Source organism: Pelophylax lessonae, assembly GCF_965119305.1.
Source record: "Pelophylax lessonae genome assembly, chromosome: 1".
Lineage (NCBI taxonomy): Eukaryota > Metazoa > Chordata > Amphibia > Anura > Ranidae > Pelophylax > Pelophylax lessonae.
This window is the reverse complement of record NC_138768.1, coordinates 601,497,864-601,642,042: the sequence shown is the minus strand read 5'-3', so window position 1 is coordinate 601,642,042 and position 144,179 is coordinate 601,497,864. Positions and strand designations below refer to the sequence as shown.

Genomic DNA, 144,179 nt, shown 5'->3' with positions numbered 1-144,179 from the left:
TCGGATTCAGACTCTGAGCCTATTTCTGCAGTTGCAGGTACTTCATCTGGGATTGGTGTCTCGGGTCCTGTCTCTTCAGACAGTGAGGAGGATGTTTCGGCATCCGCCATAGCCCGAGAGGAAGCGTTGGTAAACGCACTCATTGTATCTGTTCAAGAGACCTTAAGGTTACAGGGTATTCCATCGGAAATAGCTGAAACTGAAATCCCTTTTGGGACTAAAAAACGCATCAAAGTGGCGAAGGTTTTTCCATTGCCCAAATGTTTTGGCAATCCAATCGAAGAAGAATGGCGTCTGCCAAAACGCACTTTTACTATTTCTAAACGCATTGACAGGCGTTATCCGTTTGAGGAAACCCTTATTAAGAAATGGACAGAACCACCTGTGGTGGATTCACCAATTGCTAGATTTAATAAAGCCACGGTTATTCCTTTAGAAGACGCTCCGTCTTTTAAAGATCCAGTGGATCGCAAGATAGAAGCTATGTCTCGCACCATGTTTTCCTTGATTGGATCAGCTTTCAGACCTATAATAGCTATTGGTTTGGTTTCGCAGGCTGTAACTGAATGGACCAAGTGGTTACGCCGGGACTTAGAAGAGGTCCCTCAGGCGGTATCAGATTTGCTGGAACAAATGATACAGGGGTTACAGTTTGTGTGTGATGCGGCGTTAGACGCCACTCCATTATTGGCGCGAGCATCAGTCTCAGCAGTGGTTCTCAGGCGTACACTGTGGCTAAAAGGTTGGTTAGCCGACCAAGGTTCCAAAAAAGCTTTGGCTAATATCCCCTTTTCAGGAGAGCGTTTATTTGGAGCCAACTTAGATGAGATCATTAAAGATCTCACGGGTGGAAAGAGCACCTTTTTACCGCAAAATTTTAAAGGTAGAGGAACTCGTCAGACGAGGGCCTTCTTTTTCTGCTCACAAGAGGTTTTTTCGTCCCGCGGGTGAAAAAACTAAGTCCTCCAAAGCTCCTGCAGGAGGCGTCAGGGGTCGTTGGTCGGGCAAGCAAAAGCCCGCCCCCTCCAGACCTGAAGATAAACCATCCAAAGCCTGAAGGTGCGCCCCCACCCATAACTGGGGTGGGGGGACGTCTTCGCCGGTTCCCGGATCCATGGCTTTCCAGAATCCCGGACAAATGGGTTTGCGAAGTCATAAGGTCAGGGTACAAGATCGAGTTTCGATCTCTCCCACCGGCGCGATTCTTCCCTTCCAATATCCGACTATCCTCAGATCGTTTAGAAGATCTGCGGAGAGCAGTCACAGATTTACTACAACAGGGAGTGGTAGTCCACGTTCCTTGGACAGAACGGTTTCAAGGGTTTTATTCAAACCTGTTTACAATACCCAGGAAAGAGGGCAAAGTGCGTCCAATTCTGGACTTAAGAGCACTCAATTCTTTCGTCAACATAAGATTCAGAATGGAGTCCATTCGCACGGTAGCAGCCTTCCTGCATCCAGGGGATGTCCTAGCGTCCATAGACATCAAGGACGCCTATCTTCACATTCCCATTTTCGCAGGACATCAGCGGTTTCTACGCTTTTCCGTAGAGGAGAACCACTATCAGTTTGTGGCGTTACCTTTCGGTCTCGCCACGGCTCCTCGGGTCTTTACAAAGGTGTTGGCCCCAATGTTGGCACTTCTGCGCCAAAAAGGTATATCGATCCTTGGTTACCTAGACGATCTTCTGCTTCATGCAGAGTCTCCTCAGACCTTGCTACAAAACATAGAAATTACTATGATTTCTTTACAGGAATTCGGGTGGCTGGTGAACCAGCAAAAGTCATTTCTGGTTCCCACCCAGAGGCTCGAATATCTGGGTCTAATTCTAGACACAGTCAGGACAAGAGTTTTTCTTCCGGTAGGGAAACTCCGAAAGATTCAATCAGCAGTCCAGTTGTTACTGTCCAACAGCTGGTCTTCCCTTCGGACTTGCATGAGGGTTCTGGGGTTGATGGTGGCTTCGTTCGAAGCAGTCCCATTTGCCCAGTCCCATACCCGAATTCTTCAGCAAGAGATTCTTCTCAGATGGAATCGGAATCCGGAATCCCTGGACAATCAGATCCGATTGAGCAAACAGACCAGAGAGTCTCTGGTCTGGTGGCTTCGGTCTCCGATGCTCAGCCAGGGAAAGTCATTTCTGCCAATATATTGGACGATAGTGACTACGGATGCCAGTCTATCCGGATGGGGAGGAATTCTCGGTCAGTTATCTGTCCAGGGACTTTGGTCCCCAGAAGAATCCAGGTTACCGATAAATGTATTGGAACTGAGAGCGATCAGACTTTGTCTGATTCACTGGACCGAGCAGCTCCAGGGCAGCCCGGTTCGGATCCAGTCGGACAATGCCACGGCCGTGGCTTATGTCAATCACCAGGGGGGCACCAAGAGTGTCCGAGCGGCCAAAGAAGTGGCTTGCATTCTTCGCTGGGCGGAACGATTTGTTCCAGCAATCTCTGCGGTGTTCATTCCGGGGGTGGAGAATTGGCAGGCAGATTATCTCAGCCGTCAGACCCTGGATCAGGGGGAATGGTCCCTCCATCCAGACGTTTTCCACCAGTTGTGCCTACGGTGGGACACCCCGGATGTGGATCTGTTGGCATCACGATTCAACAGGAAAGTTCAGAGATTCGTGGCTCGCTCCCGCGATCCTCTAGCAGAAACCGCAGATGCACTGATCGCCCCGTGGGGGCAATACCAGCTAATATATGCCTTCCCTCCTCTCGCGTTACTGCCAAGACTTCTTCGCAGGATAGAGGAGGAAGGAATTCCAGTAATCCTGGTAGCTCCGGACTGGCCTCGTCGAGCGTGGTACGCCGACATGGTCAGACTGGTGGCGGACGTCCCGTGGAGACTTCCTCTCAGGGAGGATCTACTGTCTCAGGGACCGATCTGCCATCCTGCTTTACGATCGCTGGCTTTAACGGCCTGGCTATTGAGACCCAGGTGCTGAAGGACAAAGGTTTGTCAGCTTCAGTTATTCCTACTCTAGTTGAAGCAAGGAAAGCGACTTCCAGAAAGATTTATCATCGCACATGGAAGTCCTACATTGCATGGTGTGAACCTTTGGGGTTCCGTCCTCGGTCTTATTCGATTAGTCGAATATTGGCTTTTCTGCAGCAAGGGGTTGAGCAGAAACTGGCCTTGAGTACTATCAAGGGTCAGGTCTCAGCATTAGCCATCTTCTTTCAGAAGCCTTTGGCTACTCATTCCTTGGTGCGGAATTTCATCCAGGGGGTGCGACATCTGGCTCCGCCAGTGCACGCGCCGTTACCCCCCTGGGATCTTAATTTAGTGTTGTCGGTTCTTCAGAAACCTCCCTTTGAAGATATTAGGGAGATTCCTCTACCTACGTTGTCCCAGAAGGTGGCCTTCTTGGTGGCTATTACTTCTGCACGCAGGGTGTCAGAACTGGCCGCATTATCTTGTCGTTCACCATATCTGGTGGTTCATAGAGATAAGGTGGTTCTTCGTCCGAATCCATCCTTCCTACCAAAAGTGGTTTCAGAATTTCATCTGAATGAAGAAATTGTATTACCTTCCCTGTGTCCTAAGCCCAGTCATCCTCGGGAGTTTGCTTTACACTCCTTGGATGTGGTCCGGGCGATCAGGGTATACTTGAAAACGACAGACTCGTTTCGCAAGACGGATTCACTTTTTGTGATCCCAGATGGACCCAAAAAGGGGTTGCCTGCATCTGCCGCGACCATTTCCAGATGGATCAGACAGACGGTAGTACAGGCTTATTCTATTAAGGGTCGGGAGCCCCCGTTCCCTGTTAAGGCGCACTCCACTCGGGCACTTAGTGCGTCATGGGCCTTTCGCCATCAGGCGTCAGTGGTCCAGGTGTGCAAGGCGGCTACCTGGTCGTCGGTGCATACCTTTACTAAACATTATAAAGTTGATGTAATGGCATCGTCTGATGCCTCTTTTGGCCGCAAGGTTTTGCAGGCCGCAATTTGAGGAGACCAGTGGTCTACCTCGAGGGTTTTTTCCGTTGGAAAATTTTTCTTTAGTCTCATTCTTTGTTTATAATGAGCCTTTAAAACTTCTAGTTTGGCACCGGTTGGGCCTTCTAGATTGGATTTGATTTGTCAATCCCACCCCTCATTTGTGGCACTGCTTCTGGATGTCCCAGCTCTTGAGAATCAAGACGACTACGTCTGTCAATGAGCGATAGAGAAAAATGGATTTTTGTAAGATCTTACCGTAAAATCCTTTTCTCTTAAGCTCATTGACAGACGTAGTACCCGCCCCTCTATCATTGAGTTGGGTTGGGTTAAATTCTCTGTACTGCTTTAAAACAGAACTGATTCCCTGTAGCAGAGAGAGGGAGGATATACCCTCAGGGACTGCCCCTAAGGTGGAGCCAGAACGTTTTGTCTTTCTGCCTAGTCCTACTCCTGCGGAGACAACATAACCCAGCTCTTGAGAATCAAGAAGACTACGTCTGTCAATGAGCTTAAGAGAAAAGGATTTTACGGTAAGATCTTACAAAAATCCATTTATTTTTTGTCACACGGTATTTGCGCAGCGGTCTTTCAAACGCCATTTTTTGGGAAAAATTACGAAAAATCACATTTCACTGCAGTTAAAAAAAACTAAACCAGTGGTTCTTAACCTGGGTTCGATCGAACCCCAGGGGTTCGGTGAGGCAGTCTCGCGGGTTCGCCTGAGGTCATTTCTGAACTGGTCTCTGAAAGACAACAGTAGAAGTCACACTGATTTGCAGTAAATATTCATTATTATGTTTTTGTTTTTGTGTGAAATTCATGTTTTAATGGTTTTGTTCTTTAATGGTTTTGTTCATTTTGTGCACCTATGTATAAATATATACCTAAATATATACCTATGTTTTGAATTGGAAAAATAAAATATGATTTTTTCAAATTAAGAAGGGTTCGGTGAATGCGCATATGAAACTGGTGGGGTTCAGTACCTCCAACAATGTTAAGAACCACTGAACTAAACAGTAAAGTTAGCCCATTTTTTTGTATATTGTGTGTCACGCAGAGTAAATAGATAGCCAACATGTTACGGTTTACCCATGGAAAACTACGGTCAATGGGAATCTCCATAGGCAACGCTTTAAAATGTTTTAACGGTTACCAGTTTAGAGTTAGAGTGTAGCTCTTTTTTAAGATTATTGCTCACGCTCTGGCGATCGTGGCTATACCTCACATGTGTGGTTTAAACAGCGATTTCATTCGCGGCTCGACTTCACGTTTTCTTTCGTGCGTGAGCTAACGGCGACGGCTACATTTTTTTTTTCCTATTTTTTTTATTTTTTTTTTAAATTTTAACACAGGTTTAAAAAAAAAATATATAACCATTTTTATTGCTGTCACAAGTAATGTAAACATCCCTTGTGACAGCAATATGCAGTGACATGTACTCTTTATGGAGGGATCGAGGGTCTAAAAGACCATAGACCCCTCCACTACACTTCCATGAATTCAAAACGCCGAATAATAATACACTCACTTTTTTAATCTACCGCCTTTAGCAGCAGAGTAACCCGGATGTGACGTCATGGACGCCACCTCCGGGATACGTTATCGGAGACCCGATCGATCGAACCCACATCCAGCTTAGATCGGGACTCCATCCAGCCGGCAGACGCGCCGGCTGGTTGCTCGGGTCTCCCGGTGGGACGGGAGACCTGGGCAGAGCTGCGGGAGGCGGCGGAAGGGGGGGACGTCCCCTCCCGCTCGCCGGGGTAACGATCGAGCGGCCCCCAAGCCTCATCGGTCGTTACCGCTGGAAAGCCGACTGCCGTCTCTAAAGAAAGGTACCGGGATGATGCCTCTAGCTAGAGGCATCATCCCGCTATAACCACGCAAACTCAGCCAACGTAGGGGTACGTCACTTTGCGGTAAGTGGTTAATGGTCGGGGAAGAGATAGATCCTCAGTGTCTATTGATGCAAAGTCTGGCAGCATTAATTGAAAACATTGTTAGTGATTTACACCGTGATTTGATGGCCTCTGGGTGTAGATGTAGAAGAAATGTAGCGGGAGATAGGGAAATTGGTTTCTTTGGTAATGGTGTGGATTAGGGAATGTATCCGATTCCAAAAGGTTTCAATAGAGGGGCACGTCCACCAAATGTGGTTGAGATCACCTTCATGTTCTTGACATCTCCAACATTTCTTATCAGGAGAGGGGTTTGCTTTGTGTAGTAGAGAGGGTGTGTGGTACCAACGTGACAAGAACTTATAGTTATTCTCTTGAGTGTAGACATTAATGGATCCCCTGTGGGCTGCATTGAATATTAATTGCCATTGATTAGATTTGATTGTGGAAGGGGGTCAAGGCATAACTTTTCAAATGGAGTTAGAGAGAGTGGTTTGGTATGTTCTTTGAGAGTATGGGTGATAAAGTGTCGAGTTTGTACGTAATCCCAAAAGGAGATATTGGCAGTTTCAGGGAGTAATTTTAACTCATCAAAATTTTGTAATTTGCCTTGATGCAGAAAGTTATATATTCTTATCTTTTTATTAGGTAGAGAGTTGTAGAGATGCTGGTTATGAAGGCCCGGTGGAAAGTCTGGGTTGTTTAGAATGGGGATAATGTTCCGGGGATTGAGGAGATTTTGAGAGTGGAACAAGTGTTGCGAAAACATTTAAGAGAAGGGCCTATTAGAGGATCCGCTAACAATGCAGGAGGGAGGTTTTTGGAGTTAAGCCAAGGTGTAATAGAAAGGGGGGCTTGAGAAAAGGAGCTTTCTAATGTTGTCCAATCCTTGGAGTCAAGATGAGTGTGCCACTTTAATATTCATTGTAAATGGCAAGCCTGGTAGTATTTGTACATATCTGGGACTCCTAAACCACCTTTAAGTTTTGGTTTAGTAATTTGCGTGAAATTGATTCTCTGCGATTTCTGAGCCCAAATGAATGTTCTGCAAAGTTTAGGGATCTTTTGGAAGAAGGAAAGGGGTAGTTGTATAGGGAGAGTTTGGAAGAGGTAAAGCAATCTAGGCAGGACATTCATTTTGAAGATTGCCGCTCTTCCAAACCAGGAGAAGTTTGCTTTGTGGCAGGTACGAAGATCTAGTTCTATGCGTTGGAGGAGCAAGATGTAATTCTTATCGAAGAGGGTGGATAGTTCAGAAGGGATTTGTATTCCTAAGTAAGTTATTGAGTCCGAAGCCCATTTAAAGGGAAATTTTTTTGTACAAAGGTTGATTTAGGCTGCTGGGGGAGAGATGTTTAACCACCTCCCACCCGGCCACTGTAAATATACGGCCGGGTGGGAGTCTCGTCCTTCTGATCGGACGTTCCCGAATGTCCTGCAGAAGGAGCGAGATCGCTCCGCCGCGGGCACGCGCAGCGGCGCGATTTCGATGTGCCTGTGTCCCTCGGACACAGAGCAACAAGTTTTGGCAGGAGGGCCCTGTGATTGGCCCTCCTGATCACATGACGGCTGTGTCCAATCACAGCCGTCATGTAATTTAAATACAGCCGTTGCAACGGCTTTGATCTCTTCTTCTCCTCACACAGATCCTGTCAGTGAGAAGAAGAAGACGATCTGTGCTGCAGCCAGGGGATCAGTGAGTTTTACTAATTAACTAATTACTCACTGATCACAGGTGGGGTCTGTGCTGGTAATCAGAACATTGATTACCAGTGCAGCCCTTGGGGGGGGGGTGCCACTAGAGCCACCAGGGATGCCCACCCATGACCACCAGTGCCACCCCATCAATGCCACCCCATCAGTGCCTCCTCATCAGTGCCTGTCAGTGCGGCCTCATCAGTGCAGGAAAAAACGTATCTATTTACAAAATTTTATAACCTAAAACAAAAAAATTTTTTTTTTTTTTTCAAACTTTTCGGTCTTTTTATTTGTGCACCAAAAAAGAAAAAACCTTGCGGTGATCAAATACCACCAAAAGAAAGCTCTATTTGTGGGGGGGAAATGACACAGATTTGGTTTAGGTACAGTGTTGCATAGCCGTGCAATTGTCATTCAAAATGCGACAGCGCTAAAAGCTGAAAATTGGTCCTGGAAGGAAGGAAAAAACCTTGCGGTGATCAAATACCCCCAAAAGAAAGCTCTATTTGTGGGGGAAAAATTACACAGATTTGGTTTAGGTACAGTGTTGCATGACCGCGCAATTGTCATTCAAAATGCAACAGCGCTAAAAGCTGAAAATTGGTCTGGGAAGGAAGGGGTTTAAGTGCCCAGTATTGAGGTAGTTAAAGCTTGGGATTTGGAATAATTAATTTTAAGGTTAGAGAAGGATTTATATAAATTAAGTTCTTGAAGGAGATGTGGTATTGAAATATGTGGATTAGTTAGGAAAAGAAGTATATCGTCGGCAAAGGCTGCTATTTTATAGTGTAATTGCCCAATTTGGATTCCTTGAATGTTATCGTTAGTGCGAATGGAGTGAAGAAGAGGTTCCAGTGTCAAAATAAAGAGAATTGGGGAGAGTGGACATCCTTGGCGTGGTACGTTAGAGATCTGGAAGGCGTTCGACAGGAGGCCGTTGACCCTCACTCTGGCTGATGTATTGCGATATAATGCCATAAAGCTTATGAGTCTGTCACCAAGACCTAGTGATACTAGTACAGCTTCTAAATAGTCACAGGCCAGCCTGTCGAATGCCTTCTCAGCATCAAGCGAAAGAAAGAACCCTGGTAGTTTGTGTTTGTTGAGATAATGGTGTATATTAATGGAGGGTGTTGTCCCTCGCCTCCCTACCGGGGACAAAACCCACTTGATCTTTGGATAAAAGGGACGAGATGAAGGGAAGTAACCTGTTGGCTAAGATTTTTGCATATATTTTTAAGTCAATGTTTAGGGGTAAAATCGGACGATAGTTGGGAGGGAAAGAGGGATCTTTGCCTGGTTTGGGAATAACAGTAATATGGACTTTAAGAAGAGAGGAGCTTGTGGTTTTGAACATGGGGAGAGAGTTGAATGCTTTCAGGAAGGGAGTAACTAATATATTTGCAAAAGTTTTGTAGTAGACGAGGGCGAAACCATCCGAACCTGGGCTTTTGCCCAGTTTCATTTGTTTGATGGCTTGCATGAATTCTTCAACCGTAAGCGGACCGTCAATGCCTTCAGCTTGTTGGGGAGTCAATGGTTTAGGGGTGAATTTGTGTAGGAATTGGGTGAGTTTTTGAAATCTGTTATGGTCAAAGGATTGATTTTCAGAGTCAGTTTTTAAGTTGTAGAGTTTTGAGTAGTACTCAGCAATTTCATTAGCTATGTCTTCATTAGCTGTTAGTTTATTTCCTGATTGGAGAGAATGTATGGTGGTGTTTGCTTTCTTTGTTTCAAGGGCTCGAGCTACGTATTTGCTGCTTTTATTGGCAAATTCATAAAATCATTTTTGGGAGAGTGTAAAGCGTTTCCAAAATTTCTTGCTCATTTCTTCCCTCAACTTTTGTCTGGTATCTTCTAATTCCTGGAGAGTGTTTTGTGCTTGAGAATGTTTGTGCAGTGTTTCGAGATATTTATTTTGTTGAGGAAAATGATTGTGGATTTCTGTAGAGTTCTTTTCTCTTACGTCCTCTGACAGTCGCCGCCCACTCATACAGTCTTCACCAATGGGTATTGACCTCTTATCCATAGGAGCAAGCTAGGCATAAGACTCGTTAGAAACAAAGCAATTTACATAGACACACCTGTAGGGGGCTGTCCCACTGGTCCAATACCCCCCTGCTATCAGCATTCCCAACTCAGTTTGTCTTCTGCCTAGTTAGGAGTAAGATAGGCTATCCCTGTGCTGGGGCTACAGTCTCAGCCTTTTTGTTCTGTTTTATTACTTTTATTTTCTGCTAAGTGTTTTCTTTGCACTACTAGCTTCTTATTTGTTCCAGTGCTTAGTTAGTCAGATCTTTGGAAGACTACAGCGTTTGCAGAGCTGGGAATCGGACTGGTTGTCCTGGTGTCCCAGGACAAGAGAACCTTATGGAATCCCAGTCCGCCATTGAGCGTTTAGCAGGCTATGAGTACGCCCTGGCCTCGCAAACGACCTGTCCCTGTCCTCAGGGACAAAAGCCAGCGAGGTGGACACCTCGCTAGGATGCCTCAGGACTAGGGTGCCTAGTCCTGTTTTGGCTGACGGCACCCCCGCCACCTGGGGTGGGAGGCTTCCCGTCGCAGAGAGGTGCCCACGCCATCATGGTACGGTGAGTACATTCTGTGTGAGGCCTCTGTCTGGGGATGACAGTCTGCTGGTGTCTGTGCTCTCCCCTCATGTCTGTGTGTCTGGGGCTCGCATTCCTCCTGGTCCCTGCGGGGGCTCTACGCTCTGTGGGGGGTTGTTGGGGTCCCTAAATCCTGTGGCACTATTAGTGTGTTTTTTACTGGGTTACAGACATGTGTGGGCGGCCCGCAGCAGGGCGAAAAACCGCAGGGCCGCCATTTTGGGTATGGGCGGCTGCTCTGGCTTCACTATGGGCACTTCAGCAGCCATTTTCTGTAGTAGTGTATCGCGCCCTTCTGGCGCCATCTTGTGTGTGGCGGTTTGCTTTTATACATGTGTTCGGCGGCCATTTTCCCTGGAGCCTCCCATTGATTCCTATGGGCAGCCATTTTTCTTTAGTCTGAGTCCTGTTTAGCCTCTAGTGGTGTGACATCACTTCCTTTCCTCATGCAGAGAGATCGTCAGCAAGCGTGGTAACACTCCTGGGGGTCTTTTATTGCTATTTTTTGGGGGATATCTCCTGGCTATCAGTTTTATTCCTACCTGTGGGGTATTTCAGTCTAGTCCCTATTGCGGTGCATTGCAGTGGGATCGCCGCTATTGTGATTTAAAGGGCCAGCACCATAAAAGCTTTTATGGAGTCCCAGGACAGCAAATTCCCCCCAGCTTTGGTGGATGATTCAGGTACGTCTGAATCATCTGCGATTACTGCTGCACTTGCGACTTAAGCGTCCAAGGTGGATCTATTGATGTCTGAAAGGGATTCTAGAAAAAGGCCTAGGCTTTCTCTCTCCTCTGATTCAGAGTCTGATATGGTTGCCATAGACAGTGTACCCCCTGAAGGGTCTCAGTCCTCTCACTTGGATGGGGAGGCGGTGGATGAGGAGGGGGATGATTCCCCCCCCCCCCTCGGTCGGCCAGAGAACGCGCTGATATGTCTGCGCTTATTACCGCTGTTAAAGATACACTACATCTAGAGGATGAGCCCAACCCACCGGGTAAGCTGTCTTCCTTTGGGACCCGTAGAACCCAGAAGGTGGCACAGGTGTTTCCTTGTCCCGCTGAGTTTCACGAAACGGTGAACGAGCAATGGCGCAATTTGAAGCGCAATTTTATGGTACCAAAACGGTTTCAGCTCCGTTATCCCTTTGCGTCTCCTACGGATTTGCGCTGGTCCGTGGCCCCTAAAGTGGATCACACGGTGTCAAGATTGAACAAGGCCACTCTTATGCCCACGGAGGATTCTCCGGTGTTCAGGGACCATACGGATAGGCAGATGGAATCTCTTGCTCGCCACTCCTATATTGTGGTGGGTTCCTTGATGAAACCTATTTTCGCCTCAGTGATGGTCTCTCAGGCTGTGGTAGATTGGACCAAGGTGCTCAGACGCACCTTTGTGGCTGATTCCGCCCCTCCTACTACTTTGGAGATGGTGGACCAGATTATTCAGGCTGTCCTGTACCTGTGTGACGCGGCCTTGGATGAGGCGCCTTTAGCCGCACGACTATCTGCTGTCGCGGTGATAACCCATCGTTTGGTGTGGCTGAAGAGCTGGTCGGCTGACCAGACTTCCAGAAAGACGGTGTCTGACATCCCTTATGTGGGGAATCGCCTTTTTTGGGACTCCCTGGACGAATTGGTAAAAGGGGTCACTGGGAATCCCAAGGGTAAGTTTAAACCAAATCAGGGGTCCTTTCGTGCCTTCAAGGCACAGGACAAGGGCAAACCCTTCAAAGGCCATGGCGGCCAAAGGAAGCCTTTGGCCAGCAAGTCAAAAGCCGCCCAAGCTGGCGCGGCGGCCCAGTCCGCCTCGACATGAAAGGACGCCCTCTTCCGTTCCTTTTCTCGAACCTTGGCTGCTCCGGATTCCGGACAGGTGGGTTCGGGAAATCATTAGATCAGGTTACAAGATCGAATTCCTTTCGCGGCCAGCGGACAGGTTCTTTCCCTCAAATCTTCATTTGACCCCAAATCGTTTGCAAGATCTTCATCGGGCGGTTCAGGATCTTCTTGCCCAGGGGGTAATCGTCCCGGTGCGACATCGGGACAGATTTCTGGAGTTTTACTCAAATCTGTTCACTGTGCCGAGAAAGGAGGACAAGGTACGTCCAATTCTGGACTTGAAAGCTCTGAACCGCTTTGTGCAGGTTCAAAAATTCCACATGGAATCCCTCAGTTCGATAGTAGCCTTCCTGAGCCCGGGAGATTTCCTGGCTTCCATCGACCTCAAGGATGCGTATTTACACATCCCCATCTTCGAGGGTCATCAGCGGTACCTCCGATTCGCTATCGGGGAGCAACACTATCAGTTTGTGGCGTTACCTTTCGGTCTCGCTTTGGCTCCAAGGGTGTTTACCAAAGTGCTGGCTCCTGTTCTAGCCCTGTTACGGGCGCAGGGAGTTGCGATCTTGAGATATCTGGACGATCTCCTGTTAAGGTCGAGTGCCAGTCAGAGCCTGTTACGCGATCTGTTAACTACGGTTCAGACGCTCCAGGAGTTCGGGTGGACCATCAACGTTCAGAAGTCGACTTTGTCTCCTTCTGTTCGCCTCCCTTACTTGGGGATGGTCCTGGATTCCGCCCAAGCAAAAGTCTTTCTGCCGGAGGACAAGCTCCGGACTCTGCAGAACTAGGTCAGGTCCCTCAGGGACAGCGAATCCGGCAGAACTAGGTCAGGTCCCTCAGGACCTGCATGCGGTCCCTGGGATTGATGGTGTCAGCCTTCGAGGCGATACCGTTTGCACAGTTCTACACACGATCTCTCCAAGCGGAGATCCTAGCCAGGTGGGACAGGCTTCCTCAATCCTTGGAAAGAAGGATATCTTTGAGTCGCCAAGCCAGACAGGATCTTCTGTGGTGGCTCCAGTCTCCGGCTATGATGGAGGGGAAGTCCCTCCGGCAGTTGTTGTGGACGGTGATCACCAAGGACGCCAGCCTATCGGGCTGGGGTGGAGTCCTGGGCACTCTGTCTGCCCAGGGCACTTGGTCGGAGGAGGAATCCTCCCTGCCGATAAACATCTTGGAACTGCGAGCGATCAGACTGTGCTTGCTCCATTGGTCGGATCATCTTCGGGGCCGCCCTGTGCGGGTGCAGACGGACAAAGCCACTTCGGTGGCTTACATCAATCACCAAGGGGGATCCAGGAGTGCCCGGGCGGCCCAGGAAGTGACCAAGATTCTGTCTTGGGCCGAGACACTCGTCCCGGCAATTTTGGCAGTTCACATTCTGGGTGTGGAGAATTGGCAGGCCGATTATCTGAGCCTTCAGACCCTGGACCAGGGGGAATGGTCCCTACGTTTCAGATGCTGTGTGCGCGATGGGGATCCCCGGATGTGGATCTCTTCGCATCCCGGCTAAACAACAAGGTAGGAAGGTTCGTGGCAAGAAAGCGCGATCCTCTGGCAGACGCCTCGGATGCGTTGGTGGTGCCTTGGAATCAGTATCGACTGATTTATGCCTTCCCCCCCAATTCAGTTGTTGTCCAGGTTCCTTCGCAGGTTGGTCTCGGAACCGAAGTTGATGATTCTGGTGGCCCCGGACTGGCCGCGCCGGTCTTGGTACGCGGACATCATACAACTGGCCGTCAAGCCTCCCTGGCAGCTCCCGTTACGGGACGATCTGCTGTCTCAAGGGCTAATCTTCCATCCTGCTTTACGGTCGCTGGCTTTAACGGCATGGCTGTTGAAAGCCAGGTCCTGAGAGATCGGGGTCTCTCGTCGGCGGCCATTCCTACCCTGCTTAAGGCTAGGAATGCCTCGTCTGGTAAGATCTATTACCATACCTGGAAGGCTTATTTTGCCTGGTGTGAATCCAGGGGCATCCATCCTTGCTCCTTTTCGGTGGCAAGGGTGTTGGCCTTCCTGCAAACTGGTGTGGACCAGCGTCTTGCGCTGACCACGATTAAGGGTCAGTTGTCTGCACTGGCAATCCTTTTCCAGCTCCCCTTGGCGTCAAACTCTTTGGTGCGCACCTTTATTCAAGGGGTGCGTCATTTGGCTCCTCCTAGGAGAGCGCCTTTACCTCCTTGGGACTTGAATTTGGTCCTGTCCGTTTTGCAACATCCTCCCTTTGACAGCATACGGGAGATTCCTCTGCGTGTGCTGTCTCGGAAGGTTGCCTTCCTGGTGGCGATCACATCTGCCCGCAGAGTATCAGAGTTGGTGGCCCTGTCCTGCCGCTCCCCTTACCTGGTTGTTCACAGGGATAAGGTGGTCTTGCGACGTAACCAAGCTTTCCTTCCTAAGGTGGTTTCAAATTTTCACTTGAATGAGGATATTGTCTTGCCTTCGCTGTGTGCGAATCCTAAGCATCCTAAGGAGTTTGCCTTGCATACCTAGGATGTAGTCCAGGCGATCAGGGTGTACCTGTCGTCTACTGAATCCTTCAGAAAGTCGGATTCCCTTTTTATCCTTCCCGAGGGACCTCGGAAGGGTATGGCTGCGTCTGCGGCAACCATTTCAAAATGGATCAGGCAAACGATTGTACAGGCCTATTCTATTAGGGAGCGGGTGCCACCCTTCCCTGTCAAGGCTCACTCTACCAGAGCGGTGAGAGCATCATGGGCTTTCCAACATCAGGCTTCAATGGCCCAGGTGTGCAAGGCAGCAACTTGGTCGTCTGTGCACACCTTTTCCAAATTCTACAAACTTGACGTTTTGGCATCAGCAGATGCCTCCTTTGGCCACAAAGTTCTGTGTGCGGCAGTGCCTTGAGGGGGCCATGGCGTTGGCCGGTCCCTGTCTGTTGGGGTGTTTTCCCCCTTGTTTATTTGTTTTCCTGGGTTGTTCGCTCCAGTTGAGCTTTTCTGTTACCCAGAGTTTTTAGCTTTCTGTTCAGATAAGGTTCCTTTCTCTGACCTGGGTGCTGCGTTTCCTTTGTGACGGTTGCGCTTCCCACCCCTCATGTCTACACTGCTTTGGGACATCCCATTGGAGAAGACTGTATGAGTGGGCGGCGACTGTCCGAGGACGTAAGAGAAAACTGAATTTTTGTAAAATCTTACCGTAAAATTCCTTTCTCTGAGTCCTCTGACAGTTGCCGCCCCGCCCCTCTTTTGGGGTTCATTTGGACTTTAACTGCTTGCTACCAAACTGAGTTGGGAATGCTGATAGCAGGGGGGTATTGGACCAGTGGGACAGCCCCTACAGGTTTGTCTATGTAAATTGCTTTGTTTCTAACAAGTCTTATGCCTAGCTTGCTCCTATGGATAAGAGGTCAATACCCATTGGTGAAGACTGTATGAGTGGGCGGCGACTGTCAGAGGACTCAGAGAAAGGAATTTTATGGTAAGATTTTACAAAAATTCAGTTTTTTTGTGCGCTGCCATTTTGAGTAGAACCCCTCTAATAGTGCAGTTGTGAGATTCCCATTGAGAAATGGGTGTGGTATCGGGTGTATAGTTTAATCTGCAAAGCTCACTGAGATGGGTAGAAAGAGATTGTGTATGCTTTGGGTCAGCCAGAAGAGTAGGGTCTATACGCCAGGTTTTGGTAAAGTGGACTTGGCTGGACAAAGTCAATGTGAGGGTTATCGGGTGATGATCGGAATTGAATGAGGGTTTGATGGAGGTCGTAGTAATCAATGATACATCTTTCTGTGTAATAAAAAAAATAGTCTATTCTGGAACAGCAGTTGTGTAGGGGGGAGAAATAGGTATAATCTGTTTGATTTGTCTTAATACGGAGTAAGTGATAGATGAGGTTCCTGTAGCCTTCTAGTGGGTTTAAGGCGACGTTAAAGTCTCCTCCTAGAATTACAATTCCCTCCTCGATGGAAGCAAGTAGAGAAGAGATGTTTCCAAAGAAGGAGACTTGACTCTTGTTAGGGCTATAGACATTTGCTATTGTGCCATAAATGGCCTTTAATGATTATGTATATTCCTTCCGGATCCAGGAGAGTGTCTGTGGTCATTATAGGTATATTTTTAGAGATTAGGCTAGATACTCCTTTGGTTTTGTCTTGAGGGTTGGTGGAGTGAAACATTAGGGGGAAATCCCTTGACGGGAATTTAGGAATTTTGTCAGAGTGAAAGTGAGTTTCTTATAGAAATACTATATCGGATTTTGTCTTTTTCAAATATTGTAGTAATTGTGATCTTTTTTAGGCACGTTGAGCCCTTTCGTATTTAGTGACAAAAATTTGATGGTAGCATTTCTAGATATATTGTCATGTGACAAAGGGAAGTGAGCATGGGGAGGAGTAGTTGGCGTCATTTTTAGGGTGTGAAAATTGGTCAGTGCTAAAAAAATAAATAAAAGGGGGGGGGGGTAAAGAAAAATGCGAGGGACAAAAGGCGGGAAAACACTGAATAGATTCAGTTAGGTATAGGGGGAGGATTTGCCAACCGTGTAACTAGACCAGCTAGAACACTTAATAGTGTTGGTAGATTTAGCTCAGAAAATAGTTCTGAGCTGTGTTGGGAGGAGGAAGGATTTAGAAAGATGGAATTACAATACGTTTTTTTAACCGAGTAGAAGAGGACGTGCGTGGCGCACACAGCGCTCCCAATTAAAGAGCACTATTGATTGCGTGTAAATGGTCTCACAGAAAATCTTTAAATCTGAAGGAGTGTTAATAGAGGATATTTAATAAAACTTGGAGGTACATTACAAAGTAAAACGTATGATAGTGTGTTGCATAACTATAAATTGATTAACCACTTGCCGACCGCCTAATGTTGATATACTGCGGTAGTCAGCCGCTTGCAGGCAAAGCGACGTATCACTATGTCGCTCGCTCCCGCCGCTTTGGGGAGCGCTCGCGCCCCCCGGCCCCGCTGATGATCTGATTGGGTTCAGAACCGATCAGTCATCAGGTCCAGGCCAATGATTTTTGGCCTGGACCTGTTGATCGGTCCTGCCCAATCAGATACTGTCTGTGCCTGTGAAATGTAAACACAGGCACAGAAAAGACCCGCTCTCCCCTCCCCAAATCCTTTTTGGATTCATCGAGAGGAGAGAGCGGATCTGAACTGTGAGTACTGCACCAAGCACACCCACACACACATAGATAGGCACATTTAACCCCCGATCACCCCCCCCCCCCGTTAACCCCTACACCCCCTGTCACAACATATACTGTATACAGTATATAGCATTTTCCTATATACCTGTATAAGTGTGACTTGTGACCAGGTTTAGCGCTTGCGGCCATTCCTTTTAGGCTTAGGATACCCGCCCCCCAATAAAGATTTAACCCCCTGATCCCCCCCAGTTAACCCCTTCCCCCCTGTTACATTGCACACTAATATACAGGTAATATATTGGTTTACTGTATTTTGTATTAGTGTGATTGTGACTTGAGTTAGCGCTAGCGAGTTAGTTTCTGTCCCAAGGCGGTTTAGGGTCCCCGCCAACCCCCTCAATAAAGATTTAACCCCCTGATCACCCCCAGTTAACCCCCACACCCCCTGTCACAACACACACTGTATACAGCATATAGCAGTTTCCTATATACCTGTACCAGTGTGACTTGTGACCAGGTTTAGCGCTTGCGGCCCTTCCTTTTAGGGTTAGGTTACCCGCCACCCCCCCAATAAAGATTTAACCCCCTGATCCCCCCCAGTTAACACCTTCCCCCTGTCACATTTCACACTATACACAGGTAATATAGTATTTTTCTGTATATCTGTGATAATGTGATTGTGACTTCAGTTAGCGCTAGCGAGTACATTTCTGTCCCAAGTAGGTTTAAGGTCTCCGCCACCCCCTCCCCCCCAAAAAAGATAAACCACCAGATCCCCCCCTGACCAACCCCAGTTAACCCCTTCATTGCCCTGTCACAGTGTCACTTTTATAGTGTACAGTTTTTTTTCTGATCACTATTATTAGTGTCACAGGTGACATTAGTTAGTGTTAGCTTCAGTCTAGGATAGCGCAGATCCCCGGCGCATTGTTAGAAATATTAGTTAACCCCTTGATTACCACACACACACACACACACTTCCATTACTAGTATAGTGTTTGAACAGATCAATATCTGATCTGATCAGAACTATACTAGCGTCCCCAATAGTTTATGGTTCCCAAAACACGGTGTTTGCACGATCAGCACTGATTCCTGCCAGCACCTGCGTTTAGCCCCTCCGCCCAGCCCACCCCACCCAGGCAAGTGTAGTAATCAATAGATTACTGTCACTTCCAAAACACACAAAACCGCTGTGTTAGCAGAGTCAGGCCTGATCCCTGCTAGCATTAGCAGTTTTTTTTGGTAGCGGTTGAAATAGTCCTTGACAACCAGGTGCTTTTTTACCTGTGAGTTACACTACTGTACCTGTAAATTTAGTTGCTAAAATGACCAAATGGTGGTACAGTAGTGCAGAGGCCTACAGTATACTGATCATGTCGGATGAGAGCGATGGGGAAACCTCCCTGGCAGAATCAGGGTCAGTATAGGAACCTGAAGAGAGCAGCAGCTCCCTGACAGATAGCTCTGACGACGGATGGGTCCCTGTTAGAACCAGGCGTACCTGACCCCATTCTGGAGTTGCTGAGATGCAGAGATCGCAGCGTGCTCGTATGGAGCAGAGTGTCGGTACTAGTGCTGCTCAGCCTTCTGGGGATCTGGCGAGCACCAGCGGCCTAGTACACCCTGGACCTAGTACAACCAGCACTGCAGTAACACTTGGTGATGTGGCGAGTCCCATAATTGCAGTTGAAGCTGGTGCGGTGGCTAGCACAAGTAGTGGCCCGCAGCCACTGCGTATTCGAAGACAGGTCCGTAGAGCCCATAGTGCCCTCCCTATCCTAATTGGCAGCCCACTGATACTACAGCGCCCGTACTTCCCCCATTCACTGGCCAACCTGGAATCCACGTGGAAACAGACAATTTTACGTATCTGAATTTTTATGAGCTGTTTTTCACGGAAGATCTTTTCAGATCTATTGTGGACCAAACAAATTTATACGCTGGTCAATTAATCGCCGCCAACCCAAATTCACCCCTTGCCAGACAATTCGGCTGGAAACCTGTAACGGTTTCCGAGGTTTAAGACGTTTCTGGGCCTTTCCCTCAACATGGGCATAACCAAAAAGAGTGAATTGCGGTTATATTGGTCCACTAGCCCAATTCACCATATGCACGTGTACTCTGCTTCCATGTACAGGGAGACATACGAGCAAATTCTGCGGTATATGCATTTCAACGACAATGAAATCTGTCGTCCTCGGGGAGACCCTAAATATGACTGGCTCCACAAAATTCGGCCCCTCGTAGACCACTTCAATCAGCAGTTTGAAGCCTTGTTTACCCCCCAACAAGTTGTCTGTGTTGATGAGTCCCTGATTAAGTTTACTGGCCGCCTTGCTATGAAACAGTATCTCCCCAGCAAGCGTGCCAGATACGGGGTCAAGCGTGCCAGTTTCCGGGTCTACGAGGGAAAAGATAGCACTGTGGAGCCCCCCAACTGCCCAGACTACATAGGGAGCAACGGCAAGATAGTTTGGGACTTGGTGTCACACTTATCTGGAAAGGGGTACCATTTGTACGTGGACAATTTTTACACAAGCGTGCCACTTTTTAGTCACCTGCTCGAATTACAAATTGGCGCATGTGACACCGTGCGACCTAATCGTTGGAGCTTCTCCCAACGGCTTGTAAATTCCCTGCATGAAGACAGACAAATTGCTTGCAGTGAAGTGGAGGGATACACGGACTGTTTTCGTTCTGTCCTCCCTTCACGCAGACACGACGGTCCAAATTACTAGGGCAACTGGTAACCGCGCAATTGTCCGTTAAAGTCACGCAGTGCCGAATCACAAAATAGGGCCTGGTCAGGAAGGGGGTAAAATCTTCCGGGGCTTAAGTGGTTAAAAGACAAAGTTGAAAATGTAATTTTTTCTGAAAATTTTCGCTTTTTTTTATTAATATCGCAAAAAAAATAAAAAGCGCAGAGGTGATCAAATACCACCAAAAGAAAGCTCTGTTTGTGGGAAAAAAAGGAAGTAAATTTTGTTTGGGTACAGCATTGCACGACCACGCAATTGTCAGTTAAAGTCACGCAGTGCCAAGTTGAAAAAAGGGGCCTGGTCTTTGAGCAGCCAAATCCTTCGGGGCTTAAGTGGTTAAGAAACCAATATTATTCAATATGATCCCACATTGGAGTATTAAGCTCTGAATGAGGTATCACCACGTCTGAAGGTAGTGGTATATCAAATAGCAATTGTTTTAACATATCCTGAACGGGTGTAGTTGTAGTTTTAAAATGTGAGATAAATGGGAAACTATACAATACTGATTATCATTCTGGAAATAGGATCCTTGTACTAAGATGAGGTGTAAGAACATTTAACAGAAGTATTTCATATAACAAAATCAAAATGGCAACACTATATCTTGAAATATAGGAACATAGGGAAGGAGAGTTGAGGTCTTGTAATGAGTCAGCGCCATCTAGTGGAGCAGTAGAGGAATATCACTTGTTTAGAGATAAACATACATAAGAATGGCTAAAGGCGTTGTTGACATTCATCTGAACAATAGAAAAGCGGTTTGTTTCTTACAAAAAAAAAAACAAAAACATTATCTAATGAGCAACTGGGTCCCCGGCAATAAGAAAAAAAAAGGGGGGGGTTACACCTCTCTATAATCTAAGTAAAGCAGGTAAGAGTATTGTTATGAGCAGGGTAGAACTATACCAGCTACATTAATATATATGTGGGTATATGACTCTCCTAAAAGTAAGATTAGGAAAGGCACAGGCCCCAGGGTAGTCAATAATGTTTTAGTAAATTAATTAACTGTAAATCCTGAGTTTAGGATAGGACAAGTGGAGGTCATGGATACTCATATAAAATGAAGTTAGGTAGATTATAAATGGGTTATCTGATGTAGTCAAAATCTGATAATAACAGTAGGTACATGTCTGACTTGATAATCTAATGCATTTGACACTATATTACCACGGGACATGGAAAATAGCAAGGGAAAGAGAGAGCTGAGTGTGGGTATAAATAGCACAATGGCTCAGTTCATCTAGTAGAAACAGTGATAGTTTTCAGCGCTATAGTGCAGGAAAGGTCTCTATACCCTTCTAGCTCTCCTGTGGGCAGGTGAAGGTGGGATGCTGCCTCCTCCTGGTGAACGGTGGTTAGCAGGCGGTGGAGAGGCATGAGGGGAAAATGTTCCTCTTCTGGAAGAACCGGCCGAGCGGTCATATGGGACCTCCATTGCTTTTTCACGACGTGGCCTTTGGATTAAGTTCCAGTCTGGAATTGGCACTTGAGGAATGCCCAGGGTGTCGCAGAAGGAAACTATATCTTCAGGGTAGCGTAGTTGAGCTGTGCAACCCCTAGTATCGGCCGAGAGACAGAAAGGGAATTTCTCTGTCCCTGAGAATGTCCAAGAGGGGGCGCAGTGATTTTCTTTTTTGCAATGTAATTTGTGAAAGATCTTGCAATAACTTGATTTCTGTTCCTTGAAATAAAATCCTTCCTCTCAGTCTAGCCCTGTTCAAAATATCTTCTTTTAGTGGAAAATTGACAATGCGCCCAATCACATCCCATGAGGGGTCAGTGTCTCTATTTTTGGATCTTAATGCACGGTGAAGTCTTTCCATTTCTATATTAGTGTCAGGGGGCATGTCCAGCAAATCATTAAAGATAGCAAGAACTGATTGATTCAGCGTCTGGGCTTCTATGGATTCAGGGATCCCCCTGATCCTGATGTTATGTCTTCTCCCCCTATTCTCTAAGTCTTCGATGTGTCTGTGCATAGCCTTAATTTGAGATGAGTGTGTATTGAGAGCCCTTTGTGCATCAAGGATGTCAGAATCATGTCTGTCTGTGAGCTTTTCCATATCCTCAAGCCGATTAGTTATGGCCTGCATGTCTCTGCGCAGTTCCAAAATCACTGCATTAAATGAGGCCTTAATATCTGCTGCCACAGCTTTTAAGTCATCTAAGCAGAGAGGGTTGGATTGCAGCGGATTCTGACATTCTGTTATCAGATCTGCGATGTGGGCTCCTGCTGGCAGCCTTGCTAGTACCTGAGGCCTGTGAGGCAGATGACACTTCTCTCACATGTGGCTTGAAGATCTCAGGGATATGTCATTCAGGCAGTGGATCCGAGTGTCTAGGTGAGCGGGACCTGGTGGCAGAAGTGCTCCTGTCAGGTTTCCCCGTGATGGTGAGTGCTGATGATGTCTGTGAGAGTCCAAGCCACACCCCTTCATGTCCTACTATAGCGTGGATAAGGTAAATTTGACTTCATAATTCATAAATGACTTCAAATCCATAATTTCCTTTTCTTGGTGTCTATCCATGGCAGCACATTCCCTTTCCTGTCAGGGGCTCTGTCAAGTAGGATGAACAAGAGTTTATGATTTTTAATGGCAAGACCTAACACCCTACCTCATACACAAAATGTTTTTAAAGCGGAATTTCACCTAAACCAAATAAGTTCTGCTTATTTGCATACCCCCCCCCCCCCTTCACTGCCACATTTGCCACTTTGTGGAGGGGAGCGCGTACCTGGTTTTGACAGGAATGCAAATGGCTGCTATATAATGGAGAATGATGCCCGCATCCCTATAGTCTAGATCAGGGATCCTCAAACTACAGCCCTCCAGCTGTTGCGGAACTACTCATCCGATGTTGTAAAACCCTGACATTCACAGACATGACTAAGCATGATGAGAATTGTAGTTCCTGAACAACTGGAGGGCCATAGTTTGAAGACCCATAGTCTAGACTCTATTGGCAAGGCCCCCCTAATATGGGATTTGTTAGGGCAAATGTACCACCAAAACAATTAAAAGTGCATAAAATTTGAATTTACATATATGTATAAAAAGACATTACAATACAAATATCCAGTAAAATAACATAACATTGCGGTTGAAATATATATTACTGTTGTGTAAGTGTCATGTTTCACATGCCTTGTGTTACACCTTTAAATGTTATATGTATTCTATTGCCCCTGGTTCCTCCCCTCCCCTTAGCTCAGTTTATCCTCTATAGATAGCTCCACCCCTTTGTTAATTTCCCAGTGCATCTCAGCCTCATGTCTCATGGAGTGGATCACATTATGATCTTTTGACCTATCCGATGTTCATTATTGTAAGATCCTCACAGTTTATGGATTCAATTTCACAAGATCTTTAAGGTGTTGTCTGGATCGAGTCACTGTCTGTTTATTCAGCTAAAATTGGGTTATCGCTATCTCATCACAACTGTAAGTTACAGAGGTCACACTTTCAATGCTAGACTGGAGAGGCAGAACAGTAAGCGTAACCTCAAATCAACTGTAATGACAGACATATGAACCCAACGTGTTATAGGGTTACACAGTGCATTTTTTTTGTTATATAAAAAAAAAAAAAAATATGATAAAGTTAAATGTACAAACATATTGCATCCAATAGACTCATCAAACATGTTCGCTCTGACCTGCTGGGGCTGCACAACAATGAAACAACAACCGCATAATAAAAAGTACAAAAGAGTGGTTTTTGCTGTCGCCTGTAGCCCAAAGGTTGACCCAAGGTGGGTCACCACCTAGGACTCCACAGAACCGCAAGGGGTACATAGAATGAGGACCCAATTGATTAGAAAAGTCTGCCAAATGAAAAAATTATTGTATGTAAAAAATCCAATCAACAGTGTATATTAACCACTTTACCACTAGAGCATTTTGCTGTCTTACGTCTGGGCCACTTTTTGCGATTCGGCGCTGTGCGACTTTAACTGACAATTGCGCGGTCGTGCGACGCCGTACCGAAACGAAATTGACGTCCTTTTTTTCCCACAAACAGAGCTTTCTTTTGGTGGTATTTGATCACCTGTGCGATTTTTACTTTTTGCGCTATAAACAAAAAAAGAGCGTTTATTTTGAGAAAATAACAATATTTTTCACATTTTTTTATATGAAATTCCCCCCAAAAAAGATGTAAAAACCAATTTTTTTTTAATTTTTGGCCAATTTGTTTTCTGCTACCTATGTTTGGTAAAAAAAATCGCAATAAGCGTATTTTGATTGGTTTGCGCAAAAGTTATTGCGTTTACTAACAAAGGGAAAGATTTATGTCATTTTTGGTGTTTTTTTTTTTAACGAGTAATGGCGGTGATCTGCGATTTTTTTTTTGCGGGACTGCGACATTGCGGCGGACAGATTGGACCCTTGACTGACATTTTTGACACTTTTGGGGGTACCAGTGACATTACTGCAGTAATCAGTGCTATAAATATGCACTGTTACTGTAAAAACGACACTGGCAGGGAAGGGGTTAACTTTATTGGAGAGGGAGGGGTTAATGTATGCCTGGTGCTTACTGACGTGTGTGGGGGGAGGTGACTGTGTGAGACAGGGACAGATCGGATGTCCAGCTATGCTGAACACTCCGATCTGTCACTCCCTGTCACTGAGGCGATCCGCCCGCTTGTGTTTACACAGGCGGGCGGATCTCCACACTAGATCCCCGACGATCGGGGCAGAGCAGCGGCGATCGCCGCTGCTCCTCCCCTGGCCCGACTCCCGCTGTGAATGAAAACAGCGGGAGCGCGCGAGCGCTGCCTACAGGGGAGGAGTCTGGCGATGTAGGTCTACGTCGTCAGACGGGAACGAGCCACTTTGCCGCAGTAATATTACAGTACTTAGTGGTAAAGTGGTTAATATATACTGTGTTTCCCCAAAAACTAGACCGGGTCTTATAATAATTTTGGCTACAAAAATCACACTGGGGCTTATTTTCAGGGGCTGTCTTATTTATCTACGGTATGTACAATAATCTACATTTATTCAAATAAAGTTATGTCATAATGACGATCTTAAATTGGTTGTAACCCTATAAAAAAAAAAAATATTCTGATCCTTTAAACCATAATAGACAGCACAATGCTTGTGCTGTGTACTTTACCCCTCTCTATGTTCTAAAAAAAACCTGGAATAAAACAATAAAATGTTTTTAAAAAGTTCCTGCGTCTCCTGTCTTCTCTCCCGTCTTCTCTCCCTCTCTACCCCTATCAGCTCAGGAGTCAGCATTATGACATTCTGTAATCTCAAAAATAAACCTTTGTTAACGCATTGTAAAATGATGTAATCGGTTTTGTAAGAAGATTATATAATGTGTAGTGTGTCTCCTTTTGTAACTTTATAGTGAAAAATACCTTATTTACAGCGCTGCTGGGTGCTCATGTGACCTGCCAGAGCTCTTCTTCCCCGCTCCGAGCTCTGAAGAGTTCTGACTTCAGCCGGGAGGAGAGGAGAAGATCTCCGGCGGGTCACGTGAGCGCCCAGCGGCGAGGTAGAAAAGGGATTTGCCACAATAAAGTTACAGAGGGAGACGCACTGCACATGCACATTATATAATATTTTTACAAAATAGATTAGCTGTTTTTACAACAACTTTACCTAGGGCTTATTTTCGGGGTAGGGATTATATTGCAGCCATTCCTGAAAATAACGCTAGGTCTTAGTTTCGGGGTAGGGCTTATTTTCCGGGAAACAGGGTATGTGAACAACTCCCATTTAATTTAATGTGCCTACCTTCAACACACACATAGAAAAACGGGGGGGGGGGGGGAGTCCACCCCCCTGTCTCATATATTTTTGAGAAGATGCCACTAGGATAGAAGAAGACGCGCCGTCATATCTCGCGGACCGCATTGCAGGCGGCCGCAAAAACCTGTAACTACAAGCGTTATTCTTCCACAACAATGTAAGTGTTCTATTTTAGTTTTAATAAATGGTTTATTAGGGTAATGCACCATCGTCTCTTCCTCTCTTTTGTATGGAGTTCACTGTTTAGCGCCTGTGAAGTTTTTTTATGGAGCAGCACTCACATATATGAGAGACCCCCTGTGAAGCCTCCTATGTGGATAATAACACCCAAACACAGAATCTTCTATCTCTGCTCTTCCTTGTGGCCACCTGGTAAGAGGCAAATTTATTTATTATCACGTGGTATCACACTGTGTGTGGGGAGGACACTGTGGCTCGGGGACCTTTCTCCAGTGATTGGACGTATATGTACATGCTACCTTTCAGTGAATAGTTGGTAAGGAGCCATCTCACTACAGTGTTTAGGACACGTTGTACCACATGGAATGTCTAAATTACTGAGCTCTTAGAAAGGTTATCCACTATATCCGAAATACTTCAGTGAAGTATCATGTGTCACTTTCACTATCTGTTGGACTTATTCACGTTATATTGCATTTAATATATTGCATGTTATCACCCTTCACCTTGAGGTGTGGCACAGTCAACTATTTATGTTTATTTAATTTGTGTTTTTTAAACAATATTTATTGGAGGTGTTCATTTCCAGTACAATTCATCATTGAGCGGACTAGTTTTATTTTTTCACTACACGTTTTATTCCAATAAGGTTTTGGAATCCTAGTTGCTGCCACTTTATATCCAGAGTCAGCGCACCCTTTTGTTCATTTAATTTTCCAATCAATCCTAGTGCCAAGCTAGCCTAAGAATGCTATGCTGTTAATGAGATTATTATATAGAGAGGATCATAATTGTGGGAGTACCTTGTAGTTATGGGGGGGGAGTCACACACCATAGTCGTGATTGGCTGCAAGGTGTCCGAGTACCCCCCGAATCTCTGGTGTGCTCCCCCTCGCAGCACCACCCGCTTAAATGGAGCGGGCATTGCAACATCCGGCGAAGGTGACATCAAAAGACGATGCCCAGCAACGTGGAGTGACGTATCATGGAAACCAGGACGCTGCCCGGCTCCATGTCCTCGGGGTCAGTTTTAACTTGAATGATCTCTGCTGGAAGGGATTTGGCCAGCAATAAAGAGACCCCCCTGGAATATGAAGTATGGAAAGCATGAAAGGAACGTGCGATCCAAGCTTTTTTTCAATGCTAGAGGTTTAGGGGCTACTAGGTGGGGCTCCTGCAAACAAACTATGTGAGGTTTATATTTTTTAAGGAAGGAGAAAACCAAGGACCACTTGCGAGGCAAATTTAACCCCCTAACATAGATTTCTCCATCGATCAGCCATAGTAGGGGTATCCGACATTCCATGGGCAGCATAGCGAAGTGACTATAGTGGAGGAAACATATTGGGAGCACCAGTAAACAATTGGTAACAAATTAAAAAAACATAATAACAAATGAAAATACCAACCCCCCCCACCCTGCTCTTCCATCCCAAATATAGATGCCCCGAACAAATGAAACAATAGTCAATTAACCCCGTGATGCGGACATCACAACCAGGTAGGGGACAAGAACAGAGATGAAGAACCAAGCATCATATGCAATCCTCTTCAGGAAAAAAAAAAAAACATGAATAGTGCAGAATTCTCAAATGTACTAGGGAGGTACACATTGATTTCCCAGGCCCATCAGAAGGACTTTGAGCTTTGCCGGGTACAGCATGGAAAACTGTATATCTTGATCTCGAAGTCTAGCTTTAACAGAGAGGAAGGAAGCTCTTTATTTTTGATCTTCAGCTGAAAAATCTGGGAATATTTGAACAACCTGGCCATTGTAGTGCAGCTCACCCTTTAGTCATGCAGCCTGTAGGATAGCCACCTCCTCTTGAAAATTAAGAATGTGAGCAATCAGGGATCGAGGTGAGGCACCAGCAGGAAGGAGGCGAGGGGGGGGGTGTGCGGTGTGCCCGTTCAATAGCGAAGGTAGCCGGAACAACATTATGGCCCAGTGTCTTTCTCAGCCAGGAGAGTAGAAATTGCTCTGGACTATTCCCTTCCGATCATTCAGGGAATCCCACAAAGCGCAGGTTGTTTCGGCAGGATCTATTTTCAAAATCATCTATTTTGGCATGAAGCGCCATGAGTTCACTTGAAGTTTTACGCACAGTGACAGTTACTGGCTTTATGGTATCTTACATAGTACTAATGTGATCCTCAGCAGCCCCTGTGCGATCACGTACATTTTGGACATCATGCTTCAATAAAGAAAAATTGATTTGTATAATTTCTATATGTGCAGTTAATGTGGCCTTGGGAGTCAAGCAACACTAACCGGAGGTCGATCGGTGAAGGATGGACAGCAGGATGTGAAGAGGAAGCGCGGAGTTTAGAGACTAGTGTGCTTCTCGGTCCACCATCAGGCCACGCCCCCGACTCCATGTACCTTGAATCGGGCCAGCAGCATGTATCACCGACAGCCCCTGTGAGCATCAGCAAGAGGAAGAAAAAACTGAAAAAAAGAGGAGAGCGCATTTATCAAACTCAAAAGCCAAAGATCATTTCTAGATCTGAATATTATACAGTTCACAATCATGAAAAGGAAAAAACTGTGAAAACACATAAAAACTGGTTTATTAGACCATTGACATACATAATTAGCCAAGGATCAATCATGGTTGAAGACCTTCTTATGAAATTACATCTGGGCCTAATTGTGTATCTGTAATCATTTGTTTGTTACCAGCAGGTCAAACAAAGTTTCCCATAAAGGGTAAATCCAGAGGCGAGGGACTCCCACTTCATCCAAAAAACTGGGCTAAAAATAGGGACTTTTACTCCTCCTGGGATAACTTGAATCAGGTTCCCAAAGTTAACAGGTCCTCCGTAATAAAAAATACAATATTGATCAAAGTGCTCTCTGTTTGTAGGATAACATGTATTCACAAGAAAAAATGTTGCACTTACATGAAATGATACGATAAAGGCACTAAAAAATCCTGATAAGGATATGACAATCCGATACAGCATTGTGGTGGTGCTAACAGACGGGCAGCTGTGCAGCCGAGGATAGCAGCGGGTGACGTAGTAAAGCTCCACCTTTCGTACGCGTTACGTCCAACGGGACTTCGTCAGCGGGAGCCACCGCCTAGGACTCCATGGAACCACAAGGAGTATGTAGAATGAGGACCCAAGTAAACATTACAAAAGTCTGCCAAATGAAAAATGTATTGTATGTAAAAAATCCAATCGACAGTGTGTATTAATATATACACGAACAACTCCCATCTAATCTAGAAAAATAGACAAAGACCAAGGTTTCAGTAAATAGTAAAGGAGTAAAGGAGTCTAGCATATTTCATAAAAAACCTTTGAGGGCCAAACCAATGGTCTTGGCACTCAACCAAGACATCCTTACGGACCTCCCTAGAAGATTAATAGTATTGCAATATTAACAACTGTTAGCACTGAAAGATATCTTTATACCTTACATTGATAATAATGTGTAACATCCCTCTAAGCTGCAAAGTAGCAGTTCAGTAAGAGAAAAGTAAAGAACAGGGCAAAAAAAAGGGGGTTTTGTTTGGCAAAGGCAAAGGCAAAAAAACGATTACCTGAAGTCCAATAGCTCAATCCATCCTAGTGCCATGCTAGCCTAAGAATGCTATGCTATAGAAAGGATCCTAATTGCGGGAGTACCTTGTAGGTATGGGGGAAGGAGTCACACACCTTAGTCCTGATTAGCTACAAGGGGTCCGAGTACCCCCCGAATCTCTGGTGCGCGGCGTCTTCCCCTCGCAGCCACCAAAAAGACTACGCCCGGCGCCGTGGAGTGACGTCCCGCATCATGGAAACCAGGACGCTGCCCGGCTCCAACCTCAGCATTTTGCAAATTGCAAAATGAAAGGAGTGGTGTACCACCTCTTCTGCAACTGCTCTTGCTTTTATGTAGGCAAGACCAAAATGGAATTTTGGCAAAGGGCCTACCACCATTTGGCCAGCATGAGTTCTTGTAATCCAGATCTTCCCCTCGGTAGACATGTCACCTCGATGCATGGTGGTACCCCTCCTGGAGTCTCCTTGGTGATACTAGATCGGGTACACCCAGGCATAGGAGGGGAGACTGGAACAAGATTCTCCTCCAATGGGAACAGAGGTGAATATTCAGACTCCAAGCCACCTGTCCCCCAGGCCTAAATAAATCTATACCCTTCAAATCTTTTCTTTGTGTCAGGGGGTTCCGAATTTGAATCATTTAGATTTTGGATCTATACCTTACCTGTTCATATCTTAATTTAGCTTCATTTTATATATATATATATATACAGTATATATCTATATATATATATATATATATATATATATATATATATACACACACACACATACAGGGCTCAAGTCCTGCAGGAACGCATGGGAACGACGTTCCTCTACTTTTTCCACAGCAGGAACGCCGTTCCCTTTAGCAGCTGCGTCCTGCAGGACTGCCCTTTGAAAAAGGAAACACTGTGCTGCTCCTCCCCCAAGCCGCCGCTGTCAGAAGAGGGCTCTGTTTCCCGCCCATTCTACCTCCTGTCAGCCCGGGGAAAGAGAATGCAGAGAATAGGGGCGGATGTGTCTTACACTATTCTGGCAGACGCCGCTCCCGAGAACACAACAGCACGAGGAGGAGGAAGAGGAGAGGCTCTTCTACCCCCCCCCCTTCTCCTCCTCGTGTTGCTGTGTTCTCGGGAGCGGCACCTGCCAGAACAGTTCTCTCTCGCTATATTTCCATCCTCTCCTTCCGCTCCTATTGGCAAGAGAAAAAAAAAAGAATCAGAGAGGGTCATGGTACATGTAGTCCCGAGAACTGGGGGGAAACTACAGCCCCCAGCATGCCCAGCTGAAGAGAAGGGACAGAGAGGGTGGCAAGTAGCAGACTGCAGGTGGCAAGTGACACGCAGCTACTGGTGGCAGGCTGAGGGTGCCAAGTGGCGCACGGCATCTGGTGGCAGGTTTCAGGTGGCAAGTGATATTCTGCAACTGGTGGCCAGCTGCGGGTGACATCTGGCAGAAGGCGACAGTGGCAAGTGACACGCTGCATCTGGGGACAGGCAATGGTGGCAAGCGACACACTGCATCTGATGGCCAGGTGCGGGTAGCAAGTCACACGCATCTGGGGACAGGCAATGGTGGCAAGTGACATGCTGCATCTGGGGACAGGTAATGGTGACAAGTGACACGCTGCATCTGGCAGCAGGCGACAGTGGCAAGTGACACGCTGCATCTGGGGACAGGCAATGGTGGCAAGTGACACACTACATCTGGGGACAGGCAATGGTGGCAAGTGACACGCTGCATCTGGCAGCAGGCGACAGTGGCAAGTTACATGCTGCATCTGGGGACAGGCAATGGTGGCAAGTGACACGCTGCATCTGGCAGCAGGTGACAGTGGCAAGTGACACGCTGCATCTGGGGACAGGCAATGGTGGCAAGTGACACCCTGCATCTGGCAGCAGGCGACAGTGGCAAGTGACACGCTGCATCTGGGGACAGGCAATGGTGGCAAGTGACACACTGCATCTGGGGACAGGCAATGGTGGCAAGTGACACGCTGCATCCGGCGACAGGCAATGGTGGCAAGTGACTTGCTGCATCTGGGGACAGGCAATGGTGGCAAGTGACACGCTGCATCTGGGGACAGGCAATGGTGGCAAGTGACACACTGCATCTGGGGACAGGCAATGGTGGCAAGTGACACGCTGCATCTGGGGACAGGCAAGGGTGGCAAGTGACACGCTGCATCTGGGGACAGGCGACAGTGGCACACTGCATCTGGTCACAGGCTACAGTGGCACACTGCATCTGGTCGCAGGCTACAGTGGCACACTGCATCTGGTCGCAGGCGACAAGCTCAGGGTTCCCACTGATTCTGCATTATGGTGTGTTGAACTATTTTATTATACTATATTACAATGTAATAATAGAAATAATGTGCTTCAATCATCCTGACACCATATCAAGCATGGTGTCGGGATAATTTAGGTGTGAACACCAGCCCTTTGCCCGACAAATCACAGCCACCGAATTCCCCGTCAACCTTGAAACTACATCCCCCCCCCCCCCCTCGACGGTGGCACCTTGCCACAGCAGAGGTAGAGAGGAGGAGACTAATGTGAGGGTCTTGGTGGTGGCGCCTCGCCACAGCAGAGAGGAGAACACTGTGAGGGGGTAATATAAAAGGAGGCAGCCGCAGAGGAGGACACTACTGTGGAGGGGTGGTGAAGGGGGCATAGGAGGACAATACTGTGCGGGGAGGGGGTGAAGGGGGCATAGGAGGACACTGATGTGGAGAGATTAAAGGGGCACAGCAGGACACTGCAGTGGGTGGTCATGATATGAAGCGGGGCAGAGAAGGACACTACTTCAGGGGGCAGAGGAGGACATTACTGTAGGGGAGGGAGAAGGAAGGAGGCAGAGGAGGACCTTATTGTGTGGGGCAGTGTTGCCAACCACCCGTTAATTTACAGGCTGCCTGTAAATGTCTGTTACCGGCAGCGGCGCCCATAAAAAATATGGCTGTCCACAGCCTCTAACCATGTCCACATCCTCTAGCCATCTCCTGTACCATATCCGCAGCCTCTAACTATCTCCTGTACCATGTCCGCTGCCTCTAACCATCACCTGTACCATTTCTGCAGCTTCTGACCATCTCCTGTACCATATCTGCAGCCTCTGACGATCTCTTGTATCATGTCTGCAGCTTCTGACCATTTCCTGTACCATGTCCCCAGCTTCTGACCATCTCCTGTACCATGTCCACAGCCTCTGACCATCTCCTGTACCATGTCCCCAGCTTCTGACCATCTCCTGTACCATGTCCCCAGCTTCTGACCATCTCCTGTACCATGTCCACAGCTTCTGACCAGCTCCTGTACCATGTCTGCAGCCTCTGACTATCTCCTGTACCACGTCCGCAGCCTCTGACTATCTCCTGTACCACGTCCGCAGCCTCTGACCATCATTCTCCTGTATCATGTCCGCAGCCTCTGACCATCATTCTCCTGTATCATGTCCGCAGCCTCTGACCTACTCCTGTATCATGTCAGCAGCCTCTAAACACCTCACTGATGTAAGGAGGAACTCTGTGCTGGCTGGGTTATATTAACCTGACCTTGTAAATGAAGAAATATGTTTTTTGACTTTAAGTAACTTAAACACATTGCTAATAGCACTAGCTACATGTTTATAGTTTAAATATTGATATTTGCACTGTTTAGCACAGAAAACGACCATTTTAGGTACTTTCTTGGGTGAGTTCCCACACTTTTTTTTTTCCAGGTCTTGACCCCTGTATATATATATATATATATATATATATATATATATATACACACACACACACACAATTAATACCCGGCCCCCTAAACAAATGATTACAGATACCCAATAAGGCCCAGATGTAATTTCATAAGAAGGTCTTCAATCTGATTGATCCTTGGCTAATTATGTATGTCAATGGTTTAATAAACCAGTTTTTATGTGTTTTCTCTATTTTTTCCTTTTCATGATTGTGTACTGTAACATATTCAGATATAAAAATGATCTTTGGCTTTTGAGTTTGATAAATGCGTTCTCCTCTTTTTTTTCTGTTTTTTTCTAACCTCTTGCTTCCTCTTCCTGATGTTCATTTGTGATTCATGTAATTGCTGCCGCCTGTTCTCCCTGGTCGCCACCAGGGGGCTATCATCCACCCCTCTCTCCTTTGGTTCCACCCAGTGCACGGGGGGCTGACAGTGATAAACGCTGCTGGCCCAATTCAAGGCACATGGAGCCGGTGTAACGTTAAAAAACCATACCCTGTGAAAATTCCATACCCACATCACTTCCTGTCATAAACATAATGGAACAGCTGAGCAGCTTAGCAGTGCGCATGCTCACAGCTCCGGATACGTCATTGAACAGCTGAGGAGCTTAGCATTGCGCATGCTCGGAGGGTAGGGAATTTTCACGGTAGTGTGTTGTAACGTTACACCGCCTCAGCTGTTGCGGCGGTTACATTAAAACATCTCAGCTGCAATATGAATCATCTCCGCTCCCACCCCTGTCACTTCCCTGATCTTGGCTACTAAATGTAAAAGCGGCGGGTGTATGACAATATAAATCACGGAGATCTCGGCTCCGTGATTTATATTTTCATAGACCCGCCGTCGCTTTTACATTTAGTAGCAAAGATCAGGGAAGTGACAGGGGTAGGAGCGGAGATGATTCATGTTGCAGCCGAGATGTTTTAATGTAACCTCCGCAACAGCTGATGCGGTGTAACATTATAACACACTACCATGAAAATTCCCTACCCTCTGAGCATGCGCACTAGTAAGCTCCTTCAGCTGTTCAATGACGTAGGTGCACCGGAAGTGACGAGGGTAGGGAATTTTCACGGATATGGTTTTTTCACGGAACACCGGGCAGCGTCCTGGTTTTCATGATACCGGGCGTGCCCTGGTGAGTCCCTGATGCAAGACGTCACTCCACGGTGCTGGGCATCGATTTATTTACGCCACCTTCACCGGATGTTATTACTGCACTGCATGCTTCGTTTGAGCGGGTGGTGCTGCGAGGGGGAGATGCCGCGCACCAGAGATTCTGGGGGTACTTGGACCCCTTGTATTATGATTCTCTCAATATAACCATCTCATCAACAGCATAGCATTCTTAGGCTAGAGTGGCACTAGGATGGATTGAGCTATTGGACTTCAGGTAATTGTTTTTTGCCTTTGCCTTAAACAAACAAACCCCCCTTTTTAATCTGTTCTTTACTTTTCTCTTACTAAACTGCAGCTTAAAGGGAACGTTACACATGATTATTATTGTAAGGTATACAGATATCTTTCAGTGCTAACAGTTGTTAATATTAGAGGTATGGGTGTCAGCGCAATTTAAATTAATATTAGTGCTTAAATTAAATTAATACATACTCAATTAATCTTATTAAATAAGTATAAGGTGCTATATTAGTGATAAAGTGCATATATGCCTAATTGTATTGTATATAAATAAATCAATAAATACATCAATCAATCAGCATATCCATTCTTTGACCATAAATAGTGCATGTGCAAAATAATTATTTATATACTCGTATATAAATAAATAAATCAATAAATATCTCCAATAAAAAGTCTATAAATAATAAAGTGCCAAATTCTTCTTGAAAGTGCTATTGTGCTTATTGTGCTTAATTAATTGAATCTTCTTTACATCTGTGCCAGATGATAACACACGGTACTCCCCTCTTAGTCCCTCACTCACCAGACTTTTGAGGGTAATAAGCCTATTACAGCCTCCCACGCAAGGTATTATAGCCTGTATCCACTCCAGCAAGCACTCCAGCTCTTTCCCAAGTAAATACGGTATGTGGCTTAGGGAATCCTTATCAATGCTGCTCAGAAGGCTCCAACCATAACAAAAGAAAAGATCTCCATCGTGAGGTACCTTCTAACACGTTTATTAGATAAAATTCAATGTTACACTTACATAAAATGACCATCAAAAACGCCTTGGTATCTATTTCCTGGTGTTGGACGCTGCTTCCGCTTCCTGCGTTCCAAACACCGGATGTGATGACAGACGTACGGGCAACGGCTTGACGCGTTTCACTCCAGTCAATCAGGGCCTCCTCAAAAGCGTCACTTCCACCTATTAATGGAACGCATGCCGGCTAGCGATCCCGGAAGTAGACGCAAGTTATGCTGATGTGGTGTTTTAAACGCTGTCTGTTACTTCTACCTTTGTGAGTACCTTTTTTTATGATATTGATTTAATAAATTCTTGCGGGTTTCACGATGTCTGGCTCCTTCCCCCTTTTTTTGAGCATTTAATCAAGAGGGGGCTATTGTCTAAAGTTGGAGGCTTGCTTGGTGGTGTGCTGATCCATTCAATCCCTGTTCCACATTGGAGATATCATTTCTTTTTAGGCTTGATTATTCCCAGTATCTGGTGAGTGGATCCCCAAAAGGGTCGGTTTTTGAGCACTTACTGTATCACTGTGTGGAGCACTTCAAGCACCTTTTGTCCAGCACCTTATTTTGGCAATTCAGTGGACTTATATATTTCTGGACTGCACTTTATTTTTGCACAATTTCCCTTTAGCACTTAATATTTTTGATGTGTTTGACATATTCTAACATTTTTTACACATATTTATTGGTATTTATATATATATATATATATATGTAATTTATTTTTATCATTGAGTGCACCTTATATTTATGAATTAGATTTTCACATATTTTTATCACTTGCATAACTTTCCTGGTAGCGCTGTGTTTTCATAATGTTGTAATATTGCAATACTATTAATCTTCTAGGGAGGTCCGTAAGGCAATTCATATGTCTTGTTTGAGAGCCAAAACCATTATGAAATATGCTAGACTCCTTTACTATTTACTGAAATCTTGGCCTTTATCTATTTTTCTAGATTCTGGCCATATCCTGCTAACGCTGTGCACCTAGTCGCATCTTCACACTTTTTATACCCTTTGGCCAATACATATATGAGACGGGGTGGCGGGTGAACTCCCCCATTTTTCGATGTGTGCGTTGAAGGTAGGCACTTTAAATTAAATGGGAGTTATTCATGTATATATTAATATACACTGTTGATCGGATTTTTTGCATACAACATTTTTTTTCATTTGGCAGACTTTTCTAATCAATTGGGTCCTCATTCTATGTACCCCTTGTGGTTCCATGGAGTCCTAGGCGGTGACCCCCATTGGTTCAACCTTCGAGCTACAGGCGACAGCAAAAAACACTCTTTTGTGCTTTTAATTATGCGGTTGTTGCTTCATTATTGTGCATCCCCAACAGATCAGTGCGAACATGTTTGATGAGTCTATTGGATGCAATATGTTTGTACATTTAACTTTATCATATTTTCTCTTTATATAACAGAAAAAATGCACCGTGTAACTCTATACCCCTGATGAAGAAAAACGATACGATTTTTCGAAACGCTTTGGGTTCATATCTATGTCATTACAGTTGATTTTTTTTTTTTAATTCGTTTTTATTGATTTTCGAAGTTTACAACATAAAGAGAAGGAATGCGATTTTAGCATAGCAAAAAAAGTACAAAGAACAGATGTACAGATAAAACAAAAAGTAAATGCAATAATGTTTGGTAGAGATGGGTATAAACTGCAACCAAAGCAACCAAAAACAACAAAGATAATGAGAGACAAGGGAATGGGGAGGGATTTAGGGGAGGAGCCATCATGGCTATAGAAAGAGGATGCCTTTGCCAGAGAGGAGATGGTCAATCATAGTTCAGATCCAGTGTTCAATGAGAAACATATTAATTTTAGTGCAAATCTGCTAGTCCAGAGTTGCCATTTAGAGTCAAAGCGTTTCCTCTGGTCTTGCTTAGTTGCTAACAGACATTCAAACTTGAAGTGAGTGTGAACTAACTCCACCACATCCCCAAGGTTCGGAGCAAGAGGGACCTTCCATTTTCTAGCCAGAACTAGTCTGGCCGCTAGGAAAATATGGGTAATGATTGTTCAAGAGGAGAAGGGGAACTGGTCTTTATCAATATTAAAAATTGCCCTGAGTTCGGAGAAGTGAGGATACCAGAAATGCCAGACACTAGCCGAAAGACACCTCCCTAAAAGCTCTGTAGACTCTTACAGAACCAGAACATATGTAGTAGATGTTCAACAGAGAGGGGACGAGGAGGGCAGGAACCAGGAACATGGATATTCTGAGGGGGGTACCACCAGAGGGCTATTTTCTGGGACAGTTCCCAATGGTTGATACAATGAGGAGCTTGGTATATGGACTTAAAGGCAACCCGCCATTGGGAGGGGGAGAATGACATACCCAGGTCTTTTTCCCATTTAATGTAGAGAGGGGATTTGTTAAAGGTCATCTTGTCTTGAATAAGATTATAAAAAAGGTGATGCCCTTAGGAAGGGGGGGGAGTATGATAGAACTGCCAGACTTCCAGTGGGAGGGAGGCCTCGTCTACCGTAAAGGATCTCAGGAGATGTGAGACACGAAGGTAAGAATATGGATCTTAGTAGGAAAAGCCCTAGTCACGGACCAAATTGTCAAAGGGCTTGAGTCGGCCATCAATGAAGAGACCCGAGAGTAGGCGAGCTCTCCCTTTTTCTCAATGGTCTAGGGGTATGTCAGGGAGTAAGGAGTTCAGGATTTTTAAAGGAACTGGAAGGCTCCTCCGAACTGCCGAGGTGTGGGTAGCAGAGCGCAATTTGCACCAAGCAAGAAGGGATGCCTGAAGAGTAGGTGAGAGTTTGTTTAGTCAGTGGGGTTTCCAGATATCAGTAAGAAGGAATATGCGAAGGTCATCAATGGAACTGAGAGAGGCCTCCATTTGTGGTAACAGAACCTCCCGCGTAGGTGTGAACCAATGTCTTGAGTTGTGCTAGTATGGAAGCATGGTAATAATCCCCCACATCAATGCCACCCATTCCCCCAGCCGACCGGTGTTTCACCAATACTTTATGAGAACATCTAGGTCGTTTGGAATTCCACAGGAAAAGTGTGAGAGCTTTTTGTAAGGTAGTAAGGTGAAACCTGTTCAAAGGAATGGGAAGGGTGCAAAAAAGATACAAAATTTGAGGGAGACATATCATCTTTAAAGAGGCCAAACGGCCCGACCAGGAGAGTTCTACCTTGGCCAGACTCTTGGTCTCCTGGGCGATTTTCTTGATCAGGGGTTCATAATTGGCCGAGGCTAGATTCGATACATCGGGGGTTAGTTGGATCCCTAGGTATGGTAATGTGGAACTTGTCCATGTGTATGGGAATTGGGATTGGAGGGAAATTTTAAGGGAAAGGGGGATGTTTAATCCCATAATAGTCCCCTTGCTAAAGTTAGGTTTATATGATACGGTACTGAAAGTCGTCAAGAGTGAATGGGCTGTGGGGAGTGAGAGGGTGAGGTTAGTGAGACACAAGATGACGTCATCTGCAAAAAGACTCACTTTATGTAATCTGTCATTAAAGGGAAAGCCATGAATGAGTGGATTAGCACGGACCTGGGCTGCAAGGGGTTCAATTAGGAGATTAAATATAGTAGGGGACAAAGGGCAACCTTGCCTAATCCCATTTGAGATGGGTAGGGTGCGGGAGAGGGTGTTAGAGATCTACACTTGTGCAGAGGTGGAGGAGTATAAGGCCATTATCGCCGATAATATAGGGCCGGAGAATCCAAATTTCTTCAAACTGTGGGACATGTATCCCCAGTGGACGCGATCAAATGCCTTCTCTGCATCCAAGGAGAGGAGCAGAGAAGCACTTGATCCCTCCCAGCGCTATAAACCATATTAATAATTCTACTTGTGGCATCGGATGCCTGCCAGTGGTAAATCCTGTTTGGTCAGGGTGAATTAAATGTGGAATAATTGAAAGAAGACATTGGGCGAGTAGTTTAGAGTATCTTAACATCCGTATTGAGTAAGGATATAGGCCTGAAATTGGCAGGTGTTGTGGGGTCTTTTTCAGGTTTGGGGATAGTGACAATATGAGCTTTGAGCATTTCGGAAGGAAAGGAGGTTTTGGATACCGCAGAAGAATAAACATTGGCCATAGTCAGGCAGAGATGGGTATGGAACACCTTATAATAGTTGTTGGTTAAACCGTCAGGGCCTGGCGCTTTTCCATTCGGTAGGGACCTAATGACCTTAGCAATCTCAGAAGCCGTAATTTAAGGTATCCAGTTGGGAAGGCGATAGAGTCGGAAGGTCAAGTGAGGATAAAACATTTTGGATGGGGTCGTCTGTGGGCTGGATTGTGTGCACATCTTCCGACAAATTGTAGAGGGAGTGGTAATATGCAGTAAAGGAATCGGCTACCTCGGACAGATGTAGAATTTTATGTTTAGTCACTGGGTGGATGAGGTGACTTATTTTAGTTTTGGCTTGAAAGGATCTAACCCTACGTGCAAGGAGTGTAGCTGCCTTATTACCGGAGGAATAATGATTAGGATTAAGAAATTGCAAGTGGGTATGATATTGTTCTCGTAGTAATAGTCTCAGGTCCAGTCAAGGGCAGAGAGTGTATGCGAGAGTGTGGAGGTAACTTGGGCTTTATCTAGTGTTTCCAATTGGTGTATTTCCGAAAGCAGGGCATCTATCCTCCGAGTCCTCTGTTTTGTTGAGCTGGGAGCCGATTTGGATCAGAATGCAACAGATAAAGGCCTTGTGGGCACACCAAAGGGTAGAGGGCTCAGAGACAGAAGCAGTGTTGGTCTCTAAAAAATCGTCTTAATGTTTAGCTATAGATTGGGCATAAGCTGGATCGTGGAGAATTCGGGAGTTTGCCCGCCATGTGTAGGAGGAGAGGTAGAGTCACCTTCTTGTATGACCACCGAGATAGGGGCGTGGTCTGATCATAAAATAGAATGTATAGAAGAGGAATAAATCTGTGGAAGGAGAGGTTTGTCAACTATGATAGCATCAATCCGGGAATATCTGTCTGGAGGAGTAAAACGAGTAATCACGCTCACCAGTGTGTTGACACATCCAAACATCATATAAATCATTCCAAACAGAATGTAGTACGGGGACAGAGCGCTTAGCTGTAGATGTAGTATCTAAGGAGGGATCTGCAATGGCATTGAAGTCCCCACACAGTAGCAAAGAGCCCCTGCGAAGGGAGTTCAATTTGCACAACAGTTTTCTAACAAAACGTATTTGACCAGTATTAGGAGCATAAAGGCTAACAATAGTAAACAATTTGTTGTTCAATTCACAAATGACAATCAAATAACGGCCTTCCGGGTCTTCATATTTTTCCTTTAATGTAAAGGCAACAGAGTTTTTAATTGCTATCCCCGCACCTCTTTGTTTGGTAGAGGCAGAGGCCAGAAATACCTGGGGAAACAGTTTGTGGGACAATTTAGGAGTAGCCGAAACCTGAAAATGAGATTCCAGAAAACAAAGGATGTCTGCTTCCAGCTTAAGAGCATCTTTCCACAATGCAGACCGTTTAGCTGGGTGGTTCAGTCCGTTGACATTGTAAGAGACAATCTTAAGTACCATAATCCTGGAAGGAAAAAAAGATTAAACAGTACCTCAGCCCGGCGAGCGTCTGGAGTGGCCAGGGAAGAGGAAGCATAGTCTTTCGTGGGAACAGCTCAAGGGGGCAGGACCAGTGGGAGTAGCAGTGCGTCAGGTTGCGGAAGGTAGCAATCAAGGCAAATCCTGAGAAGGGACATCTGGAGAAAAAGAAGCAGTCAGCAAAAGGCATCAGGAGGGGGTAGAGAAGAGTCAACATTGGGAACAGGCATAAAAAAAGGGATCCAAATGTGGATCAATAAGCAGACAATCTGCACATTTGCTATCGGGGGTAAAACATGGGGTGGAGTTCCTGGGTGCCTCAGAGTGAGGGTGGGTTGGAATGGAGTCATAGGAGGTGAGCCTTGAAAGATACAGTCATATATGAGTCTTCTTCTTCCTGTGGGAGACCAGCTGCCATTCTTCTTGAGAAGGAGAGGCATGTTGAGGGGACTGCCCGGAGCTTTCTTGTGGTGGGACGATATCCCAGGTGCGTAACCATTGCAGGCCTTCATCGAGGGACGAGATTACTGTGGATGTGCCCTGATGAGTGACAGTGGTTTTGGTTGGGAAGCCCCATCTGTAAGCAATATTATGGTTGCGCAGGGCTTTTGTGATGGGAAGTAGATTTCTGCGCTTCATCATGTTGTATTGTGACAAGTCTGCGAAAGCTTGGATAGAAGCGTAAGTAGCAGAGTTGCGAGAATTCTTGCGGAACTCCCCCATAAATTGATCTTTTATGTGATAGAAGTGGACCCTCATCAGAACGTCTCTAGGGACACTGTCCTCTAGAAAAGAGGGTCTAGGGAGATGGTGAATCCTATCTATAATGATTTCAGAGGGGGCAGCCAATGGTAGAAATTCCATGATGAGATCTACAGCATACTAACGCAGGTGGTCTGGGCTCACCGTCTCTGGGACCCCACGCAGTTTGATGTTGTTCCTGCGTGAGTGGTCCTCCAGATCAGTGACTTTAGCTTTGAACCAGTCCACATCATCAATATGTTCATTGTAAGAGTCCACAAGAGCATTATATGAGGTAGCAAACTCCCCTATCTTGTGCTCCACATGATCCACTCTGTCACCAAATTCAGAAAGCTCCTTCCGGAAGCTTTGCACATAGTACAGCATATCAGTATGGAGAGAGGTGCGGAGAGAGACCAGCATCTCCTTCATGGTAGTGTCTAATATAGGCTGATTGGGGTGGTGGCTGTGAATTCACTGGTGTCATCTAGGGTGATGTGGCCTCTGACAGATTCCATGGCAGGAGAATCCTGGTCCATCCTGGGTCTGGATTTGGCAGGGCTTTCTGATATAGGAGTGGAGGCCTGGGGAGAGGCTTTTGAGGGTCCTTGCTGAGATTTTGACGGGGTACTAGGGCCCTTGGAGGAGGATGATGAGGCTGCCGATAGTGCGGGAGATCGGCCGCCGCCGCCATCTTGGGCCTTCTCCCGCCCGGCCGGCGGGAAGAAGTGCTGCAGCTTACGGGGGTTTGTGACCTCCTTTCGCTTGCAGGGCATGGCAGGGGAGATGTATATGGTCTCCAGAGTGAGGAAGGACCTGGCAGGGCTGGATGGCTCACCTCTATGATGTGGATTACCCGGCACCGGTGCGGAGCTCCTCAATTAAGCCGCCAGCCCGTTTGTGCGGTAGCCACGCCCCCCCCCCCCCCAATTACAGTTGATTTGAGGTTATGCTTACACAATAGTAATAGATATTTCAACCGCCAAGTTATGTTATTTTACTGGATTTTTGTATTATAATGTCTTTTTATACATATATGTAAATTAAAATTTCATGCATTTTAATTGTTTTGGTGATACATTTGCCCTAAAAAATACCATATTAGGGTCCTTGCTAATAGAGTCAGGTTTTGACAGGTACCCGCTCCCACTTCCACAAAACCAAAGGTAATTCCCAGCTCAACTCGCCAGCCAGCTTGCTACCAACTGAATTAACCTAACAGTTTGCATTAAAAACAGGGGTTTAGTTAGCACACATCTGCAAATACATGAGTAAGCTGCGGAGGCCACAACAAGGCACCCCATTAGTATCCGCAGTCCTAACTCTATACATTTTTGAGAGCCTCTATAGTAGAAACACATGCATTATAATGGATAGGCAGAGGGCAGGTGAGCCTGGAGGGAGCCCACCCCTCCTTAAAGGCACAAGGGCACACTGCACACCCAGCACATACTGTAGCACAATGACAGCTCCCACTTCCTGGTCAGATCATGTGGCGATCTGTGAAGACGTTCCTCCTCCCCCTCCTCTTCCTTCCCCCGCTGGCTGCTGGGACACACACATTCATAAAGCGCCTTGGGATTTGAGCATGCGCAGTAGGAAATGAGCTGTGAAGATAAAAAAACCCTTAGTGTGCAGCAGCCAAACTCAGCCCCCGTAATACTTACCTGAGCCCTTCTTGATCCAGCGACGTGCACGAGTGCCTTGGTTGATTGGCTGAGACACAGTAGTGGTGCCATTGGCTCCTGCTGATGTCAATCAAATTCAGTAAGCCAATAGGGAGAGGAGCCTGGGCGGGCCGCGACTCTGTGTCTGAATGAACACACAGAGCTGTGGCTCGGGTGCCCCCATAGCAAACTGCTGGCTGTGGGGGTGTTCCACAGGAGGGAGTGGCCAGGAGCGCCAGCGAGGAACCCGAGAAGAGGTGGATCCATGCTGCTCTGTGCAAAACCACTGCACAGAGCAGGTAAGTATAACATGTTTATTCTTTTTAAAGAAAAAAACGAGACTTTAAAGTTTAGCAAACTGACTTTGTTTTTTTGGGGGGGAGCCTGGAGCTCCTCTTAAACTTGCTTTGCAGTCAAAGTACATTTGAAAGCTAATGAGTGAAATAGAAATGTACAATAACCAATATTAAACACTGGGTGGCAGCACGCTCTATGAGCGCACATAGCCTGTTCCTAGCATGCTGACTGAACTACTTCCTCTACGTCACCTGACTGTTGTCAGTCCAAAGATCGTAGCCATTGATCCTATCGGGGGAATTCTGTTTCAGGTAAGTGTTGTCATTTCTCAAATCAGTATTATAGAGCAGCATGTGGCTTGCAATCCTGGAAGAAGCAAGCTGTGTTGGTTTATAATCCTAGACTCTAACCCTACTAAATTTTGTACTAAAAACAATACTTAGTATTGTATGTGTAACAAAAGCCCAACCGCACCATTCATTGGATGTAATAGAATTTAAAGATAATAGAGAGTAGTGGACACTAGTAGAAAAAGAGCTTATTGCGGAGTCCTAATTTAGAGTGATCGCATCAAATACTGACTAGACTAGCATGTTAAGTATCAGCATAACACAGTGCAATCCTAAACTAAGATGCAAGGCAGTTGCTTTAGACTGGGTTCACACTGGCTGCAGCCGCGGGTCACTGCAGGGGGTCCTGTGCTTCCCTGTTCACCGATTCAGGTGCAAATCAGGTCCGAGTTTCTGCCTGAATTCGCACCTGATTCAGAGCCAGAGATGCACAGGACCGTTTCCAAATGCAGACCGCGGCCGCCCCAGAGCTGTGTGAATCGGCTCCATTTGGTCACAGTCTCCTGTCATGCTAATTGGATGCGGGGAAACCCTATCCAATTCGCATAAGCGTGAACCCAGCCGTAGGCTCGGTTTACATTGGTGCGATGGAAGACCTTGCATGTGATTAGCACCGCACTGCTGTGCAAATCACATGCGATGTCTGTGTGATGCGAATTCAGCCATACAAATTGAATAGCTGAATTTGCATCATATTCAGACCCTTTTTTTGGTCTGCACCAGAATTGGATCGCATAGTTGTTCCCACCTATGCGATCCAATTCCTGTTCGAATTGACAGTTTGCACTGCGATATGCGAACCGATCTGGGTGTGTCATTAACTTTGTATTGACACTCCCATCGATTCGCATATGACAGTGTAAACTGCCTGCAAGTCGGTGCGATGCGGGAACCCGCAGTGGATTTGCAGGGTTTCCTGTATCTCAGCAATGTGAACCGAGCCTTATCTAATAATGTATCCTGTGAGGTGTAAAGTTCATAGTTTAATGGGCCATACACGCTATAAGATTTTCTGAATACTTTTTCCTTTAGATTTTTCCAAAACCACATAATATGAGGTCAAATCTAAACACTTTCAATTTGTATGCAATCTGGCAGGCCCTTTCACTACATAGAAAAGGTAAATCTGAAGGAAAAAGTCTTCAGAAAATCTTATAGTGTGTATGGCCCTTAAGGCTCAGTTCACATTGGTGCGATGGAAGACATTGCATGTCATTCGCACAATCGATTCCCAGAGTTTCCTGCATTGCACTAATGTGAACCGAGCCTTAAACTGCTTACCTTTTTCCCCCATCATTCATGCTAATCACATTTTTAAATGAAACCTTTCCGTTTTCATGACACTTCATACTTTAAACCTAATGATGTCGGTCCTATGTAGCGGCGGTGAAAGCGATCCTCTGCTCCTGGCTCCCCCCTCACCCGCTTAGCCTGCTTGCCTGCCTGCCTAGCCTGCACGCCCGCTTGCTATCTCCCCGCCGGACGCCATACCTTGGCAGCTGATATCTACTCGTCAGAGGACGCAGCGGACGGTCCTATCCCTTCTCCCCACACTGTAAGATCCCGGAGGCTCTTCTGTTCGCAGCCGCACCAGCCGCATAGCTCCACTGTCCACTCCAGCTAAAGACGCCGACCAGGAGCCAACATGGAGGGGTTATGACCTGACCCTGTGCCCTCTGCAGGTCTCTTAGGAGGAACCCCCCTTTGGTACGGTATGGAGAGAGACATAGCTTGGAGCTGGAAGTTAAAAGAAAAACAATGGCGTGGTAAAGACTCACATCCTGGAGCTCCGTGACCCTTAGTGGCGATTTAGCCCTCTACAGACAGTGTTTTTGTCCCTTCTTTACATGCCTACCAGTACTAAGCCTCTGGAGTCCCAGGCGAACGCTCGGGGGCCTGACATTTCTACTTATTTCCTCCGGCACCCTCCTTCACAGCCGAACCCCGTGGCCTCCAAGATGGCGCCGCCTCGCCCGTCCACGGCGGGATCTGCTGCATCTAAGATGAATGGGAAAGCTAGTTCCAGCCAGGCTGGGGTGCAGGATCCTTCTCACAGGAGTCCATCATCCCCGATTCTCATGCTGGAGCTGCCGCTTGTAAACCCCTTGGCGGCCTCTGCCTCATCTTATTAGCCACAGCAGCCCCCTGCATCTGAAAGGAGAGAGATCCTTTCCCTTATACTTACTTAGCAGGACTTCACGGAGATGGCGGCATCTATTGTAAATACTCTCTCTCAGGAGATTAACTCCCTTAAGCACCAAATAGATCACGTAGATAGTAGGGTATAGGCTGTGGAATCAGTACATTCCTCTCTGACCTACAGGGTCTCTGCATTGGAAACCTCCCAGTCCTTATTCCACAAACATTGAATTACAATCCAGCTGCAGCAGGATGACGGGGAGAACCGCAGCCGCAGGAATAATGTCCGCCTGGGGGGCCTTCCGGAGGCGACCCAGGGCCCTGACTTGAAGGCTATGGCTACCGCCATTTTCAACAGGCTTTTGGATCGGCCATCCACGGAAGACATTGAATTAGACTGGGTACACAGGGTCTGGGCCCCCCGCAGCTCGGGGGCTGACCATCCACGCGACGTGATGGCCAGGGTACATTTTTTTCTCCCTCAAGGAAGAGATCATGAAGAAGGCCTAGGCTAGGGGCCGGCTGGATTTTGATGGGGCTGTTATACGCCTGTTCCTGGATTTGTCCCGCCGTACTCTACGGATGAGAGCCCTCCTGGAGACCGTCCGTACTGCTGGTGCCACTTACCATTGGGACCACCCCTTCCATCTAGTGGTCTTGAGAGGTAGGTCCACCTTTGCCCAGCGCTGGCCGGATCAACTGCCTGATCTTTTTGCCTTCCTGGAAGCTCCCCCTGTCTCCATCCCTGACTGGTTGGTTGACCCCTGGCAACAGCATTCACTGGAGCCTTCTTCGCCAAGACCTCAGCGCCTTTGGGGGCACCGCTTCAGGTCCGCCAGGCGCAGAGACTCGGCTGAGGCTCCTGCCTCTTCAGAATTGTAGGACTGTTGAACACTGACCCCTCTGCGTTCTGCAGTTTGCCTGGAGGGTCTCTGGCCCTTGTTTCTGCCCCCCTTCTACCCCCCTCATGGGTTACCCCTGCCGTGCCACCCGCATGGAGTTGCTCCCCCCCCCCCCGCCCATGCCCACCTGATGGTCTGTTGGTCTCCTTGTATCACCCCTCGCAGACGACTGGCTCCATGGGTCCTTTTGCCACTCTGTGAACTCTTGTGACCAGGATTCGTCGGGGTGGTGGTGGGGTCTTCTGCCGCTCCCCCCGCGCCGATGGGGGGTTTCTTTGGGCTTGGGCTGGGGGGGTCTGGGACTGTATGCTGCCTGATGTTTTTGGGGTGGGCTGTTTTCAGGGGGTTTATTTGGGCATGTCTTTGCTGTGAAATGTTGTGTCTGCTGTTTTATGCCTATGTTTAACTTTTTGCTCTGCTTCCTGCTTTTGGGGCTACAGTTTCCTTGTTTTTCTATACTAGGCTGTCGCCTCTGGGTCACGTCTCCGTTTATTCTTCTTTTTTTTTTCTCTTTCCTTACATGGTGCCTCCTACCCCCACTTCCCCACACTAGGTTGCGCCTGGTTGCGCAAGGTTACGTTTTGACCATTGTTAGTATTTATACTGATATACTCTTTCACACTTTTTCTTTCTGATACTCCCCTTTCACTTTCTTTCCTCCTCTGGTACCCTTCCCCCCCCCCCCCTTTTTTTTTTTTTTCCTCTTAGGCCGGGTCGGGGCCGCCGGAGCTGGGCATGTCGGCCTCTGCCGGGCACCCGGCGTCGGGCTATAAACTGACCTCGCTGAATGTGCGAGGCCTCTCTACCCCTGAGAAGCGCTCACGGCTGTTGCTCGATCTCCGGCGCAGTCGCTCCCATATTGCCTTTTTTCAGGAGACCTATTTTAAGATGGATTCAGTTCCCAGATTGCACAATAGGGATTTCCCGTGGGCGTATCATGCCCCTTCGCCCATCCCAAAGTCCAAGGGAGTGAGCATTGTTATTTCCAAAACTGTCCCCTGGACTTTTGTGGCCATGCGGGTGGATCCCCAGGGTAGATATTTGCTGGTGGAGGGCACCTTAGGCCATGGGGTAGTCACTCTAGTAAATGTCTACCTTCCCAATGCTAATCATTTATCTTTTTTTTCAGCTTTTAACTCCGATTATTATGGACTTCCGTGAGGGTCACCTCATTGTGGGCGGGGACTTAAATTTTGCTCCGGAGCCCCTCATTGATGCCTCGCGTGGATCATCCCACCTCTCCTATGCACGGCTGCGTAGACTTAAAAGGGAACTCTCCCTCCTTGACCTGATCAATCTGTGGCGAATCATGCATCCAGGCGAGCGGGATTACACCTATTATTCTGCCACACTCAACATTTACTCTAGGATAGACCATTTCCTGATTCCTCAGAGTGATCTCTCCCTGATTTCCTCCTCTCACATTGACTCCTTCTCTTTCTCGGACCACTCACCCATCCATATTTCTATTGACTAGGACTCTGGGCCACCGAGACCGCCAACCTGGCGATTAAACTAATCTACTGCAACTCCCTGGGCCCGCGCCAAAATTGATGTGGCCCTGTCCGCGTTCTTCGCGGATAATATAGACCCTTCCTTATCCCCCTCGGTCATTTGGGAAGCCCATAAATGCGTTATTCGGGGGTTCTCATACGAACAAGAGAGCGTGGTAGCCGCGCTTCTATCGCGCATTACAACCCCGAGTTTGTCCCATAAGCAGTCCCTGGCGACGGAGCACTTGCTGCCCCTCACGAGAGCACGGGAAGAACTGAATAACTTATTGTTTCACAGAATGGTGTGGAGCCTGGCCTGGGCCAGGCGATACTATTATGAATTTTCCGCTAAACCCAGGGTAATGTTGGCGCGGGCTCTGCGTGGTCCTTGGAAACTCACAGTAATTCCCCATATACAGTCTGCGGCTGGCCGTAGAGTTCACTCGTCAGCGGCTATCGCCGATGAATTCCGTACCTCTTTTCATTCTCTGTTTAATCTTCCCCCTTCGGGTTCCTCCTTGGGCCCTCCTGGCGGGCTCGACACAGCGGCTGTTTACATCCGGTCCTCGGGTATGCCCTCTCTTACGGCGGAGCAGGCCTCTGCCTTGGAGGGGGAGATCTCTGAGGATGAATTGACTATGGCCCTATCTCAGTCCAAGCCCCACAAGGCGACGGGCCCCGATGGCTTTACCTTGCCTTATTACCAGCAATTTATGTCGCGCCTGAGGACTCCTCTCCTATCCCACTATAATGCTATCGGAGGGGGTGGTTCTATGCCCGTGGATTCTCTGCGGGCCTACATCACCCTCATCCATAAGGAGGGAAAAGACCCGTCATCCTGCGGGAGTTACCGTCCCATCTCCCTCCTTAATGCGGATCTCAAGCTATTTGCTAAGATTCTCGCTAACCGACTCATACCCCATATTCCCCAGCTGATACATTATGATAAGGTCGGCTTTGTACCATCTAGGGAGGCCAGGGACAATACGACCCAGGTGGTTGACCTCATTCACTGTGCCCGCGCATCTCGTCGTCCACCGATGCTTCTATCCACAGATGCCGAGAAGGCCTTTGACAGGGTGGCCTGGGATTTTATCGAGGCCACCCTGTCGCATATCGGCCTGGGGTCTTGGATGTTGACTTGCATCATGGCTCTCTACTCCGCACCTTCGGCGGCAGTGCGGGCCAATGAATGGAGATCTGATTTTTTTCCTATCAGCAATGGCACCCACCAGGGTTGCCCGCTGTCTCCTCTGATTTTTATTTTGGCTCTTGAACCTTTCCTCTGCACGCTGCGTGGGAACCCAGATGTCACTGGTCTTCAATTGGCGGACAGCCACCACAAAGTAGCCGTATACGCCGATGATTTGATCTTTTTCGCTTCGAATCCCATTACGTCCCTTCCGCAGATTTTGGATGCATTTTGTGTCTATGGGAATATTTCCCATGATAAAATCTCTCTAGATCCGCTGCGCTCAATCTCTCCGTACCCTCGGATACCTTGCGTTTTCTCCGGTCCTCCTTTACGTTCCAATGGCCTAATGGCTCCTTGGTATACCTCAGGGTGCGCATCACAGCTCACCCTAGTGACCTCTATTCGGCAAATTTTCTTCCCCTTTTTGGGGATTCTTCACTCAGACATTCGCACCTGGCAGTCGCTTACACTAACCTGGTTTGGCCGCTGTAATGCGCTAAAAATGAATGTGCTACCGCGTTTACTATATATTTTACAAGCTCTGCCAATAGCGGTGCCCCTTGCCTTTTTCATCCAGGTGCGGTCGATATTCCGGTCCTTTGTGTGGGCTGCCAAGTCCCCCCGGATCGGGCTGCGAATCCTCTCTCTTCCCAAGGCGAGGGGGGGGGGGGGCCTGCCGGACCTCCTTCGTTATTATAGGGCTTCCCATCTTGTGCGGGTCCTGGACTGGCATTGTAATGCTTTTACTAAGCAATGGATGGGTCTGGAAAACACTATCGCTGGCCGTCCTTTGCCCATGGCCCCATGGACACCCCTGCCAACGGCTGATCCACTCTATTCTCACCCGACGATCGGGGCAACCCTGCGGGAATCTCGGAGGATACAACATCATCCGATGGTCGCCCCCTTGACTTCCCCTATGACACCTCTTCTGGGCAATCCTGACTTCCCTCCGGGTTGCACGAGTGCCAGGGTGCTGGGCATGGCCCAGGCTGGGAGGGCCCGCCTTTTGGACGTTTGGGCACGGGTTGCCCACCTACTCATGCGGAGATCATGGCTTGGCCGGATCTGGATTTGGACCCCCTCAGTGCCTACCAGATTTGACACTTTCTTCTTCACTTACGGAGGTCGGGCTACATTGCCCGACCCTTGACTCCATTTGAGACTTTGTGTAGAGGGGGCGACCCCCCTCCCACACGCATTGTCTTTCTTTTATTCCCTTCTCTTGGACGCGGTAGATGAGCAGCCTTTGCCCTTCCTGCGCCAATGGGAACGTGATCTCACGGTTTCTTTTACCCCTCAGCAAATTGACAAGATATTGACTCTTGCCCATAAGGACTAACTGGCCAGTAAATACCAGGAGGTCAGCTACAAAATTCTCACTCGGTGGTACAGAGTCCCTGCGGTCCTTCATAAAATGGACAGTAACTGTCCTGACCAGTGCTGGAGATGTGGTTCTGAGGGCATCACGCTCGCCGAGGTGCACACGGTGCGAGCGTGATGCCCTCAGAACCACATCTCTGTGGTTCTGAGGGCATCACACTCGCCCCGTGTGCACCTCCTTTTCTCTTTTTTTTTTTTCTCAAACACCTTCAACAATTTAAAAGTTTTCCGTTTGCATTGCATCGTGTTTTTTCTCTCAATTGTTTATTTGCTATCCTCCTGGGTGCCTGTGATTGAGAGGTGCCTGGAGACACAGTCTTTTTACTAAGCCCGTTTATTATTGGGCTAAGGTGAGCAGCCATTTCTTATTAGCACTGGGATCACACTGACAACCACCTTGAAGCTGAGCGTACTTGATGTCACTCACATCACCACCACAGAGCCGCGTTTTTCTTTTCTCCTATTTCTTCTTGTAAATCTTACACAATTATTGAAATGGTCCTTATCTTGACTCTAGCACTTTCACTATGTTCACTATATATGTCATGTTATATGACTCACTTATTAATTTTTCATCACTTTCTATCACTGCACTTTGGTATTGCTGTTTTGTATTTATTTGCACAATATATTCACGTATATTTTTCTTTTTTTTTTAAGGCGTCACATATTTTATTGATTTTATGTGTTTTTTTTTTTTTTTAGCACTATGGATGTTTTGATTTATATTATTTGTATTGTTTTCTTAACTTGTATCCTCACCATTCTATATATTTGGATTATTATCTTGTGTAATGACAAAGGAACATTTTTGTTTAGTTTTGTAAGGTGTTTGAATTCAGAAAAAATAAAAAAATTTAAATTAAAAAAAAAACCTAATGATGTCTTCACTGGGTCCCTGTGTTTCTCTACGCAATGCTGGTAGATCATGGCTGATGGGGGTGGAGGCAGGGTGTTTATACTTCCTAAAAATAAAAACATCACAGCATCCTTCCTACTCTTACTGGGAGCCCTAAGGTCTGCTGCAAGCAGTGGGCTGGGTCATAGCAAATATCAAACTGCCTTGATGGGTGAATATAGTCTGTCTAGGAATGCCGACCCCTCCAGACTGATATTTGCATGCAGACCACCCTAGATAACATGCACATGATGCTGAGCCTCCATGATTGAACAAACTAAATTAAAATGAATGAATGGGAGTGGTCATGGACAGTCTGGCTAGAGAAGGAAGAGCTAGATGATCCTTGATGTCGTCCAGCCAGGTTATGAGGCGAGTTCTGTCTGACTCGCTGCAACGCCCAATGCATACTGTGAGAAGTGAAATCAGTTTGCAGTGAAATCTGAATAAGCAATGTCAGTACAGTAGAGGAACCTGTACAACACAAATGTCAAACACAAGGTCAAATCCGGCCCACCAGATCTGGTCATGTGGCCCTCACACCCAATTTTGCAGCCAGAACGTAGCAAAACTCTATTCCGCCAGCTCTGGCTCTCACCCTCTGCTCTCCGCTGTCACTATTAAACACAGAAGCCTTCTGTGTATACAAGGGACAGCTTTGCTCTCAGTGGCCCCTGAGTCAAATAGAACCCTGCACTCACTGTGGGGACAGATCTCCAGAATCTGAGAGAGTACGATCTCCCTGCAAGGCAATGTAGAGCTGCCTACACAGGGAGGTACTAGAGCTAGGCCAGGTAGGAGATAGTAGAGATGCAAGAAAGCTTTGGGGGGGGGAGGGGAGTTGTGCATAGTGCGCCCCTAACCTCTGCACTCTGTACGTAACTCACTCATGAACCCTGGACTCTGCAATGTACAGAGGGCAGGGCTTAGGCGTGCGCTACATACAGAGTCCAGGGTTCAGGAGTGCGCTATGTACAGAGTGCAGGGTTCATGGGTGCGCTACGTACAGAGTGCAGGGTTCATGGGTGCGCTACGTACAGAGTGCAGGGTTCATGGGTGCGCTACGTACAGAGTGCAGGGTTCATGGGTGCGCTATGTACAGAGTGCAGGGTTCAGGAGTGTGCAACTTACAGAATGCAGGGCTTAGGGGTCCACTACATACACACTCCTGAACCCTGCACTCTGTAGGTAGCGCACCCATGAACTCTCCACTCTGTAGGTAGCGCACCCATGAACCATCCACTCTGTAGGTAGCGCACCCATGAACCATCCACTCTGTAGGTAGCGCACCCATGCACCCTGCACTCTGTAGGTGGCGCACCCATGCACCCTGCACTCTGTAGGTAGCGCACCCATGCACCCTGCACTCTGTAGGTAGCGCACCCTGCACTCTGTAGGTAGCGCACCCTGCACTCTGTAGGTAGCGCACCCTGCACTCTGTAGGTAGCGCACCCATGAACCCTGCACTCTGTAGGTAATGCACCCATGAACCTTGCAGAAATTGGGGCTGATCTGCGGCGTGCATTGGGCCTCATTTGAGATCTGAAGGTGTGAAGATGCATGCATTGGGCCTAATCTGAGATTTGTAGTAGGGATCGACCGATTATCGGCAAGACCGATTATATCGAGGGCAAGCCAGCCATAAGCCACCCACCCACCCACAGTGGAGCGAACATGGTGAAAGGAATGAGACTTGTTGAAGTGTCAGACCTAAGTTGCATGGCACACACCCTCCAACTTGTGGTAAATAATGGTCTGTCGAACCAGAGAGCTTTGTTTGACATAATTAGCATTCTGAAGAGGTGCGCAGGCCATTTCCACCATTCAATCCTTGCCAAGCAGCGACTGCGGTGCATTCAGGAAGACCTTGGCCTACATAAAAAGAACTTGATTAACGCTGTTCCACCACGATGGAACTCAACACTTCACATGCTGCAAAGAATGCTGGAGCAGAAGCAAGCTCTTGCCATATATTCAGGTGAATATGGAGGATATTCTTCTCCTACTGCTGATCAGTGGGACATTGGCTACAATGTCATTGAGACCCTCCTCCCCATAGAGGAAGTGACACTAGAGGTGAGTCATTGCGACTCATCTGTCATCCCATGTGTGAGAGTGCTGAAGATGCTTCTTCAAGAGAATGAAGGACCCAACACATGTGGCACTAAAACATGTAGGCAGGCCATGAGAGACAGCCTCGCCAAACGTTTTGAGGAGAATAAGAATAAAAATGTTGAAGAATAAAAATGTTGTGCTTGCATATCTTTTGGATCCTCGATACAAGAACCATCCTTTCTCTTCTGATGATGTATTGGCCAGGGCAAAACAATGGCTGTCAGAAGATATTCAACATGAGGTGCAGGAGGTTCCTGCCGAAAAGAAAAGTCAAGAAGAGCAGGTTTCTAATGTGGAAGAGCAGGATGCTTCAAAAAGAGAAAAATGTCCAAAAAGACAACGGACAGAAGATAAACTTCATAGTGGTCGAATAGATGCCATGTTCAGAGTTTTATTGGGGCCTCATGCAGAGGATTCTTCTGAATCTGCAATAATGAGCCTGGATGATGAACTTCATCTCTATTTGAAGGAACCAGTATTTGGCAGAAGAAGTGGTGATCCTCTTCAGTGGTGGAAAGAAAATGAGGCACGCTACAAAAGACTTGCTTCTCATGCTAGAAGATACCTTTCTGCTCCTCCTTCCTCTGTACCAAGTGAGCGTGTTTTTAGTGAAGTGGCAGCAATTTATGAAAAAAACAGAAGCCATTTAACTGGTGAACATGCTGAAATGTTATGCTTTCTGCACTATAATATTGTTCTACTCAACTGTGAGTATTGAAAGCGTAGTAGTATAGTACTAGTGTCCACTCCAGTCCAATCCATTCCACTGTCTAGCTTTTTTTTCAAACAGTTTTGCACTGGCTGAAAGCTAGAAAGTGGATTGGAGTCAGTGGACTACTGCTGCAGTAGTGCGCCACTCACTGCTGCAATAATTATAAATCACTACTGCAGTAGTGCAGTAGTGATTTAAAATTATTGCAGTGAGTGAGTACTACTGCACAGGCCCGGACTGGGACAAGAAATAGGCCCGGGCATTTTGGACTGAGCAGCCCGCGAGGGGGGGGTGGCGGGGCGTGGCGTTCGTCGGGATGGTTGATGACAGGATTTAATGTTCCAGGATGTGTGGATTCGATTACGGTACCTTTTTTAGTTTAATCTTCAATTTAGATCAGAGCTGCCATATGATGCTGTTTTTTTTGTCTTACTTTAAATCCTGTTTTGATGGTGGAGTCCTAAAAATAGTATGAAGCAGATCAGTCCCAATTCCTGCACTATCACACATCAGATCAGTCCCAATTCCTGCATCTTCACACCTCAGATCGCCCCAATTCCTGCACCTTCACACATCAAATCACCCCAATTCCTGCACCTTCACACCTCAGATCAGTCCCAATTCCTGCACCTTCACACCTCAGATCACCCCAATTCCTGCACCTTTACACCTCAGATCACCCCAATTCCTGCACCTTCACACCTCAGATCACCCCAATTCCTGCACCTTCACACCGCAGATCAGCCCCTGGTAGGCTGGCACTGGCAGCAACAATTTTATTCAAATCAGGATTTCTTCTGCAAATAGGCTGACCTGGCACTGGCAGGCATAGTACTAGACTAGTACTATGCCTGGCTGCCAGTGCCAGGCCAGCCTATTTGCAGAAGAAATCCTGATTTCTTTGAATAAAATTGTTGCTGCCAGTGCCAGTCCAGCCTATCTGCAAAAGAAATCATCAAGTAGAAGTCACTCCTCTCTCCAGTCCTCCACTTACCTTGGGTGTGCTGTGCGGCTGCAGAGTGTTCCCGCTGGACATAGTACAGGAGATGGTCAGAGACTGCAAACATGATACAAGAGATGGTCAGAGACTGAGGACATGATACAAGAGATGGTCAGAGACTGCGGACATGATACAGGAGATGGTCAGAGACTGCGGACATGATACAGGAGATGGTCAGAGACTGCGGACATGATACAGGAGATGGTCAGAGACTGCGGACATGATACAGGAGATGGTCCGAGACTCCGCCCCCCGCGAACAGCCCGGAGTCAGAGTCAAGGAGCTGCCATCTGCAGCTGCTTGCTTCGATGGCCGATGCTGCGAGTGCGGGCTGTGCTGCTGGCCGCGCCGGGCAGGACACCGGCGCGGCGGGAAGGAACACACTGACAAACTTCAGGAACATACTTCTCTTCACTTCCGGCTCCCTGGCCAATCAGCCTTCCTCCCCCCCTCCCCCCCCGAGCAGAAGGCTGATTGGCCGTGGAGCCGGTGTAGCTGGAAAGTACGGAAAGCCGGCGCCGCGGCCCACCGGGAATATGCCCGCTGTGCCCGATGGTCAGTCCGGTCCTGCTACTGCAGCAGTAGTCCACTGACTCCCCACTGTCTAGCTTTTTTTCTAGCAGTTTTGCACTGACTACAGTTAGTGATTTAAAATCATTGCAGTGGGTGCACTACTGCAGCAGTAGTCCACTGACTCTTCCAATCCACTGTTTAGCTGTTTGTCTAGCTTTTTTTCTAGCAGTTTAATTTTCACTGACTGCAGTAGTGATTTAAAATCATTGCAGTGAGTGCACTACTGCAGCGGTAGTCCACTGACTCCAATCCACTGTCTGTTTGTCTAGCTTTTTTCTAGCAGTTTTGCACTGACTGCACTGCAGTAGTGATTTAAAATTATTGCAGTGAGTGAGTGCACTACTGCAGAAGTTTATGTATCATTCACAATCAGATGATGTGAAACTGATGTCCCTGCAAGTGGGGTTTTTCTATTAGTTTTCATGCAGTTAAGGCTACATGTACACGGGACGTTTTAAAAAGTCCTTTGAACACTGGAATTTAACAGCTATGTAAAGGACGTTTAAAACGTCCGTTGTGTCGCGTTTGAAGCCGTGTTTAGCGGCATTTAGCAGGCGTTTGCGCTCAAATCCGTTTTTAGAGGTCAAAAAATCATTCCCCTTTACACAGTAAAAATGCAAGCGCTAAACGCGGGTGATCGCTTTCGGTCGCGTTCGGCCGCGTTTTGCGTTTCAAACGCCGGTAAACACACGTTCTGAACATCCTGAACGCAAATAATTGCTTTCCAAAAAACGACACTGAACTCAACTGCCTCTAAATGACTGTAAACGACTCAGTGTACATGGACAGATAAGATAACATAGAGGAGGGTTCAGGGGCTTCGAAAAAAACGCCCAACTTCTCCTAAACGTACGTTTACAAGTAGCAGTGTACATGAGGCCTATATGTCTTCATGAGGTATATGAAGAACGAGCCCTTAATGTTAATAAACAAACATTAACATGTTCAGTAACAGATTTGTGTCGAAAATTGTGTTTATTTTGCAAAATTTTAAATGTTCAAAATATCGGCGCATATAGGCCGATACCAATATGCAATGGCCAAAATATCGGTATTGGTATCGGCAACGAAAAAAACGATATCGGTCGATCCCTAATTTGGAGGTGCAGAAATTGGGCCTGATCTGACATCTGAAGGTGTGGAATTTGAGCTTGATCTGAGATGTGAAGGTGCAGAAATTGGGCCTGATCTGAGGCCTGCATCGGGCCTCATTTGAGATCTGAAGGTGCAGAAATTGGGCCTGATTTGAAGTGTGAAGATGCATGTATTGGGCCTCATTTGAGATGTGAAGGTGCAGAAATTGGGCCCACTCTGAGGTGTAAATGTGCAGAAATTGGGGCTGATCTGAGGCCTGCATCAGGCCTCATTTGAGATCTGAAGGAGCAGAAGTTGGGCCTGGTCTGAGATCTGGAGGTGCAGAAATTGGGCCTGATCTGAGATTTGGAGGTGCAGAAATTGGGCCTGATCTGAGATCTGAAGGAGTGGAATTTGAGCCTGATCTGAGATGTAGAGGTGCAGAAATGAAGGCTGATCCGAGGTGTTAAGGTGGAGAAATTGGGGCTGGTCTGAGGTGTGAAGGTGATTTGAGACCTGGAGGTGCAAGAATTGGGGCTGATCTGAGACCTGGAGGTGCAAGAATTGGGGCTGATCTGAGGCCTGGAAGTGCAAGAATTGGGGCTGGTCTGGGGTGTGAACGTGCACCCAGTAATTAGGGCTGATCTGAAGTGTGAAGGTGCATGCATTGGAGCTCACATGAGAGCCGAAGGTACAGGATTTGGGCTGATGTGTGAAAGTAGCGTTGGCAGTGCTATCTGCATTTGGATCTGTGTATATGCAAGTTCATTTCCTATTATTCAAGTGGTTTACAGCATTTATTTTGTAAAAATTCCTTTTCGTGATTAAGAGTGTAAAATTTACATTTATTTTTATTTAGCAGACACTCTCAATTTCATTGAAAACATTTTTTGGCATGCTATGCTTAAAATGTTGCCTACCCCTGCCCTGCTCTAGAATCGGAGAGATATGCAAACATTACTAAGACCTCATCTAGAATATACAGTTCAGTTTTGGGCATGAATGAGATATACATTTATACTTTGGACATACATGAGGGTTATAATCTCTGTATCTCTGCATGAACCCATGTAGTACCTGTACTTTACTGCCAGGATTGGCTGATGTATACAACAGCCCCGATATTGTATGGCTTTGTTCATGCTTATCATGATCCATGTTTCACTCTGAGATTTCCATTTGGGTGTTTGAGGAAGAGACTTTTTTCTAATACATCTTATACAAATTACTGTTCAGGATTGTGCTTTGGATCATTCCTTGAAGTTGTGATTTTTAAACACCCTTTCATTGCTATATAACATTTATGAGCTCTTTTGAATGCTTTGTGTATGTCTTTTTTTCATTAACTAAAGGATATGTGTACTGTTTCCAAATTGTTGCTTGTGGTTGTATGTACAAACTGTAGATCAGCTGTCTCCAAACTGTGGCCCTTTGCTAGCCTTTAACTGGCCCTTGGTGCACAATTTCACCAACCAGCGCCAATAATGGGTTACTATTCTTCCATTAATACCAACAATGGGGCACGATTTCTCCCTTTAACGCCAGTGATTTGATAAGGATGTTGGTGCATTTTCTACTCCCACTGGCCACAGTCTGACCCCCCCCCCCCCTTGCAAAACATGAAGGATCGTAAACTGGCCCTTTGCTTAGAAAATGGGGAGACCCCCCTGCTATAGGTTGCAAGACTTGGGTCATTCACATTTTTTTCATGTAAAGATTGGTCACCCCCACAATGCATCATGAAGGCAGAAGAACTTGTAATGCAGACTGACTTGCTTAGCTAGTTTCAGGCCTGGCTGTCTGGTCTGATTGTTCGCCTGATTGTCTAGTTTGAGCTCTGGCCTGGTTGGGTGGCCTGAGTTCTGGCGAGTGTCAGTAGTACTTAGGGTAGAGTACAGTGATTAATAGGGACAACAAAGAAAAATAATTGCCCCAAAGCGCCATACCTGAGTAACCGGGGTATAGATGAGCTAAAATTCCAAAAATTACCAACACAATACTGGATAAAAAATTGTATTTCTCTGTCGCTCATTGACAGACGCAGTCCTCTTTGATTAATATCAGTAGTGTTATACTGCCTTCTACAGGAGTAGGACACTAGGCAGGATAAACACTGGCCACACCTTAGGGGCAGTCCCAGAGGGTATATCCTCTCTCTCCCTGCTACAGGATGTCAGTTTTTTTCTGCCTAGTCAGGAGTAAGGACCTAAGTTCCTTGCTGGGATCTCTGGTCCTGGCAAGCTTTTTTAGATAAATATTTTTTAGTTAGCTTTTTCTCTCCAGTTTTTGTTCCTGTGAGATCTTCAAGCAATTATGCTGGAGCTGGGCGACGGGCTCTATGTTGAGATCCAGTGGTCACCCCAGCCAGCCTAAAAGCGCGTGCAGGCCCTAGCTCCGCGCTGGGTCGGCCGCGACATAGTCCCACTGGACGGGGACTGGCCCCGCGAGTTAAACGTCTCGCCAGGTCGCCTACGACCAGTCAGGAAACTGAGTCACGGCGTCCGTATTGGTCGACAGCCCCCCCACCTCGGTGGAGAGGGGTTCTGTTAGGAGTGGGTGCCCACCTGTTCCGGTATGGTGAGTAGAATGTTCCCCCTCTCCCCCTGTCGGGTTTTGGGAATAGATGCGGGCCCCTCTGTGGATGGTCGGACCCTCATGATCCGGGGTTCCCCTCCATCCAGTGACACACTTCACAGATCTCCCCCTTGCTAGTGTGAGTGGTGAGTAAGGTATACCATTCCAGGAGGCTTGGTTTGGGAGCTGACAATCTATATGAGTCTGTCACTGCAAGGAAAGTCTGCATTGTAAAAACAGCATTCCAGGTGGCTCAGCAAGTAGAGTCATTGGCAGACAAACTGGAGCTCCCAGGGGACTAAGGATCCATGACTGATGCAGTCAGGGATGGAGACAGGGCGCCGCTGGCGTTACTGTTAAAACAGTCGTGCAGAGGGGTGATACTATCAGGCACCTACCTATCGCACGGGAGTCCTCTAATAGCGATGCAGCTGTATCACAGAGCCGCCATACTTCCGCGGGCCGCCATACTTCCGCGGGCCGCGTGGGGCCGCCATTTTGGCGTAGCCTAATGTCTCCTGCATGGCGGCCATCTTGGACACCCAGCTACCTCGAGGAGTAGCGGTGGGAGTGCCGGAAGGCGTGTAAAGGGGCGGAGCCGCCTCCTTTACCCGGGTAAATCGATCCACAAGACTTCCTGTTCTGTAAGGACAGCGCTGAGAGCAGTTCGGTAGAAGCTTCTGTGCATCAGTTGGTGAGCCCTTGGGGTCTCTCTCTCTCTGTGGGGGTCCGAAGCAGGTGGCACTGAGGGGCGCTGTTGCGCTGGGGGATTACATACAAAAAAAAAAAGTTTTTTCTTTTTGCAATCCTTGTTTGCTGGCAAGTGTTCCTGGATTTGTCATGGACCCTGCCACACATATATCCCCACCTGATCCCCTCGAGGGGGCCGCAGGACCCTCCAGTTCTCCACTTACTATTGATGCATTGTCGGCGGTTTTGGAGTCTTTTGTATCCCGGGTGGAGGTGGCCTGTCAGGGACGGGGCACTAAAAAGCGACCCCCGCCTACCCCTATTTCGTCTGACACTTCAGATACAGATTCTGAGCCTGTCGCGGCGGCTGCAGGTCCCTCTTCTGGGGCTAGTGCCTCGTATCCCATATACTCGGATAGCGAGGAAGACATTTCTCCCTCCGCTATAGCGCAAGATGAAGCGCTGGTAGATGCACTGATTGTGTCTGTGCGGGAAACTTTAAGACTTGAGCTTATACCTACGGAAGCAGTTGATACTGAAATTGCTTTAGGTACTCGCAAGCCTACCAAGATGGCAAAGGTGTTTCCTTTGCCCAAATGTTTTCAAGATATAATTAAGGAAGAATGGGTCCGTCCAAAACTAACCCCTGGTGTTTCCAAACGGATTGCTAGACGCTATCCGTTTGAAGAATCCCTCCTTAATAAATGGACGGTACCACCGTCGGTGGATTCACCGATTTCCAGATTAAATAAAGCTACTGTTATCCCGGTGGAGGACGCTCTGTCTTTTCGGGATCCCGTGGACCGTAAAGCGGAATCTATATCCCGCTCTATATTTTCCCTGATAGGGTCAGCCTTAAGGCCAGTGTTCACCATTGCTCTGGTTGCACAAACATTGACAGAGTGGACCAAGTTGTTACGCCGCCCTGGACGCCGCTCCATTAATGGGGTGCGTATCAATCTCGGCAGTGGTCCTTCGGCGCATGCTGTGGTTAAAATGCTGGTCGGCGGATCAAGCTTCCAAAAAAGCTTTGACTAATCTCCCCTTTCAAGGGGATCGCCTGTTTGGTGCCACCTTGGATGAGATCATCAAGGGTATCACTGGTGGCAAGAGCACCGTTTTACCACAGACTACTAAGGGGAAAGGACCTTGTCGCAGACGGGGACCTTCCTTTTCCGCTCATAAGAAGTTTTTTCGCTCCTCTGGGGCGGGCGATAAGGCAAAGTCCTCCAAAGCCCCCCCAGGGGTTTTCAAAGGGCGCTGGTCGAGTAAACAAAGGTCTGGCCCTGCCAGACCTGAAGATAAGACCAATACAGCCTGAAGGTGCGCTCCCACCCATATCTGGGGTGGGGGGACGTCTTCACCGGTTTCCGGACCCATGGCTCTCCAGGATTCCAGACAAATGGGTTTAAGAGGTCATACGGTCGGGATACAAGATCGAATTTCGATCACTTCCACCGGTGCGGTTCTTCCCTTCCAATATCCGACTATCCCTGGACCGCTTAGAAGCTTTAGGGGGGGCAGTGACGGATTTAATGCAACAAGGAGTGGTGGTCCACGTTCCTTGGACAGAACGTTTTCAGGGGTTCTATTCGAACCTATTCACAATACCCAGAAAAGAGGGCAAGGTGCGTCCAATTCTGGACTTGAGAGCACTCAATCATTTTGTCCAGGTGCAAAAATTCAAGATGGAGTCCATTCGCACAGTAGTGGCCTCCCTGCATCAGGGGGATTTTCTGGCGTCCATAGACATCAAGGATGCCTATCTTCACATTCCCATTTACGCAGGACATCAGCGTTTTCTTCGCTTTTCCGTGGGAGAGAACCATTATCAGTTTGCGGCGTTACCCTTTGGTCTCGCCTCTGCTCCCCCGGTCTTCACAAAGGTCTTGGCCCCAGTTTTGGCACTGTTGCGACAGCGGGGCATTTCGGTTCTAGGCTACCTAGACGACCTTCTACTCCGTGCGGAGTCTCCACAGGCTCTGTTGCTAAACTTGGAGATCACTATGATCTCTTTGGAAGAGTTCGGGTGGCTGGTGAACCGGCAGAAATCATCCCTGGTCCCCACCAGGAGACTGAACTATGGGCCTAACTCTGGATACATCCTTGGCAAAAGTGTTTCTGTCAATGAGCGACAGAGAAAATTGGATTTCTCTATCGCTCATTGACAGACGTAGTCTTCTTGATTCTCAAGAGCTGGGTTATGTTGTCTCCGCAGGAGTAGGACTAGGCAGAATGACAAAACGTTCTGGCTCCACCCTAGGGGGCAGTCCCTGAGGGTATATCCTCCCTCTCTCTGCTACAGGGAATCAGTTTTTTTCTGTCTAGTCAGGAGTAAGGACCTAAGTTCCTTGCTGGGATCTTTTGGTCCTGGCAAGACTTTTTTTCTTTAAGAAAAAGACATTTTTTAGGTAGTTTTCTCCAGTATTTTTTCCTGTGAGATCTTCAAGCAAAAATGCCGGACTGGGCGACACTTGTGGTCACCCCAGCCGGCCTACGAGCGCGTGCAGACCAGGCATTGCGCTTGGTCGGCCGCGACATATTCAAGTAAGTATGCGGGGCCGGGCGACGGGCTGGATGTGAGATCCAGTGGTCACCCCGGTTTCTGCCTAAAAGCGCGTGCAGACCAGTGCGCTGAGTCGGCCGCGACGGAGTCCCAGTAAAGGGACTGACTTTGCGAGTTAAAGCTCGCTTGGACGCCAGGACCAGAGAGTCGAGGCGTCCACAAACCCCCACCCCGGTGGAGAGGGTATTGTGAAGAGAGGGTGCCTGTCGGTTCGGTATGGTGAGTAAAACGTTCCCTTTTTTCCTCATTTATGAGGCAGTATATATTATGGGCCCCTCCATATATGGTCAGTATATATCTGACACTTACAAGTCCCCCTTGTAATACAGCATGTGTTTGTGGGAAGTGGACTTGGTTCAAGAGCTAACACTCTACCCAGCAGACTGTAACATTACAGCAAACATAGGAGGTATAATCCTACCTTATGTGCAGTGTATCTCTGTAGATCCATATGTCACCTCTCAGCAGAGTGCAGGTGGATGTGCTGGGAAGACGATACCGGCGGTCTGCCGCCATTTTGCCGTAGACCGAATGCATGTATGTCCTCAGGTCACGCCGGCCGCCATGTTTTTGGAGTCTTATGTCTCTTCTATGGGGGCGGCCATGTTTTGTGAGCCCAGCTTCCTCGTGGAGGGCTGGGAACGCCGGAAGGCGTACACAGGGGGCGGAGCCACGCCTTCTGCCCGGGAAAAAGCAAACAGCTCCTTCCAGTCTGTGTAAGACAGACGCTGGCTGCAGTTTGTTGGAAACTGCACTGCATCGGTTGGTGAGCCTTGGGGGTCCCTCTCTCTCTCTCTGGGATCGAGAAGCAGGTACTCTGAGGGGCGCTATTGCGCTAGGGGGAGACACACAAAAAAAAAAAAAAAAAGTTTTTTTGTTTATTGCTGGCAAAAGTGTCCTGTATTAACATGGACCCTGCCACTCATGTATCTCCTCCGGATCCCCTCGAGGGGTCTGCGGGATCCTCCAGCACCCCATTGACAATTGAATCTTTGTCAGCCATTATGGAAACTTTTGTGTCCCGGGTGGAAGTGGCTTGTCAGGGACAGGGCGCAAGAAAGCGACCCCCGCCTAACCCCTTATTATCTGAAACCTCGGATTCAGACTCTGAGCCTATTTCTGCAGTTGCAGGTACTTCATCTGGTATTGGTGTCTCGGGTCCTGTCTCTTCAGACAGTGAGGAGGATGTTTCGGCATCTGCCATAGCCCGAGAGGAAGCGTTGGTAAACGCACTCATTGTATCTGTTCAAGAGACTTTAAGGTTACAGGGTATTCCATCAGAAATAGCTGAAACTGAGATCCCTTTTGGGACTAAAAAGCGCATCAAAGTGGCAAAGGTTTTTCCATTGCCCAAATGTTTTGGCAATCCAATCGATGAAGAATGGTGTCTGCCAAAACGCACTTTTAATATTTCCAAACGCATTGACAGGCGTTATCCGTTTGAGGAAACCCTTATTAAGAAATGGACAGAACCACCTGTGGTGGATTCACCAATTGCTAGATTGAATAAAGCCACGGTTATTCCTTTAGAAGACGCTCCGTCTTTTAAAGATCCAGTGGATCGCAAGATAGAAGCTATGTCTCGCACCATGTTTTCCTTGATTGGATCAGCTTTCAGGCCAATAATTGCTATTGGTCTGGTTTTGCAGGCTGTAACTGAATGGACCAAGTGGTTACGCCGGGACTTAGAAGAAGTCCCTCAGGCGGTATCAGATTTGTTGGAACAAATGATACAGGGGTTACAGTTTGTATGTGATGCGGCGTTAGACGCCACTCCATTAATGGCGCGAGCATCAGTCTCAGCAGTGGTTCTCAGGCGTACACTGTGGCTAAAAGGTTGGATAGCCGACCAAGGTTCCAAAAAAGCATTGGCTAATATCCCCTTTTCAGGAGAACGTCTATTTGGAGCCAACTTAGATGAGATCATTAAGGATCTCACCGGTGGAAAAAGCACCTTTTTACCGCAAAATTTTAAAGGTAGAGGAACTCGTCAAAGACGAGGGCCTTCTTTTTCTGCTCACAAGAGGTTTTTTCGTCCAGCGGGTGAAAAAACTAAGTCCTCCAAAGCTCCTGCAGGAGGCGTCAGGGGTCGTTGGTCGGGCAAGCAAAAGCCCGCCCCCTCCAGACCTGAAGATAAACCATCCAAAGCCTGAAGGTGCGCCCCCACCCATAACTGGGGTGGGGGGACGTCTTCGCCGGTTCCCGGATCCATGGCTTTCCAGAATCCCGGACAAATGGGTTTGCGAAGTCATAAGGTCAGGGTACAAGATCGAGTTTCGATCTCTCCCACCGGCGCGATTCTTCCCTTCCAATATCCGTCTATCCACAGATCGTTTAGAAGATCTGCGGAGAGCAGTCACAGATTTACTACAACAAGGAGTGGTAGTCCACGTTCCTTGGACAGAACGGTTTCAAGGGTTTTATTCAAACCTGTTTACAATATCCAGGAAAGAGGGCAAAGTGCGTCCAATTCTGGACTTAAGAGCACTCAATTCTTTCGTCAACATAAGAAGATTCAGAATGGAGTCCATTCGCACGGTAGCAGCCTTCCTGCATCCAGGGGATATCCTAGCGTCCATAGACATCAAGGACGCCTATCTTCACATTCCCATTTTCGCAGGACTTCAGCGTTTTCTACGCTTTTCCGTATAGGAGAACCACTATCAGTTTGTGGCGTTACCTTTCGGTCTCGCCACGGCTCCGCGGGTCTTCACAAAGGTGTTGGCCCCAATGTTGGCACTTCTGCGCCAAAGAGGTATATCGATTCTAGGTTACCTAGACGATCTTCTGCTTCATGCAGAGTCTCCTCAGACCTTGCTACAAAACATAGAAATTACTATGATTTCTTTACAGGAATTCGGGTGGCTGGTGAACCAGCAAAAGTCATTTCTGGTTCCCACCCAGAGGCTCGAATATCTGGGTCTAATTCTAGACACAGTCAGGACGAGAGTTTTCCTTCCGGTAGGGAAACTTCGAAAGATTCAATCAGCAGTCCAGTTGTTACTGTCCAACAGCTGGTCTTCCCTTCGGACGTGCATGAGGGTTCTGGGGTTGATGGTGGCTTCATTCGAAGCAGTCCCATTTGCCCAGTCCCATACCCGAATTCTTCAGCAAGAGATTCTTCTCAGATGGAATCGGAATCCGGAATCCCTGGACAATCAGATACGATTGAGCAAACAGACCAGAGAGTCTCTGGTTTGGTGGCTTCGGTCTCCAATGCTCAGCCAGGGAAAGTCATTTCTGCCAATATATTGGACGATAGTGACCACGGATGCCAGTCTATCCGGATGGGGAGGAATTCTCGGTCAATTATCTGTCCAGGGACTTTGGTCCCCGGAAGAATCCAGATTACCGATAAATGTATTGGAACTGAGAGCGATCAGACTTTGTCTGATTCACTGGACCGAGCAGCTCCAGGGCAGCCCGGTTCGGATCCAGTCGGACAATGCCACGGCCGTGGCTTATGTCAATCACCAGGGGGGCACCAAGAGTGTCCGAGCGGCCAAAGAAGTGGCTTGCATTCTTCGCTGGGCGGAACGATTTGTTCCAGCAATCTCTGCGGTGTTCATTCCGGGGGTGGAGAATTGGCAGGCAGATTATCTCAGCCGTCAGACCCTGGATCAGGGGGAATGGTCCCTCCATCCAGACGTTTTCCACCAGTTGTGCCTACGGTGGGGCACCCCGGATGTGGATCTGTTGGCATCACGATTCAACAGGAAAGTTCAGAGATTCGTGGCTCGCTCCCGCGATCCTCTAGCAGAAACCGCAGACGCACTGATCGCCCCGTGGGGGCAATACCAGCTAATATATGCCTTCCCTCCTCTCGCGTTACTGCCAAGACTTCTTCGCAGGGTAGAGGAGGAAGGAATCCCAGTAATCCTGGTAGCTCCGGACTGGCCTCGTCGAGCTTGGTACGCCGACATGGTCAGACTGGTGGCGGACGTCCCATGGAGACTTCCTCTCAGAGAGGATCTACTGTCTCAGGGACCGATCTTCCATCCTGCTTTACGATCGCTGGCTTTAACGGCCTGGCTATTGAGACCCAGGTGCTGAAGGACAAAGGTTTGTCAGCTTCAGTTATTCCTACTCTAGTTGAAGCAAGGAAAGCGACTTCCAGAAAGATTTATCATCGCACATGGAAGTCCTACATTGCATGGTGTGAACCTTTGGGGGTTCCGTCCTCGATCTTATTCGATTAGTCGAATATTGGCTTTTCTGCAACAAGGGGTTGAGCAGAAACTGGCCTTGAGTACTATCAAGGGTCAGGTCTCAGCATTAGCCATCTTCTTTCAGAAGCCTTTGGCTACTCATTCCTTGGTGCGGAATTTCATCCAGGGGGTGCGACATCTGGCTCCGCCAGTGCACGCGCCGTTACCCCCCTGGGATCTTAATTTAGTGTTGTCGGTTCTTCAGAAACCTCCCTTTGAAGATATTAGGGAGATTCCTCTACCCACGTTGTCCCAGAAGGTGGCCTTCTTGGTGGCTATTACTTCTGCACGCAGGGTGTCAGAACTGGCCGCATTATCTTGTCGTTCACCATATCTGGTGGTTCATAGAGATAAGGTGGTTCTTCGTCCGAATCCATCCTTCCTACCAAAAGTGGTTTCAGAATTTCATCTGAATGAAGAAATTGTATTACCTTCCCTGTGTCCTAAGCCCTGTCATCCTCGGGAATTTGCTTTGCACTCCTTGGATGTGGTCCGGGCGATCAGGGTATACTTGAAAACGACAGACTCGTTTCGCAAGACGGATTCACTTTTTGTGATCCCAGATGGACCCAAAAAGGGGTTGCCTGCATCTGCCGCGACCATTTCCAAATGGATCAGACAGACGGTAGTACAGGCTTATTCTATTAAGGGTCGGGAGCCCCCGTTCCCTGTTAAGGCGCACTCCACTCGGGCACTTAGTGCGTCATGGGCCTTTCGCCATCAGGCGTCAGTGGTCCAGGTGTGCAAGGCGGCTACCTGGTCGTCGGTGCATACCTTCTCTAAACATTATAAAGTTGATGTAATGGCATCGTCTGATGCCTCATTTGGCCGCAAGGTTTTGCAGGCCGCAATTTGAGGAGACCAGTGGTCTACCTCGAGGGTTTTTTCCGTTGGAAAATTTTTCTTTAGTCTCATTCTTTGTTTATAATGAGCCTTTAAAACTTCTAGTTTGGCACCGGTTGGGCCTACTAGATTGGATTTGATTTTGTCAATCCCACCCCTCATTTGTGGCACTGCTTCTGGATTTCCCAGCTCTTGAGAATCAAGAAGACTACGTCTGTCAATGAGCGATAGAGAAAAATGGATTTTTGTAAGAACTTACCGTAAAATCCTTTTCTCTTAAGCTCATTGACAGACGTAGTACCCGCCCCTCTATCATTGAGTTGGGTTGGGTTAATTTCTCTGTACTGCTTTAAACAGAACTGATTCCCTGTAGCAGAGAGAGGGAGGATATACCCTCAGGGACTGCCCCCTAGGGTGGAGCCAGAACGTTTTGTCATTCTGCCTAGTCCTACTCCTGCGGAGACAACATAACCCAGCTCTTGAGAATCAAGAAGACTACGTCTGTCAATGAGCTTAAGAGAAAAGGATTTTACGGTAAGTTCTTACAAAAATCCATTTTTTTGACTTACCGTAAAATCCTTTTCTCTTAAGCTCATTGACAGACGCAGTACCCGCCCCTCTATTTTGAGTTGGGTTGGGTTAAATTCTCTGACACTGCTTTGTGACATAACTGACATTCTGTAGCAGGGAGAGAGAGGATATACCCTCTGGGACTGCCCCTAAGAAGTGGCCAGAACGTTTTTCCTGCCTAGTGTCCTACTCCTGTAGGGGGCAGTATAACCCTACTGATATTAATCAAAGAGGACTGCGTCTGTCAATGAGCTTAAGAGAAAAGGATTTTACGGTAAGTCAAAAATCCAATTTTATTCAATAATCAAAAGACAATAGGTAATGAAAAAGCAAAACCTTCAACCTTGCCACCAAATAGTAGACTTACGTAATCATTAAAAATAAAAACACATGCACGCCAACCTCATACTGCTGCAACATACCAAATGAGCATAAATAAAGTAATACATAAATAAAGTAATACAGTATATCAATGTATATAAATCATAAACGGAGCTTCACACAACTCAGTCGGCGGCTGAACACATCCAAGGACCGGCTAGCTGATTACCAAGGAATGACACCCATGAGTAGAGAGCGGAGCTAGAGATGAGCAGCGATATTGGGTAAGCCTCCACACTCGGGCTGATAGTCATAGCATAAGGAAAAAATAGGATCAAAGCCTCATAGCCCATGCGATGAGTGAACCCGATACCAATGTCCATACAAACCGCATACCACCACGAATTGTCAAAATGAACTGCAAAAAAGAGTTTCTAAATATCGGGGCAATCTGGACAGTCTCAGCAATCTGAAGGAAATAGAAACTCTGTGACTACAAATTGTATGGCTAGCCCTTGATGAAGCTACATGAGATGTAACATAGAAACAATGTTGTAAATCAGTCTTTGATTTAATCAGCCAGGCGATCCAGGTGTAGCATAGAGCATAGATAGCCACTAAGCCAATATCAAACCGCCATAATAGTGTTGAAATCACTGTGACAAAGCACAATGAAATAAAGTCCTGAATGCTAATGTGTATATATAACCTCAGAAGTAGACTTCACATAATATTCCCCCGGATGAATGAATGCAAACATCATACAATCAGGGCTCTCAGCACCCCTAGTCCGTAGAGTCAGATCGTTTTAGAGATGATAATATTGGCCAGACTTGAGTTCAATTACCAGGTGATCTCGGTGTAGCATAAAACATTGGAATCCTCTGAGACAGCATCAAAGCGCCATGATAGCATTAATTGGCTAAAATGCTAAATATAGCTATGCATAACCTCAAAAGCAGGCTTCAGGTGGTACACTCCGGGTACATTAGTTCAGCAAAACAAACCATAAACAGTTCATAGAAGGATAATAGATTCTAGAGGGGCATGTCTGTCATGAATGCAACCGGTCATATTACAATCAGAACTCCCCATGCCACTAGCCATAAGGCAAACTTTCCTCATGTGTCTGTTACGATCATGTGATACAATTTTATCAAAAGCTTACTGACTTGTTGGCCGTTCAGAGTCATTCATCCAAAGATAGAGGAATATGCACAGACTGTAAGTAAGATGAAAGTGCAAGTCCAATATACTTGTAGTTATGGACAGGGTGTAATATATATATATATATATATATATATATATATATATACAGTGGGTACGGAAAGTATTCAGACCCCCTTAAATTTTTCACTCTTTGTTATATTGCAGCCATTTGCTAAAATCATTTAAGTTCATTCTTCTTCCTCATGAATGTACACATAGCACCCCATACTGACAGAAAAACACAGAATTGCTGATATTGTTGCAGATTTATTAAAAAAGAAAAACTGAAATATCACATGGTCCTAAGTATTCAGACCCTTTGCTGTGACACTCATATATTTAACTCAGGTGCTTTCCATTTCTTCTGATCATCCTTGAGATGGTTCTACACCTTCATTTAAATCCAGCTGTGTTTGATTATACTGATTGGACTTGATTAGGAAAGCCACACACCTGTCTATATAAGACCTTCCAGATCACAATGCATGTCAGAGCAAATGAGAATCATGAGGTCAAAGGAACTGCCTGAAGAGCTCAGAGACAGAATTGGGGCAAGGCACAGATCTGGCCAAGGTTACAAAAAGATTTCTGCTGCACTTAAGGTTCCTAAGAGCACAGTGGCCTCCATAATCCTCAAATGGAAGACGTTTGGGACGACCAGAACCCTTCCTAGAGCTGGCCGTCCGGCCAAACTGAGCTATCGGGGGAGAAGAGCCTTGGTGAGAGAGGTAAAGAAGAACCCAAAGATCACTGTGGCTGAGCTCCAGAGATGCAGTCAGGAGATGGGAGAAAGTTGTAGAAAGTCAACCATCACTGCAGCCCTCCACCAGTCGGGACTTTATGGCAGAGTGGCCCGACGGAAGCCTCTCCTCGGTGTAAGACACATGAAAGCCCGCATGGAGTTTGCTAAAAAACACCTGAAGGACTCCAAGATGGTGAGAAATAAGATTCTCTGGTCTGATGAGACCAAAATAGAACTTTTTGGCCTTAATTCTAAGCGGTATGTGTGGAGAAAACCAGGCACTGCTCATTACCCGTCCAATACAGTCCCAACAGTGAAGCATGGTGGTGGCAGCATCATGCTGTGGGGGTGTTTTTCAGCTGCAGGGACAGGACGACTGGTTGCAATCAAGGGAAAGATGAATGCGGCCAAGTACAGGGATATCCTGGACAAAAACCTTCTCCAGAGTGCTCTGGACCTCAGACTGGGCCGAAGGTTTACCTTCCAACAACACAATGACCCTAAGCACACAGCTAAAATAACGAAGGAGTGGCTTCACAACAACTCCGTGACTGTTCTTGAATGGCCCAGCCAGAGCCCTGACTTAAACCCAATTGAGCATCTCTGGAGAGACCTAAAAATGGCTGTCCACCAACGTTTACCATCCAACCTGACAGAACTGGAGAGGATCTGAAAGGAGGAATGGCAGAGGATCCCCAAATCCAGGTGTGAAAGACTTGTTGCATCTTTCCCAAAAAGACTCCTGGCTGTATTAGATCAAAAGGGGGCTTCTACTAAATACTGAGCAAAGGGTCTGAATACTTAGGGCCATGTGATATTTCAGTTTTTCTTTTTTAATAAATCTGCAACAATGTCAACAATTCTGTGTTTTTCTGTCAGTATGGTGTGCTAGGTGTATATTCATGAGGAAGAAGAATGAACTTAAATGATTTTAGCAAATGGCTGCAATATAACAAAGAGTGAAAAATTTAAGGGGGGTCTGAATACTTTCCGTACCCACTGTGTATATATATATATATATATATATATATATATATATATATATATATATATATATATATATAATCAGAGCCTTCGGATGGTTAATATTTTGGATATGCACTCGCTGCAATGCTATGAGTCACTACTGAATCATTCCTGGCTTGACTGGAGAAAACACCAGATGCATTGTCCATAGTAACCAGGCAATGTATAAATGCAGCTTAGGCAGTTCCATACAAAGAATATAAACTCACAAAGACTCCTGCAACCATAACCAGCGGTGATGAATGGCGCTAAGCTCTCAAGCTCCAGACCAGATGAGCTCAGGTAAGCCACAGCAGACAGGTGGCATGACGTCAACGTGTTTTGCTGACCAATCAGCTTCGTCAGAATGACCGTGATTAGTAGTGTGCATGTAAAAGTTCGTGGGTAAGCAGTTTGTGGGGCAGTGTACAGGGGACAACAGTATGTAGGGCAGTGTACAGGGGTCAGTAGATTGTAGGGCAGTGTGCAGGGGTCAGCAGTTTGTAGGGGATGGTACATGGGTCAGCAGATTTGACAGGTACAGGATTCAGCAGATTTTAGGGCAGAGTACGTGGTCAGTAGTTTGTAGGGCAGGGTACGGGGTCATCAGCAGTTTGTAGGGCAGAGTATGGGGGTTGGCAGTTTATAGGGCAGGGTACCAGTTTGCAGGCTGGTGTACAGGGCTCAGCAGTTTGTGGGACAGAGTATTGGGGGCCAGCAGTTTGTAGGGCAGACTGCGTCCCCCCTTATATGCAGAGCGTTACAGGGATGTGGCGGTAAGGCATTGAAATATATGTTCTGGCCTGTTATTCTCCACTGGCCCTCCTCTCTCATCTATCACATGTGATGTCACATTCAACACCTGAGATGGATGAGAAAGGCAGGGCAGCTGAGATCAGCACAGGACACATAGCTATGTCGCTTTTCTGTTTCACTCTGCTTATGGGGTGGAGCACTTCAGACTGATGGTTGGCACGACAGGGATGCAATCTACCTGTCACCTTCCCACGATCAACAGGTTGCTGACCTATACTCCAGAAAGGAATTGTTTCCCCTTGCTGCATCAAAACTGGTGCACTTAATGCCTAATATGTTTTTTGCCATCCTGGAGCAATTGTGAGTTTTGAGTTCTGCATTTGTACGTTTAATGTACTTGCAGTATTAATAAATATTTCTGTTGTTTGAATTCAATGGACTTTTTTCAATGTGGTTAACTATGTTACACCTTTCTAGCAGTAAATTAGGTTCTGAAGTGAAGATTTCAGGTGGCTAACTTTTCTACTTTCTTTTAGGTGTAATGGGGCGCTTAGATGGAAAAGTCATTGTGTTGTCAGCAGCAGCACAGGGTATTGGAAAGGCTGCTGCCATTGTAAGTCTGAATATCATAATGTGTTTTCCCAGCTTTGCTCTCCTCTGGTTTATCTGTTCTTGCATGCATGTATTTATTTAAAGTGTACATGTGTTCAAAGTTAACAAAAAAAAAAAAAAAAAACATACTTCTCACAGCTCTTCGGTACATGCAAATTTTCACATATCTCTTTTAAAACACTGCAAATACAGAAAAATATCTGATGAAAAGAAATGCAGTCAGAGCAAAACTTCCTGTAATAGACTGCTGAACTAAAATATCAGGAGGGTAAGAAACAGCAAGCAACTGGTACAGGAGGGAAGCGAGTGCTGAGGAGAGAGGGATGTCCTATCCAGCAGAAAAGATCTGATAACATGGCTTGGAATTTAAGTGCAGCAGTGGAAGAGTTGTCAGCCAATTTAAGGAGTTAGGATCGGATTGCATTTCAGACAGGATCATCAGGTAGTGTTCAGCGTTTGTAGGCTTTTTTAAAAGAAAAAACATGGGAAAATCACACGTATTGGAGAGCTGGACTGAATATGTTTTTTAAACTTTACTTACACTTTGTGACTAGGTGTTACTACAGCATGACTGACCAGGCCAAATTTAGCAGCTTCATTATGCATCGGTTACAATAACTGTCACTGTTTTGCTTACCAAAATAGTTTATACATATAAGGCTTTTGATAGGTAGAACGTTTTAGTAAACCCCAACTTAAATTTTTATTATTAGCTGGCAAAAGGGTCAGGATATTAAAAAAATGCAATGTAGTTTTAGTCAGTTTTTATATTAATATTGTTATTATAGTTATTGCTACAGGTATTAAGATATGGCGCTGTCAATTTACGCAGTGCTTTACACATATTTATTGCATATTCACATCAGGCCCTGCCCTCAAGAAGTTACAATCGAAGGTCCCTAACTCACATTCATACATACGCATACTAGGGCCAATTTAGACAGTAGCCAAGTAACCTACCAGCGGGTCTTTGGAGTGTGGGAGGAAACCGGAGTACCTGCTGGAAACCCATTGTATATATAATATATTTTGTAAAATTAATAGTATTTACCACTTGCCAACCACCGCAAGTACATATACTGCGGCGGTCAGCCCCCCCTGGGCAAAGTGACGTATTGGTACATCACTCGCCCGCGAGCCAATAGGGGGCGAGCGCGCGCCGCCGGAGGCGTGCTCCCGCTCGTTCACTACCATCCCCATGCGAGTGACCGGTGACTCTCATGTCCGCCGGTCACTCGCAATCTCCCGCTGGAGAGGGAGAAAGGCAGGCGGCTAATGTAAACAAAGCCGTCTGTCATTCTACCTGGTGTAACTGCAGAGATCATACAATCCTGCTATGTAGGATCGTATGTCTCTGTGGTTACATCAAAAGCCACGCCCCTTGACAGTTAGAATCACCCCCCTAGGGACACACTTAACCCCTGGATCTCTAATAAAGTTAACCCCCTTCTCTGCCAGTGTCATTTTTACAGTAACTGTTCATATGTATAGCACTGATTACTGTAGTAATGTCACTGGTACCCCCAAAAGTGTCAAAAATGTCAGTCAAGGGTCCGATCTGTCCGCCGCAAAGTCGCAGTCCCGCAAAAAAAATCGCAGATCGCCGCCATTACTAGTTAAAAAAAAAAAAACAATAAAAATGACATAAATCTTTCCCTTATTTAGTAAACGCAATAACTTTTGCGCAAACCAATCAAAATACGCTTAATGCGATTTTTTTCACCAAAAATATGTCACAGAAAACAAATTGGCATAAAATTTTAAAAAATTTAGGTTTTTAAATTTTTTTTGGGGGGGGGGGGTGATTTCATATAAAAAAAAATGTGAAAAATATTATTTTTTTAAAATTGTCCCTCTTTTTTTGTTTATAGTGCAGAAAGTAAAAATTGCACAGGTGATCAAATACCACCAAAAGAAAGCTCTGTTTGACGTCAATTTGGGTACAGCGTCGCACGACCGCGCAATTGTCCATTAAAGTCACGCAGTGCCGAATCGCAAAATAGGCCCTGGTCTTAGAGCAGCCAAATCCTCCGGGGCTTAAGTGGTTAAAAAATTTCTTAATTTTTTTTTCCTGTGTATCCTGAGTACAGGGAGCACAAATAAGTGTAGATTTTAATACATATGGCAGAGCTGTATGGTCAATAAGCAAGTCAGAGTGTGAAATGCATCAGAATTGTGTTCCTCCTGGCCAGCCCAGAATTAAATTAAATTAGAAAATACAATGTGCATAGTCTACACCCAGAAGTGGCGTAGAATGTGTGCACAGCAATATAGAAAGTAACTGCTCATCAGCACTGGGAAGGCTGTGTAGCATCTGTTGTCAGGGCCAAAGATGGCTCAACAAACTCAACTGTGGTTTTTTCTTTCTTCTGACCACCTTATTGTATGTATTGTTTGCCAGCGCATGATACATTTTTTTTATCAACTCTAATGCCATGCATTATGCCATATTATTTGCTCTTTTTGAGACCTAGATTTTGAGCATGATTAAGGCCCCTTTCACACAGGCGATCCGATCGGCTCCGCCTGTGCAGAAACTCAGCACACGGTTGTGCAATTCACCCACTCTGCTCCAATCAGCAGGGGATATTTGAGATGATCCGCTGCTGATCCGAACACAATCCGCCCGATGTGAAAGGGGCCTAAGGCCTCATGCACCCTGGATGTTTCGCTAAACTTTCCGAGATGCCTTTTCTCCTGGCAGCAGGGTTTTGGCATTAAAAACCGCACTAATCTCTTGTGTGTTAATTCATTTCATTGGTCAGACATGAGTTTAGATGTGTTTTAAATGCGTGAAGTGTTTTTTTTTTTCTGCCAAAATGCAGCTGCTCCTGGATGCACTGGCTGTGGGTTTTTTTTATGCTGCCTCTAAACTCCTCTAAAAGCTTGTGTGTGCTTGAACACATAGGCAACATCCAGGGGCGTTTACAGGCAGAAAAAAAATCCTCCAGTGTGCATGAGGCCTAATGGTGAAAAGAAACACAGTGTATAGAAAATGACAGTTACTATATCCTTATATCTTGAAATTTAAAGTTGTTAAAAAAAAATTAAGCAAAAATGTGATAACTGTATGGATTCACTTATTTATTTTCTTTTGTTTTAAGGCATTTGTTAAAGAAGGAGCAAAGGTGATTGCAACTGATATTAATGGAGAAAAGTTAAAGGAGCTAGAATCCTACAAAGGTAAATTTTTTTTTTTTCATGGATTTAGAGCCCATTCACACCAGCCTGGTCGGCTGCAGTACATTACACGCACATGTGTTTTGCGTTAGGGTGGCTTATTTATTTGGGCTTTATATTGAGCTTGCAATTGCACCACAGTGAAACAAAAATGTCAGCATTTGCAGCAGTGCACCACACCACGCGTTATTGCATTGCCACATATGGCACTGTGCTGCCTGCAACACACATCCACTGACGAGGTGCATTCAGAATCAATGAAACTGCAATGCACCAACACTTGTAATATGTGTGGCACAACGGGATGGTGTGAATGGGCCCTACAATTTATAACTTAAAATTACAGAAAATTATAACAATGTTACTATAATGCATTTTAGGGGGCATTTACCTGTGTGCAGTTGCTTACTGCATATTTTTTTCTAATTAGGGTAAATGCACAGACAGATAAAATTAATCAAAATGTGTGTGTGTGTGTGTGTGTGTGTGTGTGTGTGTGTGTATATATAATAAAAGCACCACTTTTTGTTTAGCTTTGGATAGCATAGTTTACAGTAAAAACTCCCGTGTGCTTGAACAGCATTGTGGCACTTCTCTGAAGCGCAGCATCAACGTGAGAGGACCTATTCATTGGTTCCAAGCAAGGCTTACAGCCCACGTTTTATTTAGCCTCAGATCTGTTGAGTTGATGCTGAAAAGAATATGGTGAAACATGACACGCGAAAATGACAATCTGATGTTTTCTTTAGGTATAGAGACACGAGTGCTTGATGTGACTAAAAAGGACCAAGTTGAAAAACTGTCTCAGGAAATTGATAGAATTGATGTTCTTTTTAATGTAGCTGGGTAAGTAACAGTCTTCAGTTAATAATGAGCGTTAATTGTGTTATGGCAAGTGTCAGTATTGTCACTACCTTCTTTTCTGTTACCAAAACCTTTTTATGCCACCCTGCTTAAAATGTTTTTATAGGAAAACAACAATACATTTTTCCCCGCTGCCTTACTGATGAAGTTACTTTTACACAGAATTTACAATTTTTAGTTTTAATAGTGCTGTCTGATTTTTTTTACTTTGTCTCTGAACCTATATAAGTGAGAGAATGATCATATACACAGAGGTGTGGAACCTGTGTCCGTCAATGGTGTCCATGAAAAGGATTTTAAACGAAGTACACAAATCCTTATTTCTTTCTCTTCCGTTGAGACATCCAAAAACAGTCCAACTGAGGGGTGGGCAGCACAGCAAACAATCTTTAACAGGACCAAGGAGAAACCAGCATTAGATAAAGCTAAAACATCCACCTAGTAGAACATGTGAACAGAAGACCAGTCTTACAAATCTGGTAAACAGTTGCTTGATGCCAAAAGGGAAAACACAATCCTTGAAAACATAACCTTGGATGATGGTCTGCCTGAACCACCTAGAGATGGTGGTACAAGCAGCCAGTGCACACGACCGGGTCCATATAGATGATATAAAAGGAATCAGTCTTTCTGAAAGAAGCAGTGAATTAGAACTCTTACAGTTTGAACTACACCTAAACAATATAGGTAAGTTTCCTTTTGGTGAACCCAAACTAACAGAGGGAAGAATGATGTCCTGGTTGATGTGAAAGACTGAAACTACTTTAGACAGAAGGAAATTTGAGGCCTCAATACCATCTAGTTCCCTACAAAACCAGAAACTGTTACCTTTTGAATAAGACTGCTGTTTCAGACACTTACTGAGTAGACAGAGGGATGTCTCTAATAGGTTTAAGCGGTGGTTACTAAAGCACAAAGAGAACTAGATTCAAATCCCATGGAATCGCTGGGGAATGGACAGTGGGAGCTGCATTTGAAACCGCCAGTGCAAAGGCCTTAAAAAGTGAGAAGCCAACAGCCTCTGAAACAGAAAAAAGAGCAAATACCTGATCTTTTATAGTGCATTGAACATTGTTCCAGACCTAGCTGCAAGAAAGGGGGGAGGATTTGTTCTACAGAAAAACTGTAATTGATGCCCTGAGACTCACACCAAGAGAAAGAAGCCTTCTAATGACAAACCTTGCAAGAAATAGATTTCTTAGCTTCCTAGAAGCACATACCCAGATGCCCCTGTCCACCAGAACCTGGGTTTCAACAGCCATGCTGTTACGTAACACCAGTGACCGTAAAACATGATGGTAAACTGGGCCTTGGGACAGAAAATCCTGAGGACCTGACAGAGCCCATGGAGTGTCTTGCCAGGTCAGTGTATCACATCTGCTTTGGTTAGTCCAGAGCAATGAGGATCAACAAAATGCCCTCCATCTCCATCCTGCAAAGTACAAAACTACTTCGCTGAAGTAGTTTCAGGGAAGAAAAGGCACAGATCAGAGTTTACTGATTCTGCAGATACACCAGGGCATACACTGCTTCCACCAAAGGATCCCTGGTATCTTGAGACGAAACTGTCCAGTTTATTGCTGAACCTGGAGACCATGAGGTCTGCATGCTGCATCTCCAGGTTTGCAAGGCTGGAAAGTAAAGTTCTGCCCAAGCCAGGATCTGATGTATCTGTCTTGCAGTGGTAAGCTTCCTTTCTGATGATTTATGTATGCCACGGCTGTGGCATTGTCCAACTGGATCTGCATGAATTGATCATCCATTAGGATGAACCAGCACTGCAGAAACAGCAAAACCGTCCCAAGTTTTATGATGTTGAATGGGAGACGAGACTCCAACGTCAAAGTCCCCTTCACCAACATAGTACCCAGGATTTCTTCCCAGCCTTAGTGCCGGTTCACACTTGTGCAGTTTGCGAGATCGCATGTAATTCGGAGCGCACTGCTCCTTCATTACACGCGATCTCATGTGCGGATGCGAGGTCAGCCATACACTTTGTATGGCTGAATTCGCAGCGCATCCGCAGCAAACTCGCACATGAGGCTTTTTTTGAGCCGCATCAGAATCGGATCGCACAGTGGTTCACACTTGTGTGATCCGATTCTGTGCGAACTTGCAGATCGCAGTGCTATATGCGATCGCAACTGGGGGTGTCGTTAACTTTTAATTGACACCTCCTGCATATCGCATATGGCAGTGTGAACTGCCAGATGTGCGGATGCGTTGCGGGAACACGCTGCATTTTCGCAGCGTTCCCGCATCGCACAAGTTTGAACCGAGCCTTAGTCTGGCATCTATTATTATTTATTTATTTTCAAAAAGATGAGAAGTTCTCCACCTCCTAGAGCTGGATTCCTAAACAACTTAGCTAGGGACAACCTTGAGCCATTTCCAATGATGATTTCTGAAGTTTTAGGATCCATCTGCATCACTGTGATATTTGGACAGCTAAAGACACTTTATCCAACCGGTCCCTAAATAGGAGTCATCTAAATATCACATAATGGAGACACCATAAAAGCACAACAGGAATAATACTAGAACCAAGACCTTGGTGAAAACCACAAGAGCAGATGAGAGGCCGAAGGGTAGGGTTAGGAAGTTGTGGTGTAGAGGCCCCACTACAAAGCTTAAGAATCACTGAAGTGTTGGAAAGATGGGGACATGAGGATAAGTATCATTGATGTCCACAGAATTCAGAAAGTCTCCCTGTTTAAGAAAGGCCACGGTAGATTTGGTGGATTCCATGCAGAATATCTAGATCCAAATGAAGTCATTCAGGGCTATAACCATTTAAGGAACGGGCCTATTTTTTTTTTTCTATTTTTATTTCATCTTTTATTTTTATTTTTACATTGTCCTTTTAAAAAAAAATTTTGATCACTTTTTTCCTATTACAAGGAATGTAAACATTCCTTGTAATAGAAATAAGCATGACAAGACCTCTTTAATGTGAGATCTGGGGTGAAAAACCACAGATATCACATCTACACTAAAAAGCAAAAAAAAAAATTTTTTTTTTCATGATGAAAAAAAATGGGCACTTTAAGGCCATTGCTGGGAAGCCCTGTATAATGTCGCTTCGGTCTTCCAAGGCCATAGAGTCGAGTTGGGGCCATCTTGCTCTCACTCGACTTCCTGTCTGAGAGGAGAGCGGACCGGTGTTCTATCAGATTTTTCAACCAGAGGTGACGTACGTTCCTAATGTGACAGAACACGAAGCAGAGACAGACAACCTATTACACCCACGCAAGTCTTCAATTTTACATTTATTTTAGCAGTAAGCTCACCTTATATACTGAAACACTTGAAACACAGTATTACATTTGTATTATTATTGGATTCTAGTAAATATAGCGAGAAACCTGCAGGTAGAAGGTGGTGACGGCCATCTTGGTACACCCCACACTGCTCAGCGACAAACTGATTATATAGTGAAATAGTCAGTTTCGGTATATAAGGTGAGTTTACTGCTAAAATAAATGTAAAATTCAAGACTTGCGTGGGTGTAAGATGTCCTCCTCTGCTTCGCGTTCTGTCACATTAGGAAACCTATTGGAACGCATAGTGGCCATGTTGAAATGCATGGCGCATGCATAGTAAGTTGTTCTCCTCCCTACGTCATTTCCGGTTGCAGAACTAGATAGGTAGCGGTATTCTGATAGAACACTTGATTGCTTTCCCCGCTACCGATGGACGCGGTAAGTGGGGAAAACAATTGGGAAGCTGCGGGAGGGGGGGGGGGCTTCTCTTCCTCCACCCATAAAGGTGATCCCGCGGCGAATCTGCTGCTGGGACCACCCTTATGTTAAAGCAAACCGCCCCCTGTTTAAAAAAATACTGGGGTTATGGCAGCTATCTGCTGCCATAACCCCAGTATTTAATGTCAAAATACTGACATAAATACATGGTGGGCGGGTCCGTAAGTGGTTAAGATCCTAGATGGGACGATTGACCTTTTTGGGTCTGGGAATGGTGAACAGGTTGGAGAAAAACCCCCCTGAAACTGTTCTGCCACAGGAACTGGGGCAATGACATCTTGATCTTGAACACCCAAGAGGGCTCTATGGAGATTTACTAATCTGTGCAGTTACTAAGGAAGGTTGGAGGTGAGAAAACTAGGAAGGAGGCAAGGAGCAACACTGCCATTTGCAGCCCAAAATACCACCTTCTGCACCTGGCTACCTGCACATTCCAGCTGTCCGAGAAACCTGTGAAGGTAACCGATATCCCCAATTCTAAAAAACGAGGGCTCACCATCATGCTGTTGAAGGCTTCTCTGAGAATTTGGCTAACTTAGAGTGCCAAACCTTGTGGGTGGGCTTGCAGCCAAGCTTGAGGGGGTCTCAAGTGTGGAGGTAAAGGTAGTGGGGAAACACACACATTTCAGTTGTATGTGGGACACAAGAGAAATGAGATGTGAAGCTTCCAACAGACTGTCACAATTAAAGTTTAATGCTACAGCCATCTGTTCCACGTGTTCAGTAAGAGAGGGATTAACCACAGCAGTAGTTGGATTTCTTTTAGGGCATTTTGATGACTCAGACATGGCTCAGTAAAGTCATAGCCAGAATAGGACAAAGCAGAACCCACCAAAGTGAACAAAGCTCAAGAAAGGGCTTATCGGTTGGGTCATTAAAAAAGGGTGAAACCTTGTTCTGTATAAAAAGCATCTTAAGATGGGAAATGGCTAAATCCACAGTGAGAAGGGACCACTCTTGTAAAAAAATCCTCAAATAAAAGATCAATAAGCACTTCGAGGAGCAAAAAACTTATCAGGATGCCTCCAGTCTCTTTAGAAAAAAAGCTGGCAAAGCAGGTAAGGGAAAGTCTTTGCAGTCTGAAGAGTGTTAAATGACCCAAGGCTGGAGACAGCACTGGTAGAGGCAAGAAGCCGATCCTCTACTTTTAGAGTGTTGTGCATTTATTTAATATGGGAATAATAGCAGCAGACAGCCACTCCCCAGGGGAAGCTGCTCACAGCAAAGCACTGGATCAACCCCGAATCAGACAGAGCCTTTGTAGCCAATGACACAGAAGTTGCTAATGCTGCTGGCAAATAAAATTTATAATCTGCAGGAGAGGGCAAAGGACCAAGCTTCTGGCCTCTGTGACAGAGGCCTCTGTAACAGTCTGGCCTCTGATTACAGAGAAAAAAGTGTATATTCAAGTAAAAACAAAACCTCCTGCGCTCAAGTGCTGTCTGATGGAATAGAAAGAGGTGCACTACAAACTCGGATGTAAAGAGAGCTGTTTGGTCTTGCTGCCCCCTTCAGGATCAAGGGTATCCAGAACCACTGGTAGAAAAGACAAAAAAGAAAAAGAGGGGCGCACCGACCTAGTGCATTACCATAAAAACATTTATTAAAATATTAAAAAGTGTACAAAGTACTCACAAGACTGGTGTCTGGGGCGGAGCAGGAAGAGGTGTGGCCAGCTCCCATTTAGTCTTCGGCCGTCTGGCTTGCGATCTAGCAGCACTTTTTCTGGCTCTGAGGAAGGGGGTTCGCCCCTGAAACGCGTCAGCCTAGCCACAGCAGCCCCATGCGACTATTTGCATGCTCATTCGTCACAATTGGGAATGCTATTCTTGATGTGTGATGTATCACACCAGTCTTGTGAGTACTTTGTACACTTTTTAATATTTTAATAAATGTTTTGTCGGGGTTATTGGGGGTTGATTCAAATAATAATAGAAAAAAAAAGAAAAATGATTTAAAAGCCATGTATATTCATATTATGCATAAGAGATTTTGAACAGGATGGCGTCCATCTTGTTTTTAAGGTGAAACAAAGTTCATATATACTTGTTAAACAAAATGTCTCTCACAGGCTTACAAAGGGTCTATGGTTTCAACAGAGATCTTTGTATTTCTATGTAATCGTAAATAAGATCCCTTTTGACATCTCGATCAGATAAAACTTAGTCAGTCTGACGCTATGTTAAAGGGGGTGATATCTCAGTCTGTCTATAGGTATTTAACAATAGACAATGGCTCAGTGTTTTTCAGCATACATTTAAAGATGAACCATATAAGTCTTCATAGATACATTATTATATGTGAGAAGATATTAGCCATAATTATGTTATTATATTATGTAATGCATATACATATATATATTTAGGAACATTATATCACATTTTGGGTTTATATTTTCATAGTAATAATCTTACTTAGAATTCTTTTTCTAATAAGTGTAAAGACATGTGTATCTCGTTACTAATTACCTCATTTCAGAGAAGTTTGTGTGTAGGTCTGGTGTAAGTTTTTATGACACTATAGATCTTCCTATCCTAGTCTGGATGCCTGACAGTTATGTCAGAATCCAAATAAGTAATGGCTATTCACTAGCCAGAGGTCAGAGAGGTCATCAGATAAGAACATGATGGGTAATTGTTTCAAATTATGTTAAATACAAAATCTAATGAACGGTACGATACTGCCCTCTGGAGACGAAATACCAGGTGCAGTCTTGAGATAATTTGAGATATTCCAATATAAAAATATTATATTGTGTTAAATAATATAATTATTGAAATGGCATTACTTGCCAAGATGAATAATGGAAATACAGGTGGACATTTATGTATGTACTGGTAGTCTGGACAAAGTTTTATGTTGTGTTTTATGATTAATCTTACATGTAGAGGAATCATCCTTAATTTTATTAGACCAAGTATGGGGTTAATTATAAAAAGGGGCGTGTCTCTGACCTCACCAGTTGAGGTATAGAATATCCCGACCAATTGGGATAATGTTTCATCCCTCTGGGTTTTACTTATGGTAATTTTTATAGCTCTTTGTTCTTACCATATAAAAGACCAACCCAGATGAGAGAGAGACATCACTTTACACTACTGACAACACACCTCACACTTACACCACACACGCTATTACATTTTTCAATAGACTCATGCAGACATACTCCCTGATCCACATCATTCATCTGAAACTTGAAGGGAAGCCACCATCTTAAGAAAGGCATCCATCTTAGGACTCTGGTAACGATTTGAAGCTAGCAGCCATAAGTGTGGTAAATATGCCTTGCTGTATTATTTGATTTTATTCAACAATTGTTTATTCTTTCCTTATATGTTTTATATTGCATATTTAAGGGTAATGAGATTACAATCCCAGCCGTATAAGCCATGGTATATTTTTCTCTAAAAAGCTGATTTTTGTTTTTATACATTTTTATTAATATCAGATTAAGTGCATTATTTGCAATTTTAAGTCTTCCGTTTTGCATGGCTTATTCTCATTTCATCTGCAGTGGAATGACTTTGGCTATGTGATTACGCAGACCATTGTAGTCTGTTTAAATAGAACATTAATTTATGGCTTGTACTATACCTGGGAAGAAATGGTAATCTTGCTTTAGTTTTGCTTTCACTTTGTTTTAGTTTCACTTTGTTTCAGTTTCACTTTCATTATTGAGCTAAACATCACATTGCATTGATTGTTTGAAGTTAGTATTTTTTATGTAGAAGTTATCTTTTTGTGTCATTTCTTGTTTGATCATATATCGTGTTTGCATGTCTTGAGAATAAATATTTTTATATATATTCCACACTGTAGACTGTACTCACTAAGATTGGTATATGCTTTTAAAAAGAAATTAATCAATTAAAAAGAATTCACGACATTGATTTATGGCATAAGTGGAGACTCTCCTTTCTCACAGATCTTTGCTTATTAACCATAAATAAATACACTGCTATATTCAGAGCAGTATAAATATTCTGACATAAGTACGAGCGCAAGATATTTATTATTAAATATTCTTACATATAATGGAGGCCCCAGCGAGATAATTATTGATTTCTTACATATGCCAATCATAAATATTGATCAGGTGACATAATCAATAACTTAAAAAAAAAAAAAAAATTTTTGGAATTTTTTTTTATTAATTGTGAATGTGATAGAAATGCATTAAAAATGTCTACAGCAGGTAATGTTCACGCTGCCAACTCTGGCAAGGTGTGAGTCCCTAGTGGTAATGCCACAACCCCAGTAGATTTGGCACAGATCATAAATGTGTGGAAACACCTCTCTGAGTCTGAAATGGTGGAAAATGTAAATGCTGGTTAGAGTCATATATCAAAATCCTCAGAAGTCGGGCCAATAAAGGGCATCTGACATGGGTAGAGGACAACCTGTATGTATGAACTCACCAATAAGCTTATCTAACACCAAAAGACGTCAGGAAGTGTAATTACATATTTTTTGGTCTTGGCCAATCTTACTGTATCTTTATGAGGAACTGCACCACAAGGCTCAGCAAAAAGGAGTTTAGTAAAGTTTCAATCTCCACTCCAAATAAATGAGAGAATGAGATAAGGAACCTCCTTGAGCAGGTGAAAGTAACCTCTATTGGGACACATAAGTTAAGAGAATGTAGCGTGAAACTGCAAAATGAAGTAGAACTGTGGCAGAAATTTTATCAAGGAAGCTGTAATGAAAGTAACCATTTGAAAGTGAAATGTAAATGATTAATGCAATAATTAGGAAATTTTGAGCAAGGAAAAATGTTTCTAGCAAGAAGTTGCCGAGTAATCAGCAGTGGAAAAATTTAAAAAAAAAAAAAATGTAACTGTTCAAGTCATGACAGGAACTCATCAGTAAATACATAGGAGAGTTCCAAAGGTTGTGGTGTCCATGTAAAAGGGTAAATGCTTAATTAGTCTTGCCTTATAAAAATATGAAATAATTATTCATAGACCCAGATATGATTCCCAGTCTGTTGGTTATGACCCAGACAAGGGGGGGAGCCAGGCATAGAGTCACTTCCTACCCCAGCCATCTTCTAAAAATAGGAAGGCAGAAATTGGGCAGCCATGTATAAATAGGTATGAGTCATATCAGGTCATTGCAAAAAGACTAGCACCCCTAAAAAGACACCATGCACCTCCAGAATTAAAAAAGTTTTAAAAAGAGTACTGTTCCGATTTTTTTTTTTTTTAGAAAAGGTCCTTAGATATTATTGACCATCTTGAGGCCTATGAAAACAACTGTCTGTGTTGTGCCTGCAGGATGTAATTTAAAAGTAAGCCCATACAAAAACCTCAATGCTGCTAGAGCTGTTATCTACAATTTAAAATGTACACAGCACCAAAGCCCCATTGCATTTATTTTTTTTTCTTTGTCTGTACTCAAAAGTGCCTAACACCCTTCAATGAAAGAGCCTGAGTACAACCATCAGGAATTTAAATCCCTGTGCTTTGATGCATTGCCCATGTACAAAATAATAAGTTTGGCAAAGGAGCAAGATATGCCACCTAGGTCCCTAGGGGAACACCGGATACCTTAAGGAGGACACCGGACATCCCATTAACAAGGGGGGGGGGGACACCCACAAATAAATAGGGATTTGCCCCATTTTAGGGCTCCCCAAAATCCTCGGGAAGTTCAAGTGACATTTAGGCCCAGACCTCACGCCAGAACCAAGTAACTGGTTCTGATGGGGATCTGTCCCATCTGTCTGAACGAGAGACATAGGCACCGCAGGAGGCGGAGCCAATAATTCAATTCTGTAAATAAGTTTTCAGCAGAGTAGAAGCCAAATTGGATCAGCTGATCACTTGGTTCACTCAGGGCACTGCAGCCCAGAACTAAAATAATTCCTCTTTAGGAACAAATCCTATGGCCAACCAAAGGCCACAAAATCCTTAAATGCCCAAGTGATAAGGAATCAGTAGGGATACACTGAATAGAGGTATAGGATACAGAGGTTCTAACACCATTTTATCCCAGGTCACAGCATTGAGGATCCTGAAATCCCTGTCAGGGGGGGATCTTGGTTGTGAGATACTAACTACCCTCCTATTTTTCAGTGGTCACTTCATCCCTCTGACTCAAACAGGTCGCTTAAAGCGGACACATTTTCAAAAATCGCCAATGACGGTGATACCAAGGAGGATCAAACCCTAATGACGTAATGCAGTCAAGAGGTTAAAGGTTATATACGGTAACCAAGAAGGAATCCTCAATGCCAGGTAGTTTTATTGCCTTCAATAAATTGCATTGATGCCCCAAAGGGGGAAATATATATATTTTTTCTCCTAAGTAGTAGGTAAATTTTAAACAAAATATTGTATTATTGTGTCATTGTCCAATGTGTGGTATCCATGGCGATAAATACATTCCATGTTAATAAGCCCCAGAAGTCAGTCGCCCAAGGAAAGGTCGCATATATAGTCTCACCTTCCCTGGTAATTATATAAGAGGACTGATCACACGGTGAAAAAGCTTAGGGTACCTACATCGCATTGAAATGTCAATTGATAAGAATGTATATTCATACTATATGTTTCATCCAATAGGAAGAGATTAACCTTCCATGCCAGGTCGTTGATTGGTACAGACGATGATGTTTGCCAAAGACACAGCGATCGGATGGATCATCTCTCCCTAGAGCACAGCTTAGGATGGAATCCCTCATTGAATCGGATCCCTCTTCAGGAATCAAGCTGCGAGACGCCACAGATTCTTGTTGACAGAGAGGAAGATTTGTTTCAACAGATCTTTGTGCATTTGATCCGAGGAAATCCATTGAGAGGAATCGCACTACCTCCTGTTTTCAGTTGAAGGAGATGTGAGAATGGTGCATTGCGCATGTGAGCAAAACCTCAGTCTAGGTGTATGACACTCTAGACCATGCTGAAACCATTCATTATCCAACCAACATCCAAGGTTGAACGTCCAAACCGATTTCTCTGATTCCTGATTGCAAACATTGTTTTACTGCGCTTTGAATGGTAATTGCCAATGCCATTGCAGCAGTTAATTTCTGTCTACATCAAGACTTTACAAGCTGATGTTGCAGATTTCAAGGAACATTTGTGTTTCTTTACCAGGAGATCAGAATTCAAAGAGACTAACAAGGAACAGTTTGTGACATAGCTAACACTAGCAAAGTCGCTACGAACTGACATTTTGAACTGATTTTTCTTTTCTCATTTTTTTTTTTATCGCTTTACTTAAAAGTTATGAACAATTCCCAATATGAACTATTCTCTTACAAAAAGAGAACAAGACATTTTTTTTTTTCCACTACTCCTTAAAAAGCTTTCTTTCCAGATAGGCCTAAGTTGCTCACTTGTCTACTGGGAAGAAAGGGGGGGGATATGTCGGGGTTATTGGGGGTTGATTCAAATAATAATAGAAAAAAAAAGAAAAATGATTTAAAAGCCATGTATATTCATATTATGCATAAGAGATTTTGAACAGGATGGCGTCCATCTTGTTTTTAAGGTGAAACAAAGTTCATATATACTTGTTAAACAAAATGTCTCTCACAGGCTTACAAAGGGTCTATGGTTTCAACAGAGATCTTTGTATTTCTATGTAATCGTAAATAAGATCCCTTTTGACATCTCGATCAGATAAAACTTAGTCAGTCTGACGCTATGTTAAAGGGGGTGATATCTCAGTCTGTCTATAGGTATTTAACAATAGACAATGGCTCAGTGTTTTTCAGCATACATTTAAAGATGAACCATATAAGTCTTCATAGATACATTATTATATGTGAGAAGATATTAGCCATAATTATGTTATTATATTATGTAATGCATATACATATATATATTTAGGAACATTATATCACATTTTGGGTTTATATTTTCATAGTAATAATCTTACTTAGAATTCTTTTTCTAATAAGTGTAAAGACATGTGTATCTCGTTACTAATTACCTCATTTCAGAGAAGTTTGTGTGTAGGTCTGGTGTAAGTTTTTATGACACTATAGATCTTCCTATCCTAGTCTGGATGCCTGACAGTTATGTCAGAATCCAAATAAGTAATGGCTATTCACTAGCCAGAGGTCAGAGAGGTCATCAGATAAGAACATGATGGGTAATTGTTTCAAATTATGTTAAATACAAAATCTAATGAACGGTACGATACTGCCCTCTGGAGACGAAATACCAGGTGCAGTCTTGAGATAATTTGAGATATTCCAATATAAAAATATTATATTGTGTTAAATAATATAATTATTGAAATGGCATTACTTGCCAAGATGAATAATGGAAATACAGGTGGACATTTATGTATGTACTGGTAGTCTGGACAAAGTTTTATGTTGTGTTTTATGATTAATCTTACATGTAGAGGAATCATCCTTAATTTTATTAGACCAAGTATGGGGTTAATTATAAAAAGGGGCGTGTCTCTGACCTCACCAGTTGAGGTATAGAATATCCCGACCAATTGGGATAATGTTTCATCCCTCTGGGTTTTACTTATGGTAATTTTTATAGCTCTTTGTTCTTACCATATAAAAGACCAACCCAGATGAGAGAGAGACATCACTTTACACTACTGACAACACACCTCACACTTACACCACACACGCTATTACATTTTTCAATAGACTCATGCAGACATACTCCCTGATCCACATCATTCATCTGAAACTTGAAGGGAAGCCACCATCTTAAGAAAGGCATCCATCTTAGGACTCTGGTAACGATTTGAAGCTAGCAGCCATAAGTGTGGTAAATATGCCTTGCTGTATTATTTGATTTTATTCAACAATTGTTTATTCTTTCCTTATATGTTTTATATTGCATATTTAAGGGTAATGAGATTACAATCCCAGCCGTATAAGCCATGGTATATTTTTCTCTAAAAAGCTGATTTTTGTTTTTATACATTTTTATTAATATCAGATTAAGTGCATTATTTGCAATTTTAAGTCTTCCGTTTTGCATGGCTTATTCTCATTTCATCTGCAGTGGAATGACTTTGGCTATGTGATTACGCAGACCATTGTAGTCTGTTTAAATAGAACATTAATTTATGGCTTGTACTATACCTGGGAAGAAATGGTAATCTTGCTTTAGTTTTGCTTTCACTTTGTTTTAGTTTCACTTTGTTTCAGTTTCACTTTCATTATTGAGCTAAACATCACATTGCATTGATTGTTTGAAGTTAGTATTTTTTATGTAGAAGTTATCTTTTTGTGTCATTTCTTGTTTGATCATATATCGTGTTTGCATGTCTTGAGAATAAATATTTTTATATATATTCCACACTGTAGACTGTACTCACTAAGATTGGTATATGCTTTTAAAAAGAAATTAATCAATTAAAAAGAATTCACGACATTGATTTATGGCATAAGTGGAGACTCTCCTTTCTCACAGATCTTTGCTTATTAACCATAAATAAATACACTGCTATATTCAGAGCAGTATAAATATTCTGACATAAGTACGAGCGCAAGATATTTATTATTAAATATTCTTACAGTTTTTATGGTAATGCACTAGGTCGGTGCGCCCCTCTTTTTCTTTTTTACCTCTGATTACAGAGGCCAGAAGCATGCTTCTTTGCCCTCTCCTGCAAACTATAACTTTGATTTGCCAGCAGCCTTAGCAACTTCTGTGCCATCGGCTTTAAAGGCTCTGATTCTGAGTTGATCCAGCAAACAAAAATGGGTAATCTGTACCATAAAGTATTGTGTGACTATGGTAAAGACCTCAGCTGAAATGGTAGAGGACCCAGCCATACCCGACTGAGCTAAAGAGAGGACTCCAAGGAAGATCAGAGTTTAATATGATCCCAGGCTCCATATGTAGACACCATCAGTAGGCATGTAGCAAACAGCCCCAGAAACATTAGCGGAAAGTGACCTAAAGGCACCTGGTACATTGGGACTGTTCTAGAATCTACTACACCACTTCCTTTCTACCCCACCTGATATAAGATTTCTGCCTGTACACATATCTTAAGCAATGGCAGGGCCCACCAAGCTGCTTTTCTCTTACAGGTTCAGCAGTCAGAGGGAGACTTTAGCCAATGCTAGGTATTCATTTTTAGCTCTTTTTTTTACAGGATGGCAGTGAGTGGGGAAAAATCAAAACTAGATTATTCATTCAGATCGCATTGTGTCGGAAGAAAAATGGTTAAAGCATTACCTAAGTTTGTGTTTGTGATCTTTTGTGCAGCTTTGTCCACCACGGATCCATTCTAGATTGTGAAGAAGCAGATTGGGACTTTACTATGAATCTTAATGTGCGGAGCATGTATCTCATGATCAAAACGTTCCTGCCAAAAGTTAGTTGTCATTGTTTTTATATATAGGTTTTATAAGTGTAATCACATTATTTTCTACAGCAGGAAAAAGGATGCAGAACCCTTGACCTATTGCATATTTTCTGAAAAAATGGTTTGTAAAAACCAATCACAGTCGGGTATAATTGTTCATTTAATAAACTGCTTGATCATGCTACATTTTTTTATTGCATGATTAACACATTATTATGTGCACCCAGCCTAAGCTTATATTTAAATCCTGTATTTGGTCCCCACTAGTTGGGCACAGAATAATCAGAATTTGTGTTGATTGTCCAAAGGGGTAATGGCCCTTTGTATCTTGAACTTGATCATTACTCTCCATGGTTAGGTCTAGCCATTCAAATAAGTTGATCAGTGTGTCACAGTGTCTTGAAAAAGTATTCATAGCCCATTTTTTTTTTCTGTATCAACCAAAAACGTAAATTTATTTTATATGATAGACCAACACAAAATGGCACATAATTGTGAAGTGGAAGGAAAATGATAAATGTTTTTCAAATTTTTTTTTAAATAAATATCTGAAAGTGTGGCATGCATTTGTATTCAGCCCCCTTTACTCTGATAACCCTAACTAAAATCTAGTGGAATCAATTGCCTTCAGAAAGCACCTAATTAGTAAATAGAGTCCACCTGTGTGTAATTTAATATCAATATAAATGCAGCTGTTCTGTGAAGCCCTCAGAGGTTTGTTAGAGAACCTAAGTGAACAAACAGTATCATGAAGATCAAGAAACACACCAGATGGGTCAGGGATAAAGTTGTGGAGAAGTTTAAAGCAGGGTTAGGTTATAAAAAAATATCCCAAGCTTTGAACATCTCACGGAGCACTGTTCAATCCATCATCTGAAAATGGAGAGAGTATGGCACACTTGAAAACCTACCAAGACATGGCCGTCAACCTAAACTGACAGACAAGGCAAGGAGTACAATAATCAGAGAAGCAGCCAAGAAGCCCATGATTACTCTGGAGGAGTTGCAGAGATACACAGCTCAGGTGGGAGAATCTGTCCACAGGACAACTATTAGTGGTGCACTCCACAAATCTGGCCTTTATGGAAGAGTGGCAAGAAGAAAGCCATTGTTGAAAGAAAGCCATAAGAAGTCCTGTTTGCTGTGACCCCCACATGGCTTATCGAAATCTGCAAACATGTGGAAGAAGGTTCTCTGGTCAGATGAGACCAAAATTGAACTTAAAAGCAAAACACTATGTGTGGTGGAAAACTAACACTGCACATCACCCTGAACACCCCATCTCCACCGTGAAACATGGTGATGGCAGCATCATGTTGTGGGGATGCTCTTCCTCAGCAGGGACAGGGAAGCTGGTCAGAGCTGATGGGACGATGGATGGAGCTAAATACAGGGAAATCTTAGAAGAAAAACCTGTTAAAGTCTGCAAAAGCCTTGAGAATGGGGTAGAGGTTCACCTTCCAGCATGGCAACGACCCTAAACATACAGCCAGAGCTACAATGGAATGGTTTTGATCAAAGCATATTCATGTGTTAGAATGGCCTAGTCAAACTTCAGACCAATTGAGAACCTGTGGCAAGACTTGAATATTGCTGTTCACAGAGGCTCTCCATCCAATCTGACAGAGCTTAAGCTATTTTGCAAAGAAGAATGAGCAAAAATTTCACTCTCTAGATGTGCAAAGCTAGTAGAGGCATACCCAAAATGACTTGTAGCTGTAATTGCAGCAAAAGGTGGTCCTACAAAGTATTGACTCGGGGGGGCTGAATACAAATGCACACTAGGGATCAACCGTATACCGGCAAAGCCATTATATCGAGGGCTGATATGCACTTTCCCCGATATATATTAGAATCGGCCCCGGAGGTTACCGATATTGCCGATATTTCAGGAAAGTGCTTGTACTGGAGTGATGCCTGCAGTTACCGGCGTCCATAGTCGATGGTCAGCTGACATTACACGGAGAGGGAGGGGACGTATCCCCCATCCCCCCCCCCCGCCGCCTTCCGTCCCACCAGGAGACCCGGGCAACCAGCCTGCACGGGCGACGACGACCCGATCAAAGCCGTATTGGGCTCTGATCGGGTGTCCATGCAAAAACCCGGAAGTGAAGTCATGACATCACTTCCGGGTACTGGCGCCAGATTAAAAAAATGACCGCTTTTAAAACAGCCAAACTTGGCATTTTGAATGCTTTTAAGTGCAGAGGAGGGGTTTGGGGTCTTTTAGACCCCCAGATCCCTCCACAAGAGTACCTGCCAAGAAAATGTTATACTACTAAAGTGATTGTAAATGCTCTTAAAAAAAAAGAAAATAAAAAACATCCTTACCTGCTGTTCAATAGAATTGCATAGAGCATCCCCCAAACCACCTCTTCTCAGGTTACACCCCCCCCCAGCGCTCCTGGCTCCTCCCCTCCACTTTCTATGGGGGCACTTGTGCGGGCTTGCTCCTAAGTCTTGCTGTCTTGTGTCTGTGTTCTATTCTGGCTTTGAAAATGGTAGTGAAAGCCAATGGCTTCTGCTGCCTCAGCAAAGCCCGAGAGATTAGAAAGGGAGGGAAGAGAAGACCTGCAGACGGGCACAGCCGGGTGCGCACTGCACATGTGCGAGTCGCGCTGCACTTCCTCAGTGGCCGAGCAAACTTCTGGGACCTCTGACGTGTCCCAGAAGATTGCAGGGAGGGAGAGGATTGCAACGCTTGCTGGGTGGAGAGGAGAACTTCCGCTCGAGCCGCCTAGGGGGTGAGGAGTGTATAAAACGGAAGTTCCTCTTTTGGGTTGAACTCCTCTTTTAATGCAAGGAATGCATTTAGGTAAAAAATGTTTAGGCTTTGGAACCCCTTAATTGCTAGTTCAGTTTATTGAAAGTGCACGAGTGGCATTAGAGACTTTTTTTTTTTATACTAAAGCTGCAGGGCTGGAGGGACACAGCCCTTTTTCTCTTACCTCTTAAGAGGTTCTCCCTGGGTGTGGCCCCAGCGATGTCCAGCACTCTGCTCAAATCAGCAGTAGAATAACTGCGCTGAGTGAAGCGCTGACACATTTGTTCAAACTCATACTGGTAATCCACTTCGTCAGAGCAATCGCGGCAAATTCTCAGCATCTGACCCACTGGAATGCCCCTAATGGTATGTCTGGGGGTGCCCAGAGTCAGCTCTGAGAATGGTATTACTTGACAATAGTTTTCTGTATAGATTGGTTCTCACTTTGCCCCCACTATGTGATAATGCCACATCCAAAAATGGTATACTATGATCGTTTTGTTGTCCTGTGAATCTTAGGTTTAATTCATTGCTATTAATATATTCTATGAATTTTCCCAACACAAACCCAGCTCCCTCAAGGACAAAAATCAGATCATCTATGATATTATGAAAATAATTTAATGCTGGACCTGAATGGGTTACCCTTGCCTTAGATGTGAACCCTCTCCCACCAACCCATGTATAAGTTGGCAAGAGAGGGCTAAAATCTAGCGCCCATAGATACACCACACTGTTGGCGATAAACCCCATCAAAAGAAAAGAAATTGTGTGGGAGAAGGTAACCTGTTGAAGGAAGGTCAAGATCCGAGCACAGAGAAGGAGCGAGGATGAACCCCAAGAGACTCACACCACGCAATGTACATCTTCCACGTACAATGGTAGATTGTCCTAGAAGTAGATTTCCTAGCTTTTAACAGTGTAGGAATCACCGACTCAGATAAACCTCTATCCTTCAGCACCTGGCATTCAACAACCAAGCCGTCAAAGCGAGCGACTGTAAATCAGGATAGAAGATTGGTCCTTGGGACAGCAGATCCCCCCTGAGAGGAAGCTTCCAAGGAACGTCAATGACCAGCCGCACCAGATCGGCGTACCAAGCCCGGCGAGGCCAGTCCGGAGCCACTAAGATGACCGTAATCTCTTTTGCCTCGATCCTGCGTAGAAGTTTTGGCAGAAGCTTGATAGGAGGAAAGACGTAAATTAGACGATACTGACCCCATGGGGCCACCAGTGCGTCTGTGGCATCCACCAGAGGATCCTTTGACCAAGCCACAAACCTCTATACCTTTCTGTTGACCCGGGACACCAACAGATCGATCTCGGGGATGCCCCACTGGAGACACAACTGACGAAATGCCTCTGGATGAAGGCACCATTCCCCTCGGTCCAACACCTGCCGACTGAGGTAATCCGCCTGCCAGTTTTCCACCCTAGCAATGTATACTGCGGAGAGGGCTAGAACGAACCGTTCTGCCCAACTTAGAATGCTGGCTACCTCCAGAGCCGCCAGGACACTTCTTGTGTCCCCTTGGTGTATGAAATAAGCCACGGCCGCGGTATTGTCCGATTAAATGCGCAATGGACAATCCCAAAGACGATCGGTCCAATGGTCCAGACACAGTCTGATGGCTCAGAGTTCCAAGACATTGATCGGTAGTCTTGACTCTTCCAGTGTCCAGATCTCCTGAGCGGAATGCTTGTCGAGGACACCTCCCCAGCCGGACAGGCTGGCATCCGTGGTGACCACTGTCCAATACAAGGGGAGGAAGGATTTCCCAATCCGAAGTGCCGGATAACGAAGCCACCATATCAGGGTCTCCTTTGTTCCCAGAATCAGCCGGATCTGATTGTCCCATTTGTCCCGAATCTCCCTTTGCAGGGACCTCGTATGGAACTGCCTCGAAGGTGGACATCATCAGGCCCAGCACCTGCATGCAAGTCTGGAGGGATGATCATCTGCTGGACAGCAGGAGACGAATTGCAGCCTGCAATTTCTGGAGTTTGTCCAGAGGAAGGAGCACTCTGGCCAAGTCCAGAGTCAGGCCCAGATAGTTCAGCTTTGTGGATTCCACCAGAGCAGAAGGAGATCGTCCAAGTTGCCCAGCAACGCGATCCCCCATTGTCAAAACAAAGCTAGCACCAGGGCTAACACTTTTGTGAAAATCCGAGGAGCGGAGGTGAGACCAAAGGGTAATGCCACAAACTGATAATGCTCCTCTCCCCTGGCAAAGCGAGAAAGCGATGGTGACTGGCACATATTGGAATGTGACGGTAGGCATCCTTGATGTTGATAGAGGCAAGGAAATCCCCCTGACGCAGGGATACCACTACCATGTGAGTGGACACCATTTTGAACTTCTGCACCTGCACAAAGCAGTTCAGCACCTTAAGGTCCAGAATTGGACACCCCTTGACTTCCTTCCAAGGAACGGTAAACAGGTTTGAGTAAAAACCCTGAAAACATACTGAAGTCAGAACTGGGACAATCACCCGTTGAAGCAACAGGTCTTGTACCACCCCAAACAGACCCTGTATGCGGTCCGGGGACAGGCGCATGTTGGAAGGAAAAAACCTTGCCGGGGGACAAGAGCAAAACTCGATCTTGTAGCCGGACCGAATGACTATGTGGACCCACTTGTCTTGTACCAGGAAAGTCCACGGGTCGGGAAACCAGCGAAGATGTCCTCCATCCCCGATACAGGTGAGGGCCCACCTTCATCCTAAAGGAGCCTTGTCTGCGGGTCTGGAGAAGCCCGCTCTCGGTTTGCCAGACCATGTTTGTTTTTGAGGCCCTCAAAGGCTTAGATCCTGAGGGACCAAAAAACTTCTTATGAGCCGAGAAGGAAGACCCACGTCTACGATGAGGTTCATTTACCTTAGCCTGCAGAAGAAAGGTACTCTTCCCCCCCCTGTGAGACCTTTTATGATGTCATCCAGGGTAGCACCAAGCAGGCGATCTCCTTGAAAGGGAAGATCAGTCAAGGCCTTTTTAGAAGTCTGGTCCGCAGACCAGCATTTGAGGCAAAAGATACGCTGAAGGACCACTGCCGAAACAGAAAGCTGCGCCACTAGGGGAGCCGCATCCAAAGAGGCATCACAGATAAACTGCAACCCCTGGACAAGCTGGCCCGCCAGCTCAGCAAAGGCAGGGGGGAGCTGTTCTCCCTCCAGGTCACGGCGTAAAAGCTTGGCCCGCTCCATCAGAATTTGCGACACCAGGGCAATGGTGAATACCGGCCACAGTGCTGAACCAGCCAGAGTGTACAAATAGCGGGCCACAGCCTCCGCCTTCCTATCAGCCAGATCCTTAAAGGCTGGGGACTCTTCAACCAGAATCATGGTTAACTTGTTCAATCTGGAAACCAGAGGGTCCACCTCCGGTGGAACAGTCCACTTTTTAATAAGGGACTCCTCATAGGGGTAACGCCTAGTAAAGCGCTTAGGGACACCAAGCAGATGCTTTGGTTGTCCCCACTCTTTAGCAACAATTCTGTCAAAATAGGCGGGGAAAGGAAACGCCTTTGTCGCTCTGGATGGCTTGTGAGTGCCAAAGGGAACTTATGCCTCCGTCACAGCTGCGTCCTCCATCTGCAAGGTCTTACGCACAGATACAATCAGTGCTTCTCCCAGCGCCTTTTCGTGTGTGTGGCAGGGCGACCCATGTCTGTGGCAGCTGAATCAGATTTAGGATCTGATGAGACAGGGGAAGGTTGGGGGGGGGGGGCGCTTTTTGCTATCCCGTTGCCCGAAAGCCACCTTCACCCAGGACACAAAGGACTCCAGGACAGCCGTCCGTGCATCGATGGATGGTTGGGCCCCGTAGCCTCAGGGAGGGGATCAGGTGGGGAGATGTGCTCCAAAGACTTTGAGTCACCAGGGGGACACCACAAAAAGTGTAAAACACTGTAGGGACAAACCCCCACCGCGCTGGCAGTACCACCTAGTCGCCAGACACAAGCACCAAACAATCTTCAGCAGAGAGGTAGAGAGCCCTACCAGACCAACCACCCAGAAGAAAGGGGCACCTGCAGCCACCAGGATAATCTGCACACCACGTGCGGCGATCAGGAAGTGACAGGATCCAGGAGTTAGCACCAGGGGATGAGGAGGGGCTCCTACCTGCAAAATCGCTTCCCACAGGGCTCCACTGTAATGGCCGCCACTATTTTCAATGGCAAACTATCGCAAAATGTCCACTGGACTACACAAACATGGCCACTGTGCAGAGAAACAAACAGGCTACAACAAAATGGCGGCCCCACGCGGCACCACGAGGCTTACAGGGACTCAGGAGGGAACCCAGGCCTCAAGGACAGAGCCATGCAGGATGGGGGACAGATGAAAAAGGGAGGGGGGGGTGCCTGACGGGAAGGAGGGGAATCCAGGGGTCCGACCATCCCAACGTGGGGCCCACGTCCACCCCAAAACCCTCCAGGGGGAGGGGGGGACAGCTACTCACCATACCAGGAACCAGGTGGGCACTGCTCCAGACAGAAACCCTCTCCATCTAAATGGGGGGGCTGTCGGCCAGGAGGAACGCTGGGTCTCGGGCCGAGACAGGGTCATATGCGACCTCACAAGGCGTTAACTCGCAGGCCAGCTCCCGTCCAGTGGGGCTATGCCACGGCCAACCTAGCTTGGAGCTGAGGTCTGCGCGTGCTCGCTGGCCAGACTGGGGTGACCACTGGATCTAGATTATCCAGCCCGTCACCAGTTCAGCAGTTGATTGTAGATCTCACAGGAAAAAAAACAGGAGAAAAAATTTCTATTTAAAAAGAAAAAAATTGCCAGGACCAAACATCCCAGCAAGGAACTAGGTCCCTACTCCTGATTAAGCAGAAAAAAGTGCCTATAGCAGAGAGCGTGAGTGTACCCCCTGGGACTAGCCATGGGCATAGCCAGACTTTTTTTTTCTGCCTAGTGTCCTACTCCTGTAGGGGGCAGTATAACCCAACGGTTATGGAGATCAGAAGCTGTGTCCGTCAATGAACCAAAGAAATATTGGTGGCCACACAAATTATTGACACTTTGGGCCCAATTTGGACATTTTTAGTTAGGGATGTATTCACTTTTGTTGCCAGCAGTTTAGACATTAATGGCTGTGTGTTGAGTTATTTTGAGGTGACAGCAAATGTATACTGTTATACAAGCTGTACACTCAGTACTTTACATTGTAGCAAAGTGTAATTTCTTCAGTGTTGTCACATCAAAAGATATAATAAAATATTTACAAAAATGTGATGGGTGTACTAGGGCTGGGCGATATGGCTGAAAACTGTATCACGATATCAGTGTTTCATATCGGTCGATATCGATAATTATTGATATTTTTTATTACCCATTTAAAATAAGGACCCTAGGGTGAGAATGCAGGGCGGCGGGCATGGTACAGGAGAATGCAGGGTGACTGGCATGGTGCAGGAGAATGCAGGGTACTGGCATGATGCAGGAGAATGCAGGGTACTGGCATGGTGCAGGAGAATGCAGGGCACTGGCATGATGCAGGAGAATGCAGGGTACTGGCATGGTGCAGGAGAATGCAGGGCACTGGCATGGTGCAGGAGAATGCAGGGTACTGGCATGGTGCAGGAGAATGCAGGGTACTGGCATGGTGCAGGAGAATGCAGGGTACTGGCATGGTGCAGGAGAATGCAGGGCACTGGCATGGTGCAGGAGAATGCAGGGCACTGGCATGGTGCAGGAGAATGCAGGGTACTGGCATGGTGCAGGAGAATGCAGGGTACTGGCATGGTGCAGGAGAATGCAGGGCACTGGCATGGTGCAGGAGAATGCAGGGTACTGGCATGGTGCAGGAGAATGCAGGGTACTGGCATGGTGCAGGAGAATGCAGGGTACTGGCATGGTGCAGGAGAATGCAGGGCACTGGCATGGTGCAGGAGAATGCAGGGCACTGGCATGGTACAGGAGAATGCAGGGCACTGGCATGGTGCAGGAGAATGCAGGGTACTGGCATGGTACAGGAGAATGCAGGGTACTGGCATGGTACAGGAGAATGCAGGGTACTGGCATGGTACAAGAGGATCCGGGGGTTGTGGGCATACTACAGGAGATGCAGTGCTGTGGGCATGGTACAGGTAGACCATGCCCGCAGCACTGCATCCCTTGTAGTGTGCCCGCAGCCCTGCATAATGGCAGGTAGTGAAACTGTTTCACTTACCTGTTCCAGAGGCGCCTTCATTTTAAAAATGGCGCCGCCCGGCGCCGACACGTCATTGCGCACCCGCCGCCACCGCTCGTGTAATTTCGGCTATTCCCGGCCTCTCCCGAGCGGCGGCGGCGCGTGCGCGGTGACATGTATGCGACGGGCGGCGCCATTTTTAAAGCTTAAACCCGTCGAAGCGGACTTTTCGTTATATCGTTCGAAGCCTTTTATTGCTATCGAGCACGGGACTATCGCGATACCTATTGGTATCGTTTTATCGCCCAGCCCTAGGGTGTACTCACTTTTGTGAGATACTGTAAGTTTGTATCTATGGTAAGTTCCTACATGAGAGTAGATACAGAAAAAGTGACAATGATTTTATATTTTTTTAGATGCTTGCTCAAAGATCCGGAAACATCATCAACATGTCTTCTGTGGCTTCCAGCATTAAAGGTATTACTAGCAGTTCAATTTCTTTGCTTCAGACGTCTACCAGCTAAGACCCCATTCACACCCGAGTGTTTTGTAACATGAAGCCCAAAGCACTAAAACACACACCATCCAAATGTAAATTTAATGGTGTCTCAGGTGCCTGTATTTCAACACCTGATGCTCCAAAAGCTACATGAGCTACATTTGAGGCAGAAACGGGCATTTCTGGCCTGAAAGACTTGAATAGGAATGCTTGAAAACACAATCTAGCATTTCTAACCTGTAATGCTTTTCATTGATTGATTTAAAAAATAAAAACCTCTGAAGTTTGTGCACACCTGTAAAACCCTTGAAATACACTTCTTGTATACGTGCACAAAAATGCTAAAAATAATATGCCTGAAATCTGCTGTGCTCAGGTGTAAATGCAGCCTTAGCATGTATACATAGGGTATAGGAATACATAACATTTTGAGTTATGCTGGATTAGAGCTAGTTTATAAATGATAGTTTTAACTTGAAACGGGGGTTGCACCGATCCTGGTATCGGTGCCTTTACGAAGCATGTACTCGTGCAAATGCTCTCATACCTCAAACCGATACCTTTTGCAGTGCGATTTGAGCCCATACAAAATGGATAGACTCAAATCGCATTGCAAAGAATCGCATGTGATTTGAAAACGATTTTTTGTCCGAATCACATGTAGTTTCCCCCCCACCACTCCTATATTAACCCAGGCTTGTCATAGTGACTTCAGCCTGGGTTCACACAGGAGCGGTGCGGGAAACCGCACGCAATTCAGACGGGAATTACACTGCATTCATGTTCAAATAGCATGCGATTCTTTGCAGTGCGATTTGAGCCCATTCATTTTGTATGGTCTCAAATCACACCACAAAGGTATCAGTACTTGCTATCGGCGAGTATTTGCCTGAAAGTATTGGTACTCATACTTGCTATTAAAAAAAACGGTATCGGTGCAACCCTAATTTAAAGTGGTAGGATCATACTGCAATAGACCTGTTAAATGAAAATAATTATTCACTGCATCACTCGAGGGGTCACCAGGAGGAGGTCCTAATTCCCCTATGGAGAGAGAGGAGGATGATGAGCACTAAGAAGATAAACAGCGGTTAAAACAAAAGCAAGGGGGAGCAATATGTCTTCAATAGGCAAAAATCAGTAAGTTCAGAATGGAGGTCAAAAAAGTAAAGTAAGATTCTGGGGCAGGATCGCACTGGATGCACGGATGAGGTCTCTAGGCAGCTTGCAGAGTATGAAGCAGCTCTGTGTGAAGTAGACAAGGGGGAGGGAAAGAGAGAGCGGTGCCAATCTCAGTGCAGCAAGTAAATAAAAGGCAGTTTATTATAATAAATACACTCACATAATGTAGTATGGTACAAGCATGGATTGCACGGGGCACGCTGACCAGGACATGCCCATAGCTGCCACTCGAGTCCACCGGAGACTACAGCTCTTCCTCCTCCCTGCACCTGGAGCCCCGGACTCCACCCGAAAGGCCATAATGCGGGGAGACACTGGACATCTGCTCACCACCAGAACTCCACCACTACAGCATACCCCATGCATTCCATGCTTGTATCTTACTACAATATATGAGTGTTTTTATTACAATAAACTGCCTTTTATTTACTTGGTGCACTGAGTTTGGCGCTGCTCTCTCCTTCACCCTCTTGTCTACCTGATTCCCCTATAGATCTTTAGTTAAACCTAATTTAGAATACAGTAAAACCTTGGTTTGAGAGTAACTTGGCTTGAGAGCGCTTTGCAAGACAAGCAAATTTTTAAAATAAATTTTGACTTGATATACAAGCGATGTCTTGATATACAAGTAGCGTCATGTCACAACTGGGTATAAAAAAGAAGAGAGACGCCTCTAAGTGTAGCAATATGGTTACAATTAATGAAGGTTCAATATTTAGCAGCTCACATGGTTGATGATTAAAACAGACACATCTAAGTATGCAGGCATCCGGGGTAAAGCTGTCCACATAGACCATCCTCCGCACTGCCATCTTCATCACACCCTTCCATGCTGCGCTCCACGAGCGGTTCAAAGTCTCGCTTTCAGATCACTCTAATGCAGGGTAGTCTTCCCAATCACATTTGCAGATTGACATCGGTGAGAGCCAGTGGTTCAGAAGATGGGTCTATGTGGACAGCTTTACCCCGGATGCCTGCATACTTAGATGTGCCTCTTTAATCATGTGTGAGTTGCTAAATGTTGTATCTTCATTAAATGTCCACATACTGCTACACTTAGAGGCGCCTCTCTTCTCTTTTATACTCTGTAGCTCCTGCTGGATTTTGCTTCTAATCCCCTTGTGGAGGCGCCATTTGTGGATGGGCATTTTATGATGACACAACCTATCACATTGCTAGAATCTTTGTATATAGAGTATATATATATATATATATATATATATATATATATATATATATATAGACTATAAACTGAAAGACTTATGAATAAATGGTTGTGGAAGGGATCATCTGAGTTTCCATTATTTCTTATGGGGAAATTCGCTTTGATATAAGAGTGCTTTGGATTACAAGCATGTTTCCGGAACGAATTATGCTTTCAATCCAAGGTTTTACTGTACTGTGTCCAGTTCTGGAGGGCCTAACTTACAAAAAGCGGGAGGAAAGTTCAAAACAAATCTTAAAAGTATAAAAATACTTGGAATGTAGTAGAATGTGTGCTACATATGTACTCAAAGTAACAAAAATGTACCTACGCCCTATAATCTCTTGTAGAGCAGAACATGGGGTTGAGGCACTTAGGACTTTCATGGTACGTTTATAGACAGCAATACACCAGATCAAAAATTTTTTTTTTTTTTAATTATACAAAATGTATATACAATTACAATTAAATTGTTCCCTGTTGTGTATAGGGAATATATCTAAACATACAAAGGAAAGCCCAAAATAGGGCATAGCAACACAAAAAGATCACACTTTCATTATTAAGACATTGGGTTCTGAGCGGGGTATCCTCCAACCAGGGGGTCCCCCAATCAATAAACTACCAATTTCTTGACAAACGCTACATGTTTTGCGGGGGAACCGCTTCTTCAGGAGTGATATTGATACAGTGGTGTGATCTGAAACATGAAAAAATTAACATAATATATGAAACATGACAATACATGACATGTACCGTACCATAAGAATGTCAAAAAATGAACACAAAACTAAAGCCAATTCCCATATCCATTACCCCCCATCCCTAATTAAGTGGGGCCATATTCACCATAGGCCAAAGTATTCACCAATGGAACCCAAGTGTCAGGTGGTTGTTTCCCAGGCGAGTATGGGAATCAGGTGAGAGATATCTAATAATAGTAAAGTTTATTACAGTAGTGTCAACAGTGTACACCTAGAAATGAATTCGACTAGAAGGCTACCAATTTTCCAATGGCTAAATATATATAGCAACAAAATACACACCTGATGTGGACTACACAGAGCTAATTGATGGACAGTCATGGAGTGAAGAAAAAAATCCTCATGCACCAACAGATTCTCATCTGATGTATATGAAGGTTAAACCTTGACAGTCAAATTTCAGGGCCATGAGTAACCATTAATCATTATACATATAATAATAAAATTTCTGGTCGAACGACCCTTACCTTTTATATAAAAATTGGCAGAGATATCGGCTGTAAGGTAGCCCATAAATGGAAAGTGAAAATATTCATATTGTTAGGTCAACTAAGGCAGAAAACTCAGTATCAGCACGCCTGTATCAGAGTTGTCAGCAACAGGATGTTGTAAAGGAATATCATTCGAGGGTCCAGGATAGTAACTGGATTGTTAAAAAAGGCCAGAAATTACAGGGGGTTATTCCAATCCAGGAGGACAAACACAAAAAAGGAAAGGAAATCATTGTATTGATAGTATAAAGCTTACCCAGAGGAATCTATAATCTATGAAGGCTAGTTCACTCCATGCTGTCCAACAATGAATGTTCAAAGAATCGCTCAATAAATACCCACTTGAGTCCTGTCCGTGTAATCATTCATGTGCAACAGCCGAGGCCAGCGAATGACGTCACAGACCCGATCGCAAACTGCGCAATACTGCCAAACGGCGCCTCCAGGTATTACACCCAGAGAGCGTTGTCCCTTCCAAAGACATCAGGGTGCCCCTGGGGCCATCTAGTGGACAGATGGCAGAAGGCAGTCAGGACGACTATGAAAACAGGAATCGCACACTCGCTTCAAGATACATAGGATTACCAAACAAGGGATCCTAAACCAGTAAAACGCCACTCTGGAAAGGAGCAATGAACAACGGGATCGTAATAAATTCAATTACAACAAAGGGGGGGCTAATTGTATGAAAACAGTGATGAAATCTATAATTCATATTATATTACAATATGTGTAGAAGACAATAGTATATACAGTATCTCAGAAAAGTGAGTACACCCCTCACATTTTTGTAAATATTTTATTATATCTTGTCATGTGACAACACTGAAGAAATGACACTTTGTTACAATGTAAAGTAGTTAGTGTACAGCTTGTATAACAGTGTAAATTTGCTGTCACCTAAAAAAAAAAAAAAAAAAAAAAAAACCCAACACACAGCCATTAATGTCTAAACCGCTGGCAACAAAAGTGAATACATCCCTAAGTGAAAATGTCCAGATTGGGCCCAAAGTGTCAATATTTTGTGTCGCCACCAATATTTCTCTTTCGTTCATTGACAGACACAGCTTCTGATCTCCATAACCTTTGGGTTATACTGCCCCCTACAGGAGTAGGACACTAGGCAGGAAAAAAAAGTCTGGCTATGCACATGGGCAGTCCCAGGGGGTATACTCCCTCTCCCTGCTATAGGCACTCAGTTTTTTTCTGCCTTATAGGAGTAAGGACCTTGTTCCTTGCTGGAATGTTTGGTCCTGGCATTTTTTTTCTTTTTGGAGAGAAATTTTTTTCTCCTGTTTTTTTTCCGGTGAGATCTACAATCAACTGCTGAACTGGGCGACGGGCTGGATAATCTAGATCCAGTGGTCCCCCAGTCTGACCAGCAGGCGTGCACAGACCACAGCTCAATGCTAGGTCGGCCGTGACATAGCCCCACTGGACGGGAGTTGGTATGTGAGTGTACAGCTTGCACAACAGTGTAAATTAGCTGTCCCTCAAAAAAACTCAACACACAACCATTAATGTCTAAACCGCTGGCAACAAAAGTGAATACACCCCTAAGTTAAAATGTTTGAATTGGGCCCAAAGTGTCAATATTTTGTGTGGCCACCGTTATTTTCCAGCACTGCTTTAACCCTCTTGAAAATGGAGTTCACCAGAGCTTCACATGTTACCACTGGAGTCCGCTTCCACTCCTCCATGATGACATCACAGAGCTGGTGGATGTTAGAGACCTTGCGCTCCTTCTTCTTCCATTTGAGGATAACCCATAGATGGTCAATAGGGTTTAGATATGGAAACATGCTTGGCCAGTTCATCACCTTTACCCTCAGCTTCTTTAGCAAGGCAGTGGTCATCTTGGAGGTGTATTTGGGGTCGTTATCATGTTGGAATACTACCCTGCGTCCCAGTCTCTGAAGGGAGTGGATTATGCTTTGCTTCAGTATGTCGCAGTACATGTTGGCAGTCATGGTTCCCTCAATGAACTGTAGCTCCCCAGTGCCGGCAGCACTCATGTAGCCCCAGACCATGACACTCCCACCACAATGCTTGACTGTAGGCAAGACACACTTTTCTTTGTACTCCTCACCTGGTTGCCGCCACACGCGCTTGACACCATCTGAACCAAATACGTTTATCTTGGTCTCGTCAGACCACAGGACATGGTTCCAGTAATCCATGTCCTTAGTCTACTTGTCTTCAGCAAACTGTTTGTGGGCTTTCTTGTGCATCATCTTTAGAAGGGGCTTCCTTCTGGGACGACAGCCAAGCAGACAAATTCGATGCAGTGTGCAGCGTACGGTCTCAGCACTGCCAGACTGACCCCCCACCCCTTCAACCTTTTTGCAGCAATGCTGGCAGCACTCATACGTCTATTTCCCAAAGACAACCTCTGGATATTATGCTGAGCACGTGCACTCAACTCCTTTGGTCGACCATGACGAGGCCTTTTCTGAGTGGAACCTGTCCTGTTAAACCATTGTATGGTCATGCCACCGTGCTGCAGCTCAGTTTTAGGGTCTTGGCAATCTTCTTATAGCAACCATTTTTTGTTTTTTTGTTTTTCAGATCCTCAGAGTTCTTTGCCATGAGGTGCCATGTTGAAGTTCCAGTGAACAGTATGAGAGAGTGAGAGCGATAACACCAAATTGAACACACCTGCTCCCCATTCACACCTGAGACCTTGTAACACTAACAAGTCACATGACACCAGGGAGGAAAATGGCTAATTGGGCCCAATTTGGACAATTTCACTTAGGGGTGTACTCACTTTTGTTGCCAACAGTTTAGACATTAATGGCTGTGTGTTGTTATTTTGAGGGGACAGAAAATGTACACTGTTATACAAGCTGTACACTCACTACTTTACATTGTAGCAAAGTGTAATTTCTTCAGTGCTGTCACATGGACAGATATAATAAAATATCTACAAAAAGGTGAGGGGTGTACTCACTTTTTTGAGATAATATATATATATATATATTATTGATCATCTGATATCGTTTTTTTACAGCCGATACCGATATTTTGGTCATCGGATATCGGTATTGGCCAATATTTTCGGACATTAAATTTTTTTTTTTTTTTTAATGTCTACAGGTACTGTGGTGGAGGGATCTGGGGGTCTAAAAGACCCCAAACCCCTCCTCTGCACTTAAAAGCATTCAAAACGCCAAGTGTCTACAGGTACTGTGGTGGAGGGATCTGGGGGTCTAAAAGACCCCAAACCCCTCCTCTGCACTTAAAAGCATTCAAAACGCCAAGTTTGGCTGTTTTGAATGCTGTAAGTTTTTTTAATTCAGCGCCGCCAGTACCCGGAAGTGATGTCATGTCATGACATCACTTCTGGGTACTCGGCGGCCCCGAATTCAAAGAAATGGAGACCCGGTCAGATGGCGGCGGTGCAGATGGATACCCGGTCAGACGGAGGCAGTGAAGGTAGGATGCCCGGGTCTCCCAGTGGGACAGGAGACCCGGGCGTGCCGCGGAAGGCTTCTCAGCCTCATTGGTTTTCATTACAAGACAGCCGACCATCGGCTATGGACACCGGTACCGGGGTGATGCCTCTAGCTGCAGGCATCACCCCGGTACAAGCACTTTCCAGAAATATCGGCAATATCGGTAAATCAAAAGGCCGATTCCAATATATCGGGCAAAGTGCATATCGGCCCTCGATATATCGGCTTTGTCGATAATCGGTCGATCACTGATATATAAAGATTTCTCATAATAAGACCAAACCTAGACAAGAATGTATTGTTCAGAAGGACATCCGGGCACAGTACAGGGGGAAAAGAGGGCAAAGTACAGGGGGGCACCAGGGCACAGTACTAGGGTCAGAAGAGCAGATTGTAGGCCTTACAAGTTGTAGTCTATTTACCAGAAACTGTGAATGAATAAATTATACGGCCGTATGACGTGGCTGTGCGGTTTTTGAATTGTGACCAGAGCGTAAAGAGGATCCTCCGCCCCCCTGTCACAATGAGGTGGGGATCGGAGGGAGAGGCTGCAAGAGCTGGGACATGCTATATTTTCCACCCTAAATACAGATGGCACATGTAGCATGTTTTAAAATGTGAACTTATTTAAAAAACTGAAGGTTTACAATCAGTTTAATAAAAGCTGCAGATTTTAAAAGATTGAAAACAACCTTTGAAACCACACTAACATTTTAAAGCTTTATGAGATTTTAGTGATTCTGCTTATATTTATTGTAAATCTATTCATGTATGTTGTGCTTACAATTGCATAGTAACCTAAAGCTGTATTTTGTCTGGAGATCGGGCTTATAGATATTATATTGATCAACAAGTTTACCAATTTAGTGCTATAACCTGAAAAATAAACAAGATAAATGTACAACAGATATATTAGAACACAGTAATTTGTGCATAATACACCTATTGCAAACAAGTGTAACTTTTTTAGAACTTTGTTTTTTAGTAGATCGGTATGTTTTTTATATACTGTGTTCCTTTCTTCTTTCTAGGAGTGGTAAATAGATGTGTATATAGCACATCAAAGGCTGCTGTAATTGGTCTAACTAAATCGGTTGCTGCGGATTTCATTGAGCAAGGCATAAGGTGTAACTGTATATGCCCAGGTATGTACAACCTTTGTACAATATTGGAAATAAAGTGGTTGTAAAGGTCATTTTTATTCTTAAAATACAAAAACATTTTATACTTATCTGCTGTGTTGCACAGAGCAACCCCAAATATCCTCTTCTGGGGTCCCCCACCAGCGGTCTCGAATCCTCCTTTTCAAGCAGCTTGCTATGGGGGCACACAGTGGCTCAGCCCTGCACCTGCAATAGGAATAGAGAAACACAGGCCAGCACTGCTGCAGAACGGCACAGCGCTGGATTGGGAATCGGGTAAGTATATAGGGAGGTGAGGGGGCGATACAATTACCATGACATATTTTAACTTGTATTAAGATAAAAAAAATGTCCTGCCTTTAGAACCACTTGAAATGGTGTTGCCTACAAGCTAAGGGACATATTAGCCTTGCATCTCCTACATTCCAGTCATTGTGGGGAAGCCTGGTGTGGAAATCGTTTCCCCTTTCATTTTTTTTTTTTTCTTTGGATCGTGAAGTGTACTGATGAGAGAGTGTCAGGACATGTTTGTGTCTGTCATAAAAGCAGTGTTTATAGCACCATGTATGGAGGGACCATAATCTCACAATGATAGAAGGCTCACAAGACAGAAATTGCTAGGTAATCCCGCTGCCAGATGGAGAACCTGCTATCTGAAGTAATGCTGGATACTGTAGCACTCATATGACAGAAATTAGCTAGTAACACTGCACAAAAAAATAAAATAATATCTCACATATTATCACATTAGAGATGTCATATCAGCTGAGTGCTAAGGAATAGGAAGAACCACCCACAAAGAGGAAAACTTGAATCAGTTGGGGGTCCGAATAAATTTTTAGGTTTCTTTTTAGGGCCTCTTTTACACCGCTACATTTTCCCAACATTGCAGGTGCAGTAAAATGTACTTGCGGTTTTCATGTGGGTTACCCGCGCTTTCCTATAGACTTCTATTAGATTGTCCATGCAGGACTTTTGGAAAGTGTTAAGTTGATGTCAGATGGGTGATGCAGCTGCTAGAAACAAGCCCCCAGCGTCAGGATTGCTGAAAGGCTTAGAACAGCTTTATTGTGGTGAGAAGACAAACGTCAACTCACATTGCGACAGCTAAAATCAAGCTTATCGCATTGTAAGGGCTTCCAATGGACAGTCTCACAACAACAGGGAGCCTCAGACCAATAGGAGTACTGGGTGGATGGATACATTTACAGGACCAAGAGTACACACCGGGGGGGGGGGGGCACCAAACTAATTCAAGCATTAATAGTACTGAGAAATACTTGTAAATTAGCAACTCTCATGGGAAGAAGAGATGGCACTTTTTGTATGTAATCTGTGGGCGGTCAGCTCCTGCATTTGGGATGGGTAGCCTCTTTCTACAACTTACAGCCTGGAAAGTCCAGATGTTAGGCTGGATGATAGCTTAGATGAGGAAGTGGAAAACAACAAGATGGCGGAGAGCTTCTTGTGGGATGCAGAGCAGACTGGAAGTGAGGTCTGGGGGGTGGAGCTATGTATTTCAAGCCCCTTTATGAAGCTAACAACCCCTATGCATATGCACATCTATTTAAACAATGGTGGGACAACAAGGAACAGCATGCCAAAAGTCTAAACAAATTAAAGATGTATCACTGGTAGGTCCTGTTTTTTTTTTTTTAAATCTAATACCAATTTTCAGTGAGCTACCAAGGTGATTCTATAGCTACTTCTCATCTTCTGTGTTGGGACTACCAGAGGTACTGGAGTTTCATGCATTCTTTCTAGTAAACCCCTTGGAAAGTAACAAGCTGAATGAAGGGTAGAAAGAATTATTGTGTCTTGGACCACCAGTTTATAATATCTATCTGTTTAGGAACCGTGGACACCCCATCTTTAAGAGAACGAATCCAAGCAAGGCCAGACCCTGAACAGGTAAGTTCCATATCCATATAACTGATTTATATATTAACAAATTGGTGCTTATATGTTGTGTTTTGTCAATGGTTGACATAGGCTTTGAAGGACTTTCTGGCAAGACAGAAGACTGGCAGAATGTGCACTGCTGAAGAAGTAGCAAATCTTTGTGTATATTTGGCCTCTGATGAAGTAAGTTATGTGTCCACATCTGTTTTCATTTGACACCAGGGTGCAGGATGTACCAATGGCTAAAAATAATGATTTGCATAACTGCCTACTTACCCATAAGAAGGGACTGACCCCCTTGCTTTTGGGTTTTGTGCTGGAACTGGGGACCTCTAAATACCTTTTTGTTTTTTATCCCCATTTGTACTGTCTCACTGTGATCTTAATGGTTGGACTTTTGCCCTGGACTCACAAGCCCTACACCAAAGGGGCCAGTAAGGCCATAAATTGCACTTATGAGGGCAATGAAGCCTGAAATGGCTGTGTGCAATTTGGTATTACTGGCTCTGTAAAATTAAAAACTATATCTGTGCTATACACCAGTGGCTATTGATGCACTGATGGCTAAAGGGGGAAAAAAGAATTATTTGCATGACTTCACCCACGTGCCTATAAGCAGAGACTGAGCACCTTGTTTTTGAATTTTGTGCTGAAAGTAAATGCCTTCTGTTAATACTGGTATGCCACATTTTTAAGATGTTTAGTTAAGGGTTTCAAGTAATAAGAGTACAAAACAGAAACCACCAGGGACATAAAAGGTTTGAATGCATTAAGAGTCGGTTATGAAGAGCCCAATATAGTAGACAAGTGTTTAGAAGTGTTTAGATGCACTTAAGAAAATATAAAAGTTCCAGTAACCATGGACATCATAGCTGTATGTTATATGGGCAATATGCAAGTCTTAAAATAAACAACTCTTTTGGGTTCACTGACTCCTATGAAAACAACCTGCTTCCTTCTAGAAGTCCCAGACAGAGAAGTAAGCAATACTCCTGACTTACTTATGGAAACAACACTGACGAAATTTGATTCTATGCATATTTTCCTTTGTGACTGGTTGCTTCTGCTTTTTTTTTTTTTTTCTTGTGTGCCTGCAAATTTTAAAACAACCCAGTAAAAAATAATCTAAAGTCTCTGTAGTCCAGTGATGGCCATTTTCCTTTTGTCAAATTAAATTTCCAAAGCTGAACAGGAACCCATTGCAGGAACTAGGGCTAAAATTTTCATTATGGATTAGTTGTCTTTCATACAGAATGCATAATTTGTTTACATGCCAGTATGAACAGTGTACTGAACTTTTTGTGTGCTGCACTGCTGTGTATACTGACATGTATGCATGGTGCACTAAGCTGGATGTGTGCTGCACTGTGTGTACATGTCAGTATACACAGTGCAGCAAACATACAACTCCGTACACTGTTCACACATGTCCGTATACACAGTGGAACACACATACAGCTCAGTACACCGTCCATACATGTCAGTAAGTGCCTGAGAACTTGTGAATGTGTGAGGAGCAATTTCTCATGAGACATGTATTCCTAGGCAGGAGACGGAAGTGATTTAAAGTGATTCAAAAGGCAGAAGGTTTCTTACCATAATGCATTAGGCTAAAAAACCTTTTGTGACGAGCTCCCCCAGCCCCCTCTGTAACCTTATTTTCCATCCGTCCAGGGGATGGGATTCACAGGCGGTCCGCTCTCATCCGATTCCCCCATAGAGAGCAGCGGGGCTCTGACACCTCCCTCTGTGCACACAAAGTGGAGAGGGAGCTGTCACCTGCCTGCTCAGCGGGAATTGGCGGATCGATCCCCCGCTGAGCAGCACGGAGTCTGCCGACAGAGGCGGACCGTGTGAAAGAGCTCTTGGGTAGTTTTTAAAATGTTTTGCTTTATTCACATGTATGGTTATTTATATTTACTACAGCATATAGATATTCAAGAATAATTTGTTTTTTAAAACTTTACTTATTAACTAATTTACACACCACACTTCTTTGGAGGTTTTTATCTGATTAACTGAAACAATAACCAGCCAACTAATTGATTATGAAAATAATTGTTAGTTGCAGCCCTAGTTTCAATTGGTCAACCTATTTTAGATCCTGACCTCAACTGTTTGATCTATTTCTAGATCCCAGTGTCAACTGTTCATTCTATTTTTATAACCTGGATCAAATATTAGAACCTGGTCTCAACTATTAAATCTATTTTTAGATCCTGGTTCTATTTTTAGATCTTGGTCTCAACTATTTGATCTATTTTTAGATCCTGGTCTCAACAGTTGATCTATTTTTCGATTCTGGATCTATTTTTCGACTCTGGATCTATTTTTCGATCCTGGTCTCAACTGTTTGATCTATTTTCAGATCCTGGATCTATTTTTAGACCTTGGTCCTAACAGTTTGATCTATTTTTAGATCCTGGGCTAAACTGTTTGATTTATTTCTCTTTCATTCATTGACGGACACAGCTCCTGATTCTTCTTAACCATTGGGTTATACTGCCCCCCTACAGGAGTAGGACTCTAGGCAGGGAAAAGCTTGACTACACCTATGGCCAGTCCCAGGGTGTATACACCCACTCTCAGCTATAGGCACTCAGTTTTTTTCTGCCTAGTAAAAAGTAAGGACCTAGTTCCTTGTTGGGATTTCTGGTCCTGGCAATTTTTTCTTTTTAAATTGAATTTGTTTTTTCTGGCACTTCGACAGGGAAAATCCTTTCTCCCCCTGTACTGGACAGTTGTTACCACAGATGCCAGCCTGTTCGGGTGGGGTGGCGTCCTCAGCACAGATGTGCTCAGGGGGTCTGGACTCTGGCAGAGTCCAGACTGCCAATTAATGTTCTTGAACTCCGAGTGATCAGCCTTTGTCTGGCTCATTGGACAATTCGTCTTCAGAGGTGTCCGGCACAACTTCATTTAGACAATGCCACGGCCGTGACTTACTTATGGAAACAACATTGAAGACATTTGATTCTATGCATATTTTCCTTTGTGACTGGTTGCTTCTGCTTTTTTTTTTCTTGTGTACCTGCAAATTTTAAAACCCAGTAAAAAAGAATCTAAAATCTCTGTAGTCCAGTGATGACAAATTTCCTTTGTTAAATTACATTTCCAAAGCTGAACAGGAACCCATTGCATGTACTAGGGCTAAAACAATTAATCAACATAATAAATTATTATTCATAAAAAAAAAAATAGTTGTCAACAATTTTCAATATCGATTCGTTTCATTATGGATTAGTTGTCTTTCATACAGAATGCATAATTTGTTAGATGTCAGTATGAACAGTGTACTGAACTTTTTGTGTGCTGCATTGCTGTGTATACTGACATGTATGCTTGGTGCACTAAGCTGTATGTGTGCTGCACTGTGTGTACATGTCAGTATACACGGTGCAGCAAACATACAACTCAGTACACTGTTCACACATGTCAGTATACACAGTGGAACACACATACAGCTCAGTACACCGTCCATACATGTCAGTAAGTGCCTGAGAACTTGTGAATGTGTGAGGAGCAATTTCTCATGAGACATGTACTCCTAGGAAGGAGACGGAAGTGATTTAAAGTGATTCTAAAGGAAGAAGGCTTCTTACCATAATGCATTAGGCTAAAAAACCTTTTGTGACAAGCTCCCCCAGCCCCCTCTGTATACTACCTTGATCCCAAAATCAAACCAGCTCTGTGCCTGGGAGCAGCAGTGCTGCTCACTTTCTCTCTCTCCTCACTGGATGCAGCAGGACTCAGATGCTGTCAATTACAGCCTGTGAGGAGGGAGCGATGGCAGGGCCAAGCACACAGTGCGGATAGGGGTCTAACTCGCACATAGGCCCCCATAGCAAGCGGTTTAATATGTTAGCACTCCGAAGGCAGGAGGAGCGCCAGCAGGGGACCCCAGAAGAGGATTGGGGCTGCTCTGTGCAAAACCAATGCACAGAGCAGGTAAGTATATGTTTTTTTTACAGTCCTATCTGAAAATTGTATTAGGTATTGTATCATCTGGTCAACCTATTTTAGATCCTGACCTCAGCTCTTTGATCTATTTCTAGATCCTGGTGTCAACTGTTCATTCTATTTTTAGAACCTGAGCTCAACTGATCAGTTTATTTTTTATAACCTGGTCTCAACTATTCAATCTATTTTTAGATCCTGGTTCTATTTTTAGATCTTGGTCTCAACTATTCAATCTATTTTTAGATCCTGTTCTCAACAGTTTGATCTATTTTTAGATTCTGGATCTATTTTTAGATCCTGATCCCACCTGTTCGATCTATTTTTAGATCCTGAATCTATTATTAGAACCTGATCTCAACCATTCAATCTATTTTTAGATCCTGGTCTCAACTGTTCAATCTATTTTTAAATTCTGGATCTATTTTTAGATCCTGATCTCAACTGTTTGATCTATTTTTAGATTCTGGATCTATTTTTAGATCCTGATCTCAACTGTTCGATCTATTTTTAGATCCTGATTTCAACTGTTCCATCTATTTTTAGATCCTGGATGTATTTTTAGAACCTGGTCTCAACTGTTTGATCCATTTTTAGATCCTGGATCTATTTTAGACTTTGGATCCTGGATTCAACTGTTTGATCTATTTCTGTTTTATTCATTGACAGACACAGCTCCTGATTCTTATTAACCATTCGGTTATACTGCCCCCTACAGGAGTAGGGCACGGCAGGAAAAAGCTTGACTATTCCTATGGCCAGTCCCAGTGGGTATACACCCACTCTCAGCTATAGGCCTACTCAGGAGTAAGGACATAGTTCCTTGCTGGGATCTCTGGCCCTGGCAATTTTTTCTTTTTAAATAGAATTTTCTTTTCTCTGGCACTTCGACAGGGAAAATCCTTTCTCCCCCCTGTACTGTATGGTTGTCGCCACGGATGACAGCCTATTCTGGTTGGGAGGCGTCCTCAGCACAGATGTGTTTAGGGGGTTTGGACTCTGGAGACTGACAATTACTGTTCTTGAACTACGAGCTATCAGCCTTTGTCTGGCCCATTGGACAATTCGTCTTTAGGGGTGTCCGGCATGACTTCATTTGGACAATGCCACGACCGTGGTCTATGCCAATCATGAAGAGGACACAAGTAGTGTCCTGGCGGCTCGGTAAGTAGCCGGCATTCTAAGGTGGGCATAATGATTCATTCCAGCCCTTTCTACTTTCTACCACGACTCCTGTGCAGGATCAAAGCAGAAGGGATTCCTTCCAGACTGAACTCACCAGTCTTGGTACGGCTGGCTGCCGATGCTCCTTAGAGACTTCTTCTCAGGGAGTATCGGCTGTCCCAAGGACCGATCTTCCATCCTGCTTTACGGTCGCTTGCTTTGCAGCTTGGCTGTTGAACGCTAGTTGCTGTAGGATGGAGATTCCTACGCTGTCGGTGGCAATGATTCCTATGCTGTTGAAAGCTAGGAAATCTACTTCTAGGAAGATCATTGTACATGGAAGACGTACATTGCGTGGTGTTAGTCTCTCTTGGGGTTCATCCTCGCTCCTTCTCGGTGGATCGGATCTTAACCTTCCTTTAACCGGGGGTTGAACAGAAACTGGCCTAGCGTACCATCAAGGGCCAGGAATTTGCTTTGGCGGTCTTCTTTCAACGACCTTTGGTCTCACACTACCTGGTGCATACGTTTCTTCAGGGTGTCCGACATTTGGTTCCTTTGGTGCAGGCTCTGTTGCCGCTCTGGGATCTTAATGTGGTGCTTTTAGCTCTACAGAAGCCTCCCTTAGAAAATATTCGGGAGTTTTCCGTGCTTGCGCTGCCCCAGAAGGTGGTCTTTTTTTAGTGGCTATCACCTCTGTGCGCAGGGTGTCGAAATAGGTGGCGTTATCCTGTCGTTCACCTTATATGGTGATTCACAAGGATAAGGTGGTGCTTCGCCCCTGTCCGTCATTCCTTCCTAAGGTGGTCTCTGACTGTCATTTGAATGAAGACAATGTTTTGCCTTCCCCGTGGCCCAGGCTAAACATCCAAAGGAAAATACCTTGCATACCTTGGATGTGGTCTGGGCAATTAGGGTGTACCTGGCAGCTACGGAGTCTTTTAGGAAGTCGGACTCTATTTGTACTCGCGTACGGACCTGACAAAGGGTTGTCCACTTCTTCTATGACCATTTCCAGATGGATCAGAAAGTTGTTCAGGCCTATTGCATCAGGGGTCAGGTTCCTCTTTTCCCTGTCAAGGAGCACTCTACTAGGGTGCTTAGTGTCTCCTGAGCTTTCCGTCATCAAGCATCAGTAATGCAGGTTTGCAAGGTGCCCACCTGGTCGTTGGTGCACACTTTTACAAAAAACTTTATAAAGTGGAAATGTTGGCATCTGTGAATGTTTCTTTAGGCTGCAAGGTTTTGCTGGCTGCTGTTTAGAGGACCTGGTCCTTTTTGAGGGTGTATTGTTTTCTTCAGGTGAGCTCCAGTTGTTTATGGTTGAGTTCCATTTTACCTGGTTGGCTATGGTTAGCCTTGGGAATTTTTTCTGCTTTTTTCCTACCCCTCATGTTTAACACTGCTTTGGGACGTCCCAATTGGTTACAGGATATGGAGCTGTGTCCGTCAATGAAGGAAAGAGAAAATGGGATTTTTGACTTACCGTAAAATCCATTTTTGTGATGTTCATTGACGGACACAGCACCCATCCCTCTGTGGAGTTGGCTTTCTTCTGACACTGCTTGTAACAAAACTGAGTGCCTATAGCTGAGAAATAGGCTTAGTCAAGCTTTTTCCTGCCTAGTGTCCTACTCCTGTAGGGGGCAGTATAACCCAATAGTTAAGAAGAATCAGGAGCTGTGTCTGTCAATGAACATCAGAAAAATGTTTTTTTACGGTAATTCAAAAATCCAATTTTTCTGTTTTTTTTCAAAGCCGCACCCCCCCCCCCCCCCCCAGAAAAATTGTTCTTTTACAATATGTTTTTTTATTGATACATATATCTATGGCATGGTATTCAAACTGCATAACATGAAGAACTTCTAGAAAGGTTTCTGAGACTTTATGTAAAGTTTTAAAGTATTGTAAGTTCTCTCAGCTAAAGACAACCAAATCCTGGAATGTAATTCAAACTTCTCTCAGCTAAAGACAACCAAATCCTGGAATGTAATTCAAACAACTCTGTACTTCTCAATGCAGTTCCCAAAGAAGAGACATGTGCATTTTTGCCAGTAGGGGGGCACTGCAAGGAAAAGGCTACAGTTTAGTTTGCTTGTGGGCTCCATCTTGTACCTTCTACACTTGGGTAACTGTTGGGATACGATCTATGATAGTTTCTGTCCTCTTAAGCCTTAAGGTCTTAAATTAAAAGTAAGAGGGTAAATTTGTCTGACAAATTAGTTTAACTTTATAACCTTTAAATGATTGCTATTAATGTTCTTCACCATCACAGCGTAATGATTACCTATAGTGTAGTCAGTAAATTAGTTGATAAATTGGAAACATTTCCACAGTGCAATCTCTGCTGATAGCAAAGCAGCAATTTGCAAATATTGTTAGAAGAAATATTATTTTCTAAATGCTACAAAGATGACAAAATACATTCTTGCATGCCAGAAGTGCCCTGAAGACATTAAAAAAACTCATTATGTAATGAAAGGATAAGCTGCAGAATGAAAGTGCGAGTAGCTTTTCCCTCCAGTCTTCTCATTCCAGAAACAGTCTTTCTGCTGCTTCTAGATCATCACAAAGTGTTTCTTCCGTAGCAGCATCATCAAGTAAGGAAGTGTTACAAACTACGGTCTCCCAAAAATACACAATCCGTTCATTTATACTTTAGATAAAATGACAACAGAAAATCAGGGGAACATTTATCAAGCTCTTGCAAGAGCAATATATTCTTCTAATCAGCATTGTCAAATAACTTTAAAGCTTCCTGCCAATATGCATTTTAAGTTATTATGAGGAAAAGGGGGCTGGTTACCTGTTCTCGTGTGGTTGAAATGTTCTTAAAGTGTTACTAAACCCAGGACCCTGCATTCACTATATATCTGGCCTCCCACAGTACACATAACATGAAAATGTAATAATTTTAGTAAATAGAAACTGCTAAATACCTTTTCTCTATCGTCCATTGACAGACGCAGCTCTTATACTTCTTATACCAGAAGGTTATGCTGCCCCCTACAGGAGTAGTACTAGGCAGTGAAAAAATTCACTGACATGCCTACAGGGGCTGTCCTTCACGGCATGACCCAACACACACTCTGCCATAAGCCTTCTTGCTCCTAGTAAAGGAGTAGGACCTAGGTTTCCTGCTGGGACTTTGGTCTCAGTTTTTTTGTTTTATTTTTTTTTCTTTCTGTTTATTTGTGTTTACTCACTAACTCACTAACGCTAGCAAGTGTCCGGAAAAACCTCCTGGTGAACTACAATGGACAGCCGGCTGAGGGTTTGCACTGGATAATATAGATCCTTATGGTCTCCCAGTCTGGCCGACAAGCGTGATCAGGTTATAGTCCTGCACTAGGCCTCGCAACGACGAGAGCGAGCCTGCGAGTGGATGTCTCACTGGGAAGCATCGACCTGGAATGCCCTGAGTCGCAGCATATCCCTCGGCTGGCAGCACCCCCACTCAGGGTGCGAGGTGGTCTGTCAGGAGCGAAGCCCACCCGGTCCATGGTATGGTGAGTAAACTGAGCCCCCCACGTCCCTAGTGGCCTCTGGGGGCGGGGGGGGGAATGTGGGTCCACTCCTGGGGGTAATAGGACCCCATTTTCCTAAAAGATCCTCCCTGGCCTATCAGGATTCCAGCCCTGCCCTCCCTGCTCCCACATGGGGGCGCTATATTCGGCGCCTGGCGCTCAAGGGGGGGGGGGGTGTACAGCAGTACCTTATCCTGTGGGGTCTTTTTAGGTAGATCCCTGGTGTGGCCTTGTATCTGGGTCCTGACCGCAGGGCAGCATTCGGCCAACATCTTAGGTGTGGGCATTGGCTCCCTGTGTGTGAGGTGATGTGGCCATTTTTCCCTGGTCTTCCTATACATTGTATTGGCACCATGTTTTTGTAGCCTGGAGCTACACAGGCAGTTCAGCCTCCTGTGGATTGATGTCACTTCCTGTGCTCACTTCTCCATGCTGCAGATGTTGGTACCTCTGTGATTTGGTACAGTATTGGGGGTCGTTTCTGGGCATTCCCTGCGCACTCTGCTACCTGCCACTGTTTAAAGGGTATCTCCGAGTACAGCGCGATCGAGTGGTGCGGACCACGATCGCTAATTTTAAGTGGCAGTGCAAGGGTTTTTTTTTATGTAACAGAGCAAAATGGAGTCTCAGGCAGTAAATTATACGTCAGTCCATAGTGTCTCTTTCTGCAGCATTGGTAAAATCTGGCATCAAAGTTTGATCTTGTCATGAAACAAGTTGCTAGCCAAAATTAGCCGCTGCCTTCTCTGTCTTCTGACTCAGAGACTGATATGGTTGTCACAGACAACCCCCTCCCTGAGGGATCCCTGTTCTCACAATCCGATGGCGAAGAGGACCTATCCTCCTCAGCCACAGCGCGGGAACACGCTATGGTGGAAGCACTGATTTGTTAATTGAGGGAAACTTTACAATTGACTGAGGAAGCCCACACAATCAGCAACGTGGGTAGTTTTTGGCTCCCCCAAAGCCCAGAAATAGGGTCAGGTGGTACCTTGTCCCGAGGAATTTAATGATATTGTGAATGAACAATGGCGGCTCATCAAGCACGTGCTGGTGGTGCCAAAGAGCTTTAAACACAGTTATCCCTTTGCTGACTCGGTCTCGAACCGCTGGACGGTGCCACCTAGGGTGGACCACTCTGTTTCCAGGTTTAACAAATCTACTGTGGTACCCGTGGAAGATTTCCCGGCCTTCAAGGACCCGGTGGACAGACGGGTGGAATTCCTTTTCCCTCCATCTCCATGTTTTGGCAGGTTCGGTACTAAAACCGATCTTTGTGTTTGTTCTGGTTTCACAGACGGCATCGGAATGGGTTAAAGTGCTTATGGGTAACTTGAACACTGAGATAGTTCCCATGATCTTAATTGAACTCACGGACCAGATGGCCCAGGCCCTGGTGTTTCTGTGTGATGCATCCTTGGACACGGCCCCTCTGGTTCCCAGAGTGTCAGTGGTAGGGATTGCCATACGCCGCATGGTGTGGCTTAAGAGCTAGTTGGCTGACCAGGCTTTTAAGAAGGCCTTAACAGACCTCCCCTTTCTGGGTGAGCTATTGTTTGGAGACTCCTTGGATGAGTTGACATAAGGCTTAATGGAGGGTAAGAGTACTCTTCTTTCCCAATCCTCCAAAGGCAAGGCGCCCCGTGGTGGGCGGGGGCCCTCTTTCACGGCTCATAGGTTGTTTTTTGGTGCCTCAGGGGCACAAGAGAAAGGTAAACCGTCCAGGGCCTCTAGAGGGAGCAAAAAGGCTTGGTCGGGTAGGCCCAAGACCAGTCAATTCGGATCAGCGGCCAAATCCTCTTCTGCATGAAGGGGACATCTGCGTTTTCTTTCAGGAACCCTGGATGTCCTTGATCCAGGACAAATGGGTTCACAAACTGATTCTTTCAGGGTACAAGATCAAATTTCAGTCTCGACCAGCAGACAGATTCTTTCCCTCAAATTTTCATCTGTCTCCAGATCGCTTGAAGGATCTCAGGGAGGCAGTGCAGGACCTCCTTGCACAAGGAGTGATTGTGTCGGTTCCTGCAGGAACGATTTTGAGGTTTTTATTCAAACCTGTTCACAGTGCCCAGGAAAGAGGGCAAGGTGTGTCCTATTTTGAACCTCGAGTCTCTGAACCGCTTTGTGCGGGTGCAGAAGTTTTGAATGGAATCCATTTAGTCGGTAGTAGCGTCTTTAAATCAGGATTTTTCTAGCCTTCATCGACATCAAAGACATCTCTATATACTGGGGATACCGGGGGATACCAGAGTAGCACTTTTAATTGGTGGTGTTACCCTTTGGTATCGTCTCCGCTTCCAGAGTCTTCACCAAGGTTTGGCCTCGGTGTTGGCATTGCTGTGCAAAAGAGGGATTGCGATCCTTGGAAATCTGGACTATCTCCTGTTGAGAGCAATCTCTCACCTAGCCTTGTTGGGCGATTTGTCAATCACGGTTCAGACCCTTCAAGAGTTCGGGAGGACCATCAACTTCAAAAACTCTGCACTGACCCCGTCGGTGCGACTGGATTACCTGGGACTAACTCTGGACTCCTCCGTGGCAAGGGTCTGTCTTCGCGGGGACAAACTTCAGAAGTTGTAGGGAGAGATTAGGTTGCTGCTGGAAAGCGATCTCTCTTCTCTACGGACATGCATGAGAGCCCTGGGTCTGATTGTGTCAACCTTCGAGGTGGTCCCATTCGCTCAGTGTCATTCCAGGCCTCTGCAAAAGGAGATCCTTGTCAAGTGGAACAAGGATCTACAGTCCTTAGACAGAATGATACGTTTGAGCCGACTCATGAGGTCAACTCTCTTTTGACTTTAGTCGCCTGCCATAAGTCAGGACAAGTCCTTTCTACCACTGCTGTGGACGGTGGCCACCACAGATGCCAGCCTGTCGAGCTGGGGTGGAGTGCTTGACAACCTCTGTGCCCAGGGAGTCTGTTCAACAGAGGAGTCTTCTTTACCGATCAATGTTCTGGAACTCAGAGCAATGAAGCTTTGTCTGATCTATTGGCAAATCGGCTGCGCTGTCTTCCAGTTCGGATCCAATTGGACAATGCCACGGCTGTGGCCTACATCAATCCTCAAGGGGGCACAAAGGGTGCTCGGGCGGCCCAGGAGGTGGCCGAGATTCTGACATGGGCGGAAGGATATGTTCCAGCTCTTTCCGCAGTTCACATTCCGGAAGTGGAGAATTGGCAAGTGGATTACCTGAATCGTCAAGTTCTGGATCACGGGAAATGGTCCCTTTATCCGAAGGTATTTCGTCTCCTGTGTTTCCATGGGGGGACCCAAGAGGTCGACCTGTTTGCGTCTCGGCTAAACAAAGAGATGCAAAGGTTCATGGCCTGAGCTCGACATCCTCTGACCGATGCCACAGAAGCATTGGTAGCTCCTTGGAGCCAGTATCGGCTGATTTATGCCTTTCCTATGATACAGCTGTTGTTGAGGTTTCTCCGCAGGTTGCGATGGAAAATGTTCTGGTGGCTCCAGACTGGACTCGTCTGTCTTTGTATGCAGACCTTGTAAAGATGGTCGTCGAGCCTCCCTGGCGGTTGCCTCTGAGGGAGGACCTGCTGTCTCAGGGGCTGATCTTCCATCCTGCTTTACGATCGCTGGCTTTAACGGCATGACTGTTGAAGGTCAGGTGCTGAAAAATAGAGGTCTCTCGAAGTCTGTAATTCCTACCCTGCTGAGGGCTAGAAAAGCGACTTCCAGAAAGATTTATCATCGCACGTAGCAGATGTATATTTCATGGTGTGAATCGCAAAAATTGCACCCTCGCCTTTTTTGGGGGGCTAGGGTCTTGGCTTTCTTGCAGAAAGGAGTTGAGCAATGGTTGGCCTTGGGCACGATCAAGGGCCAAGTGTCAGCCTTGGCGATATACTTCAAACGCCCGTTGGCTGCTAATACTTTATTGTGCACCTTTATTCAAGGGGTGCGTCATATGGCTCCTCCAAGAAGATCCCCCTGTCCTCTGTGGGAATTGACTATGGTTTTGTCTATTCTTCAAAACCCTCCTTTTGAGATTGTTAGGGATATATCTCTGCCTTTTTATCTCAGAAGGTTGCCTTTTTGGTAGCTGTTACTTCTGCCCACAGATTATCTGAGCTGGTGGCACTTTCCTGTCGTTCGCCTTATTTGGTCATCCACAGAAATGAAGTGGTTCTCCTACCTAATCTGTCTTTTCTTCCTAAGGTGGTGTCTGATTTCTATTTAAATGAAGACATTGTTTTGCCTTCACTCTGTTTTAAGCCTAAGCATCCCAAGAAAATTGCCTTGCACTCTCTGGATGTGGTTTGGGCGATCAGGGTTTACCAGTCGGCCACGGAGTCCTTTAGGAAATCAGACTCTTTTTGTCCTTACTAAGGGATCTCGTAAGGGTTTGGCTGCGTCTGCTGCGACTATATCCAGATATCGGTTGTACAGGCTTATTCATTGAAGAGTCAGGTTCATCCTTTCCCTGTGACCACGCATTCTACCAGAGCGCTGAGTGCCTCTTGGGCTTTTCATCATTAATCCTCTGTTACTCAAGTGTGTAAGGTGGCGACCTGGTCGTCCGTGCATACTTTTACAAAATTCTGCAAGGTAGTTTTGTTGGCATCTTCGGATGCATTCTTTGGCCGCAAGGTTTTGCAGGCTGCTGTTTTATAAAGAGACTAATTTTTCTCTTAAGGGGTTTATATTTTTTCTCTATAGGTAAGCTCTTGTTCAAGGTTGAGCTTTTTTACCCAGGTGGCTACGTTTAGCCTTTGGAAAAACGTTACCTGTTATTTGGTTGCGTTCTTCCCACCCCTCATGCCTACACTGCTTTGGGACGTCCCTATGGTATAAGAAGCATAAGAGCTGCGTCTGTCAATGGACGATAGAGAGAACTGGATTTTTGTAAGGACTTACTGTAAAATCCTTTTCTCTGAAGTCCATTGACAGACGCAGCACCCACCCCTCTGTTATGAGGATGGATTGTGTCTTCTTTTTCACTGCTTGCTACGAAACTGGCTTGTGGCAGAGTGTGTGTAGGGTTATGCTGGGAAGAACAGCCCCTGTAGGCATGTTAGTGAATTTTTTCACTGCCTAGTACTACTTCTGTAGGGGGCAGCATAACTCTATGGTATAAGAAGCATAAGCGCTGCGTCTGTCAATAGACTTCAGAGGAAAGGATTTTATGGTTGTTCTTACAAAAATCCAGTTTTCTCATCAGCAGTATATAGCAGTTTGTGACTCCTGTGTGAGTGTCTGGTTAAAGCTTGTAGGAGGAGTTTTCATTCTGCACTGACTGTCCTATGTATGCAGGACCCCTGACCCTCTATCTGGATAGTACCGATTTGCCATGTGCTGATCACATGCACCTTCCCAAGGGAAAAAAAAAACTTTCTAGCAATACATACCAAACTGAACCTGTTGCTGCCTGCCCCCTGGCTCTGTTCTATCAGGAGATGGATTATTGGTGACAATGGAAGAAGGAGAGGATCAGAGAAGACCGGATCAAACAGTCTTTTTACACAATGCAGAGGATTAACCCCTTATGTTCCACAATGAGTACAACAAGCATGCTTTACTGCATAACACTTTAACATATACAGTCCTTGTTATTCCAATAGCAATACAAATTTAAAAAAGCAAGTTTAGTTTTATTTACTGAATAAGCTGTAAGTGTATATAATATTTTTATATATACTGCATTTCACCTTCCCAGTGTAACAAAATTACTTTCTTTTTGTAAAACTTTTTCACACTGAGGTGGTTTATCAATTTTTCTGTCAATTTCCATTTTTTCCAGAAAACAATTTTTTTCTCCTATGGCTTCAACATTTCCAGAAGTCTTACTGGAATTCTGAATGTATTTTTAGATGTTGATCTCAACAGTTCGATCTATTTTTAGACCCTGGTCTCAACTGTTCGATCTATTTTTAAATCCTGGTCTCTACTATTTAATCTCCTCTTCTTAGATCCTGGATCTATTTTCAGATCTTAGTCTCAACAGTTCGATCTATTTTTACATCCTGGTCTCAATTTTATTATCTATTTTTAGACCCTGGTCTAAACTGTTTGATCTACAATATATTATCAAAAGTATTGGGATGCCTGCCTTTACACGCACATGAACTTTAATGGCATCCCAGTCTTAGTATGTAGGGTTCAATATTGAGTTGGCCCACCCTTTGTAGCTATAGAAAGGCTGTCCACCAGGTTTAGAAGTGTGTTTATGGGAATGTTTAACAACTTTTTCAGAAGCGCATTTGTGAGGTCAGGCACTGATGTTGAACGAGAAGGCCTGGCCCGTAGTCTGGCTCTAATTTATCCCAAAAGGTTTTTTATTGGCTTGAGGTCAGGACTCTGGGGTGGAGGAACTTGACTGGCCTGCACAAACTCGCTCATCCTTGTCTTTATGGACCTTGATTTGTGCAATGCTCCAAATCGTTTGGTGGAGGGCATTTTGGTATGGGGTTGTTTTTCAGGGATTTGGCTTGACCCCTAATTCCAATGAAGGGAACTCTTAAAGCATCAGCATGCCAAGACATTTTGGCCAATTTCATGCTCCCAACTTTGTGAGAACAGTTTGGGGATGGCCCCTTTTTTTTCCAACATGACTGCAGGTACAACTTATGTAGGAGGATTTGTTTCATCTCTGTTTATCAAAGCAAAGTCCATAAAGACAAGGATAAGCGAGTTTGGGGTGGAGGAACTTGACTAGCCTGCACTCAGTCCTGACCTAAACCTTATAGAACACATTTGGGATGAATTAGAGCAGAGACTGCGAGCCAGGCCTTCTTGTCCACATCAGTGCCTGACCTCACATATGCGCTTCTAGAAGCATTCTTCCAGAAGTGCATATTTCCATAGACACACTCCTAAACCTTGTGGACAGCCTTCCCAGAAGAGTTGAAGCTGTTAAAGCTGCAAAGGGTGGGCCAACTTAATATCGAACACTACAAATTAAGACTGGGATGCCAAGTTCAAGTGCGTGTAAAGGCTTTTGACAGTATAGTGTATTTTTAGATCCTTGTTTCAACTGTTCAATCCATAGATCCTGGTCTCATCTGTTTTGATCTATTATAAGAACCTGGTCCCAACTTTTAAATCTATTTTTAGATCTAGATCTATTTTTTGGTTCCTGGTCTCAAGTGTGCAATCTACTTTGAGATCCTGGATCTACTTTGAGATCCTGGATCTACTTTGAGATCCTGGTCTCAACTGTTTGATCTATGTTTAGAGCCTGGTTTCAACAGTTCAATCTATTTTATAGATCCTGGTCTCATCTGTTTTGATTTTTTTATTAGAACTTGTTCCCAACTGTTGAATCTATTTTTAGATCTCGCTCTTTTTTTTAGATCCTGGTCTAAACCGGTCAATCTATTTTGAGATCCTGGTCTCAACTGTTTGATCTATTTTTAGATCCTGATCTCAGCTGTTTGATCTATTTTCAAGTCCTGGATCTATGTTTAAATCCTTGTCTCTACTGTTCGATCTATTTTTAGATCCTTGACTCATTTGTTTGATCTATTTTTAGGTCGTGGTCTGAACTGTTGGATATATTTTTAGATTATGGATCTATTTTTAGATCCTAGTCTCAATTAGTGAGGAAATCAACGTAATTGATTAAAACCAATAATATAAAATAGTTGTTAAAAATTTTCATCATCGATTAGTTGTTCAGCGGATTAGTTAGCCTTCATTCAGAATGCATTATCTGCAATGCCATCTTAAGAGCATTATAGGCACCCGGGCAATTCAGTGCACTGTGGCCCTGCCTACACAATCGCCCACAAGAATTAAAATGCAAATTATCGATAAGGCTATATTTATTGGTACCTCCAACAAAATCAGTGTTTAAACATTAACTTTTGGACAATATAACACGAGCTTGAAAAACAAGAAATTAGACTGAAATGGCACAGTATGAAAGCACTATGAATTATTTATTACATTTGCAATACTTCTCTGTAGCAAATTCTTTTATAATTGGCTTGAAGTCAGTGGTCTCCAGGATGTCATTTTCTATACACATGAGTGAAAGCCAGTTCAAACGCTGCTGCCCCAGCTAAATTTTTTATTACACAGCCTCCCCATTGACCATTTTACATTACACAGCTCCCCACCCCACACCTCTGGACCCCTTTACATAACACAGCCTCTCCCATGGACCCCTTTACATTTCACAGCCCCCAATGGACCCCTTTACATTACACAGCCCCCCCATGGACCCTTTTATGTTTACACAGCCCCCCCATGGACCCTTTTACATTTACACAGCCCCCCATGGACCCTTTTACATTTACACAGCCTCCCCATGGACCCTTTTACATTTACACAGCCTCCCCATGGACCCCTTTTACATTACACAGCCTCCCCATGGACCCCTTTACATTACACAACCCCCATGGACCCCTTTACATTACACAGCCTCCCCATGGACCCCTTTAAATTACACAGCCCCCCATGGACCCCTTTACACTTCACAGCCCCCCCATGGACCCCTTTACATTACAAAGCCCCCTTCCCCCATGGACCTGTGGCTGGCCCTGGGTGTCACCCCTCAGATGGGACACGGCCACCGGGACTAATGCTTGGCTGGGTCGCTGGGCAGGTGGGGCCCCCCTGGGGAAGTGGGGCCCGCAGGCAACTGCTCAGCCTGCCCATACGGTAAGACAGCCCTGATTATTTTGTTTACATGACAGTATCAACAGTGTAGTGAGCTGTATGTGTGCTGCACTGTGTATATATGTCATACGGCTCAGTACACCCTCCATACATGTCGGTAAGTGCCTAAGATTTTGAATGTATGTAAAGACTATAAATGTTTGAGGAGCAATGATGTCCCATGGGACATGTAGTCCTGGGCGAGAGAAGGAAGTGATTTAAAGTGATTCTAAACACAGGTGTTTTTTTTGTTTTTTTTTACTCTAATGTATTCTATGCATTAGGGTGTAACCACTTTCTGTGACGAGCTCGGCCTCCCCTGTATACTTACCTGATCCCAATCTCAAACCAGAGCTGTGCTCTCTCTTCCCCCCTCTCACAGGAGATGCTGTCAAGCACACATTGCAGTAGGGATGCAACTAACTATTATTTCTCTAGCGCTCATTGACAGACGTAGTCCTCGGTGATACACCACCTTCGGGTTATGTTGCCTCCACAGGAGCAGGACTAGACAGGAAATTAAAAAGCTCTGGCCACACCCTAGGGGCAGTCCCAGAGGGTATATCCTCTCTCTCTCTGCCTCAGCAAATCAGTTATTTTCTGTCTAGTTAGGAGTAAGGACCTAGACACCTTGCTGGGATCTTAGGTCCTGGCAAGAATTTTTTCTTAAAGGATTTTTTTAGACAGCTTTTTTCTCCAGTGTTCCTGTGAGATCTTCAAGCAAGAAAGCTGAACTGGGCGACGGGCTGGATGTTGAGATCCGGTGGTCACCCCAGTTCAGCCTACGAGCGCGTGCAGGCCATAGCTCCGCGCTGGGTCGGCCGCGACAAAGTCCCATTAAAGGACTGTCCACGCGAGTTAAACGTCTCGCTGAAACGCCAAAGACCATGAGTCACGGCGTCCGTATCGGTCGACAGCCCTCCCGCCCCGGTGGAGAGGGGTACTGTCAGGAGTTGGTGCCCGCCTGGTTCCGGTATGGTGAGTAGTATGTTCCCCCTTTCCCCCTGACGGGTTTTGTGGTGAACGCGGGCCCCTCTCTGTATGGTAAGATAGAGTCCCTTTCTATCCTACAACATGACACAGATCCTCCTACTTTGAGTGTGATTTTATGTGTGCAAAAAGCCAGGAGGCTTGGTTTGGGAGCTAACAATCTAATTGTATACATGTTTTAAAGATGTAATCTGTGGCATTCTGGGAATCTTATGGGTTAAGAATAAGCTACCTACCAGTCAGAAGCCACGGACATGTAGACTGCCTTCCTAATCAGATCTCCAGCTATTAGCAGGCCTCCCGAACGGCCATGCGGTCCGCCAGGGCCGGTACCGCCAACCACGCCATATCCCCATGCAGTGAGAGTGTTGTGTGCCCTGCAGCACACCGCTATTCAGTACGGGCCGCCGCCATTTTTTTTGCTGGATCGCACGAGCCGCCATTTTGGCGTAGCCTCGTGTCTCCAGCATGGGGGCGGCCATGTTTGAGGTGATCCAAACACCTCGTGGAGCTTGGGGGAGGCGCCGGAAGGCGTACAGAGGGGCGGAGCCGCCTCCTTTCTTCCTGGGCAGCCAGCCAAAAGACTTCCTGTTTGTTAAGACAGCGCTGTAACCTGTTGCAGTTAAACTCTGAGCATCAAGTGGTGAGCCTGGGGGTCTATCTCTCTCTCTCTCGATCGATAGGGATCCCTAGCAGGTAACACTAAGGGGCTTTTTGTGGCGCTGGGGGTCGAAAAAAAAAAAAAAAAAAAAGAAAAGTTTTATTTTTGAATTATATTATCCAGGAAGTAACTGGAGTTATCATGGACCCTGCCACACATATTCCCCCACCTGTTTCCCTCGAGGGGGCCACGGGACCCGCCGGTGCACAGAGTATAGAGTCATTTACAGCAATTTTGGAGTCTATGGTGGCTCGGGTGGAGGCGGCCTGTCAGGGACGGGGGTCAAGGAAGCGACCCCTGCCTACCCCTATACCATCTGACACCTCTGACTCAGATTCAGAGGTGGTCACGGCAGTTGCAGGTTCCTCTGCAAGGGCTGTTATCCCAGGTAAAGCCCCCTCAGACAGTGAGGAGGACGCTTCTTCTCCTGCTATTATTCAGGAAGAAGCATTGGTGGACGCACTGGTTGTGGCAGTGCAGGAAACCTTAAAACTTGAGGCTTTACCGGCAGAGGCAACTGAAACAGAGATTCCTTTTGGTACTAATAAGCCCATCAAGACGATGAAGGCTTTTCCTGTACCTAAATGTTTCGGTAATCAGATGAAAGGAGAATGGGAGCATTCTAAACGTACCTTTACTATTTCCAAGCGTATTGCTAGACGCTATCCGTTTGAGGAATCCATCATTAAGAAATGGACGGTACCACCAGTCGTGGATCCGCCTATTTCCAGGCTAAATAAAGCCACGGTTATTCCAGTGGAGGACACTTCGTCCTTTAAGGATCCGGTGGATCGAAAGATGGAAGCAGAGTCCCGCACCATCTTCTCTCTGATAGGGTCAGCTTTTAGACCAGTAATTGTTATTGGTCTAGTTTCCCAGACACTTACGGAATGGGCGAAAATGGTACGCCAAGATCTTAGGGGAAAAGATATTCCCCAGGAGACATCTGATTTGATGGAACAGATTATACAAGGGCTACAGTTTATCTGTGACGCAGCCTTGGACACTACTCCCTTATTAGGGTATGCATCTAAGACAGCGGTGATCCTCAGACGTGTGCTATGGTTAAAATGCTGGTCAGCTGACCTAGGTTCCAAGAAGACCTTGACGAATCTCCCCTTTCAGGGGAATCGTCTATTTGGGGCCAACCTAGATGAAATCATTAAGGATGCCACTGGGGGCAAGAGCACTTTTTTGCCACAGGCTGCTAAAGCTAAGGGACCTCGCAACAAGCGAGGACCTTTCTTTACCGCCCATAAAGGGCGCCCGGCTGGTACTAGCGGGAAAGGCAAGACTCCTCCAGGAGGGTTCAAGAAGGGCTGGTCGGACAAGCAAAGGACCAACCCAGCCAAACCCGAAGCAAAGGAGTACACAGCCTGAAGGTGCGCCCCCACCCGGTTTCAGGGTGGGGGGGACGTTTTCACCGGTATTCAGGACATTAGATCGAGCATCAACCACTACTACCGGTGCGATTCTTCCCTTCCAACATTTAAGTACTACAGGAAGCGGTAATTACCGTTCCCTGAATAGATCTTTTCCTTTACCTTTTCCTAAGATTAGTCCCGATACCTCACAGGAATCGGATCTGGTTGACCAGATAGGCCAAGTAGCCTCTAGTCGGGTGACTTCGGTCCCTGAGGTTCAACCAGAAAAGATCACCTTTCCTGATAACTATCAGGTATCTGATAAATGTGTGGGAACAGAAAACGACCAGACTTTCTCGGATGGTCGGGGCCAGATACCTCTAGGGACGCCTGGTTCAGATCCAATCAGCGCCAGTGGTCCTAGAAATTCTAGGCTGGCCTCCTCAAGCCGGCCTGGCCGACTTGGACATGTTAGTCGTAGACGTTCCGTGGGAACTTCGTCTCAGGGAGTGTCTGTGGTCTCAAGGACCAATTTACCATCATGCTTTACAGTCGCTGGGTTTAATGGCCTGGCCATTGAGACCCAAGTACTGAAGGACAGAGGTTTGTCAGCTTCAGTCATTCCTACCCTTATTAAAGCAAGGAAAGCGACTTCCAGCAAAGTCTATTATCACACATGGAAAACTTATATTGCGTGGTGCGAATCTTTAGGATTTCCTCCACGTACCTATTCGGTGTCTCGAATATTGGCCTTTTTGCAACAGGGGGTTGAGCAGAAGCTAGCCTTGAGCACCATCAAGGGTCAAGTTTCAGCATTAGCAATCTTCTTTCAGAAGCCTTTAGCTACCAAATCCTTGGTGCGGAATTTCATCCAGGGGGTGCGGCACCTGGCTCCTCCAGTCCACGCGCCCTTACCGCCTTGGGATCTTAATTTGGTTTTGTCGGTTCTACAGAAACCTCCCTTTGAAAACATCAGGGAGATTCCCTTGCTTACTTTATCCCAGAAGGTGGCCTTCTTGGTGGCTATTACTTCTGCTCGCAGGGTGTCAGAACTGGCTGCATTATCATGCCAGTCCCCATACCTAGTGATTCATAGGGATAAGGTAGTACTTCATCCTAAGCCATCTTTTCTTCCCAAGGTGGTTTCAGATTTTCATCTGAATGAAGATATTGTACTACCTTCCTTGTGTCCTCAGCCCAAGCATCATCGGGAACATGCGTTGCATTCCTTAGATGTGGTTCGGGCAATCAGGGTATACCTGAAAGCTACGGAATCATTCCGTAAGACGGATTCACTTTTTGTGATCACGGATGGCCCCAGAAAGGGTTTGCCTGCATCTGCCGCGACCATTGCCAAATGGATTAGACAAACGGTGGTACAGGCTTATTCTATTAAGGAAGGGTCAGAGTCCTCCGTTCCCTGTTAGGGCGCACTCCACTCGAGCGCTCAGTACTTCCTGGGCCTTTCGCCATCAGGCGTCAGTGGTCCAGGTATGTAAGGCGGCCACCTGGTCGTCAGTACATACCTTTACAAGATGCTATAAAATTGATGTGACGGCATCGGCGGATGCCTCATTTGGCCGCAAGGTTTTGCAGGCCGCAATTTGAGGAGACCGGTGGTCTACCTCGAGGGTTTTTTTCTGTTTGGAAAAAAAAAAAAATTGTTTTCTCTTTTTTTGTTGAGTCTCATCATTAAGGATGAGCATTGTAAACTTCTAGTTGGCACCGGTTGGGCCTTCTAGATTGGGATTTGATTTCCATTTTCCCACCCCTCAGTTGTGATACTGCTCTGGGACGTCCCGAAGGTGGTGTATCACCGAGGACTACGTCTGTCAATGAGCGCTAGAGAAAAATGGATTTTTGTAAAATCTTACCGTAAAATCCTTTTCTCTTAGCTCATTGACAGACGTAGTCCCCGCCCCTCTGTTTTTTGAGTTGGGTTAAAATCTCTAAAGACTGCTTTTTCACATAACTGATTTGCTGAGGCAGAGAGAGAGAGGATATACCCTCTGGGACTGCCCCTAGGGTGTGGTCAGAGCTTTTTAATTTCCTGTCTAGTCCTGCTCCTGTGGAGGCAACATAACCCGAAGGTGGTGTATCACCGAGGACTACGTCTGTCAATGAGCTAAGAGAAAAGGATTTTACGGTAAGATTTTACAAAAATCCATTTTTTCATTATCAATTAGTTAGTCAATTATTGTTTTAATTAATTGGATATAAACCTCAAAAAAAGTGTGGTGTGGTTTAGTTAATATGTAACGTTTTAAAAAAACGACAATTTATTCTTAAATATCTATATGCAGTGCTAAATATAAACAACCAGCTATATGGTTAGGGAACAAAATATCTAATCCACTCTGAAAAAACTGATCGCAGAGGTATACATACTATTAGAGGTTGTATCTGGTACACAGCATCAGGCTCGGAGGTCAAAATTTTTATTTAAAGAAATAAAAAGAAAAAAGACCTAAAACACTGTTTTGCATATTTTCAGACATGATTTTAATATAATATTATGCATGACAAATTCCCTTGTCATAGGCAGGTAGCTTAATACAAGCTACCTGCACCTGCTGTCACTAAAATGTAGTAGCAGCAGCATGCTTTTTCTATCACCTGCCCTTTTTATAGTACAAAAACAGTGGATAAAAACTTCTATAAGAGGGTAATTTATACTGTGAAACAAAGTAATAATATATATACCCAGAAGTCATATATACAGGGTATTTCATTTTTTTTGTAAATTTTTAATTCATTTTCAAAGAAAAGTAAGTACAAAATGACATGAAGGTCTAGACTCAAATATTTGACCCTTATGAGTGGAAGCAGGTTTGTAAAAGAGGAAATAGGTACAATGGAATAAAGATATCCATAGATGCCTAATCGACTTATCTAAACTATAGGCTACTGGAGGCCTTCTATTAGTTGGGAAACCCTTTAGATGACGAGGAATGGAAAATGGAAGAGGCATAGAAGTTGTTTGCTATAAGCTTTCCTAGGGAAATGATGAGCTCAGCTTTTAATTACCAATCATACAGGGAATTTTAAATGGGATTCAGACATGGAGCCTTATGAAGGATGGAGGAGGGGGGATATCAATCTTTTAAAGCAGTACTAAAGGCTTAGACTTTTTTTGCATGGATATAATCGTTTTAAATATAACGCACAATACTTGTAAACCTTTACTTTAAATTAATTTGTAATGCTAACCTCTAGTCTATCAAGCCTCCAGCTTCTCTGGGTTCAGATGCTGATCTTCCATATCCACAGAGCCATTAAAGTGATTGTAAACGTTGGATTTTAAAAATATAGTAAATGTCATACTTACCTGTTCTGTACAATGGTTTTGCTTCTGGCTCCTCCAGCCTTCAGAGTGTCCCTAATCCGCAAAGTATAGTACAGAGTGCCCTTATAACCAGGGAAAAAAACTTCTGCCTTTAGTATCACTTTAACCACTTCTAGACTGGAAGGATTTGGCCCCTTAATGACCAGGCCATTTTTTGTGAATCGGCACTGCATTAGTTTAACAGAAAATTGCGCACTCATGCGACGCTGTACCAAAATAAAATTGATGTCCTTTTTTCTCCACAAATAAGAGCTTGCTTTTGGTGGTATTTGATCACCTGTGCGATTTTTATTTTTTGAGCTATAAACAAAAAAAGCGACATTTCTGGAAAAAAAAAAAAAAACTATATTTTTTACATTCTGCTATATAACATTCCCAAAGAAAAAAAAAACATTTTTTTTTTTCATCCTTTTAAGCCAATTTGTATTCTGCTACATATTTTTGGTAAAAAAAAAAATTTTTTTTACTAGTAATGTTGGCGATCTGCGATTTTTAGTGGGACTGCGACATTGCGGCAGACAGATCAGACCCCTAACTGACATTTGTGACACTTTTGGGGGGACGGGACCAGTGACATTTCTACAATAATCAGTGCTAAAAATGTGCACTGTTACTGTAATAATGATGCAAAGAAAAAAAAGGAAAAGAGCGCATGACCGCCATAGCATAACACTGTTTATTGCAGATAAAAAAAAAACCTGTAGATGATACACTCACATATGGAAGATGAATGTCAAACATATCATACACATCGATTGAACCCCAGGACGTCAGCAGCTCTCTCCTGTGGATGACCGCACTCCTGATTGCCATCCATTCACTCTCAATCTGCTGGAGGTGGTGGCATCTGACTCGGGGTCCGCAGCTCAGGGTGCGCCTGCGCCCGGACCAACTAGCACCGCGCATGCGCCAGATGACGGGAAGGCTATCGGAAACTACAGGCAGACAGGCTTTGGGGGGCAATCCTCCCGACATCGCATCACACTTCTTGGTTGTAATGACTATACGTTTTTGGAGGCGTGGCCTCCTTCAGGTTTTCTTTGTATAGTCATTTTCCATCACCAAGTTTAGGATTAGCGCATGAACTGGAAATGTGTCTTATAGCTTACTGTAATAATGACACTGGCAGGGAAGGAGTTAACCCAGGGGTGATCAAAGGGTTAAGTGTGAGCCTAGAGGAGTGTTTACTAACTGTATGGGGGATGGGCTTATAAAATGATCATAGAGACCTGTGATCCTATATAGAAGGATCATAGGCGCTCTGTGATCATTTCAGAGAGAAAAACGGTCAGCTGTGTTTACAACAGCTGACCGTTCTCTCTCAGCGGGGAGCGATCGCGGGTGCCCGGTGGCAACTGCCGACCCTGTGCATCGGCATCTCTGCTGCCTAGTGGGGGCGGTACCGCCGGCGGCAGCGTGCGCTCGCCCCCCAGCACCAGGCGTGCGACCGATGTAAGGCTACGTCGGTTTGCGCAGGAGAGGCTGCCTGCTGCAGTAAATGTGCGGCGGGCGGTCTTAAAGCAGTTAAATGACTTCCTTCTCCTGCCCGGGACTACATGTCCCATGAGGCATGGCTCCTCACATATTCACAAGTTCTCAGGCTCTTACTTACATATATAAACAGTGTACTGAGCTGTATATGTGCTGCACTGTATTTCCTGATATATACACAAATAATGCATTCTGTATGCAGGCCAACTAATTGGCTGACCAACTGATTGATAATAAAAATAGTTGACAACTGTTTTTATAATTGATTATTTTGACTAGTTGTTTCAGCCCCAGTTACAGTGCAGCTTGCTATGGGGGCACTCTGAAGGCTGGAAGAGCCAGGACAGGAGGCAGGGACCCCAGAAAAGGAGCATCAGGGCTGCTCTGATATGTTTGTTTGCCTCTGTTTGTAAGTAGGAGGCATTTCTAAGTTGGATGTTTGTTAGCCAGGGACTGCTTGTAATACTTGCCTGCTCTGTGTGATGGTTTTGCACAGAGTGGCCTCTAACCCCCCTGTCTGGAGTCCCCGCTGGCGATCTTGGCTACTTGCCTTCTGACATAGCATGCAGGCTTGATCCCAAGTCAGGCTGTATGCATCTACACACAGCACAGCTCGGCCCCATCCCCACCTCTCCCAGGTTTTTTTTTTTTTTAATTCAAACATTTAGGCTCCGTTCACACGTAGGCGTTTTTGGAGCGTTTTTCTGCTCACTGATCAGCTCTCAAAACGCCCAACAAGACAAATCCCATTCATTGCAATGACCCCTGTTCACATCTGAGCGTTTTGACGCCCTAAGGAAAACGCCCAACGCTCAAAAAAGTACTTGAGCTTCTTTTTGGGCAGATCACAGGCGTTTTGTCCCATAGACCTCAATGTAAAGTGATATTTGGTGTTTCACAAGCGTTTTACAAGCGTTTAGTTGCTCCTGATCAGCTCAAACAGCACAACTCTCCACCCAGCTCTCCACCCAGGTCTCCACCCCCTTGGCATGCCTCTGCTGTGAGCACATTTTCCTGAAACATGGAGAACAGCAGTTAGGCAGTTTAGGTGACCAGACCCTGCCATACCAAGGTGACCGTAGCCTGCTGCCATACCAGGGTGACCGTAATGTAGTTTAGGTGAACTGACTCTGCTATGCCAGGCTGACCAAACTCTTCCATGCCAAGGTGACCGTAACGAAGTTTAGGTGAACTGACTCTGCTATGCCAGGCTGACCAAACTCTTCCATGCCAAGGTGACCGTAACGAAGTTTAGGTGAACTGACTCTGCTATGCCAGGGTGACCAAACTCTTCCATGCCAAGGTGACCGTAACAAAGTTTAGGTGAACTGACTCTGCTATGCCAGGCTGACCAAACTCTTCCATGCCAAGGTGACCGTAACGAAGTTTAGGTGAACTGACTCTGCTATGCCAGGCTGACCAAACTCTTCCATGCCAAGGTGACCGTAACGAAGTTTAGGTGAACTGACTCTGCTATGCCAGGCTGACCAAACTCTTCCATGCCAAGGTGACCGTAATGTAGTTTAGGGTAAATTGACTCTGCTATGCCAAGGTGACCGTAATGTAGTATAGGGTAAATTGACTCTGCTATGCCAAGGTGACCGTAATGTAGATATATATATGGAATCAAAAAACACAATTTTGAAGCCCTAAAACCAAATAAATGCCCCTAAAATGTGCCTACGGTTCTGGATCATGCCCCAGGGACTATGAATCAGGCAAAAAAAAGTTCTTAAAAATTGTCGTTTTTGATAGAGAGACAATTATTGAAAAAATTTAAAAAAAAAAAAAAAAAAAAAAAAAGATTTCTTTGGATTTAGTTTTAATTTTAGTGTCTGGGGGGTCTAAAAAGTGTACCTGTGAAGTTTCAGCTCTGTAGCATGTCCAGAACCATAAAAAAAAAAGATCATGCAGAAGAGGAGGTCCCTGGGAGGTCCAATGCAGAGGAGGAGGTCCCTGGGAGGTTCCTTTGCAAATGTTGTAAAAAAAAACACTCTGCTTTTCCATTGGTCACCAAAAACACCTGTTAAACGCCCAAAAAAACGCCTGTAAAACGCTTGCAAACGCTTGCAAAAACGCCTATAAAAACGCCTTTAAAACGCCAGAAAAACGATAAACAAACGCCAACGCCTACATGTGAACGGAGCCTTACAATCACATTCTGTGTAGGGAAGATCAATATTTGAACCCTGAGAACCTGAAGGCTAATAGACAGGAGGTAATTTAAGCATTACAATTACCAGTTACAATTACCAGTATTACCAGTATTATGCATTCTATTTAAAAATGCTACTGCTTTAATATAAAGATTTAGTTGCATGGCTAATTTGCCCTCTGGCTTCAGTACTTTGAGTCACAAAACCAAAACTAGAGAGCAGATCAGGAAATAGAAGTCAGAAATTCTTATCTACCAACCTGTTTCAGTGTCAAGGTCTTACCTTGCCCTCCTGTTGGCAGCGATCTTGGACATGTTCAGACTCTTGCCTCTTATAAACTCGGATTGCATCATCACTTGCCTGCTGCCTGGGTGTCACACAGTGATGATGCTGCACACCTGACTATAGTATGTTCTTCTATGTATGATCTGGCTTGGCTGATGACTCTCCTGACCCCGCATCAGCAGACCCAATATCGTCAGATGATCCAGCATCAGTAGACTACCCACTTCTGGACTCGACCACGGCTTGGACAAATAACCGTTTCTGGGCTTGACCGCAGCTTGTTCCTGCTCTCACTTCCTCACTCTTGCTGTGCATTTATTGTTTGCTTCAATAAACTGCTTTATTTTACTTGCATTCCCGTGTGGTCTGGTTTCTTGGCACCCTGACAGTACATAAGGGACATGAATCCTGACTATGCAGGTACTCCTACGCTCCCCATGCTGGTTACCAGGCTCGATCAACAAGATCACCTTTTGGGTCAGTTCGCTCAGGCTTTGCAGACGTTGCTTGCGCACTTTGCTCTTGGTGCTGCTAGGCCAGTGGTTCCTCCTGTTGTTGCACCTGCTGCTGCTCCTGTTGCCACTCCTGCTCTTGCAGTTGCAGCTGGAGTCGCTGTTACCAGGGGGATGACTGGTTCAGCCCCCCTTCCGCAGCAGTATGGGGGTGAACAGAGTCAGTGCCATGGCTTCCTAAACCAAGTGGGCATTTATTATGAGATGGTTCCTCAGGCGTTTCCTTATGATAGGTCCAAGGTGGGCTTCCTAATCTCATTGCTCTCGGACAAGACCTTGTGTGGGCGAATCCCTTGTGGGAGAACGATAATCCTGTGATACTCGATTACCAGAGTTTTGTTGCCTCCTTTTGTAGGGTATTCAATGTGCCAGCTCGCTCTGCCTCTTCTGAAAAGCAGCCCCTGTCCATTCAACAGGGTATACGAACTGTTGATCAGTATGCCATTGAATTTCATACCCTGGCAGCAGAGGTGTGCTGGAATAATAAGGCTCTGGTGGCTGTCTTCTCTCATGGTCTCTCCGATGCATTGAAGGACGAGATTGCAGCAAAGGATCTCCCTGATGAGCTCAACGCTTTAATTAATCTTTCCTGATTTTGATAGATTCCATGCTCCGGGAGAGACTAAGAGGTTTTACCCCCTTAACCACTTCCCGCCTGCCCTATAGGCAAATGACGACGGGAAGGTGGTTACATTATCCTGACCGGACGTCATACGACGGCGGCAGGATAATGTGCTCTGCGTGCCCCACTCTCCGATCTTGGTAAAGAGCCTACTCACGTAGGCTCTTTACCATGTGACCAGCTGTCTCCAATGTCCAATTGGGAGGGGGGGGCACTAGAACCACCAGGGATGCCCACCCATGACCCCAGGGATGCCCACCCATGACCCCAGGGATGCCCACCATGGCCACCATGGATGACAATCAGGGCTCAGGGAGCCCACCAGTGCCCTCCTCATCAGTTCTGCCCACCAGTGCCCATCTTTGCCATCTATCAGTGCCGCCCACCAGTGCCCATTATTGCCCATCAGTGCTGCCTATCAGTGCCGCCTATCAGTGCCCACCAATGCTACATATCAGTGCCACATAGTGCATCCTCATCAGTGCCTGTCAGTGTGGTCTCATCAGTGCTCATCCGTGCAGGAAAAAACATATCTATTTACAACATTTTATAACAAACAAAAAAACTTTTTTTTTTTCAAACTTTTCGGTATTTTTTTATTTGTTTAGCAAAAAAGAAAAACCTTGCGGTGATCAAATACCACCAAAAGAAAGCTCTATTTGTGGGGAAAAATGACATAAATTTGGTTTAGGTACAGTGTTGCATGACCGCACAATTGTTATTCAAAATGCAACAGCGCTAAAAGCTATAAATTGGCCTGGGGGGAAAAGTGCCCGGTATTGAAGTGGTTAATGACCAGGCCATTTTTTAGGATACGGCACTGCGTTACTTTACCTGACAATTGCAGCGCTGTACCCAAATAAAATTATTGTCTTTTTTTCACACAAATAAAGCTTTCTTTTGGTAGTATTTGATCACCTCTGCGATTTTTTTATTTTTTGCGCTATAAACAAAAAAAGAGCGACAATTCTGAAAAAAAAAACATTTTTACTTTCTGCTATAAAACATTCCCAATAAAAAATGTATTTTAAAAAATGAAAACATTTTTGGTAAAAACAAAATCCTAATAAGTGTATATTGATTGGTTTGCTCAAAAGTTATCGTGTCTACAAACTAAGGGAAAGATTTGTCATTTTTCTTTTGTTTATTTTTTTTACTAGTAATGGCGACGATTAGTGATTTTTTAGTGGGATTGCGGCAGACAGATCGGACACCTGACATTTTTGACACTTTTGGGGGAGACCAGTGATGTTACTACAGTAATCAGTGCTAAAAAATATGCACTGTACTAATGCCACTGGCAGGGAAGGGGTTAACACCAGGGGCGATCAAAGGTTTAAATGTGTCCCAAGGAGGTGCTTTCTAACTGTGTGGGGGATGGGCTTTCTGGATAAACACAGAGACCTGTGTTCCTAAATAGGAGGAACACAGGATCCCTGTGTTCATTACTGACAGAACAGCGGTAAGCCCTGTTTACATCGGCAGACCCCCGTTCTGTCTCCACGGGGAGTGATCGTGGGTGCCGGCGGACATCGCGGCCGCCCGGACCCGCTGATTGGCTCCCCCTATTGGCCAATTGGCGCGTGCGCGCACCCCCACTAGCTGTCCTGCAAAACTAAGTACAGCTACGTCCTTTTGCGGGACAGAGCCTACCTGCCGCTGTATAAGGAAAGGCGGCTGGTCGGCAAGTGGTTAAGGAGCTGCGGGGGCCTCCTACCAAATTGGCTCTTACGTTATCTTTCCCACACATTCCTCCCTCACCTCCCATACCTCCTGAGGATGGTGCGTCTGGTTGTGAACCCATGAAGCTGGGGTTCACTCGCCTTTCCAAGGCTCAGCGGGCCTTTAGGAGGAGGAAGGGCCTGTGCTTGTATTGCGGTCTTGGTGACCATTTCCTGAAATCTTGTCCGATTCGTCCGGGAAACGCTTGCACCTAAGGTCCTGTCGGGGGCAGATCTTGGGTGGAATCTCCTCTTCCCCAGTTTCCCGTAAACATAAACCGCTATTTAGGGTTGTGCTCTCCTGGGCAACGGGTTCGTTGGTTACTCAGGCGTTGGTAGACTCCGGTGCTGATGGATAATTTATTGACAGTACGTTTGCTACTGCAAATTACATACCCTTGCAGCCTCGGGTTTCTCCACTAGTTATCAAGGCGATTGATGGCAGACCCCTGCAACCAGCACAGGTTACCCACAAGACTGTTTCGGTTGATATAGCGATAGGGGCTGTTCACAGGGAGTCAACCTGTTTCCAGGTTATTTTGTCCCCGTACTACTCTGTTGTTTTGGGGTACCCTTGAGAAACACAATCTGACCTTTGACTGGCAGTCGGTCGAGATCCTCTCTTGGTCTCCACAGTGTGGCGCTGTTTGTATCCATGGGCCTGTTAAGGTACTTGTACCTCCTCAGATTCAGTGTTTGACAAGGTGCGTGCTGGTACCCTTCCTCCTCATTGTCTACACGATTGTGCCATAGACTTGCAACCTGGTGCCATTCCCCCTCGTAGCAGGGTTTATCCTCTTTTGGTTGCGGAGAATAAGGCCATGGAGGAGTACATTGCCGATGCGCTTGCCCGGGGGCACATTCGCAAGTCCACTTCTTCAGCGGGTGCCGTTTTTTTCTTCGTAAAGAAAAAAGGGGGGTGAGTTGAGACCTTGCATTGATTATAGGGGCCTCAATCGCATCACGGTCAAGAATGCATAACCGATTCCGTTGATTACTGAATTGTTCGATCGCCTCAAGGAAGCAATGGTCTTTACCAAGCTTGACCTAAGGGCCGTGTATAACCTCGTAAGGATCAAGGAGGGCGAAGAGTGGAAGACTGCGTTTAATACCAGAACCGGTCATTACGAATCTCTGGTTATGCCCTTTGGCTTGTGCAATGCGCCCTCCTAGCACATAGCCTCTAACTCCCTCCCTAAAATCACTCCTGGCAGCATAATTGTTCCCTGCCCAGGCCCCCCTCCTTCCCAATCACCATGTCCCCCTCCCCTGCAAGACTCCTGTTATTACAAACCTCAGCCCTGAGCAGATGCTGTAGTTCATTGTTCCCCCCCCTCCTCCTCCTCAACTCTTCCTCCCGGGCCTGTGTAATTGAAACATCAGAGCCGAGGAGGAGGCGGCTATAGTCTGGTCTGCAGTGTGTGCAGTTGGTGGGGAGAGAAAAGCGATTGCAGCCTGTGGGGGTATTTAGGACAGTCAGACCCCTCACACCCTGTCAGTCTCTTCCTCACTCCCTTCTCCCCGCACATTGCATATAGCTGAGGGGATCCTGGAAGGAAAGGAGGAAGAGGAGGGAGCCGTGGAGCCCCTCTCAATGCAGGACATGGTGCCAGTCTGGTCTCACCCCACCCCCATAGCGACGCCACTGTACATTCGGGCCAAAAGTCGGACAACATCGGCTGGCTCAATAAAAAACAGCTGACATTTAGCCCGTGTGTATGGCAGCCGGTCCGACAGACATGTGTAAGGCAGCCAGCTTCTGTTGGACGAGCATGCAGGTAAACCACCACCTGACTGATTCCCGATCAGCGCTCTCATCCAATGGCTGAGAGCGCTGGCCGGAGTGTTCTGGCGGGGGACCACCCCCCTGTCAGTACACAAACAGCAGGGGAGATTTCTGTACTAACGTCACTAACACTTAGTAGAGCGGCTCCAACTGGAGCTGTCAGTTTTTTTCTTTCGTTTAACCCAACGGGTTGGTGTGTACCAAGCTTTTCTCTGTAAGCAAAATGTATTGTGGCCCTGAACCACTAGTGTGCAGAATTCACAAATAACTGCAGCAGAACAGTTTATAAGGTAAAGCAACAAAGACCGAAGGAGTATTTGTCATGGAAATATTTTTGAAAATTTGTTTACTGCATTATATTGTTTGGCACTGGTTTCAAAGTTGTTTATAAGCTTCTTTCTTTTATAGGCTGCCTATGTGACCGGTAATGCACATATTATTGATGGTGGATGGAGTCTCTAAATTTGGATTTCCCACGTGGCAGCCCTACAACCATGCATCAAGCGAAAGAGAAGATGATACAACTTATATTAAAATTCAACTAAAGTTCTGTAACTTAAATGAAAGCACAATAATGCATTTATTTTCTTATAGATAATTTTGTAAAGCAAGAAAAGCAGATGTTCAAATGCTTCTCTCTTACACACTGTAAAATTGTTTGAATATACATTCATAACATTTAATTACCCTTGTGTTTGTGGTGATTGTAAAGGCTTTTTTTTTTTTTTTTTAGTTAAAATAAAAAACTAGATTTCTCTATCGTCCTTTGACAGACGCAGCTCTCAATGCTTCTCCACTATTGGGTTGTACGCCATCTACCGGAGTAGACTAGGCAGTGAAA

The 144,179-nt window shown here is 45.3% G+C and overlaps 1 protein-coding gene across 1 annotated transcript; it reads left to right on the top strand.

Annotated features, from left to right (window-relative positions):
- The first annotated feature begins 43,767 nt into the window (after positions 1-43,767).
- Positions 43,768-143,907, top strand: BDH2 (3-hydroxybutyrate dehydrogenase 2). The gene is made up of 10 exons (XM_082274127.1): positions 43,768-43,858; positions 73,402-73,478; positions 76,582-76,660; positions 77,407-77,503; positions 91,485-91,593; positions 100,907-100,967; positions 109,120-109,233; positions 111,083-111,141; positions 111,223-111,315; positions 143,747-143,907. The coding sequence occupies exons 2-10, from the start codon at positions 73,407-73,409 to the stop codon at positions 143,798-143,800; spliced, it is 738 nt and encodes a 245-aa protein (XP_082130253.1). The 5' UTR covers positions 43,768-43,858; positions 73,402-73,406; the 3' UTR covers positions 143,801-143,907.
- The last annotated feature ends 272 nt before the right edge of the window (positions 143,908-144,179 follow it).

Bases quoted from the DNA above. Each gene is read 5' to 3' on its own strand.
- BDH2 (XM_082274127.1), top strand. From the start codon at position 73,407: ATGGGGCGCTTAGATGGAAAAGTCATTGTGTTGTCAGCAGCAGCACAG. The intron at 76,661-77,406 runs GTAAATTTTTTT...TGTTTTCTTTAG, and splicing joins GGAGCTAGAATCCTACAAAG to GTATAGAGACACGAGTGCTT. The intron at 77,504-91,484 runs GTAAGTAACAGT...TCTTTTGTGCAG, and splicing joins GTTCTTTTTAATGTAGCTGG to CTTTGTCCACCACGGATCCA.